We start from the raw sequence: 144,179 nt of genomic DNA on the forward strand, positions 1-144,179 counted from the left end.
AAATCTTTAAACATTGAAGATGTATCTGCTTGAAGTTAACTTTTAAATACATTTCTTTAAACATAGGGAATTTTTTCTGAGAGTCTATGAGGGAAGAGTAATAGAATTTTATTGGTCAATTTAAAAGAAGTTAGTATTAGTAACCTAAAAAATATACTAAGGGAAATTTGAGTAGCAATAGATGATACCTAAAATAGTATTTAAAAACATAGCTGTAGGCAATAATAATTAATTTTAAATTTGTATTAAAAATACCGATATGGCAGTAATAATTAACATTGTTGATATGGGGCCAGAGCAATAGTAAACTATGTAGGGTATTTGCCTGGCATGCAGCAGACTTGAGTTCAATCCTCGGCATCCCATATGTCACTGGAGCACCACCAGGAATGAATCTTGTATGCAGAGCTGAGAGTAATGCATGAACATCATCTGGTCTGGCCCCAAAACAAATAAACTACAATAACAGCAAAACATTTGTTGATAACCTCAACTCTTTTAATTACTAAAAGGGAGTGAAATTATTTTGTCTATTTTTCCAAAAATATAACCAAATCTTTAAAAAACTCAAAACTTGCTTGAGTTCCCATTAAGAGTTAGTAGAATTAGGGGCCAGAGAGATAGCATGGAGGTAAGGCGTTTGCCTTTCATGCAGAAAAAAGGTGATTTGAATCCCGGCATCCCATATGGTCCCTTGTGCCTGCCAGGGGCCATTTCTGAGCATAGAGCCAGGAGTAACCCCTGAGCACTGCTGGGTGTAACCCAACTCCCCTCCCCAAAAAGAGCTAAGTAGAATTAGAAATCAGGTCTAGATCACACAAGACCATTCACGGTCCTTTAGATTGTAGTTAGTACTCTGAGAAAAAGGCATTTTGGCAGGTAAAAAAAAAATGCCATCAACAAACACTATGACAAGGAAACTTAAAAATAGACTAACAGGAATAACGTCTCTGTATAGAAATCATGACTGGGTGGCATTACAGAAGCTTCTGCAAGAGCGGAGAAAGGAAAAATGTACGCCAACTACAATGATGATGAAACCCACATCTACAAACATGATAGCTACCATAGCAATGAACCAGTGATTTACTGGGGACAGCCACTTCCTCTTTCAGTGGGCAAATATAGCACACTTAATTTGGGCAATACTCTTCTCAGAGGTGGGAAAAAAAAAAACAAAACTAAAGAAATATACAAGTGAGTTAGTCTGTATTCACTAAAAAAATGAATTTAGTTTATTCTCATAACTGTGGATAATCCTACAAGCCAAACTGTAGTTGAAGACATTAACCAAAAAATTTTCTTCCACTAAAAGCTATTCTTCCAAAGTATTGATACAGCTTATATATAGAAGATGTAATTCTTGGAACCAGAGATTACACATGAGTTTATATATATTTCTTCTATAGCTATGGACAAACCTAGCCTTCCTTTTAAAATCATTTCTATTGCCCCAAACCTCTTTTTTTCCAGATCCATTTCTAATCCTCAGGTAGTCATCATTTACATAAGTTATCTATATAAACCTACATATATGAATTTTTCATTGCAAGTAATATACTCTCAAATATAAAGTCTCAACTTCTTTTGGAATTTAGACAAATTTCAAAATAATGAAAATCACTGAGAACTGAGAAGGACACACACACACACACAACTTTTTATCTTACTCAGTGTGCCTCCTGACACAAAAACTTACTCTGTGTAGCTGGAAATGTATCTCCAGCATTGTCCCTCAAACATTGCCGAAGTGGTTCCTGTGCACAAAACCAGGGTTAAGCCTTACATACATTTTGATGACATTTAAAATATGAGATCCCTTGTAAGCAGCTGACCCAGAAAGGACAGTGGTTTAAGTCCCGGGATCCCATATGGTCCCCCGTGCCTGCCAGGAGCAATTTCTGAGCACAGAGCCAGGAGTAACCACTGAGTGCTGTCGGGTGTGGCCCAAAAACATGAGATCCAAGTTGCAATCACCAAACTACCAAACTTTAAAATGTCCCCTTCAAGGAGACACACTAGAAGGGTCAAAGGAGAAAACTTGGAAACACAAGCCGAAGAAAGTTGACATTGGGATGGAATAAGTGCTAAAACATTATATGTATTACACTCAAATATAAATAACTTTGTAAATCATGTTCTTCAACTTAATTTTTTAAAAAGCAAGGGCCCGGAGACATAGCACAGCGGTGTTTGCCTTGCAAGCAGCCGATCCAGGACCAAAGGTGGTTGGTTCGAATCCCGGTGTCCCATATGGTCCCCTGTGCCTGCCAGGAGCTATTTCTGAGCAGACAGCCAGGAGTAACCCCTGAGCACCGCCGGGTGTGGCCCCAAAACAAAACAAAACAAAACAAAACAAAACAAAACAAAAAAGGCAAAAGAAAACAGGTTTATCAATTATGTTAAAAATCAGTTCACTCACTTTATACTCCTTCAGGGTCTGGTAGTCACACTTTTTTTTTCAGAATACACAAAATGGAGTGGCAAAGTTGACCCTATAACAAGGAGAGATAGACTAGTAGGCCAACATAACTTGAAGTAACTGAACTTAAATGACTATTAAATGTTCTTGTGGCTAGAGATGCCACCATTATGTAATATACACATCATTATGGGGAGTCTTAATATCTTACCTATTATTCTCTACCCATAATAATGGGCTTCATCTTCAATTCACTATCATTCTACAGATGAAGGTTGTTCTCCATAAAATAACAGAAAACTAAATATCCTTTATTATTTGTTAAATGCATCTGTCATATCTACATGTTTATCATTAATTTTTCCCATAAAAATTTTGGAAAGCCAGTCTTAGTAGTGGTCCGTGGTCACTCCTAATGATGCTCACGGAAACATGAGGTACCAGGGATTGAATTCAGGTCTTCTGCTTGTAAAGCATGTACTTAGACCATTAAGCTATCTTTCTGTCCCTGGGTTTTTGTTTTTTTTTTTTTACTGTGATTTGGCACAGTGTGGAAGGAGGTAAAGTTTCTGATCCATACCCGAAAGCTTTAACTTTTAGAAATCATTGGTATCTCAATAATTTAGTTGGTACTTTTAAGGTTAGAAAGGGAGAAAATATTAGAGGTACAAATAACTTTTTATTCTTTGCTATCAACTATATAGAACAATATTTATAAAAATAAACTAATAACTTTATTAAACTGAGAATTCCTGACTGTCCAGACAAGAGAGAACTCACAAGTGGTCTGGTGATTTCAGTTTTGCAATTCAGGGATGGTTCAGAGTTCAAGAATTGTCCCTTCTAAATTGATCAGGAGGTGCACAAGTCAACCAATCTCAATCGTTAAGCACCTTAGAATTTCCTTAGCACTGCAAAGCACTTAAAAAATGCAGACAGAAAACTATACTTTCAGGAATCATTTCTATAGTATGTGACTAGAGAAGTTTCTCTGATCATGTAGAGCAGCCGAAGCCACGAGGAGGAGCCAGAGCGTCCTCTCTTGAGCATGAAGCCGGCTCTAGGTGTCGCTTCTGCGGCTGCCTCTTGCCATTGATGATTGTTCTCCCCTTCCAAAGGAAGGGGTAGAGGGAGAGGATGCAGTCTGAGTGGTAAAAAAAAAAAAAAAAAAAAAAATGCAGGCAGTAGGCCCTGAACAAAACATTCTAGGTTAAAAAAAAAAGGAAAAATTTAACCCAGAAACATAACTCACTAAGGCATTTCTACTCACAATTGGTTGCTTAAAAGGTGAGGATCTATGTACTTGAGAGAAAGTCTCTAAGCAAATGAGTTGAAAGCCTCTCTCCAGAGACTGAGTTTGGCACAGATAGAAGAGAAAGAGGTCTTATTCCCAGCTAGTTTTGGTGAAGTCTATGGTGCCAAACAGTAAATATTTTCATAAAATGCCAACATTGGGTATCCTGCCTCCAAACGTCAAAGCAACAATTGTTATGCTAGATGTTCAAAGATTATTTTAACCTGTCTGATTACAAAGGAAAATAGGTTGTGTTCTTCTCTTACCCTCTTGTCTTCATCGTTGTGTATCCCACAGAAATCATGACTCTCCAATATCAGCAAAAAAATTTAAGAAACTCAACTACCAACTAATTGGATTCTCACTTTTGTCAACTCTCATGACTCAATACACCCAAAAAACAAGGTGAACAGGGGCCCATGAACATTTTCTTGGTGTTGGACCTCAAGCTCAGAATTATGGTGTCTTAAAAGTTGATGAAGGCAATTCTTTCAGAAATCTCTTTACCATTGATGGCAAGGACAGGTCACTGTAAATTATCTTCGTGTTAGCTAATCTGTACATGAAGCTCTAAAACCTTCCAGGTCACTGGCAAACAGTGGTGAAGTGTGTCCTTCCGGCTGGAAGCCTGGCAGGGAAACCACCAACAATGATGTCCAGTAGAGTAAATAATATGTCTCTAAGCAGAAGTAAGTCCTGGGTCCTGTAAGGCCAGGTTGCAGTAAGTATTCATAAAAATAAACTTTTTTAAGTATACATGATTCTGAAGACATAATATAAACATTCAAAATTACATTCTATTTTTATATAAATATTTTACTAAGTACTGTGGTTACAGAATTGTTCATAGTTGAGTTTCAGTTACAGAATGTACACCACCTTTCACAAGTGCACATTTCCCACCACCAATATCCCCAGTTTCCCTCCCAACCACCCTCCTACATCTTCCTCTGGGACAAGTACTTTACTTCTCTCTCTCTCTTCCTCTCTCTCCCTCTCATTTCTTTATTTTTTTGACACTGTGGTTTGCAATATTGCTAATGAAGTAATAATGTATATCACCTTATGCCCTTTAAGAACCCCATTTTTGTCCAGAGTGATCATTTCCAACTATCATTGCTCATCACTCCACTCTTTGTGGCGAGTTACCTACCATGGCTGGTCCTCCTCATTCTCATCTCTATTGTCTCTGGATATTATTACCATACTGTCTTTTTATTTATTTATTAGTATTTGTTTGGTACCACATCTGGCTGTGCTCAGGGGTTACTCCTGGCTTTGTTCTCAGAAATCGCTCCTGGCAGGCTTGGGGAACCATATGGAATGCCAGGAATAGAATCCGGGTCCATCCTAGGTCAGTTGAGTGCAAGGCAAATGCTCTACTACTATGCTATCACTCTGGCCCCTAGCTTTTATTTTTATCATATATTACAAATGAGTAAGATTATTCTTTGTCTCTTCATCTTCCTCTGGCTCATTTCACTCAGCATAATCATCTCCATATCCATCCATGTATAAGCAAATTTCATAACTTCATTTTTCCTAACAGTGGCATAGTATTCCATTGTGTAGCTATACAACAGTTTCTTGGGCACTTGAGTTGTTTCCAGATTATTGCTATTATAAATAATGCTGCAACAAACATAGGACAGCAAAGGGCTTTCTTAAGAACAAACTTTTTACTGCTACTGTCGACTCCTCCCCAGATGTGGTAAGAAATTGAAACTGTCCTTCCTATAAGAATTGGGGAAGGTCCAATTTTTCCTTGGCAATAATTGACTGAGATACCTTGGGACAGGCTATCTGATATGTTTATTAAATATCGCCTTTGATATTTTGTAATAAAGTTGAACGAGGTGGGGATATAAAGAGAGGAAATTTGTTTACAGTAATTCTTAGGTTTATAGACTTATCACTGATATATATATATGTATATATGTATATATAGTGAAGCCATTTTATGGAAGAGAGCACTAGGTTGTAATTTTGCTTATTTTTTTTAAAACTTTTAAGCCTCATTTCAACATGTAAATTGCGAAATGCCTATTTTGTAATAATAGGAAATAATCACTTGAAAACTCACAAAGGGAGTCAACTGAAGTAGGAAACTAGAACATTAGAACAGAAAGTCTAATGACACCTGTGAAAGTGACATCTCTCAAAAGAATTGCATTTCACAAAATAATGCACCATAAGGACCCTCATCAATTTTCTATTGTGCAGAGTTCTGGTGAATCATTGTGGAAAGAGGAAGAGGAATTTGTTTCCCTTGCCCTGTATTTTGTCTGTCAGGCTGGCTTACGTCATGTTCTTACAGACCTTCAAAACAGTCCTCCCACGCATCAGCCTACTCCTGTTCTCCTACATTTATTCTCTCTCCTGTGTCTTATAGTTCAAATCTGTCATGATTCAGATCATTGAATGCTCCTAAACATATTCACTCTTTGTGCCTAGCCACTTAAAAAGAAAAGGCAGAAAACATCCCTCCTATCTCAGAGTTTGTTTGAATGTGTTCATTTTATTTATTAAGGGGTATACATATTTTTTTCACTGCTCACTTTATTTGGATATAAGAGCTTCCATTTAGAGTCAGGACAGGTAGGGGCCTAGTGTTTTCTCTCACACCCAGGAAATGGTCATTATCAGTAGAACAATGTAGTCCTACTCATTGTTTCTTCATTGAATATTTTGATTCATAAAGAAAACATTGGAGGGTCATTGCACAGTGGGTAGGGTGTTTGCCTCGCACGCAGCCCATCTGGGTTCCATCTGCTCCAACCCATATGGTCCCCCAGCCTGTCAAGAATAACTTCTGAACTCAGAGCCAGGAGTAACATCTGAGTGCGTCCAGGTGTGGCCAAAAACAAATGAACAAAAAAGGAAAAAACAAAATAAAAGCATGTGAGTCTTTTAGAGTTTTTTTTTAATTTTCTGACTATTCTAAAGTACAAAGAAATTAAGAGGTTATTTTTAGCATTGGAAAGTAAATGCAAGGTTTTCTAAAGAGAAATTTATTGAGAAGGTTATTCAGAGCCACTAAGGTACCAAATCCTGGGAGGTCAACATCAGATTTTTCTGAGTGACAGTGCCCTGTCCTTAGAATTTGGGGCCTGGGTTTATATAGATAAATTACATACACAGAGAAATAGATGATTCTTTTTATCCAAATAAAATAGACATTTTGTTTATTTATGAAGTGTTCAGTTAACTAAAAGATCAGCTTTTAACAGACTTACTTAAATTAATATAAAAATTCATAGTAATTTCATAGTAATTCCTTGATCTACAATTAACTTAGTCAGAGTTGGGGAAAGCCAAGTGAGGTTTGAGGAGGTAGCTGGGAAGAATAGGGAAATATCAGGACAAAAGATGATTTGAATTTCTTTTTTTTTGGGGGGGTCACACTCCTGGTCTATGCTCAGAAATTGCTCCTGGCAGTCTTGGGGGGACCATATGGGATGCCGGAATTTGAACCACCATCCTTCTGCATGCAAGACAAACGCCTTACCTCCATGCTATCTCTCCGGCCCCTGATTTGAATTGCTTATCCCAAAAGTGCCCTATAGGCAGGAAGACACAATTAGACCATTATGTTATGCTTTTTTTTAATTTGAACACCTTGATTACATACATGATTGTGTTTGGGTTTCAGTCATGTAAAGAACACCACCCATCACCAGTGCAACATTCCCATCACCAATGTCCCAAATCTCCCTCCTCCCCACCCGACCCCCGCCTGTACTCTCTTCATTTCCCTCATACATTCTCAATATTAGGACAGTTCAAAATGTAGTTATTTCTCTAACTAAAACTCTTTGTGGTGAGCTTCCTGATGTGAGCTAGAACTTCCAGCTCTTTTCTCCTTTGTGTCTGAAAATTATTATTGCAAGAATGTCTTTCATTTTTCTTAAAACCCATAGATGAGTGAGACCATTCTGCGTTTCTCTCTCTCTCTCTCTCTCTCTCTCTCTCTCTCTCTCTCTCTCTCTCTCTCTCTCTGACTTATTTCACTCAGCATAATAGATTCCGTGTACATCCATGTATAGGAAAATTTCATGACTTCATCTCTCCTGACAGCTGCATAATATTCCATTTTGTATATGTACCATAGTATGTTATGCTTTTAGCAACTCAGAAACAAAGTAGGAAAACTCAGTCTCAGTCTTCAGACATTTTGACTTTTTCTTTTTCACCACGGGGTTCTTCAGAGCAAGACAAGAATGATTGTTTAGTTGCCTTCCACAATCTCTGAAGCAGACCTACTAGGACAGACAGATGGACAGTTTCCAAGAGAAAAAAATGTAGAATTCCTTCTTCCCTTTTTCTCTCCCATTCTACCTTTTTCCTTCCTTTTTTCTTCCTCCCTTCCTTCCTCCCTTCCTCCCTCCCTCCCTCCCTCCTTCCTTCCTTCCTTCCTTCCTTCCTTCCTTCCTTCCTTCCCTCCTTCCCTCCCTCCTTCCTTCCTTCCTTCCTTCCTTCCTTCCTTCCTTCCTTCCTTCCTTCCTTCCTTCCTTCCTTCCTTCCTTCCTTCCTTCCTTCCTTCCTTCCTTCCTCTGTCCCTTTCTTCCTAGTAAAATAACAAGCAATCAAAGAAAGTTCTAATGCTCTATGATAGCATTTCACAATCAATCAATAAATAAAAGTTCACAATATTTATTTCACAATAAAAAAATCTCTTGTCTTGGCAAAAGTAGGCTCTGATTTCTCTGTTTCTTTTCATTCATTTTCTTCTCTTTTATGGGGGCTCAATACAATTTCTCCATATTTCTTTTAGTCAGTCTATGGAGATTTCATCTACTTCCTTCTGAGAAATGAAGTTCTCATCTCATTTCTCTTTATAACTCAATCTTATAAAGCTAAAATGAAGAAAACTTGAATAACATGCTATTTCTTTGTATTACACTAGTGTCTGAATAATACTTTTAAATTTTCATGTTATATAAATTATATATTCATATTAAAAGCAGATTGTGTTGCTTGTCCCCATCCTTATTATCTGATTTTTATGATTATATTTTTAAAAATAACCTATGTTGGTGAGGGTAGGGTTATTCCCAGCTGTGCTCAGGGTTTCCTCCTGGCTCTATGCTTTAGGGATCACTCCTAACTATTTTCAGGGGACCATATATATATATTCAATTCCAGAATTGAACGGGGTTGTCACATGTAATGCAAGCACGTACTATCTCCCTGTACCCACTCCACATTATATAAAAAAATTATATCTTTATTTATACCTTTAAATCATACTCTTAGAACTATTGCTTTTACTCATGAATTATGGTAATGAAAGTTAAGTGTAATACTTACTTGTGTTTATTGATCAGAATAGCTTATGCTATCTAAGCAAGAAAAATAACTGAATTGGTCTCCCATGGTTTTGAGCTAGGATGAAGACAAAATGGAGTCATTTGTGCTAAGGCCACAAATATTCTGGGAAGATTGGCTTGTGAAATAAACTTCTTTTTTTTTTTGTGGGTTTTTTTTTTTTTTTGGGTCACACCCGGCAGTGCTCAGGGGTTATTCCTGGCTCCAGGCTCAGAAATTGCTCCTGGCAGGCACGGGGGACCATATAGGGCGCCGGGATTCAAACCGATGACCTCCTGCATGAAAGGCAAACGCCTTACCTCCATGCTATCTCTCCAGCCCCCGAAATAAACTTCTTAACAGTTAAAATGAATTCCAATGATAGAAGCAAAAAATGGTTTCTGCTGTTGCTTGAAAATTTAGAGCCACATAATGATAAAGAGTAAAGCGAGGACTGTAATTAGTTTAGTGTGATTCCTTATTTCAGGATTAAGATTCAATCCCTAGAATATATACTGAAGCTGTATTACATCTAAATAAAAATATATTAGAAAACACCCCATTTTGGGGCCACACCCTGTGATGCTCAGAGTTTACTCCTGGCTATGCACTCAGAAATCGCTCCTGGTTCTGGGGATCACATGGGATACCAGGGATCAAACCAAGGTCCACCCTGGGCCAGCCACGTGCAAGGCAAATGTCCTACTACTGTTCTATTGTGCCTGCCCCCATATGAATGTTTCTTAAAATATTTCCTAAATGTCTTGGAAAAATCAAGTTTACTAACTTTATAATGAAAATTCACTAAAATATGAATTATTCAACATTTTTATTTTAAAAGTTCATATTTGGGACAATAAGATGTGTTGCTGCCAATAAGATTGTATTAAAAGCATATGATGAAGAAATTATGAGAATTCATTTGTAAGACTTCTAGAATGTTGTATTATAATTTTAATAATTATAATAGTAAAGTGAATTTAGAATTTTTAAGGTTGTGCATTTTAAGTTATATTAAAAAATGACTAATGGGAAGAGGAGGAACAACCATATTAAAAATTGATTCTGTTCTTAAAAAAAGATACTATAAAGAAACGTTTTGTTGAAGAAAAAATTTCATCTTAAAAATTGGTTGTGAAATGTAATTAAAAAAATTATATAAGAAAATGTGAATATGAAAAAGTAGAATAAGAAAGGAATGTTGTGAAAATAAACTTTCTGTATGGTCAAGCTGAATATAATATATTACATTTTTAAAGAATTTTAACATTGAGTTTTAATATTTTATAGTAGACTTAAGTGAAACCAAATATCAACTTCTTTTCTTTGCTAAAAGAATATATTTAAAAGAAAATATATAAAACAAATATATTCCTAAGATTATGGACAACTTTAAATGACAGACTGTTAGTTTTTTATGGAGTCTACCCATAAAGCTAGACATTTTGTATTTTCAAAATAAATTCATGTTTCACATGCTCTTTAATCTTTAGCTCCTTAATTAAGGAAACATTAATTTAATTAATTTAAGTAAAAGTCTTAAACTTAAGAGATGTTTTATTTACAGCCATAGAAGTTTTATATGGCTTTAGAGTTATTTGTGACTTGGACCAAAATGGGTAACACAGTAATGTTTCATAGTACTCTGTGTTGTTATAAAATCTTTAGATATCTATGATAAAAATTCCTGGAGATTAAATTCTAGAAAAAGAAGTATGGAAATATTATAAACCCCCAAATTTCTTTGGCTCTCAACCTAACAGAAATGGGTATGAAGTGAAGGAAAGATTCAAGCTGCATTTATTGCTATAAACTTGCTATAAACTGATTAGGAGTCTTGACTGGCTCCCCAAAATTATAGCAGAAAAAGTGTTTTTAAAACAGATGTAGAGGGGCTGTAGAGCTAGCATGGAGGTAAGGCATTTGCCTTTTATGCAGCAGGTCTGTGGTTTGAATCCTGGCATCCAACATGATCCCCTGAGCGTGCCAGGAGCAATTTCTGAGCGTAGAGCCAGGAATAACCCCTGAGCACTGCCGGTTGTGACCCCCCCCCCAAAAAAAACAGATATAGATTATAATTAAATCTTTTAGCTTGCATTTGTTCCAATATTACCTTATATATTCAATAAAATGCAAAGGAAAATAGTTCAGGGACAAGGTTTAGTTATAATGTCATGCGGTGAAACTCAAGATTGACTCTGATGAGGCAAAGCTCATTTCTAGGAAAAAATTATAATACTATGGTGTAAAAGAAAATAGAATATCATGAAGACCTTAAATAAAATTTTCAATAGAAAATAAAAAAGCAGATGTAGAGAATCAGGAGGATAGTGCAAAGAGTGAAGCAGTTCTTATCCTTCTTATTCCAGTACCATATGACCCCTTGAGCATCTCAGGAGCAGCCTGGGTGGTCCCCAAGAACTATGAAGGAGGGAGGTCTCAATTATAAAAGCAAAGATAAGAAAGAAATGTCATATAAATATGAAGGGCCGGAGAGCTACAAAAAGTTAGGCATGTGGGTATGCTAGACAGATAAACTTCTTTGGGACCCATGTCTCATTAACATGTTCAATATCCATCCCTTTGACATAATATCAATTATTCAAAGGAAAGAAAGTCAGTAAAGGGTTCATCTTGACATGAGCTAGTTCAATGGAGTTTCTTTTGCCAAGTTAAATATCTTCCCTCTATGTTCCTATGAGATATAGTGTTCAAGGATATATAGCTTAGATTTCCTTTAAGGAGGATAAGCAAGGAAACAGGTTTTCTGGTTGCAGAGGAAGAATAAGTTCATAAAAACCATCACAGTTTGGTGATCCTAGTCTAACAGAGCCCACTGGAATGAATTAAACTTGGATTAGGAGACTTTTAGACAAACTTCAAGGCAAACAAAACTTTTTTGGGGATCTATGTTTCTGTCTCCCCTACTTTCATTTTGTTACTAGACAGAATTGTTGGATAGGTATGCTTATGGTCTCAGTTAATTTTTTTGGTTGTTTATTTCTCATTTGTTTGTTTTTGGGTCACACCCAACTGCTCTCAGAAGTTGCTCCTGCCAGGTACAGGCATAAGGTACAGGTATAAGGCAGGATTCAAATCACCATCTGTCCTGGATCAGCTGTGTGCAAGGCAAATGCCTAACTGCTGTGTTATCTCTCTGTCCCCAGGTCTCAATTAATTTTGAATAAATTAAATAAATTTAATAAATAAATTAAATAAATTTGAATAAGTCAGTGAATAAAACCTGATTAAAAACTGATTAGAAATGTAGGAATTTGGGGAGCCAAAGGATAGTACAGCCAGCTGAGCATTTATCTTACAGGTGGCCTTCTGGGATTTGATTTCTGGCTCCCCATATGGCCCCTTGAGATCCCTGAGAAAAGAGTCAGGAATCTGACCTGAACACAGCCAGGTGTGGCCCAGACATCACTCCTTACAGGCTCATGGAACCATAAGAGATTCCAGGGATCTAACCTGGGTGGGCTTGCATGAAGGCAAATGTATTAACCACTGTACTTTTACTCCAGCACCCACATTGATTATTGAAGCTCAATGTTTTGGGGCCCTTGATTAAGTGCAGATCTTTAAAGTTGTGGTGTCACACTCAAAGTTACTCCTCAGTGTATTCTCAACTCCCTCTTTGCATGCTTCTGCATGTTTCTGACTGTTTTGCATCTCAATGTCATCTATCAGTTTGGGTTTTTTCCTTATTTATTTGATGTATGAGTTACTCCTGTACTATGAGGGATTTTTTTATATAAATAAATTCTCAGTTGAATCATTGTGAGATGCAGTTCCAAAGTTGTTCATGATTGAGTTTCAGTCATACAATGTTCAACACCCTTCACCAGTGCACATTTCCCACCACAAATATCCCAGTTTCCTTCCAGCCCCCCTCCCTGTTTACCTCTGTGGCAGGCCTTCTTCTTCTTCTTCTTCTTCTTCTTCTTCTTCTTCTTCTTCTTCTTCTTCTTCTTTCTTCTTCTATCTTCTTATTTTCTTCTTCTTTCTTCTTTTTTCTCTTCTTCTTCCTTTTCTTCTTTCTTCTTCTTCTTCTTCTTCTTCTTCTTCTTCTTCTTCCTTCTTCTTCTTTTTCTTCTTTCTTCTTCTATCTTCTTATTTTCTTCTTCTTTCTTCTTTTTTCTCTTCTTCTTCCTTTTCTTCTTTCTTCTTCTATCTTCTTATTTTCTTCTTCTTCGTCGTCTTCTTTGTCGTCGTCTTCTCCTTCTTCTTCCTCTTCCTCTTCCTCTTCTTCTTTGTCTTTTTCTCCTTCTTCTTCTTCTTCTTCATCTTCTTTCCTTTGTCTCCTTCTCCTTCTCCTTCTCCTCCTTCTTCTTCTTCTTCTTCTTCTTCTTCTTCTTCTTCTTCTTCTTCTTCTTCTTCTTCTTCTTCTTCTTCTTCTTTTGGTTTTTGGGCCACACCCGTTTGACGCTCAGGGGTTACTCCTGGCTATGCGCTCAGAAATCGCCCCTGGCTTGGGGGACCATATGGGACACTGGGGGATCGAACTGCGGTCCGTCCTACGCTAGCTATTGCAAGGCAGACACCTTACCTCTAGCGCCACCTTCCCGGCCCCTTCTTCTTCTTCTTCTTCTTCTTCTTCTTCTTCTTCTTCTTCTTCTTCTTCTTCTTCTTCTTCTTCTTCTTCTTCTTCTCCTCCTCCTCCTCCTTCTTCTTCTTCTTCTTCTTCTTCTTCTTCTTCTTCTTCTTCTTCTTCTTCTTCTTCTTCTTCTTCTTCTTCTTCTTCTTCTTCTTCTCCTTCTTCTTCTTCTTCCCTCTCTTCTCTCTTCCTCTTCTCATTTTTCTTTCTGACACTGTGGTTTGCTATTTTTTTCTAAAGGGTTAGCATTCATATCACTTTATCTCCTTTCTGCAGGCAGCTCTTGTCTAGAGTAATCGTTTCCAACTATCATTGTCATAGTGATTTTTTTTCTGACCTAACTGCACTCTGTGTTCTTTGTGGCAAGTTTCCTACTATGCTTTGCCCTCCCCCCCCCGGCCCTCATCTCTATTGTCTCTGGACATACTATCTTTTTATATCTCACAAATGAGTTTAATCATTCTATATCTATATCTCTCCCTTTGACTCATTTTGCTTAGCATAATACTCTCCATATCTGTTATGGGTTTTTTAAGAGAAATTATTGCATATGTAGCTATAGACTTCTTGTGCATGGGAGAGGGGGCCATAGAATTTTCCTACATACCTGAAAGTTTAACAATCCAATTCTAGGGGATAGAGAAATAGTACATTAGGGAAGTTCTTGCTTTGAAAGTGGCTAACCTGGGTTTGATTCCCGGCACCTCATATGATCACCTAAGCCCTCCAGGAGTGATCCCTGAGCACAAAACCAGGAGGAATCCCTGAGTATAGAGCCCCTCATTCTATACTAAGAGGAACTCTATACTCAGGGCTTACAAATTAAGCCCCTCAGCACTGCTAGGGCTCTATACTCAAGGGCTTGCTTTTCAAGGCTTTTCAGCATTGCCAGGTGTGCTCCCCAAAAAAATCCCATTCAACAGACTTATCTGGATAAGATAATGGGGTGAAAAACTATATTATCCACAAGAAGGAAGAATGAAAGAGAAAATATTGACATCCTAGAGAACTATCTTGCCTACATAGTCAAAAATGCAACAAAAACAGAAATGTCAATATTTAGGAAGAGCAGGCTGCAAACTGGTAGATTCTGCTGTTGTTAGTAATGTCGTCTGTGGGCTGGACCTCTGGTCACATACCAATGTAAATATTTAAAGAAAAAATATATTTTAATATGTTATTTAAATATATGTCATTAAAGAAGTCAACCTGTAAATGATATCACTGATATGTGGTATTGAGAATTACTGCATGAAGGGTTGCAGTAGTTTACATTGAGTTGTCTAGAACACTCCTGGTCCCAGAATAGTGAGGAGAAGAAAAAAAATTGAGTGAAAGAGGAGAAAGACAAATGTAGAATAATAAGAAATAGGGACTAAGGGGATTCTGGGGCATGGTGGTATTAACAGAGGACAAAAATAAATACCCAAGCTACAGCATCAACAATAAAATCATAAGACCCACAATTTAACAACCAAAATTAAAATGGTGCCTATTCTGATAACAGGTTGGGGTGTGGAATGGGGGAAGTGGTATGGGATGGACTCTGAGAACACTGGTGATGGGATTGGTGCTGAAACATTGTATATCTAAAATTCAACTCTAAAAAATTTTGTAAATCACAGTGCTTTACATTTAAGAAAAATTAAGAGTTGAAGCTGTAAGAACATGAAATGGAATAAAGACAGCCTCTTAAACAAATAGCGTTAGGACAGTTGGATAACCACATGTAAGAAATTAAAGCTGGATCCATATCTCATACCTTCTATGAAAGTCAACTCAAAGTGTACCTTGAGATCAGACCTGAATCTATAAAGTACATTGAGGAATGTACTTTATAGAATGCTCCAAGATCTTGCCCTCGAAAAGAGTCTTCAAAGATACAATGCCAATGCCAAAGACTAAAATTAAAACTAAATAAATGGGTCTTCGTCAAATTAAAAAGTTCCCATATGGCAAAAGAAACACAGGTTAAGTCTAAATGGCATCTATTATAATCTTACCTATTCTTAGTTTATTATCAATTATAATCTCTTTGTTAGTACTAACACCACCTGACCTTACAATTCAATTCCTTCACTTGTTTGCTTTATAGATCACCACCCTAAAATCAAGGTTAATTTCCAACCTTACGTTCTTGGTTTTATTTCTAGTTTTCTATCAGGATCTGGAAAGGAAGAAAATATTACTCCTATTCTGAGGTTATTCTTCTAAAAATATTGTGTGTGCCCCACCATTGTATAGCATTCCAGAAAACTTTCATGTTTGTTTTCCTGAAGTTTTGTTTTTATAATGCTGCAATCCAACTAGAAATGGAATGAATCGAATAATATAAAAACTAAATAAATGTAGAGAAATAATTTTAAGATTTTTTCCAGTTCATAGGATTGAAGTAATATTCTCCTAAACTACTGAAGGAAAACTGGGAGTTAACAAGACAAGTCACTTATTAAGCTTGTCCACAGTTGGAAATCATTATCTTTGACCTGTTCTGGATCCAAAGTGTTCCAGTATTTCTACATACTCAAGTCATCTTTCATTTTGCCAAAAACTACATGCTTGCCATAAAACCACACACCCTTAGCAGTGAAGATTGAAACTATTTACATTTGGTCCAGAACTTGCCATGCACAAGATGCCAAGACCTGTATGCTTTAGGATAAAATTCTCATCACCAACTTTCTCCCCATTGATGACCTTGCCATCAGTGCCATTATGGCAAGTGAAGTCACCTCAAATACACATTCATCCTGGGATAATTCTGTGAAGGAAGGACTCTTTATTTTTTTCCTTTTTGATTTTTGGCCCACACTTGGTGGTGCTTATTCCTAACTCTGCACTCAGGAATGACGCCTCATAGGTTTGAGGAACCATCAGGTGTTGGGAGATTGAACCTGGGTCAGCTGTGTACAAGGCAAGCATTCAATCCACTATATTCTCTCTCCAGTCCAAAGATCAGGATCCTTTATAACCAAATTCTTTCTCCCAGGGGTCCAGAGTACAAACATTTTCTGTTTATTTTGTTATTTTTATTTGTTTGTTTGTTTGTTTGGGGGCCACATTTGGCATGAATGGAGCCTGGGTCATCTGTGTCCCTACAGGCAAACCACTCACTCAAGACCATCGAGTTATGCAGCCTCTTTTGTCACTGGAAATTTGTTTGAAAACAGCTGAAAGGAGACAAGATTCTAAAGACTCACACTATACACAGTGATACTGAAGAATGCAGCAGGATTCAGTGAGGCTGAAAATTCCAGATAATGAGGAGGCAACTGTGTCTGTAAGACTCCCTAAAATGTTTTTGCCAAGAAACTTAAATTTAATTCAAAATGATCAGAAAAAAATGCAAGAGAAACAAGTAAAATAATGTCAAGGATGGCTCCAAAATTGTTCGAAATCATGTGGCGTTGTGGCCACAGATGCCACTCACTGGTACTATAGTTGCCTTGTATGTGTGAAGTTTGATTCCTGACAATAAATAGTCCCCCACACACTGCTGGAAATGAGCACAGAGCAAGTAGTCCCTGCGCATTTCTGGATATGCCCCTTTCAAAAGTAAAGAAAAATCCATGTGCAACAAGGAAGAGAAATTTGTAATGCAAGAAATGTAAAAATCACATGATATCTCACATAAAATTTTTCTATTTGATTACTCTATTAGATCTTGCAAAAGACAAGTTTTATGTGGTATAAAAGTCTTTTATTCCTATGAACATTTAGTCCTATAAATTTTTTCATAGTAATTTTTTTTTGTTTTTTGGGTCACATCCGGCAGTGCTCAGGGGTTACTCCTGGCTCTACTCTCAGAAATCACTCCTGGTAGGCTCGGGGGACCTTATGGAATGCCGGGATTTGAACCACTGACGTTCTGCATGCAAGGCAAATACCTTACTTCCATGTTATGTCTCCAAGCGCTCATGGTAAATTTTTATCAGAAGTTGAGCTCATAAACTACACAATGCCTTAGGATAAAAAACAAATCATCATGCCTTAGGAAAAATAGACAATATCCCATATTCACTATTAAGATTTGGAATTTGGAGCAGGCATGATAATGCAGCGGTAGGGCATTTGGCTGGCACATGGCTGACCTAGGACGGATCTGGGTTCTATGCTGGGTTCATATGTCCCAAATGCTCCCCCAAGCCAGGAACAATTTCTGAGCACATAGCCAGGAGTAACCCCTGAGTGTCACCGGTGTGACCCAAAACCAAAAAGAAGATTTGGAATTTAAGATGGTAATTAAAAATAGCACTGGGATCTATGAATATTTTACTATGCAGGTGCTGCATGCAAAAATAATGTTGATGGTGTTTTAAAACCTGAGAAAATATTAACTAGTCTCAATGAGTCAAAGCTAACATGAAGCATGTGTTGGCAAAGTATTTCCCTTGGCTAAATAACAAAATTACCACCATAAGTTAGAATAATTGGACAGACATCTTGATATATTACAAGCAGATATTCTCTCTTCCATATGAACTTGGTTGATATTTTCTTATTCATGGGCCCTTTTTCTTATGCAAAATCAGCTCTTGTGCCATATCCTCAGAAGAATGTATTTTATATGCATAAGCTTTAAGACTATGAGCTTACATTATTCTTTCTGAAGCTTTTAAAATAATGGTTATTAATTAAATGAAAACTCAGACAGAAGCTAAAAAATCACACATGTATTTTCAAGATTTCATTGTAATACCAGGGAGAACAGGCTCTGAAACATCATTCACAAGAGTTTTATTTTCCTTAGTAATGAAGAGTTCAATAAGAAAAGGTTTGAGAGTAACCTAAGGAGCTGGAAGATGAGTATAGATGTCTGTCCAAGCCATATCAATAAAGAACCAATTCTGAGTCTTGGTTTGTAACTTAATCACCTATTCTTCATATTTGATTTTTCTGTCCTCTGAATTCTGAAGTCTTATGGGATATCTCACCTGCTGCTTCACAGGTTCCAAGTAGCTCATAGAGAGTAGCATGGACAGAATAACTCAAGGAGGGAGGTGTGTTAGTGCTTGCAGAAACTTCCTACCAGAACCATCTACCTGAAGGACCAAGATAGGACCTGGGTAAGGAGTAAGCAACCAGTGAGACACCCATCGGACAGATGAAGCTAATTGGACATGATAAGCTCATTGGTCTGATCAATCAAGACTACTCTTCTTTTAAAAATCTTATCATATCAAACTCTAGGTATGCCATTCCTTGGGCTGATATCACCAGGACATTTTTGGAGTATGGACACCCTCCCTCCACCTTCTTGTATTTCCTAAAGACCTGACAGTTGAAAATAAACCCCACAAAGTATCAGTAATAATATGGCTTTGAATTCCTGGACCACACATTTGAGTCCACAAGACAACTTTTTTTTATTTAATATTGGCACTCCCAGACGAACACACCAATTTAGATGCCAATGTGTAGCTAATATCACTTTAATGTTCAGAAACAAATGAAATAACAGACTTGCCAGCTAGCAACAAGAGCTTACTAAACCTTCTGACAATGACTTAATGACCTACCTCATGGAGAATAATTTTCAAAACTTTGCTTTTCACTATAATTCTTCTTTTCTTTCTTATTTTTTCTTTATATTCTTTTAAAAATATTTTTTCTCAGTTACCTGGAAAAATGCATTATAATAAACTATGACAACTATGTGATACATGCTCTTTAAATAAAGTAAATTTTAAAAAATGGAGAGACAGCTCAATGGACTGAGACAAACTAGGTGTATTTGTATGCTGAAGACCCTGGTTCAAGCCCTACCTACATACACACAAACACACAAAACTTGTTGTCCCATTAGAACCATCAGGGGTGACCTCTGAGAACAGATCCAGGAATAGCCCTCACTGGAAGTAATGTCAAAGCCAAAAAAATAAAATAAAATACATTTTAAAAATAATAAAAACTATGACCCAATGACTCAACTGCAGAGCAGAGTAGTGCCTTTCTTGGGTGCTCTTGTCTTGTACCTCTGGACTCAACTGTCCCTTTATTAACAAACCTTAAAGCATCTCCAGCCTGTAGGTCTCTTCTATCAAGTTCTTTATCAATGACACAAGACATAGCTATAAACAAGAAAGATGAAAAGTAACAGTAAATCTAAATGACTGTTTAAAACATCAAAACTGGGGCAGGGTACCAAATTAAAACAAAGAAAGACCCTGTGATCAAATAGTCATTTAGATTTAGCATCACTTCTTCCTGAACAACTTTGTAATTTCACAATGATGCAATAGATTTTTTTTTTGGTTTTGGGGTCACACCTGGTGATGCTCAGGGGTTACTCCTGGCTATGCACTCAGAAACCACTCCTGGCTCAGGGGACCATATGGGACACCGGGGGATAGAACTGCCATCTATCCTAGGCTAGCACAGGCAAGACAGATAACTTACTACTTGCACCACTGCTCCGTCCTCCTTTTTTTGTTGTGCAATAGATTTTTTAAAATAAAATAAAATAAAATATGGGCCAGAGAGATTGTACAGCAGGTAAGGCAGTTGCTTTGCATAAAGCCAACCCAGAGTGGGTTTTCATCCCATATAGTCCCTTGAGCTCCAACAGGAGTGATTCCTGTGTGCAGAGCCAGAATCACTGCTGAGTGTGCTCCCCAAATCTCCTGTGTGAATGATCTCTCTCATATGCGGGATATAAAGAAACATAATGCTAGAATAATGAAAACTCAAAGAAAATATGAAAACTGGTGTTCAATAGGAAACATGCCACTTGTGAGGGCTGGGGGACAGGGCAGAGAGGATGTAGCTGAACACTTGGAGGGAACATATGTATTGTGTAAATAACACCGAGCACATACCCTGCTTTTTCTAATTCCCTACATTGGTTTCCTTAATCCACTTAACACAGAGCACACACATTTTTTTTTGATCCCTTAAACACACAGAGCTCACATCCTACTTTCCCCTAATCTGATTGGCTGAGGCACATTATAATTATTCCATTCCCGTATAACTAAAAATGACTACAATCAAGTTAGTTATTTCTCCCTGAAGTGGCTCCTGGATGAATTTTTGTAAACCCTCTGTTTGCCCAGGATCCTATCTTACCAGCAACATTTATAGAGGGAAGAGTGTCTACTGTGGAGATCTATCAAAATGAGATGGTGTTGTCTGAAGCCCTATCAGCAGCAGTGCCATGAAGCACAGCGCAAAAATACAAAGCATGTCTTATAGAAGCAGACTAGTGGATGGGAAATAAATAGTGCTGTAGGTGGCATAGTGGAGAGAAATAGACACTGGTGAAGGGATTGGTATTGAAACAGTATATGCCAGAAATCCAATCATGAATAACTTTGTAATTTCATGGTGACTAATTTTTTTTGATGCAATCTGTACCAAGAAAATAAAATCCCCATGAGAATGCTAAGTGGAGAAGGATCCTAGGGACAATAGTAGAGGTTGATGTCAGTGTGCTGATGGGTGTGGCAAAGGTAACACTGCATGTCTAAAACTGTCATCATAATGCTATTATAAGTCATGATATCACCATAAATCCAAAGTAATTTTAATTAAATTAAAATCTTTATTCCTTATGGAATTAAATAAGGAAGTGGAGCTTCTAGGTAATAAGATTCTTCATATATTTATTCTTAGATGAGTAAGTGTATGTAATATGCACCTGATATGTTTGGGAATCATTGTTTAAATTTTATAAAGATCTATTGGCATGAAGGGTAAATACCAGAAATGCATTGTCATAATCTATATATCCACATGGGAATAAGTGACACCAAAATTATTGCCTACAGTGCCTAGCATCCTGACATGAAATGACAAGTATCTGGGCAAGACATTCCTTGAAATTGTTGCTAAACCTGTAGCCATCTGACACCCTATAAAGGCTTGATATCGTGCTTGTTGAGACTATAATGTCAGAAGAAAACTGGCTCCCACATTTGTGTGAACTGTTCCTATCCTTTTATCATTTGACATTAAAACTTGCAAGCTTGGAAAAGGCTACATGCAATAGATGAATTTCTAGTCTATGCAGAATAAAGCAGCTCTGGTCCTGGTCACTGTGACTTATCAAATTTAATATTGGTAAGGTGCTTGTGGAGAATCCAGAAGTTGAATTAAGATGATAAAAATCGGGCTCAGAGAGATAGCACAGCGGCGTTTGCCTTGCAAGCAGCCGATCCAGGACCAAAGGTGGTTGGTTCGAATCCCGGTGTCCCATATGGTCCCCCGTGCCTGCCAGGAGCTATTTCTGAGCAGACAGCCAGGAGTAGCCCCTGAGCATCGCCGGGTGTGGCCCAAAAACAAACAAACAAACAAACAAACAAAAAAGATGATAAAACTCCTTTAGAAAAAATTATAACTATGGACACTGGGTAAAAACTAGATCATTCCTCCTTGACAAATAACTAGTATGCTTTAAAAATAATTGTTGGACTACTATAGAGTCATAGGGGAGACAGGATACTTGGCTGGAGAAGACCATTATAAAATGTGTCAGCTGATTCATCAAGGCAGAACTGTAAGTAAATTGGGCATAAAAATTGATTTCTCAGGGAGGTGATTCATATGCCCATGAGTTTCTTCTAACCACAATGACATATCTTCTACAGCCTCCCCAATTTTCTAGGGAGTTTCCTATGACTAATTTTTTCAGAAGGAGAAAAAAAATGAGAGTAGAGTTGAATGTCTACTTAATTTTTACAACAGCATGTAAACTGTTTCATTTTAGCTCTGCTCAGAGGATCCCTGAAGAACAGAAAGAAAAAAAAAAGATAATCCTCCCTTTGGGAGAAACTTCAAACAGTAATTTGATGATTCACTTTGCCTAAAAGAAAAAATTGGCTTTAGGGGCCATAGCTTTGGAGGTCAAGAGAGCATATTTGCCTGCACAAAGATTCAAGCTCAAAACCAATACTACATGAAGTAGTCCCCAATGGAGACCTTCATCTCCATTGGGCCCAAGTTGTATACAATGCAAGGCCTGAGCACTGAACCATTGGGCCAACCCCCAGAACTTTCTGAGAAATGCTTGAGAAGTCTTCAAAAAAAGAAAGTCAATGAGATAATGAGGTTGGCTAGATGGTCAGAATCTTGGAAGAATCAAGACTGGAAAGTTGATCTCTAAGAAATTTGAGGAAGAGGTCTGAGACTATATCTCTAAGAGTCCAAGAACACTAGTTATTCATAGCAGTCTTCCCCACTGAACAGAAGACTAATTCATTAAATACATAAATTAATTTACCTTTTCATTATAATGCTGCTGATCATCATAAATTTATATTAATAGTATTAGTTTGGTATAAACTGGAATAAATGCAACATTAAGCTTTAAACAGTACACACCTCCTACATTTTTAAACAGAGGTTAGACCTTTTTTTCCTAATTAATTTAAGCTCACCAAAAATATGTAATATTATAGAATAGAGATGCTATTTCTTAAATAAATTTACATAAGAAGTTTCAAAGTGGTAGTAAAAATTACCTATTCTTTTTCTGACTTAAAATATTTGTTTTTTAATTTAATTTTATTTCCTTTATTGAAACCATTGTGATATAAAAAGTCCCATTCCACCCCTTTACCCCCAAGCCTACCAGTATAACAGGACCATTTTAACTTTAGATTGTTAAAGTTTGGGTTTCTTGATATCATTGTTCCTGACTTTGGCTTGGATATTTAGTTCTGTCCTTTTCAACACCACCAATGCACCTGAGACTACTTGACTCCTGGTCCCCATCCTTTCATATTTCTTTTTTACCTCCTCCACTCAGTTTCTTTTTTTTCCTTTTAATTTTATTTTATTGACACCATTGTGATTTACAAGGTCCTTCATAGTTAGGTTTCAGACATACAATGACTCAGGATCAATTTCACCACCAATGTCAACCTCCCTCTACCAATGTTCCCCAAGTGCATCCCATGTTCCATACCACCCTTCCCTGTCCCCCAGCCTGCCAGTATAGTAGCTCTAAAGAACTGAGATACTGTATGAGAATTAAACTTAACCAAACTTTTTTTATTTTCTTACAGTCCTTTGGTGGATGGAAGTTCAGACTTTTAGTGCAGAGGAATTTTGAGTAACCTCCCTTCTTGGTTCACATATTTTATATATGTACAAAATCCTGCTATGATAAACCAGCTACAAGATAGACCTCAGTGATTTTTTTCAGATTTTGATATTCCATTAGGTAATTCCCATTATTTTTACATGAGGTTTGTTCTAAGTGACCATCCAGCAAAAATCATTCTTCTAGACTTCTGAGATTGGATTATTGCTTTCACTTTCTCTCTTGTTTTACTGCCTTGGGTCCAAATCAACTGCCATACTTTTGTAAGAGCACTCAAATAATTCAATCAAGAATTGCCTGTGATGGTACATTGAGGCCTCCTGCCAATATCTAATAAAAAAAAGTTGCTGATCATTTTGGAAATTAGATGTTCATATAATAGTATAAGCTTTTCAGATACGGCAGTCTTCATCACCACATTGAAGAAATGGTGTTTCTTTTTCACGCTAATGGCATTTTGATCATGGAAGGCCATAGTTTCCCAATGCTTTCTTTTCATAAATTTTTCTAGGAGGAAGACAGAGATGTTTGTGTCAAGTCTAGTGGTGCTGAAAGCTATTCCTGGCTCAATGCTTGGGGAATCACCCCCAGTAGTGAATTTATTTTTTGAAGTTTGTTGTTTATTTATAATTATAGCCCCCACCCTCTAGCAGCAGCCCCACTGCCAGCCACTAAGTCCTACAAAAATAAAGCCAGGCTTTGACAGTGACTTTATTGACACCAACAAAAACCTTCATGTTATGGGAAAGGGCTTCAGTACCAAAATGCTTAAGTGGAGCATGATGCCTCATTGGCAATGGATGCATTCTCAGCTCCAGGTCTGACCCAGTCAGTCATTCATACAGCAAGTCTACCCCTTTCCCATCACCTCATTGAACAAAACATGGACTATGTACAACTAAGAATGGGAACATGGCCAGTTTACTGTACCCAAAACAGAAGACTGGTTCAATTTCAAGTGATTGGGATGTTCCAGGTAGAACCAGGGTTCTGCCAGAATCCTATACCGAGTGGCCCAGCCAGGGCTAGCAGGATAAAGAGGAAGGATAGAGACACTAGAATAGTGCCAATCTACACTCGATTCCTATGGAACAGGCACCAAGTGTTTGCATGTGCCAGAGATGGAGCCAGGTTGGTCATATGTAAGGCAAGTGTCTTAAGTTCTGAATTCTCTCTCTGGACTCTAAAAGTCTTCTAAGAGAAAAAAAAAATAATACTATCTCTGGGTCAAAAAATGTTTTGGAAAGAAGCAGAAAGATATGAAGGAAAAAGCAAATTTATGAAGAAATCCTTCTATCATTAGTGGGCAAACAGAAATGAAAAGAAATGACGAATGGGAAAATGATACCTGAATATGCCTATGAACTTCTATGCTAAGAATGACACACAAATCATAAAAGGAAATCATTATACCAATACATAAAGTTTTTTTCATAAGTAAAGTTTATTCATCTCACATATTGAATACAGATTGTTGAAACAGAAAACATCATTCCAGCCCCATCCTTCATCTTTCCAGAAAACTATTGAACCACACTCTTCGCCAGAAAAATTAGGCTCATTTTTGTGCCAAAACCTAAAATAAAACATAGAATAAGAATAGTTCTTCAATAAATTCATAGTGATTGATTAGAAAATCTAGACTAGGGGTCCCCAAACTATGGCTTGTGGGTCACATGGGGCCCATCAAGGATATTTATCCCACCCACGGGGTGTTTTTCCCACTGTTGCCTGTCCTGCTTAGTAGTCGACTAGTCCCAGGCCCCATGTGCATGTATGGAATGTGCACTGCACTCTCTGACTCCCCTCCTTCTCTCTGTCTCTTGACTCCTCTCAGTCTTAGGCAGGGCTCCTCAAACTAAGGCCTGCCCATAATTCCCATGTATTTTTTTAACTTTTATTTATTTTTTAAATATCTTTATTTAAACACCCTGTTTACAAACATGATTGTAGTTAGGTTTCAGTCATACAAAGAATACCCTCCTTCACCAATACAGCATTCCCATCACCAATGTTTCATCTCCCCCACCCCTGCCTGCATGGTTCCGATTTAAATAATGATAAGTTTGTTAACTTTACTTGTTATTCATTTTTAATATGGTGTTTGTTCATAGGCTCATATAGCAATGTGGCAGGCTACAAAATTAACAGACAAAAATCAATGGCTTTTTTTATACACCAATAATAACAGAGAAGAAATGGATATTAAGGAAACAACACCATTCACATTAGCACCACACAAACTCAAATATCTTAGAGTCAACTTGACTACAGATGTGAAGGACCAATACAAAGAAAACTATAAAACTCTGCTCCAAGAAATAAGAGAGGACATACTGAAATGGAAGCACATACCCTGCTCATGCATTGGCAGGATTAACATCATCAAAATGGCAATACTTCTCAAAGCAGTGTACAGATTTAATGCAATCCCTCTAAAGATACCCTTGTCATTCTTCAAATAAGTGGTTCAAATACTGTTGAAATTTATTTGGAACAATAAACAACTCAAATAGTTAAAGCAGGGCCCGGAGAGATAGCACAGCGGTGTTTGCCTTGCAAGCAGCCGATCCAGGACCTAAGGTTGTTGGTTCGAATCCCGGTGTCCCATATGGTCCCCCGTGCCTGCCAGGAGCTATTTCTGAGCAGACAGCCAGGAGTAACCCCTGAGCACCGCCGGGTGTGGCCCAAAAACCAAAAAAAAAAAAAAAAAAAATAGTTAAAGCAATCATTAGGAAAAACAATATGGGAGGCATAACTTTCCCCAACTTTAAACTGTATTACAAAGCAATAGTTCTCAAAACAGCATGGTAGGGACCAGAGAGGTGGTGCTAGATGTAAGGTGTCTGCCTTGCAAGTGCTAGCCAATGAAGGACCGTGATTCGATCCCCCAGCATCCTATATGGTCCCCCCTAGCCAGGGGCAATTTTTGAGTGCCTAGCCAGGAGTAACCCCTGAGCATCAAATGGGTGTGGCCCAAAAAAACAAAAAAACAAACAAAAAAACAAACAAACAAAACAGCATGGTATTGGAATAAAAACAGACTCTCAGATCAGTGAAATAGGCTCAAATACTCAGATAATGTTCCCCAGACATACAATCACCTTATTTTTTATAAAGGAGAAAGAAATCCTAAATGGAGCAAAGAAAGCCTCTTCAACAAGTGGTCTTGGCACAAGTGGTCTTGGCACAACTGGCTAGCCACTTGCAAAAAACTGAAATTAGACCCCCAGCTAACATCATGTATGAAGGTAAAATCCAAATGAATTAAATACCTTGATATCAGACCTGATACCATAAGGTATATAGAACAACATGTAGGTAAAACACTCCATGACATTGAGACTAAAGGCATCTTCAAGGAGGAAATGGCACTCTCCAAACAAGTGAAAGCAGAGATTAACAGATGGGAATATATTAAGCTGAGAAGCTTTTGCACTTCAAAGAACATAATGCCCAGATACAAGAGCCACCCACTGAGTGGGAGAAACTATTCACTCAAAACCCATCAGACAAGGGGCTAATATCCAAAATATACAAGGCACTGACAGAAATTTACAAGAAAAAAACATCTAATCCCATCAAGAAATGGGGAGAAGAAATGGACAGACAACTTAATAAAGAAAAATACAAAGGGCCAAAAGTCACATGAAAAAATGCTCCACATCACTAATCATCAGGGAGATGCAAATCAAAACAACTCTGAGATACCATTTTACCCCACAGAGATTAGCACACATCACAAAGAATGAGAACAAGCAGTGTTGACGGGGATGCGGAGAGAAAGGAACTCTCATTCATTGCTGGTGGGAATGCCGTTTAGTCCAACCTTTATGAAAAATGATATGAAGATTCCTCCAAAAACTGGAAATTGAGCTTCCATACAATTCAGCTATACCACTCCTAGGAATATACCCTAGGAACACAAAAATACAATACAAAAATTCCTTCCTTACACCTATATTCATTGCAGCACTATTTACTATAGCAAGACTTTGGAAACAAGCAAGATGCCCCTCAACAGATGAATGGCTAAAGAAACTATGATACATATACACAATGGAATATTATGCAGCCGTCAGAAGAGATGAAGTCATGAAATTTTCCTATACATGGATGTACATGCAATCTATTATGCTGAGTGAAATAAGTCAGAAAGAAAGACGCAGAATGGTCTCACTCATCTATGGGTTTTAAGAAAAATGGAAGACATTTCTGCAATAATTTTTAAAGACAAAAGAGAGGAGGGCTGGAAGTTCCAGCTCACCTCATGAAGCTCACCACAAAGAGTGATGAGCTTAGTTAGAGAAATAACTACACTGAGAACTATCCTAACAATGAGAATGTATGAGAGAAATAGAAAGCCTGTGTAGAGTACAGGCAGGGGTGGGGTGGGGAGGAGGAAGAATTGGGACATTGGTGATGGGAATGCTGCACTGGTGATGGGGGGGGGGGTGTTCTTTACATGACAGAAACCCAACCACAATCATGTTTGTAATCAATGTGTTTAAATAAAAAAATTAAAAAAAATACTAGAGAAAAAGAAATTAACATTGGTGGTGGAAAGGTTGCACTGGTGAAGGGGGTTATATTTTTTAGGACTAAAACCCAGCTACAAAAATGTTTGTAATCGGGCCCGGAGAGATAGCACAGCGGCGTTTGCCTTGCAAGCAGCTGATCCAGGACCAAAGGTGGTTGGTTTGAATCCTGGTGTCCCATATGGTCCCCCGTGCCTGCCAGGAGCTATTTCTGAGCAGACAGCAGGAGTAACCCCTGAGCACTGCCAGGTGTGATCCAAAAAACCAAAAAAAAAAAATGTTTGTAATCTGGTGCTTAAATAAATATATTAATAAATGGATTAATTAATAAATTAAATCACTGTGAAAAAATATTGTGTTTGTTCCTGTTTTTTTTTAACTTCTAAGTAAGATCTGTGCAATATACACGTCTACACAGGAATTTGTTCATAGTATTTTTAAACTTTAGTCTGGCCCTCCAACGTTCTGAGAGACAGGCTACTTTTACCACTTCATAAGTCTCTCTCTCTATTCTCTTTGGGTTTACCTTCAATACAAGTGTCAGAAAGTATCAGAAAGGCTATGTCTAGACATAAAAAATTATCCTGCCTCCAAAGAATATAATGTGTCCTAGGAAAGTAGAAGTTCAGAGACTGTTTAGTTATCAGTCTTAAGGAGCTAATTTAAAATCCTAGGAATTACTGTGCCTATGCAGGGGGAAAAAGAAAAAAAAGGAAAAAAAGCACAAAATAAACATTTTTCCACATATATATTTATTGATTGTTTTTTTGACATCCTTATTTTGGTGTAGATATTGAAGTTGATATCTCCTTTTTATTTTATATTATTTTATCTTATCTTTCTCTTTCTTTTTGCACTCCAGCATGATTTGAATTCAGAACCGAGACTTTTGTGTGGTGCCTCTCTTTATTGCTGTAGGGCTCACTGGATATTTAATTTGACATTTATTTTTGTATTGTTATGGTGTTTCAATTACCTTTTTCATGTCCTCTCTCAAACTGAGGCTGATCCACTAGAAGGACTCCACCCATTTCCGGCATTTTTTAAATTTTTTTCTTAATCTTTACCCCATTCTACTGCTTTTCTTTCCCTCAAACAAAACCACATAACTCGATTTATCTAGCTTAGCCTCTCAAATAGAGGGAGAAACAAGGGAGGGCACCAGGACCAAACAGACGTATGATCACTGATAGTAAGCTAGACAAAGAGGGGACCACCTACTCTAGCAGCCCGGGGGGGTGATGATGGGGGATATGGGTTGCAGAAAGGGAACGGGGAAGGGGGAGGACAAATTTGGTGGTGGGTATTCCCCTGATTCAATGTTAATATGTACCTAAAATACTAATGTGAAAGATATGTACGTCACTATGATCAAAATAAAAATTTAAAAAATATCCTAGGAATTTTTTATATCTATAAGTATAAGGAATTGTTTTATCTATAGGTATCATAATTATAATTAGACACCCCAAGGTAGCTTTCAATGTAGTCTGTGAATCAAAAAGTTATTAAAATAATGTTAAAATCAGAAATCAATGAAATTATTATACAAGTATTCCATTAGAGTCAACTATTGTTCTCATGCAGATAAGTTAAACATTATCAATTGAAGAACATTTTAAATATCTATATGTGTTTAGTGGCAGCAAAATATAATGACTAAGAGCTCATGCTCTAATGAGTTTGTTAAACATAAACCTTGGGGAAATTATTCAATTTTTCATTACAAAACATGGAGTTCTGAAAAAAAAACCAAACCTTTTAGCCGTGTATTAACATATGCATTACTAGCTCCTGTTAATAAGATTTTTCTACAATTTTTATGTACACAAGCCCTATGATTTATTCATCCAAGTCAGTCCTCACCTGAAATTTTCCTGGTAAGGAGTCTTGTCAATCCATTGCCAATTATCATTTCCTTGGGGATCTGAGAGCCCCAGAAAATATTCATATGTTTCATTCAGATGCTTGACAATAAAATCCTGCATAAAGAGAAAAAATAAAGTTAAAATGAAGAATGTATATAACACGGGGGCCAGAGTGATAGTGCAACGTTAGGGCATTTGCCTTACAAGCGGCTGACCCAGGACAGACCTGGGTTCGATCCCCGCCATCAGTCCCCCAAGACAGGAGTGATTTCTAAGCACATAGTCAGAAACAAACCCTGAGTGTCACTGGGTGTGGCCCCAAAACAAAAATAGAATGTATACAATGCAATAATTTCCAGATTGAAGAAAACAAGGAATCTTTAAATTTCTAGCAAGGAAAAATAAAACTAAGGTGTGGAAACTAGTTTCACAATGATTCATTGGAGAGAGATTAAGTTAAATAGCAAACCTGAAGAAATTAATACAATCAAATAAATTTGCACAGAATCCAAATAAAGTGACACTGTTAAACATAAATTCTTCAGCTAAAGAATACATTTTGGAGATGTTTGCATCTGCTGAGTCATACCTTATAACAAATACATGTAAATGTAGACATATATAAAGTCAAAAATCTCATTGAGGCTCACTCAATTAAAATCTTTTCTTTTGGGTGTCCTCTTATATGACTGAAACACAACCACAATCAGGTTAGTAACCAAGGTGTTTAAAATAAAAAATATAAAAAAAAACCTTTTCTTTTGAGAATGAGACCTTTATGTCTAATATATTGACATAGTGGTCCATAAATGGAATACAAAATAATAGTATTCAGTCTTAAAAATAAAGATAATTGGGGCCAGAGAGATAGTATGAAGGTAGGATGCTTGCCTTGCATGCAGAAGGACAATGGTTTGAGTCCCGGCATCCCATATGGTCCCATGAGCCTGCCAGTAGCGATTCCTGAGTGTAGAGCCAGGAGTAACCCCTGAGCACTGCCGGGTGTCACCCAAAAAACAAAATAAAATAAGATAAATATAATTGGGGACAAGGAGATAGCATAAAGGGGTGGGTGGAGCACATGTGTTGTATGCTTGAGGATTTGAATTTGGTAACTGGCACCACATGACTTTCACCCCTTCCAGCACCACCAGGTATAGCCCGGGTAACCCCCAGCACTACTTCCATGTTAACACTGTAAGGCAAAGTATCTCCAAGGGCTACTACATAGATGAACTTAAAAAGAAAAAAAAATAAACAACAAAAGCCTATAGATGAACTTCAAAGCTGTCATGTTAAGTGAAATCATGCAGCTGTATCAAGACAATACAATTCCATTCACAAGAGATAACTACAGTAGTCAAACTCAAAAAAGCAGAAATAGGGGATTTCTCCTATTTCTTCAGGGGCTATTGAGCAAGAAAACCACAGTTTAATGGTCATATATGAGGAGCTGTGGAGGTATTTTTGCAGTGAGAATATAAACACAACCTAATTGTATACTGAAGAAGCAGGTAAGGTGGTAGATTTTATATTGCATTACTTTTACAATTACGGCTTTTTTATTTTGGGTATTCTTTTAATGATGGGGGTTAGGAGTGACACTTGCTCCAGGAGGCCTTAATTTCCAGCTTGGTACTCCATGGTTCCTCTTGGTGGTGCCCGAAGTGCAGTATCAAACCAAGAATCAAACCCAGGTTTCCTGCATGCAAGCTTAAGATCTAACTCTAAGAGTCATCTGTTCTGCTCAATTTAAAGCTTAAATGAAGTAACACAGTACCTGTTCCTTTTTCGTATTGATCACCATGAGATGAGCCCCCATTCCAACACATATCTGCTCACTCTTAGCCCAAAAATTAAATTCCTCAGAAATGAAGTAGCAACTGGAACCAAATGATTTCCAGTTAGTCGGACAACATCCCCAGGTCTTTCCTGCATTGCGCAAAAGGGAGTAGAAGATGAGGCTATTTTTATTAAAGAGGCATAATATAATATATATAGCTTTATATATATAAACTTTATATATTTTATATATTAGTTATACATTTATATTTTATAAAATACTTATATAAATATATTTGTATTTAGTTATATAAATGTTATATATATTTACATATAAATATAACTTTATATATAAAGTTCCAAGTTTCTCTTATCTTCTAAAAAGGGTTTCTTAATATGCATTTAAGGTTGCATAAATTATATATATTATATAATTTGTGGGTCCACAGAAATTTATTTATTTATTTAGGTGGTGGTATTTTTTGGGCATGTGTCTTTGGGGGAAGGAGGGCAGAATGTTAGAGGGTTGGTAGGGCAGGAGATTGAGATCATAAGCAGGTCTCATTCAAGCCAGGCCACATTTTTTTACCATGCATTCCTATCCCTGATCCATTGTATTGGTTTTAAATCAGTGTTTATAGCAGTCAGCCTTCTGTATTTCTTAAGGTTCATTTGAAAAGTTGCTCTGGATTTGTTGGCAAAAGAGATACTTTCAAAGTTTTTGTTATTCCTCAAATCTCTTATACATTAGCTACATTAAACTCTGTCTTCACAGATGAACATAAGTGAGATTCTAATAATCTTGGTTTTTAAATGGGATGTTTTTAAAATGGGATGTTAACTATTCACAGTGTGGCTAGAAAAATTAGAATTAGACCTCTTTAGAATCCTAGTTCTGCCATTGGGTTTGCCCTTGGACAAATTATATAACTTACTTGATCCTCAGTTATCTCATCTTTTAAAAGGCAATCATACAATAAAACAATGTAACAATTGCCAAAAATTCATTACACTTAATAACATTATCAGTATAAAGCTACCAAATTCTACAAAAAATATGACACTTTAAAATGTGTATCATATAGAATAAAGCTCATAAATGTTGCTATTATTAATTATACCCAGCATCACATGCTTAAAATTTTAAACAAAGATCATTTTCTGTCCTTTCCCCACAAAAGCAACAGCTAGCCACTTTCCTAGGATTAAAAACATCATCTTTCACATGAATAAATCTTCTGATAGTTTTTTTTACTGATAGTTTTAATACATATATTATTCCGGTTTGAACTTTGTTATGTGACCAACCCAGGTTTGATCTTCAGCATCCCACATATCTATCCCTTATGATACATCAAGTCCACTAGGAATAATTCCTGAGTGCAGAGCTGGGTGGGAGTAAACCCTAAGCACCACATGTGCTGAGAGTGTCTCAAAAACAAAAACAAAAACAAAAAAAATAGGCTCAATACAATCCTGTTGGTGAAGCAGTATCTGAACGTCTCAGCATTCTGATTAGATAAAGGGAAACAAGTTGGATAGATACAGTGGCTTATCTCAAAATGAATATTTTTGTCTTTAGATTTTTTTCCTTTAAACTATAATAAGAGTTTTAGAGCCTTTATTACAATGGTTCACTTTGAGGTTAGAGAGTGAACCTAGTAGGTAAGGCACTTAGCTTTGCATGCACCCTACTTGGATTCAGTTCCCAACACTGCATATGGTCTCTTGAACACTGTCATGGTGATCCCTGAGCACAGAGCCAGGAGTAAGACTGACTAAATCCAGATTGATCCCCAAATTAACCAAAAAAGGGAAAACAAAAAATGGAGCCATTGCTGTTATAATATTATTTTAACACACACATATAGGCTTTTGCATCACTCCAAGGTGTGCTTGAGGGTTACACTCGGCTCTGTTTGAGGTTCCTTCTAGTGGTGCCAGGGGAATTGTGTAGTGCTGGGATGTGACCCAGAATTTCACATATGCAAGGCAAATGCTCTACCACTGAACCATAGCCTGACTCCTGTACGAATTTTTCTTTTTAATTATTGCATTTATAATTGTGCAAAATAATACTATGTTATATAAGCTTATATGGAACTTGAACACATTGAATTGAACAGCATGATTCACCAGTATATTCGATTGAACATATGTAAGGAGCACATTTGCTGGTTGTGGTGTCACTTTAACTATTCTCCATCTTGGTTTCATTTATTTTAGAGCACTCAGAAACCAAAGGCTGGGGTGCCCTTTGCTACTGGTTGGAAAAGAATGTTCTTTCTAGAGAAATGGTTTTTGTTTTTTTCTGAGAAAGCAATGGAAATGTTACCTGAATGATGTAAATATGTACCAATGACATACCAGTTCAAAAATAAATATATAAAGAAAGAAAATTTTTATTTTGAAGTGAGTGCCTCTAAATCATGAGAAAAAGAATATCTTTATAGATCTGTCTTCATTCCACAGAAGAGCCAGTTCCACAACTACTTAGAAAACCATCTAAATCCCAACTACAGTCATATTTGTAATCACAGTGTTTAAATAAAGATATTATTTTAAAAAGAATAAAACTAGATAAAGTTCATCCTCACCTCCCTACCCCATGAACCATATTCATGCTGAATACCAAAAAAAAAAAAAAAGAGGAAGAGGGAAATCTAAATAGTTTATAGAAATGCAATAAAACCATATACCTATCTTTTTTTTCTGAATTTCTCCACAAACAAAGACAAATTATTTTTGAAGTAGCAAGAGTCTGACAAGTATCTGGACTTATGTTCTTGAAAGATAAAGGCCATAAATCCCTTGCACTTAAATTTGCTTGTTTGATTGGTTTTGGGTTACACTCCCCCCAAAAAAAGGATTATCATCGTTTCTCTTACTAAAGGGTACCCTGCCCAATACATCTATCACCAGTCTTCTTCCTCTGAGAATCCAACAAAAATCAAGTTAAATTTTCTTAATTTTCATTCATTTATCTTGGTATTGTTTGTTTTCAATGCTTAGAACTCACTTCTCTCCCTGCGCTCATAAATCACTCAGGGGATCATTATGGGATGCCAGGGATCAAACCCCTGTCTGCTGAGTACAAAACAAATGCCCTCTCCACTATACTATCTTTCCAGAACCAGCACTTTGTTTGGGTTTTTTTTTCTTTTGACTTTTTTCCTTTTTTCTTTTGTTTTTGTACCATACCCCAGCGGCTACTTCCAGCTCAGAACTTAGCAGCCAGCCACTCTGGTGGTACTGGAGGTACCATGCAGGTAGGGCATTGAACCAGGGGAGTCCTGCTTGCAAAGCATGTGCTGAGTCCGTAGTTATCTCTCCAATCCCTCTTAGCCATTTTCACTACTCCTAGTGAGAGAGAGACAACCATCCTGAATGCAATGATTCCCACTCTCCACATAGGAAGTTACCAAGACTACCCCCTAGAGAGCAAGCTGCCTCAATGCAATCAGGTTTCAAGATCCAGATCCAACTTAATGAGTGATAAAACTTACTTACAGTTGGGGTGTTATGCACTGGGAACATTCAATAATGAAAAAGACCATTTTATTCATTTAAAAGTAAGTGAAGACAATGTGAATTATAAAGGGCTAGGTATCATTTCCTGGGTTGACGGGAACCAATGGCCGTGGTGTATACTGGGAGGAAATTAATGAGAGCAAATTTGAAGAACAGTTTTGAGTACAAGTTTAAAAGTTCTGATGAAATATAAATGGTTAGTACTATCTTACAGATGTCACACAGAGTCTATTTACATAATGAATGAATCTCTCTCTCAATCAGTATATCTTACCTGTTTCAATGGTCTCCTCACTGAAGCAGGTTAGACTGGAATGTGTATGTAGTTGAGAGAGCCTCTTGTTAGTTTTCCCATATGTAAATTCGTAAAACACTACAAAGGAAGAAGGGTTAGTGTTCATCATCTTTTTTTCTCACTAGAGGATCTCCTGCTCAACCCATCTGTGCCAGCTGACTTACCACCAACCATCACCACTATCTTCTTCCTCTGAGAATCCAGCAAAGCTTAAGCTAAATTTTGTTAATTTTCTTATTTCTCTTAGTATTTTTGTTTGTCTGCTTGTTTTTAATAAACTGAATTTTTTATTTGCTCTTACCCCTTCAACTCTCACCTTCTTTTGTTTTTTTTTTGTTTTTTTTTTGGTTTTTGGGCCACACCCGGTAACGCTCAGGGGTTACTCCTGGCTATGTGCTCAGAAGTTGCTCCTGGCTTGGGGGACCATATGGGACACCGGGGGATCGAACCGCGGTCCGCCCAAGGCTAGCGCAGGCAAGGCAGGCACCTTACCTTTAGCGCCACCGCCCGGCCCCAACTCTCATCTTCTGTTCTCAGGCAACAGTTTCATCTGTTTTCTACATCAATTAAGTATAAATACTGAGAATTGTGCTAGTAACAAAGTAATCAATAGGTACTTATCTCCTTAATTTTAATAATCATGAAGAAAAACGTAGTTTAGATATTCTCTAAAAGTTATAATGATGGTTAGGTTTGTTTTCTTTTTTTGTTTTGTTTTAGTGAGAGTGGGTTATAAATCTGGCAGTGTTCAGAAATTATTTCTAGTGGTGCTTGTGGAATCATATGAGATGTTGGGGATCAAAATTAGGTCAGTTGCAAACAAGGCAAAAATCCTACCCACTGTACTATAGCTCTGGCCCTTCAAATCCTGGTTAAGAAATATCTATATGTTTGTGTGTGTGTGTGTGTATATACATATATACACACAAAATATATATAAACATGGGATGAATAGCAAACAATGGGAATCTTTAAACATTTGTAATGTTTTGTTCATTTTGAAGTCACATCTGGTGGAGCTCAGTGATTACTACTACCTCTGTCATTCCTGATAGTACTGACACCCTTAGATTGAACCCCAATGAGCCATCTGTAAAATAAATGCCCTATCTGCTACACTATCTCTCCAACTCCTACAGTTCAAAAATTTCGGTGTCTTAAAAAAGCCACTGACTTTTATACTAGTCTACATTTTGTGTACATTGAGTAAGACCAGTTATTTCTGGACCAAAGAGACAGCACCAGGGGTAAGGAATTTGTTTTGCATTGACTTCAGCTCAATCCCTGGCATACCATATGGTCTCCCAAATCTTTATGGAGTGACTTCTAAATGCAGAGCCAGAAGTAACGTTTGTGTGCTGCTGGGTGTGCCTCCTTCCCCTACACCCCAAAAAGATCTGTTGTTTCTTTGATCCTGGATTGATGCTTCATTTTTTACTTTCATATTCTTCTATTATTGAATATAGTGTCAGACCTGAAAATATTTCTCTTAATAACTTTAATAACTGCTTTCTTTTTTTTTGGTTTTTGGGCCACACCCGGCTGTGCTCAGGGGTTACTCCTGGCTGTCTGCTCAGAAATAGCTCCTAGCAGGCTTGGGGGACCATATGGGACACCGGGATTCGAACCAACCACCTTTGGTCCTGGATAGGCTGCTTGCAAGGCAAACGCTGCTGTGCTATCTCTCCGGGCCCAATAACTGCTTTCTTTCTTAAACACCTCTCTTAAAAGTTAGGTACAAATTTTTGGTTTCATTAAAATTTGTAAAATTTAATTATATGTCAAAGATAACTTCAAGCATGGCCCATCTGGCAAAGAAAGGCACTCTGACTCACTACAATAACTATTTTAATAATATTTTTATTGAAAGCATGAACTCACTTATTCATTACAGGGGAAAACTTTTTTTAAAGTTGTCTTACAAAATAAACTTGAAATCATTATTTGGAGGCAAGTGGAAGAGAGAAAAAAAGTTTCATTCCTAATGATCTTCTCCAATAGTTTTAGTACTTTTTTTTATCCTCCACAGGAACATCAAAGACACAAAATCTAAAATATAATAATAATGGAAGCAATTATGGTAACACTTTTAGTATAGGCTTTGTAACACCCAGGGTGAATGGAAGATGGTAGAAAGAGTATGGCTACAACATTATCCTAGGTAGTAATACCAAAATACCAAAAATGGTAATAGACCCAGAAATCTGGAATCAGAGCTGGTTATCAAATTACAGGAAAAAATAAAAGCAGGAAGGAACAGATAAAACAAAAATAGGTGTAGGGTCTAGATGATAACACAGCAAATAGGATGTTTGTTTTGCACATAGCTGACCCAGGTTCAATCCCCACATTCCATATAATCTCCACTACCTGCCAGGATTTATTCCTGGTCACAGAATCAGGTGTAACTCCTGAGCATCACAGGGTGTGCCCTCCCAAATAAAAAGCAAGGGTAGGTGACATTCCAAGCAAGAGTCTACATATTAATGGAATAAAAGAAAAAGTGCCAACGAGAATCTTTATAGAATATAAAAAATATTCTAGAATGTCTAAATAGTTCTAAATTTGGGCTTGATCTAGAACACATCAGAAGAGACCTTTCTGTGAAGAACTTACCCACACAGCTCACAATGAAACAAGTACTGATCAGGACAATGCAAACCACAGCCACAAACCAGAGCCTTGTTTGGAACCAGCATGATGCTTTCCCTGTCAAAGCAAGACAAATGCAGTTACTAATGATCCATCAAGTGGAAAGCCCTAAGAAATAAAGCATTTAAGAAATCATGGTAATAGGGCCCGGAGAGATAGCACAGCGGCGTTTGCCTTGCAAGCAGCCTATCCAGGACCAAAGGTGGTTGGTTCGAATCCCGGTGTCCCATATGGTCCCCCGTGCCTGCCAGGAGCTATTTCTGAGCAGACAGCCAGGAGTTACCCCTGAGCAACGCCGGGTGTGGCCCAAAAACCAAAAACCAAAAAAAAAAAAAAATCATGGTAATAAAACTTAAACAAGAGACCTTTTAAACTCCCTGAAAATAAATGGCTGGGAACTAGAGAGCTAGAGCAGGGGTTAAAGTACTTGCCTTGCATGTGATTGACCTCAGTTTTACCCCAGCACCACATATGTTCCTCTGAGTATCAACAAGTTAACACTGAGCACAGAATCAGGAGTAAGTCCTTCACACTACCTACCAGGTTTGAATCCAAAGTAATCAATTAAACAGCTGGGTAATAGTAATTATAAAGTCTAAGAGAACTAGCACAAAATTCATCCTAGTCAATTGAAAGTTCCTTTTCTTTATTCTTTCTCCTAAATATTCCATTCAAAACTAATTTTTTTCTCAAAATACTACTTTTCTGGAACTGGAGCAGTGGTGCTAAAGCATCTGCCTTGCAAGTGCTAGCCTAGACCTCAGTTTGATCCCCCAGCATCCCATATGGTCCCCCCAAGCCAGGAGCGATTTCTGAGCACATAACCAGTAACTCCTGAGTGCCCCCCCCCAAAAAAAAGATACAAAAAAATACCACTCTTCTCATCTATTTCTCATACCACTGTATGCATATTTGGTTTTATTATTCTTTCAAGGACTCCAGCCCTGATGAATTTCTTTTTCTCAACTTCCCATGACTTTCCTATGAACATCTAGTCTCTACATCTCTTATCTGTCCATGATGTCTACTTCTCTCCATTTAACTCCTATCTGCACATCACACTTCTAAATTTCTCTCTGCAATTTGGGCAATAATGCTCACCTTGACGTTGCTTTCCTTGCTCCATTATGTGGGCCCCTGGCTTTCAGAAAAAGGTCAAGCTGCCACTTGTATCTTTCTTCCTAAATATAATACCCAGAGATCTGGTTCATTCAAAGAGATTGGAGACGGACAACTAAACTCTCAGATGAAGCTAAGAGACTTGCAATATGAAGAATGCATCAAAAGAAGAAGTAGTGGTTTAGACTAAAGTTTCCAGTGACTGAAAAAATATCAGGAAAAACAAAAAAGGAAATTAGGAAACATACCCAAAAACTGTTTACAAGAACTTTGATGAGAATATATGAATCCTCTGTTCAGTTCCTAACATAAAATTTATCTCTGATTTCTATTCAAGCATGCTTAATGGAAACCGTGACAAGCCATAGAATAGACTTATTCATAGTCCTAATATCTTCTTCAATGAATCTTTACTGCACCTATGCAAAAACAAAAACAAAAACTGCCATACACACCTTTTTTTTTCTCCAGTTTTTTTTTATTTTTATTTTTTATCTTTTAAATAAGAGCTTCTGCCTTTTTTTTTTTCATTGAACCTTGAGACACAGATAAACTTTATTTTGCCACATATTCCTGCATTTTTCTATAATACTAAGAAAAAAGGAAAAAATAAAGGATGGGGACTAAGGGCCAAGTGGGCTCAGATGCATTGGTGGAGAAAAAAAAGAACAGAACTAAATATCCAAGCCAAAGTCAAAGACAATAAAATCAAGGGACCTAAACTTTTACAATCTAAACTTAAATGGGCCTGTTATACTGCCAGGCCAGGGAGCAAAGGGTGGTAGTATAGGATGCACTCTGGGTTCATTGGTGGATGGAGGTCTACACTAGTGGTGGGAATGGCTTTGATTCACTGTTTATCTGAAATTCAACTATGAAGGACTGTAGATCACAATGGTTTTAAGGAAATAAAATTAAAAATATATAAAACTTAGTAGTAAGCTCAATCCATGTGGCAAGCTATCTCATATATATAAACAATATGTAATATTGTTTATCATATATATAAACAATATATAAATAAACAATGTCTGATTGCATACATATCAGTAGTGTAGAGATGTGGTAGATGTATGTATATACGTAAATCACAGTGATAACACTATAAACATGAGACCCAAACTACAATAACCAAACTTAAAAATGTACTCAGGAGGGGGCCAGAGAGATAGCATGGAGGTAGGACATTTGCCTTGCATTCAGAAGGATGGTGGTTCTAATTCTGGCATCCCATACGGTCCCCTGAGACTGCCAGGAGTGATTTCTGAACATAGAGCCAGGAGTAAACCCTGAACGCTGCCGGGTGTGATCCCCCCAAAAAGTGTAGGTAGGGAGGTGGAGATTTTGGTAAAGAGAAGTTGACACTAAGAGGGGTATTGGTATTGGAACATAGTATGTCTAAAACCCTTATACAAATAACTTTGTGCATACAGTACCTTTTTCATTTAAACAGTACTTAATTTTTTTAATTGTAGTGTTAATAAAAAAAATTCAAACCTATTTTTGCATGCCCACAATATACGGAACTCTTGCCCCTTAATTCACAATAAGCACAGTTACTATATTTACTCCAAAAATAAATTGCATCTGTTTCGAGTTCCCCTCAAAGATGAAGAAACATGAACTCAAAGAATGAATCACTTGATGTTAAAGAAAAGCATTTTTCATTGGCTCTATATGGAAAAACAAGTCAAAAATGACTTTGCTTTTTTGCTCATCTCTAGTGTGATAATAATTAATTCTATCTTATTAATTAAAATTTTACATGCAATGAAGTTTTCAAATATATAGTTTAGCAAGTCTGAGGAGAACTTCAAAAATTTAATCACTTTTCTAGCTTGGACACTGACAACTGTGCTCCTTTTTGTTTGCTCTTTCTTTGCCTTCTGTCCCATCCATATTCTAGGAGAAAACAAAGTTATTCTTTTGAGTAGAGAACACTGCAAGGTGGAAACATCGATGTAAAAAAAGAAACATGATCCAAATCAAAATAAAATGGAAAGTAAAAATAAAGTGTTGCTTAGTGGTAGAATGTATACCAATGTCTCCTGTCTGAAGCCCATGTTCAACACTGGGTAAGAATAATATCAGCACAAAAGCAGATTGTAGATAGAGTTCGATATGAAAAAATGGCAGATCCAGATTCAATCATATTTATGTATTTTGATGTAAAATGTATGCTTAGAAATTTCTAAATATCTAGTTGACACTGGTGGTAGGATTGGCTCTGATACACTGTATGTCTGAAATCCAACTATGAAGAACTTTGTAAATCACAATGGTTTTAATAAAATATTTTTAATTTACAAATATCTAGAAATATCTAGTGCCTCTTAGAGATATTCAAGAGTATGATTGAGAAAAGCCAGGTAAAGTTAACCAGGTGAAGGAAACTGGAAGCAGAGTCCACCTCAAACGTTGGCAGTAAAGGAAAAATGAGTAATAGAAGAATAATCGTGGAGGCCAAGGCATTCTGAGTCAGAGCTTACAGATAAATAGGGGAGGTAAAATATACCACAGGGAATCTTTCTAGAACATGCCAGAGAAAGCAATCAGTATAAGAAGCCCCTTTGAAGAGCATAACTCCTAATGAAACAGTCACTAACACCTATTTGGGGAGACACCAGGATCATGAAGATGGCTTTCCTGGGGCTAGGCTTAGCTATTCATTGCACTACATATGTGCTGATCCCTGTGATTTCCCCAAATGTGGGAAGCTTAAGAACCTTCTCTGTGGCATGTTCTCATTCTTTCTTGAAAAAAAAAAGAAAAAAAAGGAACATCCTAGAAGAAGTGAAATATATAACACAGTCACAAGTCAGAACATCACCTGAAACCACCATGCTGCTTTCTCTGTCTGAATAACAAAACAAATGCAATTTTTTTCAGGGAGGGACTTCAGAGCATAAAAACCGGCTATCCTTTACAAAAGCTGGCTCCCTGTGTGTGACACCAGGCGGGGAAAATCCGCGAAAGTACACCGGCCCAGTGGGGCTCAGCTGTGAAAGACTGTGAGTGTGACCTGTCTATGTCTGTCTACTGTCCTCTTGCGTGAAACTCTTGCGAGTGGGGCAAAAAGAGCCTCCAGAAACCTCTCTCGCCCAGACGCCATTTTCAGGGAGGGACTTCAGAGCATAAAAACCGGCTATCCTTTGCAAAAGCTGGCTCCCTGTGTGTGACACCAGGCGGGGAAAATCCGCGAAAGTACACCGGCCCAGTGGGGCTCAGCTGTGAAAGACTGTGAGTGTGACCTGTCTATGTCTGTCTACTGTCCTCTTGCGTGAAACTCTTGCGAGTGGGGCAAAAAGAGCCTCCAGAAACCTCTCTCGCCCAGACGCCATTTTCAGGGAGGGACTTCAGAGCATAAAAACCGGCTATCCTTTGCAAAAGCTGGCTCCCTGTGTGTGACACCAGGCGGGGAAAATCCGCGAAAGTACACTGGCCCAGTGGGGCTCAGCTGTGAAAGACTGTGAGTGTGACCTGTCTATGTCTGTCTACTGTCCTCTTGCGTGAAACTCTTGCGAGTGGGGCAAAAAGAGCCTCCAGAAACCTCTCTCGCCCAGACGCCATTTTCAGGGAGGGACTTCAGAGCATAAAAACCGGCTATCCTTTGCAAAAGCTGGCTCCCTGTGTGTGACACCAGGCGGGGAAAATCCGCGAAAGTACACCGGCCCAGTGGGGCTCAGCTGTGAAAGACTGTGAGTGTGACCTGTCTATGTCTGTCTACTGTCCTCTTGCGTGAAACTCTTGCGAGTGGGGCAAAAAGAGCCTCCAGAAACCTCTCTCGCCCAGACGCCATTTTCAGGGAGGGACTTCAGAGCATAAAAACCGGCTATCCTTTGCAAAAGCTGGCTCCCTGTGTGTGACACCAGGCGGGGAAAATCCGCGAAAGTACACTGGCCCAGTGGGGCTCAGCTGTGAAAGACTGTGAGTGTGACCTGTCTATGTCTGTCTACTGTCCTCTTGCGTGAAACTCTTGCGAGTGGGGCAAAAAGAGGCTCAGAGGAGCACGGCCGCTCCGCTTCGCTACGCGGCCGTGCACTCTTTCTAAGGAAAGAACTCCATTGCAACAAGAAGGAAAAATCACACTAAGAACGGCGCTATATCACAGAAGCAAACATTTCTCTCTGGACTGTCTTCTCTGTTACATGCTCGGGCCTAAGATTTGACCCAGTGTGAGGCTTCATCCACGGAGGACTCCCCTCCCTTAGAGGCAAGTCAGCCCATCCAGAAAGGGAGGAGCCAGAGGAGTGTGCTGCCTACATCATATAGACAATGAATACCACTACAACACGTAGAAAAACCCACAATACAAATGTGACAATGGGGAAACAGCGCAGGCCAGCATCAGACATAGAGAATGAAGATGACAATTCTGAGGACCAGATAATGACTGAACAACTAATCAACCTCTCAGATAAGGACTTTAGACTAGCAATATGGAAGGTGCTCAACAGACTCCAAGAAACCATGGATCGAGTTGAACAGAACACTAATAAGAACCAAGAAAATATGAAGGCAGAAATGACAAAACTCCAAACTGAAATAACATGTCAACTAACAGGCCTGAAAAACTCAGTAAACGAAGTGAATGACAAAATGGATAAGCTCTGGGACAGGGTATCAGAAGCTGAGAATAGACTTGGTGCTGTGGAAGATGAGATACATAACAATTCCATACAGCAGGAGAGATTGGACAAAAAACTTAAAGCAAATGAGCAGACAATGGAAAAATTAGTCAAAGAATGGGAACAGACGAAAATAGAAGTCTATGATAAGATCAACAGAAACAACTTAAGAATCATTGGAGTCCCAGAGACCCAGGAAGAAAATTTCCAGGAAGAATCAATGGTCAAGAACATCATTAAAGAGAAACTCCCAGAGCTAAAGAATATATGTGATCAAATCCTGCATGCCCGAAGAGTACCAACCAAAAGAGACCCCAGAAAAACCACCCCAAGACACATCCTAGTCACAATGACAAATCCCACAGATAGAGACAGAATTCTGAAAACAGCAAGATCAAAAGGGGAAATCATGTTCAAGCAAGCTTCCCTGAGATTTACAGCAGACCTGTCACCAGAAACGCTCAATGCCAGAAAGCAGTGGTGGGATATTGTGACAAGACTGAATGAAATGAATGCTTCACCCAGAATACTATACCCAGCAAAACTCACTTTCCGGTTTGATGGAAGAATACATGGTTTCACAGACAAAAAACAGCTCAGAAACTTCACAGACACAAAACCAGTCTTAAGAGAAAAACTGAAAGACCTAATCTAAGACAAGACTACCCAAAAGACACACCAAATTTTGAAATAAAGATGGCGTTAAATCCCAGGACAATTCTTTCTCTCAACGTCAATGGACTAAATGCACCAGTTAAGAGACACAGAGTGGCTAAATGGATCAAAAAACTCAATCCAACCTTCTGCTGCCTACAAGAAACGCACCTGAATAGTCAGAACAAACATAGACTCAAAATAAAAGGCTGGAGAAAAGTTATCCAAGCAAACAACACCCATAAAAAAGCTGGAGTGGCCATACTAATATCAGATAATGCAAACTTTATACTCAGGAAGGTTGTAAGGGACAAAGACGGACATTTTATATTAATCAAGGGGTACGTAGAGCAGGAAGAATTCACTCTCCTAAACATATATGCACCGAATGAGGGGCCAGCAAAATATTTAATACAACTGCTGACAAATCTGAAAAATAATATCAACAACAACACAATAATTGTGGGGGACCTAAACACGGCTTTGTCAACACTGGACAGGTCAACCAGACTGAAACCCAACAAGAATATACTAGACCTGAGGAGAGAAATGGAAGAAAGAGGCCTAGTGGATATATATAGGACACTCCATCCCCAGAAACCTGGATACACATTCTTCTCCAATGTACATGGGATATTCTCCAGGATAGACTACATGCTGGCACATAAAACATACCTCCATAAGATCAAGAGGATAGAAATTTTGCAGACTACCTTCGCTGACCACAAGGCTCTGAAATTATTTGTGAACTCCAAAGGGACTCAGAAGAAACACTTTAACACCTGGAAGTTAAACAGCCTCATGCTCAATAACCAGTGGGTCCGAGATGAAATCAAGGAGGAAATAAAAAGGTTCCTGGAAACAAATGACAATAAAGACACAAACTCTCAGAACTTATGGGACACAGCAAAAGCAGTACTGAGAGGAAAATTTATAGCTTTGCAAGCACACATCAGGAAGGAAGAAGGAGCTTACCTGAGTAGCTTAATGACACAGCTAATAGAACTAGAAAATGCTCAACAAAAGGACCCAAGAACAGGAAGACAGAAGGAAATAACAAAGCTGAGAGCAGAAATCAACGAAGTGGAAACTCAAAAAACAATCCGAAAGATCAACGAAAGCAGAAGTTGGTTCTTTGAAAAAATAAACAAGATTGATAGACCACTGGCAAACCTAACAAAGAAAGAGAGAGAGAGAAACTTGATAACTCGTATCAGGAATGAAAAAGGAGAGATCACTACTGATATGACAGAGATTCAAAGGGTAATCAGAAACTACTTTGAAAAACTCTACGCCACTAAAAATGAGAACCTGGAAGAAATGGATAAATTCTTGGACTCTTATAATCTTCCACGGTTGAAGGAAGAGGATGTAGCATATCTAAACACCCCCATCACCATTGATGAAATTAAAACAGTAATCAAATGTCTGCCGAAAAACAAAAGCCCAGGTCCAGATGGATTCACTAATGAATTCTATCAAACTTTCCAAGAGGAACTACTGCCAATCTTGGCAAGACTCTTTCATGAAATTGAACAAACAGAAACACTTCCAAATAGCTTTTATGAAGCCAACATCACCTTGATACCTAAACCAGACAGAGACGCTACCAAAAAAGAAAATTACAGACCAATATCACTGATGAATGCAGATGCAAAGATCCTCAACAAAATCCTGGCAAATAGGATTCAATGCCTCATTAAGAAGATCATCCACTACGATCAAGTAGGTTTCATCCCAGGAATGCAAGGCTGGTTTAACATCCGTAAATCTATCAACATAATACACAACATCAATAACAAGAAAAATAAAAACCACATGATCATATCAATAGATGCAGAGAAAGCATTTGATAAGGTCCAACACCCATTCTTGATCAAAACTCTCAGCAAGATGGGAATGGAGGGAACCTTTCTCAATATAGTGAAGGCCATCTACCACAAGCCAGTGGCAAATATTATCCTCAATGGAGAAAAACTGAAAGCCTTCCCTCTAAATTCTGGCACAAGACAAGGCTGTCCTCTCTCACCACTCCTATTCAACATAGCACTGGAAGTACTTGCTATAGCGATTAGGCAAGAAAAGGATATCAAGGGAATCCAGATAGGAAAGGAAGAAGTCAAGCTCTCACTGTTTGCAGATGACATGATACTCTACTTAGAAAACCCTAAAGACTCTATCAAAAAGCTTCTAGAAACAATAGACTCATATAGCAAGGTGGCAGGCTACAAAATTAACACACAAAAATCAATGGCCTTTCTATACACCAACAGTAATAAAGAAGAAATGGACATTAAGAAAACAACCCCATTCACAATAGTACCACACAAACTCAAATATCTTGGAATCAACTTGACTAAATATGTGAAGGACCTATACAAAGAAAACTATAAAACTCTGCTCCAAGAAATAAGAGAGGACACACGGAAATGGAAACACATACCCTGCTCATGGATTGGCAGGATTAACATCATCAAAATGTCAATACTCCCCAAGGCATTATACAGATTTAATGCCATCCCTCTAAAGATACCCATGACATTCTTCAAAGAAGTGGATCAGACACTTTTGAAATTCATTTGGAACAATAAACACCCTCGAATAGCTAAAGCAATCATTGGGAAAAAGAATATGGGAGGAATTACTTTTCCCAACTTTAAACTGTACTACAAAGCAACAGTTATCAAAACAGCATGGTATTGGAATAAGGATAGGTCCTCAGATCAGTGGAATAGGCTTGAATACTCAGAAAATGTTCCCCAGAGATACAACCATCTAATTTTTGATAAAGGAGCAGGAAATCCTAAATGGAGCAGGGAAAGCCTCTTCAACAAGTGGTGTTGGCACAATTGGATAGCCACTTGCAAAAAATTAAACTTAGACCCCCAGCTAACATCATGTACAAAGGTAAAATCCAAATGGATTAAAGACCTCGATATCAGCCCCAAAACCATAAGATATATAGAACAGCACATAGGCAAAACACTACAGGACATTACAGGCATCTTCAAGGAGGAAACTGCACTCTCCAAGCAAGTGAAAGCAGAGATTAACAGATGGGAATATATTAAGCTGAGAAGCTTCTGCACCTCAAAGGAAATAGTGCCCAGGATACAAGAGCCACCCACTGAGTGGGAGAAACTATTCACCCAATACCCATCAGATAAGGGGCTAATCTCCAAAATATACAAGGCACTGACAGAACTTTACAAGAAAAAAACATCTAACCCCATCAAAAAATGGGGAGAAGAAATGAACAGACACTTTGACAAAGAAGAAATACAAATGGCCAAAAGACACATGAAAAAATGTTCCACATCACTAATCATCAGGGAGATGCAAATCAAAACAACGATGAGATACCACCTCACACCCCAGAGAATGGCACACATCACAAAGAATGAGAATAAACAGTGTTGGCGGGGATGTGGAGAGAAAGGAACTCTTATCCACTGCTGGTGGGAATGCTGTCTAGTTCAACCTTTATGGAAAGCGATATGGAGATTCCTCCAAAAACTGGAAATCGAGCTCCCATACGATCCAGCTATACCACTCCTAGGAATATACCCTAGGAACACAAAAATACAATACAAAAACCCCTTCCTTACACCTATATTCATTGCAGCTCTATTTACCATAGCAAGACTCTGGAAACAACCAAGATGCCCTTCAACAGATGAATGGCTAAAGAAACTGTGGTACATATACACAATGGAATATTATGCAGCTGTCAGGAGAGATGAAGTCATGAAATTTTCCTATACATGGATGTACATGGAATCTATTATGCTGAGTGAAATAAGTCAGAGAGAGAGAGAAAAACGCAGAATGGTCTCACTCATCTATGGGTTTTAAGAAAAATGAAAGACACCCTTGTAATAATAATTTTCAGACACAAAAGAGAAAAGAGCTGGAAGTTCCAGCTCACCTCAGGAAGCTCACCACAAAGAGTGATGAGTTTAGTTAGAGAAATAACTACATTTTGAACTGTCCTAATATTGAGAATGTATGAGGGAAATGTAGAGCCTGTTTAGGGTACAGGCGGGGGTTGGGTGGGGAGGAGGGTGATTTGGGACTTGGGTGATGGGAATGTTGCACTGGTGATGGGTGGTGTTCCTTTTATGACTGAAACCCAAACACAATCATGTATGTAATCAAGGTGTTTAAATAAAAAAAAAATTAAAAAAAAAAAAAAAAAAAAAAAAAAAAAACAAAACAAATGCAGCAATATGGGAAAGGGAAGCCCTGGAAACTTAGACCATCTACCCTATTATAAAAATTAACATGATATTTATCAGATACAGCACACTTTTACACTTTATTGTTCTATTCATATTTTCTTTAATTTTAAAAATATTTTTATTTAAACACCTTGGTTACAAACATGACTGTGGTTGGGTTTCAGTCATATAAGATGGCACACCCCATCACCAAGTAACATTCCCATCACCAATGACCCAAATATCCCTCCCTCCCCGCCCACACATGTACTCTAGACAGGCTTCCTATTTCCCTCATATACTCTCATTGTTAGGATAGTTTGCAATGTAGTTATTTCTCTAATTAAACTCATCACTCTTCGTGGTGAGGTTCATGAGGTCGACTGTAATGTCCAGCCCTCTCCTCCTTTGTCCCTGAAAATTGTTGAGAAATGTCTTTCATTTTTCTTAAAACCCATAGACGAGTGAGACCATTCTCTGTCTTTCTCTTTCTCTCTGACTTATTTCACTCAGCATAATAGATTCTATGTACATCCATGTATAGAAAAATTTCATGACTTCATCTCTCCTGACAGCTGCATAATATTCCATTGTGTATATTTACCACAGTTTCTTTAGCCATTCATCTGTTGAAGGGCATCTTGGTTGTTTACAGAGTCTTGCTAAGTGCTGCAATAAATATAGGTGTAAGGAAGGTATTTTTATATTGTATTTTTGTCTTCCTAGGGTTATTCCTAGAAGTGGTATAGCTGGATCATATGGGAGCTCAATTTCCAGTTTTTGAAGGAATCTCCATATTGCTCTACAGAAAGATTGAACTAGACGGCATTCTGACCAACAGTGGATAAGAGTTCCTGTCTCACCGCATCCCCACCAACACTGCTTGTTCTCATTCTTTCTGATGTGTACCAATCTCTGTGGTGTGAGGTGGTACCGCACAGTTGTTTTGATTTGCATCTCCCTACTGATTAGTGATGTGGAGCATTTTTCATGTTCCTTTTGGCCATTTGTATTTCTTCTTTATCAAAGTGTCTATTTCTTCTCCCCAATTTTTGATGGGATTAGATGTTTTTCTTTCTTGTAGAGTTCTGTCAGTGTCCTGTGTATTTTGGATATCATTCCCTTATTTTATGGGTATTGGGTGAATAGTTTCTTCCACTTAGTGGGTGGCTCTTGTATCCTGGGCACTATTTCCTTCGAGGTGCAGAAGCTTCTCAGCTTAATATATTTTGATCTGTTAATGTCTGCTTTCACTTGTTTGGAGAGTGCAGTTTCTTCCTTGAAGATGACTTTAGTCTCAATGTCATGGAGTGTTATACCTACGTGTTGTTCTATATGCCTTATGGTTTCAGGTCTGATATCAAGGTCTTTAATCAATTTGGATTTTCCTTTGTACATGATGTTAGCTAGGGGTATAAGTTTGCTTTTTTGCAAGTGGCTAGCCAGTTGTGCCAATACCACGTGTTGAAGAGGCTTTCTTTGCTCCATTTAGGACTTCTTGCCCCTTTATCAAAGATTAGATGATTGTATGTCTAGGGAACATTCTCTGAATACTCAAGTCTATTCCACTCATCTGAGGGTCTGTCTTTATTCCAATACCATGCTGTTTTGATAACTATTGCTTTGTAATACAGTTTAAAGTTGGGGAAAGTAGTGCCTCCTATATTCTTTTTCCCAATAATTTCTTTGACTATTCTAGGGTGTTTATTGTTCCAAATAAATTTCAAAAGTGCCTGATACACTTCTTTGAAGAATTTCATGGGTATCTTTAGAGGGATCACATTAAATCTGTACAAGGCTTTGGGGAGCATTGATATTTTGATGATGTTAATCCGGCCAATCCATGAACAGGGTATGTGTTTCCATTTCCGTGTGTCCTCTTATTTCTTGGAGCAGAGTTTTATAGTTTTCTTTGTATAGGTCCTTCACATCTATAGTGAAGTTGACTAAGATATTTGAGTTTGTGTGGCACTAATGTGAATGGGGTTATTTTCTTAATGTCCATTTCCTCCCTATTATTGGTGTATAGAAGGGTCATTGATTTTAGTGTGTCAATTTTGTAGCCTGCCACCTTGCTATATGAGTCTATTGTTTCTAGAAGCTTTTTGGTAGAGTCTTTATGGTTTTCTAAGTAGAGTATCATGTCATCTGCAAACAGGGAGAGCTTGACTTTTTCCTTTCCTATCTGGATTCCCTTGATATCTTTCTCTTGCCTAATTGCTATAGCAAGGACTTCCAGTGCTATGTTGAATAGGAGTGGTGAGAGAGGGCAGCCTTGCCTTGTGCCAGAATTAAGAGGGAAGGCTTTTAGTTTTTCTTCATTGAGGATAATACTTGCCACTGGCTTGTAGTAGATGGCCTTAACTATATTGAGAAAGGTTCCTTTTTTTTGGGTTTGGTTTTTGGGCCACACCCAGCTGTGCTCAGGGGTTACTCCTGGCAGTCTGTTCAGAAATATCTCCTGGCAGGCACGGGGGACCATATGGGACACCGGGATTCGAACCAATCACCTTTGGTCCTGGATCGGCTGCTTGCAAGGCAAACACCGCTGTGCTATCTCTTCTGGCCCGAGAAAGGTTCCTTTTATTCCCATCTTGCTGAGAGGTTTGATCAAGAATGGGTGTTGGACCTTATCAAATGCTTTCTCTGCGTCTATTGATATGATCATGTCATTTTTATTTTTCTTGTTTTTGATGTTGTGTATGATGTTGATAGATTTATGGATGTTAAACCATCCTTGAATTTTGAGATGAAACCTACTTGATCATAATTAATGATCTTCTTGATGAGGCATTGAATCCTATTTGCCAGAATATTGTTGAGGATCTTTGCATCTGTGTTCATCGGGTATATTGGTTTGTAATTTTCTTTTTTGGTAGCGTCTCTGTCTCATTTAGGTATCAAAGTGATATTGGCTTCATAAAAGCTATTTGGAAGTGTTCCCATTTTTTCTATTTCATGAAAGAGTCTTGCCAGGATTGGTAGTAGTTCCTCTTGAAAGGTTTGAAAGAATTTATTAGTGAATCCATCTGGGCCTGGGCTTTTGTTTTGGGGCAGACATTTGATTACCATTTTAATTTAATCAATAGTGATGGGGTTGTTTAGATATGCTACATTCTCTTTATTCAACCTTGGGAGGTTATAAGATTCCAAGAATTTATCTATTTCTTCCAGGTTCTCATTTTTAGTGGCATAGAGTTTCTCAAAGTAGTTTCTGATTACCCTTTGAATCTCTGCAATATTGGTAGTGATCTCCCCTTTTTCATTTGTAATATGAGTTATCAAGTTTCTCTCTCTCTTTGTTAGTTTGCTAATGGTCTATCAATCTTGTATATTTTTTCAAAGAACCAACTTCTGCTTTCGTTGATCTTTCGGATTGTTTTTTGGGTTTCCACTTCGTTGATTTCTGCTCTCAGCTTTGTTATTTCTTTCTGTCTCCCTATTTTTGGTTCCTTTTGTTGAGCACTTTCTAATTCTATGAGCTGTGTCTTTAAGCTATTCAGGTAGGCCCCTTCTTCCTTCCTGATGTGTGCTTGCAAAGCTGTAAATTTCCCTCTCAGTACTGCTTTTGCTGTGTCCCATAAGTTCTAATAGTTTGTGTCTTCATTGTCATTTGTTTCCAGGAAAGTTTTGATTTCCTCTTTGATTTCATCTCGGACTCACTTGTTATTCAGTATGAGGCTGTTTAACTTCCAGGTGTTAAAGTTTTTCTTCTGTGTCCCTTTGGAATTCACATATAATTTCAGAGCCTTGTGGTCTGCGAAGGTAGTCTGCAAAATTTCTATCCGTTTGATATTATGGAGGTATATTTTATGTGCCAGCATGTAGTCTATCCTGGAGAATGTCCCATGTACATTGGAGAAAAATGTGTATCCAGGTTTCTGGGGATGGAGTGCCCTATATATATCTACTAGGCCTCTTCCATTTCTCTTCTCAGGTCTAATTTATTCTTGTTGGGTTTCAATCTGGTTGATCTATCCAGTGTTGACAGGGCCGTGTTGAGGTCCCCCACAATTATTGTGTTGTTACTGATATTATTTTTCAGATTTGTCAACAATTGTATTACATATTTTGCTGGCCCCTCGTTTGGTGCATATATGTTTAGGAGAGTGATTTCTTCCTGCTATACATATCTCTTGATTAATACAAAATGTCCATCTTTGTCCCTTACACCTTTCCTGAGTATAAAGTTTGCATCATCTGATATTAGTATGGCCACTCCAGCTTTTTATGGGTATTGTTTGCTTGGATAATTTCCCTCCAGCCTTTTATTTTGAGTCTATGTTTGTTCTGATTATTCAGGAGTGTTTCTTGTAGGCAGCAGAAGGTTGGATTGAGTTTTTTGATCCATTTAGCCACTCTGTGTCTCTTAACTGGTGTATTTAGTCCGTTGACATTGAGAGAAAGAATTGTCCTGGAGTTTAGTGCCATCTTTATATCAAAGTTTGGTGTGTCTTTTGGTCAGTCTTGTCTTAAAATAGGTCTTTCAGTTTTTCTCTTAAGAATAGTTTTGAGTCTTTAAAGTTTCTGAGCTGTTGTTTGTCTGTGAAACCATGTATACTTCCTTCAAACCTAAAAGTGAGTTTTGCTGGGTGAAGTATTCTAGGCGAAGCATTTATTTCATTAAGTTTTGTCACTATGTCCCACCACTGCTTTCTGGTCTTGATTGTTTCTCGTGACAAGTCTGCTGTAAATCTCAAGGATATTCCCGTGAATGCAATTTCTCTTTTTGATCTTGCTGCTTTCAGAATTCTGTCTCTATCTGTGGGATTTTTAATTGTGACTAAGATGTATATTGGGGTATTTTTTCTGGGGTCTTTTTTGGTTGGTACTCTTTGGGCATGCAGGATTTGATCACATATATTCTTTAGCTCTGGAAGTTTCTCTTTAATGATGTTCTTGACCGTTTTTTCTTCCTGGAAATTTTTTTCCTGGGTCTCTGTTACTCCAATGATTCTTAAATTGTTTCTGTTGAGCTTATCATAGACTTCTATTTTCATCTGTTCACATTTTTAACCAATTTTTCCATTGTCTGTTCATTTGCTTTAAGTCTTTTTTCCAATCTCTCCTGCTGTATGGAATTGTTATTTATCTCATCTTCCACAACACTAATTCTATCCTCAGCTTCTCTTACCCTGTTGGAGAGCTTATCCATTTTGCCATTCAATTTGTTTACTGAGTTTTTCAGACCTCTTATTTGACCTGTTATTTCAGTTTGGAGTTTTCTGATTTCTGTCTTCATATTTTCTTGGTTCTTATTAGTGTTCTGTTCAACTAGATTCATGGTTTCATTGAGTTCTTTGATCATCTTCCATATTTCTTCTCTTAACTCCTTATCTGAGAGACTGACTAGTTGTTTGGCCGTTTTCTGATCATCAGAGTTGCCATCTTCATTCTCTATATCTGATGCTAGCCTGCGTTGTTTCCCCATTGTCACACTTGTATTGTGGGTTTTTCTATGTGTTGTGGTGGTATTCATTGGCTAAATGATGTGGGCAGCCATGCTCCTTGGCTCCACCCTTTCTGGGTGGGTTGACTCACCTCCAAGGAAGGGGACCCCTCCTTGAATGAAGCCTCACACAGGATCAAATCTTAGGCCTGAGCACACAGCAGAGAAGACAGTCCAGAGAAAATGCTGGGCTTCAGAGATCCAGCACAGTTCCTAGAGTGATTTTTTTTCTTCTTGTTGCAGTGGCATTCTTTTATTAGAAAGAGCACACAGTCTTGAAGTGAAGTGGAGCAGCCGTGGTCTTCTGGGGCTTCTGGGAGAGTAAATTTTCTGGGCCCTTATTGGCCCACTCCTGAGAGGTTCAGGAGACAGGACAGTGGAAAAACACACACAGGCAACATCCACAGTTTCTCACAGTCGGGAACCACTGGGCAGGCATAGATTTTCCATTTTCTTTAAATTTTTAAAGTTCTCCTGAGACTTGCTAAATATATTTGTAAATTTTGTTGCATGTAAATTTTAACCATAGAATAGAATTTCTCATACATATAAATATATACATTTATATATCTATAAGGATGTAAACAGATTTTGAAGAAAAAAAGAACTTCATGTCAAATGTTCAGTTACACAGCAACAATCTGATTTCCAAGCATTGCCACCTACTGGTGAGATGAAACCAGAAGACCCTCCATGACACCCTGACTTTGACATAGGATGTATCCAAAAACCAGAATCTCTAATTCCAGAGACTTGACTGTGATAACTGTGATTGTGAAGAGCTTTTACTAGGACCACAAAAATTTGGGGGTTAGATAACTTAGTATGCCCGGAGCCTGCTTTTGGTCTTATGCCAGGATGCTTCATGAGTAAAGACTCCCTGTTTTAAGGCCAAAGTTATTTTTTTCTATTTCCCCATAATTTGCTGTGCTTATGCAAAACAAACAAACAAAACAAAACAAAACAAAAACCTGCCACATGCCCACCTTTTTTATTGTATATTTTAATTTCTTATCTTTTAAATTGGGGCTCCTGCCTTTTTCCTAGAACCTTGGGACATGGATTACTTTGTTTTATAACATTTTCCTATAAAATTAAGAGAAAAGGAATAAAGAAAGGAGGGTCCATGGGGTCCATGGGCCAGTGGTCTCAGATGCATTGATGGGGAAATAATTAAGAACAGAACTAAATATCCAAGCCAAAGTCATTGACAATAAAATCAAGAGATCTAAACTTTAACCATCTAAACTTAAAGAGGCCTGTTTATACTGGCAGGCCAGGGGGCAAAGGATGGTGGTATAGGATGCACTCTGGGGCCATTGGTAAAGGGAGGTTGACTCAAATTCAACTATGAAGGATTCTGTTGATCACAATTATCTCAATAATGGGCCCGGAGAGATAGCACAGCGGGGCGTTTGCCTTGCAAGCAGCCAATCCAGGACCAAAGGTGGTTGGTTCAAATCCCGGTGTCCCATATGGTCCCCCGTGCCTGCCAGGAGCTATTTCTGAGCAGACAGCCAGGAGTAACCCCTGAGCACCGCCGGGTGTGGCCCAAAAACCAAAAAATAAAAACGAAAAGCAATTATCTCAATGAAATAAAATTTAAAAAAATCTTCAAGCATTAGTATATGCATTTACATACAAACATGATTACTTGAAGACCAACAACCTGGGCACATGCTCACTCATGTTGCCTGTTAAACTGGCAGACCAGGGGGCAGAGGGTAGTGGTGCACTCTAGGTCTATTGGTGAAGGAAGGTTAACACTAGTGGTGGGAAGGGCCCTGACTCATTATATATCTGAAATTCAATTATGAAGGACTCTGTCAATTACAATGGTTTCAATAAAATAAAATCAAAAATCAAAAAAAGTTCAGTTACAAACATAGCTTAATCTCTTATTTCTATTCATTGTGATATAAAAATTTGTCTGCATTCTCAAAAATATTGTAGATCTTATATCAAATTAATTGCTACCTAGCCAACCTCTATTTGAAGTTCACTTAGGTTTATATATATGTACACTGAAAACTGGGGCACTCTTGGGAAGATGGGCAGGCCAAAGTCTCGGTAGCACCCACAAACCACAATTGCCTCTGTGCCAATGGCCCAACTTCATCACTTGTTGCTGATTTCTGCAGAAATGCCTAATGGACCAAAACTCCAGATATGCTAGTATTTGTACTGAGATCCGGTACCTCCCTATCAATCACAGACCTTGAAATTCCTAGACCATGTGGCCGCATATGTGACCATGCAAAACCTCCAAAAAAATTTTAATACTATCACCCCAGTCATAACACACTAAATTAGATGTCAAAGTGGCATAGAAGTCACCTAATGTTAAGAAACAAAAACAACAAAAATATCAGCTAGCAACAATAGCTGAGTAAACCTTCAGACAGTGGCTTAGTGTCCTAACTGTGAAAGATAATAATCTTCACACATTTTCTTTTGTTGTAGTAATTTTTTTGATATATTGGCATGTCTTTTGTCACTTTGGAATATTGACAAGTTTCTTGCCATTTTACTATCATGCTTTTTGCAGTTTAATATTGTTCCCTTGGCTTTTTCTTATTTTCTTCTTTTGAATTTTGATACTGAACATAAAAGTAGCAAACTGTCTCTTTTTTCTACTTTCCTCTAACTAGATTTGTTTTGAAATTACTGTTAAATTAAGTTACATATGAAATTCTAAGCTTATTTTCTTTTTAAGGTTGATGCATGTAAGTCTACACTTGGATAAGTTGGTGAGTTGCTTTCAATACAATCCATCTTTCCAATATTTTGTAACTTTTATATATCTTTCTGCTTCTGAATGTAACACTTTGTCTAGAGTTGGTTTGGAGATTTTAAAAAATTCTTTTAGCTATTGTTTAACCAATAATTTTTTGTTTGTTTTTGAGTTTGGGTTTTTGGTTTTTGGGTCACACCCGGCAGCGCTCAGGAGTTACTCCTGGCTCTATGCTTAGAAATCGCTCCTGGCAGGCTCAGGGAACCATATAGGATGCTGGGATTCAAACAATCATCCTTCTGCATGCAAGGCAAATGCCATACATCTATGCTATCTCTTCAGCCCCTTAACCAATAATTTTCTTATCATTCCCTCAATATTGAGTGGTCAGCTAATAGGGTAGAGTACTCTTGGTTGGAAGTTCTTTTCTCAGTAATTTAGATATGTCAAAATATTCCCTTCTTGATTAAGGGCTTAATTTGATAAATCCAATGTTAATCCTCTGGTAGTTCTTTTATGTGTGAGTTTTTGTTCCTATATTGCTCTTTTTAGTAATATTTCTTTCGTGTTACAATTTCTTTATTCACTCCTTTGCTGGGCTTTAGTGGTGTTTTCGGATCTTGGATATTGTAACTAATATTTCATAAATATTAGTATAATTTTAATTAATGTTTTTGTGTTCTTGGGATAGGTTCCAATGAGGAAGAAAATATCGAGTCATTTGAGCATTCTATTTTAAATTTTTTGAAATGTATCCATACTTTTTATTCCTACATATTGAACTAGATGACATTCCCACCAATGATGAATAAATTTTCAATGTATCTCTGCCAGCATTGGGAGTTTCTGAAATGTTTGAAATATGCCAGCCATGCTGATACATCATTGTGATTTTAATTTGCATTTCCCTAATAGCCATTGACATTGAACAGTTTTCATATGATTATTGGCAACCTATCTGTAAATTTTCTCTGGGTACCAAGGATGTAGCTCAGTGGTAGAAAACTTGCTTGTATATATGATACCTATATTTCAATATTCAAAACTGAAAAAAACAAATGTATTTTTTCTTTGAGGAAATGTTTGTTCAACACCTTTATCCATTTTATGTAGTTGTTTTATTGTTCTTATTATTGCTGTTATTGAATTCTGTAAGTGCCGTGTATATCTTGGATATTAGTCTTTTGTCAATTAATGGTAATGTCCATTTGTTTATTTTTGCTTCTATCTTCTTTGACAATTATAATCAATCATTGAAATGACCTTTTTACATTATATCACTGAGAATTCTGCCCAGGTTTTTCTTTTTTTTTTTTTTTTTTTTTTTTTTTTTTTTTGGTTTTTGGGCCACACCCGGCGGTGCTCAGAGGTTACTCCTGGCTCTCTGCTCAGAAATAGCTCCTGGCAGGCACGGGGGACCATATGGGACACCGGGATTCGAACCAACCACCTTTGGTCCTGGATCGGCTGCTTGCAAGGCAAACACCACTGTACTATCTCTCCGGGCCCCCAGGTTTTTCTTAATGTATTTTATACAATCACCTCTAACATTGAAATAGTTAAACCATATATGCTGTGAGATAAGGATGCACTTTTATTTTTTTTATTAAAGCTCACTGATTTTTCCAGAACTCTATGTCAAAGAATCTTTCTTTGCAATACTTAATGCTCCTAACACCTTTGCTATAAATTGACTGTCCAATTAGGTGAAAGTATACTCCTGGGCTCTCAATCTTATTCCATTTATCTAAATTCTTAATCTACTGCCACACTACTTCGATTATTGTTACATTTTAATTTAGTTTAAAATAAGGGAATGAAATACCTTCTTTCTTTATTCTCAGAATTTCTTTGTCTATTTATAGGGGAGTTTTATATTCCAAACAAATTTTAGTAGTATTTTTATTTGTCCTTAATCAATTATGTTGTATTTTTATAGGTATTATATTGAATCTTATAATCATTTGGGAAGATGGCCATTTTAATAATGCTAATTCTTCCAAGTCTTGATTGAAAATGGAATAGTTTCCATTCATTTATTTCCTCATCTATTTCCTAATTTTTTATACATCTTTTTTAAATATATATTTTATTTAAACAACTTAATTACATAAATGATTGTGTTTAGGTGTAAAGAACACCACCCATAACCAGTGCAACATTCTCATCTCTAATGTCCCAAATCTCCTTTCTCCCCACCCTACCCCCACCTGTACTCTAGACAGGCTTTCTATTTCCCTCATACATTCTCATCTTTAGGATAGTCACAATGTAGTTATTTCTCTAACTAAACTCATCCCTGTTTGTGGTAAGCTTCATGAGGTGGGCTGTAACTTTCAGCCCTCCTTTCTTTTGTGTCTGAAATTATTATTGCAAGAATGCCATTCATTTTTTTTAAAACCCATAAATGAGTGAGACCATTCTACAACTTTTTCTCTCTGTCTCTGACTTATTTCACGCAGCATATTAGATTCCATGTACATCCATGTATAGGAAAATTTGATGACCATCTCTCCTGACAGCTGCATAATATTCCATTGTGTATATGTACCAGTTTCTTTAGCCATTCATCTGTTGAAGGGTATCTTGGCTGTTTCCAGAGTCTTGCTATGGCAAATTGTGCTGCAATGAATATAGGTGTAAGGAAGGGATTTTTGTAATGTATTTTTGTGTTCCATGGGTATATTCCTAGGACTGGAATAGCTAGATCGTATGGGAGCTCTATTTCCAGTTTTTGGAGGAATCTCTATATTGCTTTCCATAAAGTTTGAACTAGATGGCATTCCCACCAGCAGTAGATAAAAGTTTCTTTCTCTCTACATCCCCGCCAACACTGCTTGTCCTCATTCTTTCTGATGTGTGCCAATCTCTGTGATGTGAGGTGGTACCTCATAGTTGTTTTGATTTGCATGTCCCTGATGATTAGTGATGTGGAGCATTTTTTATGTGTCTTTTGGCCATTTGTATTTCTTCTTTGTCAAAGTGTCTGTCCATTTCTTCTCCCCATTTTTTGATGGGATTAGATGTTTTTTTCTTGTAAAGTTCTGTCAGTGCCTTGTGTATTTTGGAGATTAGCCCCTTGTCTGATGGGTATTGGGTGAATAGTTTCTCCCACTCAGTGGGGGGCTCTTGTATCCTGGGCACTATTTCCTTTGAGGTGCAGAAGCTTCTCAACTTAATATATTCCCATCTGTTAATCTCTGATTTCACTTGCTTGGAGAGTGCAGTTTCTTCCTTGGAGATTCCTGTAGTCTCAATGTCCTGGAGTGTTTTGCCTACGTGTTGTTCTATATATCTTATGGTTTTGGGTCTTATATCGAGGTCTTTAATCCATTTGGATTTTACCTTTGTACATGATGTTAACTGGGGGTCTAAGTTCAATGTTTTGCAAGTGGCTATCCAGTTGTGCCAACACCACTTGTTGAAGAGACTTTCTTTGCTCCATTTAGGATTTCTTGCTCCTTTATCAAAAATTAGATGATTGTATGTCTGCAGAACATTCTCTGAGTATTCAAGCCTATTCCACTGATCTGAGGGCCTGTCTTTAACAATACCATACTGTTTTGATAACTATCACTTTGTAGTAAAGTTTAAAGTTGGGGAAAGTAATTCCTCCCATATTCTTTTTCCCAATGATTTCTTTAGCTATTCTAGGGTGTTTATTGTTCCAAATGAATTTCAAAAGTGCCTGATCCACTTCTTTGAAGAATGTCATGGGTATCTTTAGAGGAATCACATTAAATTTGTACAATGCTTTGGGGAGTATTGCCATTTTGATGATGTTAATCCTGCCGATCCATGAGCAGGGTATGTGTTTCCATTTCCGCGTGTCCTCTCTTATTTCTTGGAGCAGAGTTTTATAGTTTTCTTTGTATAGGTCCTTCACATTTTTAGTCAAGTTGATTCCAAAATATTTGAGTTGTGTGGCACTATTGTGAATGGGGTTATTTTCTTAATGTCCATTTCTCTTCTATTATTATTGGTGCATAGAAAGGCCATTGATTTTTGTGTGTTAATTTTGTAACCTGCCACCTTCCTATATGAGTTTATTATTTCTAGAAGCTTTTTGGTAGAGTCTTTAGGGTTTTCTAAGTAGAGTATCATGTCATTTGCAAACAGCGAGAGCTTGACTTCTTCCTTTCCTATCTGGGTTCCCTTGATATCTTTTTCTTGCCTAATCACTATAACAAGGACTTCCAGTGCTATGTTGAATAGGAGTGGTCTTGTCTTGTGCCAGAATTTAGAGGAAAGGCTTTTAGTTTTTCTCCATTGAGGACAATATTTGCCTCTGGCTTGTGGTAGATGGCCTTAACTATATTGAGAAAGGTTACTTTCATTCCCATCTTGCTGAGAGTTTTGATCAAGAATGGGTGTTGGGCCTTATTAAATGCTTTCTCTGCATCTATTGATATGATCATGTCATTTTTATTTTTCTTGTTGTTAATGTTGTGTATTATGTTGATAGATTTACGGATGTTAAACCATCCTTGCATTCCTGGGATGAAACCTACTTGATCGTAGTGGATGATCTTCTTAATGAGGCATTGAATCCTATTTGCCAGGATTCTGTTGAGGATCTTTGCATCTGTGTTCAGCAGAGTTATTGGTCTGTAATTTTCTTTTTTTGTAGCATCTCTATCTTGCCAGGATTGGTAGTAGTTCCTCTTGAAAGGTTTCAAATAATTCATTAGTGAATCCATCTGGGCCTGGGCTTTTGTTTTGGGGCAAACATTTGATTACTGTCTTAATTTTCTCAATAATGATGGGGGTGTTTAGATATGCTACATCCTTTTCATTCAACCGTGGAAGATTATAAGAGTCCAGGAATTTATCCAAGTTATCAAGTTTCTCTCTCTCTTTCTTTGTTAGTTTTGCCAGTGGTCTATCAATCTTGTTTATTTTTTCAAAGAACCAACTTCTGCTTTCGTTGACCTTTCAGATTGTTTTTTGGGTTTCCACTTCGTTGATTTCTGCTCTCAGCTTTGTTATTTCTTTCTGTCTCCCTATTTTTGGTTCCTTTTGTTGAACACTTTCTAATTCTATGAGCTACGTCATTAAACTGTTCAGGTATGCCCCTTCTTCTTTCTTGATGTGTGCTTGCAAAGCTATGAATTTTCCTCTCAGTACCGCTTTTGCTGTGTCCCATAGGTTCTCATAGTTTGTGTCTTCATTATCATTTGTTTCTAGGAAGGTTTTTACTTACTCTTTGATTTCATCTTGGACCCACTGGCTATTCAGTATTAGGCTGTTTAACTTCCAGGTATTAAAGTTTTTCTTCTGTGTCCCTTTGTAGTTCACATATAATTTCAGGGCCTTGTGGTCAGCGAAGATAGCCTGCAAAATTTCTATCCTCTTAATAGTATGGATGTATGTTTTATGTGCTAGTATGTAGTCTATCCTGGAGAATGTCCCATGTACATTAGAGAAGAATGTGTATTCAGGTTTCTGGGGGTGGGTTGTCATATATATATATGAGTGATTTCTTCCTGATGTACATATCCCTTGATTAATACAAAAGGTCCATCTTTGTCCCTTACAACTTTCCTGAGTATAAAGTTTGCATCATCTGATATTAGTATGGCCACTCCAGCTTTTTTATGGGTGTTGTTTGCTTGTATAATTTCCCTCCAGCCTTTTATTTTGAGTCTATGTTTGTTCTGACTATTCAGGTGCGTTTTTTGTAGGCAGCAAAAGGTTGGATTGAGTTTTTTGATCCATTTAGTCACTCTGTGTCTCTTAACTGGTGCATTTAGTCCGTTGACATTGAGAGAAAGAATTGTCCTGGGATTTAGTGCCATCTTTATATCTATTGGTCCGTCTTGTCTTAAAGTAGGTCTTTCAGTTTTTCTTTTAAGACTGGTTTTGAGTCTGTAAAGTTTCTGAGATGTTTTTTTTTTTTTGGAAACCATGTATTGTTCCTTCAAACCTGAAAGTGAGTTTTACTGGGTGCAGTATTCTAGGCGAAGCATTTATTTCATTGAGTTTTGTCACTATGTCCCACCACTGCTTTCTGGCCTTGAGTGTTTCTAGTGACAGGTCTGCAGTAAATCTCAAGGATGTTCCCTTGAGTGTAATTTCTCTTTTCGATCTTTCTGCTTTTAGAATTTTGTCTTTATCTGTGGGATTCGTCATTGTGATTAGGATGTGTCTCAGGTGTTTTTTGGGGGGTCTCTTTTAGTTGGCACTCTTCGGGCATGCAGGATTTGATCACATGTATTCTTTAGCTCTGGAAGTTTCTCTTTAATGATGTTCTTGACTATTGATTCTTCCTGGAGATTTCCTCCTGGGTCTCTGGGACTCCAATGATTCTTAAGTTGTTTCTGTTGAGCTTATCATAGACTTCTATTTTCATCTGTTCCCATTCTTTGAGTCATTTTTCCATTGTTTGATCATTTGCTTTAAGGCTCTTTTCCAATCTTTTCTGCTATATGGACTTGTTATTCATCTCATCTTCCATTGTACTAATTCTATCCTCAGATGCTGTTAACATGTTGGAAAGCTCATCCACATTTTTCTTCAATTCATGTACTGAGTTTTTCAGACCTGTTATTTGACCTGAAATTTCAGTTTGAATTTTCTCATTTCTATCTTCATATTCTCTTGATTCTTATTAGTGTTCTCTTCTATACTTTCTTTGAGTTCTATGAACATCTTCCATATTTAGACTCTAAATTCCTTATCTGAGAGACTGACTAGTTGGTTGGCCATGTTCTGGTCATCTGAGTTGCCATTTTCATTCTCTATGTCTGGTGCTGGCCTGCATTGTTTTTCCATTGTCACACTTGTATTATGGGTTTTTCTATGTGTTGTGGTTGTATTCGTTGTCTAAATGATGTGCTCCGCCACTCTGCTTCGCTACACGGCCGCACTCCTCTGGCTCCTTCCTCTCTGAGTATATCAACTCACCTCCAGGGAAGGCTAGCTGTGCGCAGATGAAGCCACACACAGGACGAAATCAGGCCAAGAATGCAGCACAGCATAGGAGACAGTCAGAGATAGGTGCTGGCATCTGAGTTCCAGCAGAGTTCAGCGGCTTCACCCTTTCTGGGCATATCAACTCACCTCCAGAGAAGGCTCCAGGGAGGGCTAGCTGTCCACAGATGAAGCTACACATTGGATAAAATCAGGCTCTAGGGAAGGCGAGCCCTGCGCAGATGAAGCCACACACAGGATGAAGTCAGGCCAAGAATGCAGCACAGCACAGGAGACAGTCAGAGATAGGTGTTGGCATCTGAGTTCCAGCAGAGATCAGCGGCTTCCCCCTTTCTGGGCATATCAACTCACCTCAGGGGAAGGCTCCAGGAAATGCTAGCCATCCGCAGATGAAGTCACACACTGGATGAAATCAGGCTCCAGGGAAGGCTAGCCATGTGCAGATGAAGCCACACATAGGATGAAATCAGGCCAAGAATGCAGCACAGCACAGGAGACAGTCAGAAATAGGTGCTGGCATCTGAGTTCCAGCAGAGTTCAGCGGCTTCCCCTTTTCTGGGCGTATCAACTCACCTCCAGGGATGGTTCCAGCAGAGATCAGCCAGCGGCTTCCCCCTTTCTATTTCCTAATTTCAATGTCTTTTGCCCATTTTGTTAAATTGATAGCTAACTTCTTGATGTTTTTGAACACAAGTGTCAGTGTATTTTTTTTAAAAAAACATTTCTTTCTTTTCCAGTATTTTTGTAAGTCTGAAACAGAATATTCATATTTCAGTTTATATTTAAGTTGATATATTTTGTATTGGTTTAATCTGTCATTATTTGGGAATATCTCATGTATCTGTGCTAGGGGAACAATGTAGTGCCAGAATATCAAATCTGGACCACTTTACATGTAAAGCATGTGCTCTAGTCCTCAGACTTATATTCCCAACCCTGATTTGATCACTAAAAGTAATATATTTTCTTATATCAGCCACTATTTGATAATAATTAAATTCAAACATTTATTAGCTTTCATTATTAAAAACTGAATACAATGTACTTCCCAAATAATTAAGTCTCAACAATGTTCTTAAAAAATCAGAATATTTTGTATTAGAGACAGGTTTTCTACAGGTGGTGGTGGGAGGGAAGAGATGGGACTTTGGTTATGGGAAGGTTGTATGGTGAAGGGGTGTTTTCTTATTATGACTGAAACCCAACTGCAATTATGTTTGTAATCACGGTGTTTAAATAAAGAAATTATTTTAAAAAATCAGAATTTTCCTATTTACAATAGCCAGACTCTGGAAACAACCAAGATTCCCTTCAACAGATGAATGACTAAAGAAACTGTGATACATATACACAATGGAATATTATGCAGCTATTAGGGGAGATGAAGTCATGAAATTCTCCTATACGTGGATGTACATGAAATTTATTATACTGAGTGAAATAAGTCAGAGGAAGAGAGATGGACATAGAATAGTCTCACTCATCTATGGGTTTTAAGAAAAATTAAAGACATTGAAATAATTTCCAGAGATTAGGGCCAGAAGAACTGGCTCAAGATAGGAAGCTCACCACAAAGAGAGGTGAGTGCAATTAGAGAAATGACTGTGCTGAGAACTATCATAGCAATGTCATTAAATGAGGGATGTAGAAAGCCTATCTTGAGTACAGGCAGGGGGTGGCAAGGGAGGAGAAGGGGCATTGGTGGTGGGAACTTTGCACTGGTGAAGGGGGCTTTTTTTATGACTAAAACCCAACTACAATTATGTTTGTGATCACAGTGTTTAAATAAAGATGTTATTATATAAAAAAGAGCCAGAATCTTCTCTACTATGCAAACTTAATATTAAATTTAACTTAATAACTACATTCTTCTCTGGAATATATAATATGCCCACTACAAAAGTGTGGTAATTAAATTCTATTTTAAAATAAGTGCTTAGAGGGTGATGAGATAGCTCCAATATCAGAGACTTATGCTTTGTGCGTTCTGGGATCTGAGTTCAAACTCTCATACCACATGCCTGCAACCTAGGCTGCAAAGTATAGCTCTCAGACCCCTGAGCACTGCTGAGGTGGTCTGGCTTCATGAGAAGATTCTTTCTAAGTGTTTGCTCATTTCTCTATCTAGAAAGGTATAAACAGAAAAGAATAAACCCACCTTCTATCTAGAGATTTTTTACTTTTGAGAACCCTCTTTCAGACTCCCTGAGGTTATTTTGCTTGCTTGCTTTTATTTTCTAATTAAAAAAAAAAACTTCCTTGATGTTGAACATTTTTACTTCATCTTGTGTCCAATCTTTTGTGGCCAAACTAAGAACAGAACATAGAAATATTAGCACATAATGCAAAGTAGAAAAATTAGTTTAGCACATACACACAATATTAGCCATGAATTACTTCAAAATACACATTCGAAAAATTGAATGTAATATATCTACCATAGATTCTCTGCTTGCTCTTCTACCTTCCAGGAGAGATTATCTTCCCAGGACTTTGGGCTTTAGAAGTGAATTTCCCTCCCTTCCAACTGAGTCAGTCTGCACTGAGTCAGCAGGCCACCTCCACAGCTCCTGAACTGCACCACTGCTTCCTAGTCACACCTCCCACTCCTCACGCTCATGCCTCGTCTCCTAACAGAGATAGTTGTTGATTAAATAATTTGACCTTTTGTGGTAAAATCTTGGTTAAAAAATATATTCAGCTTCAGTGGATTTTGTTTATATATTACAGAGTAAGAAGCTATCCCCAAAGTTAATGTTTGAAAAGAGAAATCTTATTATTTTCCAAGTTGTAGCCATTGATGGGAATTCAACAGATACTCTTCCCTTATGTATCACTTCTTTATACACAACATTCACATAAAATCAGCTAGATGAACATAATGTTATAATAGCTCTAGGTAAAGTTAAAGGAAAGAGTCTCTTATCTACATTCATAAACTGCACAGCAGAGGAAAGAAAAAGTTGTGGGATTAATTAATATCACTATTCCCCCATTCACTGCCATTCATGCTCACCCTCTATTAATGCTCAGCCTCCATTCTACTTGAAGAGACTTTTGATCTTCCTTTATTCTATCCCAATCTTACTTAAATAATAGTAGATAGGTTTAGTGGAAAGCAGGTTCTCCAATGGTCCCAGAATACAAACTATTTTCTAGAAAGTAAACTAGAAAATTTTATATATATTTCAATATGTATGAAAGTGAACAGTCTTGATGTAAAATCAGAAAACTGGGTGACAAGAGTAATCAGTCCATTGCGTCAAGCATGTGTCCTCAAGAGGCCCACAGATAACCACGGGGTGAGCATCCTTATGATCAAAGACATTGATCATAACAATCATAATATAGTACAGGCTTTACTATAAAGATACTGTTTTATATTGTAGCAGAATAAAAGTCACCTATCAGAACTGTACTAGAAAGAAAATGTACATAGGTCAGTGGAGTGGCATCCCACACATAGCAAATATGACTCTGAAACAAAGAAAAATTGCCAAGAAATTTTCATCTCTGGTGGGCTCTTCTTGCCCAGTCATAGGAGAAGAATAACAGGACACAATGGCGGCACATAAAATCAGGTTTATTTCTGATTTTTTAAGAGGAAACTTCTTGATTTGGAGGACTCAGCATGCCTTGTCAGCAAACAATGGTTCTTCAAAAGAGTTTTGGGGCTTTCTAGATCCAGACCGTGGCTGTGGCCTGGTACCTTGTTATTCTATAATATTCTGGAGAAGAAAGACTATTAAAGCTTAAAAATCCTTTGGCTCCCACAGCTTGAGGGAAGGGAGTTAGAGTTATGGCTTGAAAAGTTTTGGTTAGCCTTCCCTGCCTACTCTGAAGGCCTTCACCTGACTGAAGACAACCCATCCCAGAAACTTCTACACCACCCCAGAAAGTATCTTTTTATTCATTTTTATAACTGGTATGAAAAAAATAGCATAAGTTATAGGTACACTAAAAATATCAAAATATCTGATGAATATTAATATAATCTGTTCATCACCATAACAAATATGGTTTTAAAAGAACCTACAGGATCCTGGGCCCACATATCTAAAGCTTCTCTTGCAACTGATCCATTATAATTTTTCAAATGTTTAATAATGCGATTTCAGTTAAAAATGGCCTCTCTAGTTTAGAAAAATAAAATTAATAGTTGGGATTATTTTTGCTGTTGATCTATGCATAGAGGATTTGAGACAGGGGGACCATGTAATATGATTATAGCAATAGTGAACCCCAAGTATTTAAACAAACTAGAATAGACACAGGTTGCTTTTAACTATCCACAGAAAGACTCTCCAATATTGGTGTCTTCACTAGAAAATTCTCACTAAATGTTGATTTTTTTTAATCAATGAATAAATAAATGAAAAGGTAGACTTATTTATCAGAAGTGGTAGGCTCCTAAGGTCTTCTTTGAATATCCCTTACAAGAGATTCATGATAGAAAAGTAGCTCTCTCTAGAGGTGAGCAACCACATCCTGGCCACAAGTTCATGGAGAATGTTCCATTCATAAGTAGATCTGCAACATCTCACAAATTGATGCATGATTCTCAATACAAGGAATATTATTCAAGCCCCATTTTGTATCCCTGATTTGTAGGATAGCACAATGCTCATTATCAGAATTTGGTTCACCTGGAAACCAGAACCTAAAAAAAAGAGAGAATAAGGTAAATATTTTTCTAAAATTTCCCTTTAACAAAAAGAGACAGTGAAGCTGTGGAACTTTATGAAGGTTAAGTCAGAGATACGCAAATTATTGTTTCCTCACTCCTCATGCATGGTCCAGCCATGTTGCTGGTATTTTCCTTGCAAGAGTGCTGCTCCATTCCCATTGCATTAGATACCTTCCTTGCCAGCATTCCTTTCTATCTGTCCTGGTTTGTGTCCTATTCCTAGGGGATGTTAGTGATTGAAGGACTTGATCCTGGTCATATCAATACAGTGAGCTTCTTTGATGTACTATTTCTGGAATATGAGACATGTTTGAAGAATCTCTGAATTGACTACTGTTATCTAAGACAAATCTGTTTTTTCATCTAAAATATTAAACTGGATTCTATCCCTCTGTATTTCACAGAGTTGACATCTTCTAAGTTGTACTAAATGATCTAGAGAGTTTTTTGATGGCTACATAAATATTAGATACTTTAAACTATCAGAATTTATCTTAATGTTTTATGATAGACATTAAAATTTAGTAATGTTTTGGATTTTTCCTGATATAATTTCTGTTCTATCTGAATATAGATAGTAGTTTCAAAAGCACAGACTTTCATATGAAATAAACCTGGGTTGGAAGATCATCATTGCCACTGCAGAAAACCGTTCCCGAATTTTCTAAACTCTTTAAGCCTTGTGTCCTCTATTCTACATGAAGAAAAATATGATGTATATAGAATTCATGAGATGACTAGCAGTTAATGCAAATTAAAACATGCAACCTGATTTCAATAGTTATTCTTGAGCTATATTGTTACAACAGTTGCTAGTTAGAGCAGCCTAACATTCCTACATAATTCGACTCAGGATTTAAATTCAATACTCACGTGTCATTTTTATTGTATGATGTCTGATCAACCCATTGCCAGTCATCTTTCTTCTCCAGATCTGACAGCCCCAAATAATAAAGAAACTTATCCTTGACATTGCTATTTATAAATTCCTAGGAAATAATAGATATGAGTTATAGTATTTATATGGCTTATGTAGTATTCACCTAGATTTGAGTTCTCTATAATCTTAGAGAAAAGATACGTAAATGAGAGGTCCAGAAAAAATACTCAGGGCCCTACCCAGAAGTCTAGGTCTTCTCTGAGTGAACTATACAGGATCAAAGGCATCACTTGTGGAGATGATGTTTGTTTTAGATGTTAAAGGTTCTCTACAAAACTTCAAAGATAAGGCTGCTTTTAAATAACTGATAGTTATGAAGACTAAAATCCCAAATCAGAAGAACAGAATGATCAGGAGAATATTCTCTTTCCAACCCAAAACTGATACCAGCCAAAGTTTGCTTATATGTAGGGAAGGGCAAGAAAAAAGTGTAGAATCTCCTTTCTAAGAATACAAATACTATTTATAAAGACTCCTGTTTAGGACCAGGGGGTCTCAGGTACATTGGTGGTGATAAGAAATGGCAGAACTAAATATCTAAGCCAGAATCAACATCAATAAAATGTTAAGACCCAAACTTTAACAGCCAAACTTTAAAATGAGCCTGCTCTGCTGGCAGGGTGGGGTAAAAGGATGTGGCACGGGATGGACTCTGGGAACATTGATGGAAAGACGTTGGCACTAGTGGTGGGATTGGTGCTGAAACATTGCATGTTTAAAACTCAACTATGAATAACTTTGTGAATCACAATGGTTTAAAGTTAAACAAATAATTTAAATTTTTAAAAAGGCTCCTATCTCATACATAAGGGTGCTCCACTGAGCCGATTTTCTATATCGTCCCCTTTGGGTATTAGAATTTCAATTTAGATATTTAAAGCAGATTTAATTAGGGAATTGCAATGTTCAACACATAGCGTAGAGATTTCTGTTCATGATCACAACGATTTATCATCTCAGACTGACCCTTATCTCATCCTTTGGAGATGGGAATCTTTAGAGCTTTGTAATTTCTTCACATGAATTCTTTTTCCTTCAATAGTTTCTTAAATTATTTTACTTCATCACTGTTTATTGTGGCTCTTTGTGCTTAAACTTCACTTTCCTATTTGACTTAATGGCCCTTCACAATAGAGCATTTGTTGTTTATGTCATTTTTCTGCTGTGTTGTTGCAGTTGTTCTCAATTTAGCAGTACTTGAAGACCATAAGGGTCAGACCATCCCATCCCATTAGTAGTTCTCAATTTTGACTACAAAATTTTGGAGATCATGCTTATGACAGACACATCAAAAGCAAAAATGATACTATTTGATCAACCTCTTTGCTAGAAGCAATTTTCAAATACAGACCTAGGAGTAGACCCTGAGCATTGCTATATATGGCCCAAAACTCACAGTAATAATTTATTAAATATACATTCATTCGTACAATTTTTTCAGGTTCAAATATGTTCATCTTTTCATTCAAGCTTCCATATTTTATTCTAAATACCCCCACTGTTTTAAGGGTGGAGTTAAATGGAATCAATAGAAAGACTGTTAGGAAAAATAAAGTCATGAAATTTGCTTATCATGGATAGATATGGAGAGTCTTACGCTGAGTGAATTGAGTCAGAAGGAAAAAGATAGACATAAGTTGATCACACTCATTGTCATTTGTTAGATATAAAAACAAAAGTTAAATTGGGCGCGTGGTGGCGGGCGCCTGTAGTCCCAGCTACTCGGGAGGCCGAGGCCTGAGGATCGCTTGAGTCCAAGAGTTCTGGGCTGCAGTGTGCTATGCCAATCGGGTGTCCGCACTAAGTTCGGCATCAATATGGTGACCCCCCCGCCCCGGGAGCGGGGGACCACCAGGTTGCCTAAGGAGGGGCCAACCGGCCCAGGTCGGAAACAGAGCAGGTCAAAGCTCCCATGCTGATCAGTAGTGGGATCGCGCTTGTGAATAGCCACTGCACTCCAGCCTGGGCAACATAGCGAGACCCTGTCTCTTAAAAAAAAAAAAGTTAAGTTAATATGATAACAATATTTAAAGGATCAGGAGGACTAGCCCATTCTTTAAAAAAAAAATTGCCCCAAAAAAAGAGCGAGAAAATGAGTGCAGTGAGGGCAGAGAAGAGACCACCATGACAATGATAGTTGTAAATGATCCCTTTGGACAAAACTGGGTGCTGAAAGGGGGTAACATGGGGAACACTTCCAAATAGCTTTTATGAAGCAAACATCACCTTGATACCAAAACCAGACAGAGATGCTGCCAAAAAAGAAAATTACAGACCAATATCCCTGATGAACACAGATGCAAAGATCCTCAACAAAATCCTGGAAAATAGAATCCAGTGACTAATCAAGAAGATCATTCACTATGCTCAAGTAGGTTTCATCCCAGTAATGCAAGGATGGCTTAACATCCATAAACCTATCAATATAATACACAACATCAACAACAAGAAAAACAAAAATCACATGATCATATCAATAGAAGTAGAGAAAGCTTTTGATAAGGTCCAACACCCATTCTTGACACACAAAAAAACTCAGCAAGATGGGAATGAAAAGAATCTTTCTCAATATAGTTAAGGTCATCTACCATAAAACAGTGGAAAATATTATCCTTAATGAAAAAAAACTAAAAGCCTTTCCTCTAAATTCTGGTACAAGACACGGCTGTCCTCTCTCCCTACTCCTATTCAGCATAGTACTAGAAGTACTTGCTATAGTGATTAGGCAAGAAAAAGATACCAAAGGGATCCACATAGGAAAGGAAGAAGTCAAGCTCTCATTGTTTGCAGATTACATGTGAAAACTACTTAGAAAACCCTAAAGACTCTATCAAAAAGCTTCTAGAAACCATAGATTTATATAGCAATGTGGCAGGCTACAAAATTAACACACAAAAATCAATGGCCTTTTTATACACTAATAATGATAGGGAAGAAATGGACATTAGGAAAACAACCCTATTCACATTAGTGCCACACAAACTCAAATATCTTGGAGTCAACTTGACTAAAGATGTGAAGGACCTATACAAAGAAAACTATAAAACCCTGCTCCAAGAAATATGAGAGGACACATGGAAATGGAAACACATACCAAGATCATGGATTGGCATGATTAAATAATTAAAGTGTCATTACTCCCCAAAGCATTATACAGATTTAATGCAATCCCTCTAAAGATACCCATGACATTCTTCAAAGAAGTGGATCAAACACTTCTGAAATTCATTTGGAACAATAAACACCCTCGAATAGCTAAAGCACTCCTTGGGAAAAGGAATATGGGAGACATTACTTTCCCCAACTTTAAACTGTACTACAAAGCAATAGTTATCAAAACAGCATGGTATTGGAATAAAGACAAACCCTCAGATCAGTGGAATAGGCTTGAGTACTCAGAGAATGTTCCCCAGATATACAGTCACCTAAAATTTGAAAAAGGAGCAAAAAATCCTAAATAAAGCACAGAAAGCCTCTCCAACAAGGGGTTTTGCACAACTGGTTAGCCACTTGCAAAAAAAGTGAACTCAGACCCCCAGCTAACACCATGTACGAAGGTAAAATCCAAATAGATAAAAGACTTTGATATCAGACCTGAAACCATAAGGTATATAGAACAACACGTAGGTAAAAAAAAAAAAAATCCCATGGCACTGAGAGTAAAGGCATCTTCAAGGAGGAAACAGCACTCTTCAAACAAGTGGAAGCAGAGATTAACAGATGGGAATATATTAAGCTGAGAAGCTTCTGCACCTCAAAGGAAATAGTGCCCCTGATACAAGAGCCACTCACTGAGTGGGAGAAACTATTCACCCAATACCCATCAGATAAGGGCCTAATATCCAAAATATACAAGGCACTGACAGAACTTTACAAAAAAAAAGCATCTAATCCAATCAGAAAATGGGAAGAAGAAATGAACAGACACTGTCAAAGAAGAAATACAAATGGCCAAAAGTCACATGAAAAAATGCTCTACATCACTAATCATCAGGGAGATGCAAATCAAAACAACTATGAGGTACCATTTCACGCCACAGAGATTAGCACACATCATAAAGAATGAGAACCAGCAGTGCTGGCAGGGATGCGGAGAGAAAGGAACTCTTATCCACTGCTGGTGGGAAAGCCATCTAGTCCAACCTTTTTGGAAAGTGATATGAAGGTTCCTCCAAAAACTGGAAATTGACCTCCCATATGATCCAGCTATAGCACTCCTAAGGATATTCTCTAGAAACACAAAAATACAATACAAAATTCCCTTCTTCACACTTATATTCATCGCAGCACATTTACAATAGCCAGACTCTGGAAACAACCAAGATGCCCTTCAACAAAGGAATGGCTAAAGAAACTATGGTACATATACACAATGGAATATTATGCAACCGTTAGGAGAGATAAAATCACAGAACGTTCCTATATATGGATGGACATGGAATCTATTATGCTGAGTAAAATAATTCAGAGAGAGATTCAGAATAGTCTCACTCATCTGTGGCTTTTAAGAAAAATAAAAGACATTCTTGCAATAATTTTCAGAGACAAACGAGATTAGGGCTGGAAGGTCCAGCTCATGACATGAAGCTAACCACAAAGAGTGATGAGTGCAGTTAGAGAAATAACTACATTGAGAACTATCCAACAATGTGAATGAATGAGGCAAGTAGAAAGCCTGTCTTGAGTATAGGCGTGGGTGGGGTGGGGAGGAGGGAAATTTGGGACACTGGTGATGGGAATGTTGCACTGGTGAAGGGGGGTGTTCCTTATATGACTGAAACACGACTTCAGTCATGTTTGTAATCAAGGTGTTTAAATAAAGATATTAATTTAAAAACTTATGCAAATCAATCAACATAGTAATACCAATAAAAGAAAAAGTAAAACTCGTCATCATATTAATATATATATAATTAAACTAGAGTTCTGTCTCTATTCCTGATCATTTTAAGAGTGTAAATAAGATACTATGTTTCCTTTAATAAAAGTTCTTGTTTTGCTAAAAATTAAAAAAAAAAGAAAGGGGATAAAGTGATATGCATAATACCTTTAAGTAACAATTTGCAAGCCATGATGTCTAAAGAAAATGAGAGAGAGAAGAAATATGTCTGTCATAAAGGGGGAACATAAAGGGGGACACGGGAGGGAAACTGGGGATATTAGTGGTGGAAAATGAACATTAGCAAAGGGGTGGGTGTTGGACATCATATGACTAAACTCAATCACAAATAACTTTGTAACTATGTATCTCATGGTGATTCAATTAAAATGTATTAATGTTTTTAAAATAGGGTGTGGATTCCTTTTCCCATTTGTTTTATTAAAAAGCCTTCTATATTCATACCAATATCCCTGACCATGAGACTCTCCTCAAGAGAGGGAACAAAACTTGCAGGACTGTGATTATGTTTTTTTTTAATTATAAGTCATTACATGATTTAAAAATACCTGCTCTTCTTTTGTGTTGATCACCAGTAGGTGAGCCTGCATCCCCATGCAGTTCTTCTTACTCTCGGTCCAATTTTTTTTTGACTCAGTAGAAATAAAGTAGCAACTTGTATTAAACGTTATCCAGTTCTTTGGGCAGCAGCTCCAGGACTTCCCTATGTTGATACTGGGCCATATTAGTACAACGTAAGACAAATAATTCTTTTTTGTTTTTAAATAAGACTTAACAGTACTACTAGACCTAGCAGGGACTACTCTGCCCAGCACTCTGGAGTGACCACTGGTGGTGCTTATTTGGTACCAGGAATAGAACGTGCATGATATGTGAGATATACTCTGTACTCTGTCTCAAGACAAGTACTTTTGAAGTTCTTGAATTGTTAAAATGAAAGAACAAAATACATCTTATGGAATCAAAAATGTCCATATTTACTTAATAATAATCAGGATTCATTATTTTTTTGGTTTTTGGGCCACACCCGGTGATGCTCAGGGGTTCCTCCTGGCTATGCACTCAGAAATTGCTCCTGACTTAGGGGACCATGTGGGACGCTGGAGGATCGAGCCACGGTCCATCCTAGGTTAGCGTGTACAAGGCAAACGCCCTACAGCTTGCGCTACCACTCCCGGCCAATAATCAGGATTCTTTTCCTTACACTCCTAGGACAAAACCACCTGCATCAGACTGGAATAAACATTTTCCTATTTTCCTTGCTTGTGGATGCTCAGTAAAAGTGTCTAGAGCCGGGGCCGGGTGGTGGCGCTAGAGGTAAGGTGCCTGCCTTGCCTGTGCTAGCCTAGGACGGACCGCGGTTCGATCCCCCGGCGTCCCATATGGTCCCCCAAGCCAGGAGCGACTTCTGAGCGCATAGCCAGGAGTAACCCCTGAGCATCACAGGGTGTGGCCCAAAAACCAAAAAAAAAAAAAAAAAAGTATCTAGAGCCTAAATATTTTTAGATACAGAATTCTGAGCTGAAAAAAAAATCATACAGTAGGTAAAGTTGCCTTGTACATGGCAGACCCAGGTTTAATACCCAGCATCACATATGGTCTTGTGAGTCCCTCCAGGAGTAATATAGAGTGCAGAGCCAGAAGTAATCCCTGAGCACCACCAGATATGACAAAAAAATTCAGAATCTTGAGAGATAGTACAGTTGTAGGATGCTTGTCTTGCATGAGTTCAATCTCTGTCATCCCATGTAGTCCCCAAGCACCACCAGGAATAATTTCTAAGTGCAGAGCCAGGAGTAAACCCTGAGCATAGCCAGATGTGATCCAAAACAAACAATAACAAAAATTCAGACTCTCAGAACATAAAATGTCCCAGTTTCACTAAAAAAATTACTCTTTATGCAGAGAACCATAAAACTCTCAAAGTTGCTCTGGTTTGGATTATGTTCTGCTAAATCACATATGTTGAAGCTATGGTCTTCAATGTGTCTAAGTTTAGAGGCAAAGACTTTTAGAAGGTGATTTTGGTTAAATAGTATCGTAAGGGTAGTAGGGTCTAAATCCAGAAAGATTTTGACTTTCAAGAAGAATAAAATACACCAAAATCTTTCTTCCACTCTTATTTTCCACATTCTGTTCCTCTCTTTCTCTGCTCTCCTTCTTCTCTACCTCTCTTTTCCTCCCTCTCTCTATTCTTTGCTCTCTTCTTACCTCTCTCCCCCTTTTCATTTCTTTTTCTTCTACCTCTCTCTCTCCCTTCCTCCTCTCCCCACCTATGTAAAGATGAAAAGTTGTTGGAAGCCATAAGACTTAGAGAGCAAAATGGAGTCTCTGATGCCTGAGAAACCAAATGCCTGCGTACCTGACAGGCTGTACTGTGGCATTTCCCCCATGGGCCTAAAGGAAAGAACAGCCACATAGTTCAGTTAGCAATAGCCACAAGATGCTCCAATAAACCTCCTGAGTTGATAAGATATAGATCACATCCTGTTAAGCTACCATTGTGAAAGAATGTCTGTATGATCTAAGGGTATGCTGTAAAACTGGAAAGTCCGTCCTGTACGACCCCCCTACGTTTTATAGACACCATGGAAAAGTACTGATTGTTACTTCCGTATTTTGCTTAACTATAAAAGCTAGCCCCCTTTCAATAAACCTTAGCTCTTGATCAGCCCCGTTTGACTTGAGCTCGTTTCTTTCTCAGCCTCTTTCCTCCATTTCAGGTCGGATCCCGCTCATGACCCACGAATTACTTCGTGATCCTCATACTCACACCCCCGCGGGTCAGGGGTCCCCCATCGGGGGTCACAAAAAGTCATTCAAGGACTTAGCAAGAAAACAGCTATCTGTAATTCAGAGTGACATTTCCCAACAGAAACCAAATTTAGCCTTCCAGCCTCTAGGACTATAAAAAAGAACAAATTAGTAGTTATTATTTAAGGTGCTCAGCTTGCGGTATTTTGTATAGTCATCACAGCCCAAGCAAGTTGGTACCTTCAGAAGTGGAAGAAACGGAAGTAAAACAGAATATCACAATCTTCAATGTTGCCCAATAAATATTTCATATGGCCTCTAAGAAAGAATATATATATATATATATATATATATATTCATGAATTATTTATTTTTTCTTAAAACACAACTAGATTTGATTTCTCTTGAGGGAATCAATTTAACAGATATGTAAGGGAAATAAAAAAGTTAAATATAAATTACTGAGAAAATTGAAAACTAAAGAAATCCAACTGAGTGATGATACAACAGTCATGACACTTGCCTTTCACGTGGCCAACCTGGGTTCCATTCCCAGCACAACACTAGTACCACAGAGCACCACCAAGGAGATATTCCTGAGCATGGAACAAGAAATAAGCCCTGAGCACCTCCAGTTGTGGTCAAAGAAAAAAAGAAGAGGAAACAATTCAAAATGCTGTGCAATCATTTTTTCACGGATTAAAGATGTGCACACAAAATAACATAAGACTGAGATAAAATTGTACTCTTAAAACTATTATGAAACAGCCTTTTTGTATGCTCTACCCATGAAGCTTACTGGAACTATTGATTTTTAATCCTTATCCAGTATAGTCAGCAACTCAACTAGAAGCATATTAGTTCTTACCTTCCATGATTAATTTTTCTTTCTTACATTCCAATATTGTGTGTGTCGTTTCTTGTGTAAACTGTTTTTCTTGAATAAGTTCAGAATATTTTTGAAAGAAAACTGGAAAAGAGAAAAATACCATTGATTTTCTTGGTACTGCTAAGACTTTTCTTTTTAGTGTTACTTTCTTGTATTCTTCATAGGAACAACCCACGAGTTCTCAATTACCCCAGTAGGAAGATGTTAATTCAGAAAAAAATACCCCATTGCCTAGCAGTCAAAATATTCTAATCCTACAGATATTGAAATCACAGATTTGGCTCATATCAATTGTTAAAAGATATACAAAAGATATTCTTTACACAAAAGAATATTTGTATAGCAGATCTAAACATATGAATCCATTCTATCATTCAGCAATAACTATGTCATATATGGAGTTTGGAGAAGGGAGATATGATAAAGGGTTGAACACATCTTGAAGATATAAATAGCATGTCCTTGGGGAACAAAAACTGCTCATTCTGAGTTCTAGATTATCTGCTGAATTTTTTAATTCAACGATGAGAAAGGAAGTGTATTAATTTCTTTACCTTCTTCCCTTTCTTCTGTCCATCCCAGTATTCTTCTGTACTCAAGTATCTCATAACTTAAAACAAAATGATCTTCCCCCTCTAAAATGTGATGCAATGTCAGGAAGCAGTGGTGTCCCAAGAGTAAAGGAAAATAAATAGGTCCAAGAAGAAAAAAGAAGACTCTAGAAGTTTCCTGAGTGTGTGTGATTAGAGAATTGTAGGAGTGGAATGATGGTGGAAGTTAATATTGGTGGTCAAAGTGTTAGTGGAAGTGAGGAAAAGAGAGTCTGGAATAAGCCTTGAACACTTCTTGGTGTGACCCCAATGGTTTTTAATCCTAAAGCCAAAGATAATCATGTTTCTTATATCAGGATATGATATCTACCTCTTTGCAACTGACTTTTAGAAAGTCTGTGTAGGGCAGGGAAGAAATAACTAAGGTGAAAACTCAATAGAAAACTCTGCCTGAAATATTTCTTCCCATCTTCTTTTACACTAGCTCATGACAAACTAGGTGCCTGCACTTAAAAAGGCCTGTACAACACCACTCAGAAATATATATTTATCTTCATTTACTCAACAGTCCAAGATAGACAGCAATGCCCTATAGGTTTCATCATAAACATGCGCATGTATATCTGCGCACTTACACAAAAGAGAGTTAGTGTCATTATTTTATAAAAGAATAACTATATTTAAATAAAGAACAAAGTTTTCAATAGATGTATACTATATTTCATCTTGAAGAGACATCTCTTTTAGCTTTCTGGTTAACTCCATTGTTAAATGCCGGTATCTAATCAATGCCATCTCTTCAGATAAGAATAATACTCCTTCTAAATTAGATTGGCTACTTACTGATAAAGACTATTAAAAATGAGATTGTCAGCAACAGAAGAATCATCACTAAGGCAAGAAGTAACTTGGGGAGACCAGGGTTACTTTTGAGAGTATCAGTCTTCTCTTTGGGTGCTGAAAGAGACATCAAATCAGGTTCATCAGTAATACAATCAAGACAATCGTACAAATAATAGAACACTAAAAAATACATAATAGCATTCATTGTTGAAACATAGGAAAGCACTGAAGAGAACAATTCCCTACCATTACAGAAGTTTTGATATATCAGGAATCCCACCACACAAAGCCTTCTATTTCTAAGAAGGAAAACAGCTTAGTGAAGGAAGACTGAATGAGCCCTTTTTTTCCAAAACCCATGCTTTTATTTGCAAGACCCAGGCCACACACTAGAGTGGAGAAGGAATATCAAGAAGGGAATGATTCAATATCCTATCACCAGATTACATTTTAGGGTGGAGTATGAAGTATGGAGTATGAAATATAAGGGTTGAACAAGTAATCCAACAGACTATGACAACCATAACTTTTCCAGAAAGCATAAAGAAAGATCTTGGGGTTAGGCATTAGAGTGCCTAGAGCATGCACAATGCTTTGGGAAGTAATGCTATTTTAATTATGTTAATCCTGACAATCCATGAACAGTGTGTGTCTCCATTTCCTTGTGTCCTCTTTTATTTCTTGAAGCAGGGTTTTGTCATTCTCTTTGTATAGGTCCTTCTCCTCTGTAGTTGGGTTTACTCCAAGATATTTGAGTTTGTGTGAAACTAATGTGAATGGGATTGTTTTTCTAATGTCCATTTCTTCTCTATCCTTATTGGTGTATAAGGTCATTGATTTTTGCATATTAATTTGTAACCTGCCGCTTTGCTATATGAATCTATTGTTGTATTTTGGGGGGAGTTGAATTATTTTGGTTTCTGGTTTTTGGGTCACACCCGGCAGTGCTCAGTAGTTACTCCTGGCTTATGCTCCAAAATTGCTCCTGGCAGGCCCGGGGGACCATACAGGGTGCCGAGATTTGAACCATCGTCCTTCTGCATGCAAGGCAAATGCTTTACCTCCATGCTATCTCTCCGGCTCCCCCCCACCCCAAATATGAAACGCTTCACGAATTTGCGTGTTATCCTTGCGGAAGGGCCATGCTAATCTTCTCTGTAGCGTTCCAATTTAAGTATATGTGCTGCCGAAGCGAGCACATATTGAATCTATTGTTTCTAGATGCTTCTTGGTCAAGTCTTTAGGGTTTTCTAAATATAGTATCATGTCATCTGAAAAGAGTGAGAGCTTAAGTTCTTCCTTTACTATCTGAATGCTCTTGATATCTTTTTTTTCCCCCCTAATCGCTATGGCAAGAATTCCAGCACTATGTTGAACAGGAGTGGTGAGAGAGGACAGCCTCTTTTGTACTGGATTTTAGAGAAAGGCTTTTAGTTTATCACCATTAAGAATAATAGTTTCCGGGGCCGGGCGGTGGCGCTGGAGGTAAGGTGCCTGCCTTGCCTGCGCTAACCTAGGACGGACCGCGGTTCGATCCCCCGGCGTCCCATATGGTCCCCCAAGAAGCCAGGAGCAACTTCTGAGCGCATAGCCAGGAGTAACCCCTGAGCCTCACAGGGTGTGGCCCAAAAACCAAAAAAAAAAAAAAAAAAAAGAATAATAGTTTCCAACGGCTTGTGGTAGATGGCCTTGACTATATTGAGAAAAGTTCCTTTGATTCTCATCTTTTTTTTTTTTTTTTTGGTTTTTGGGTCACACCCAGCAGCGCTCAGGGGTTACTCTTGGCTCTGTGCTCAGAAATCACCCCTGGCAGGCACGGGATTCGAACCACCATCCTTCTGGATGTAAGGCAAATGCCCTACCTCCAGGCTATCTCTCCAGCCCCATGATTCTCATCTTGATGAGAGGTTTTTGTGATTTTTTTTTTATTATCAAGAATGGATGTTGGACTTAAATGAACACTTTTTCTGTATCTATTGATATGATCATATTTTTTTTCCTTTTTATTGATATGGTGTATTGTGTTGATTGATATAATATATTAAAAGATCCTTGCATTCCTGGGATGGAACCTACTTGGTCATGGTGATGACCTTGATGAGACTTTGGATCCCATTTGCCAGAATTTTGCTGAGGATCTTTACATCTGCGTAAATCAGGAATATTGGTCTGTAGTTTTCTTTTTTCGCAGCATCTATGTCTGACTACTTTGTGAATTTCGTCGCTGCCACCTTGCAACCTTCAGACTCACCAGATCATAGGGGCTGCAGGAACGTCGAGCCAAGAAAGACCTCATCATCCCCTTACCAACACTAGCACTCATTAATTTATATTTAAACAACATGTATACACATTTGGTTGTGGTGCACCAGACATCACCCACTGTTCTGTAGCACCATGAATCATAAATAGCAGTGCTTTCAGAATCACACTTAGTATATGGAACAGTAATAGAGACAAACTCTACCTCATGTTTTCAAGGTAAACACTATTACAGAGCTATTCCAAGTCCAGTTTTGTTAGGTCATAAGTTCATTTGCTTTAATGATTTATATTCCACATAAAAATGAAGTTATCCAGTAAATGTATTTTATTTTCTTATATCACTTACTACAATCATCTCAAGTTCCATCTATTTTGTCTGGGAAAATGAAAACTAAAAACTAAAAAATAATATAATGATAATATAAAAAATGAAAGAATTTTATCTTTCTTAATAGCATTTTTATTGCTTTTGGTCATTTATGTTGTTTCTATGTTTTGATTATTGTAAATAAAGCTATTATAAACCTAAAGGTGAACATATTATTTTCTATGAGGCTTCATATTCTTTCCTATGAAGCTTCACATAAATGACACGGAAAGATATCATGGATCATGTGGAATTTCTGCTTTTATTTTTCTATGAACTCTCCAGACCATTCTCCATAGCGGCTGCACCAACCCATATTCTCACCAATATTATGTCTGAGTTTTTTCTTCATAACCTTGCCAACACTTGGTGTTTTCAATATTTTAACACAGGCCATGTTCATGAGTGTGAGGTGATATTTACACTTGATCTTAGTCAAAAAACTGAGAAGCGATGGGTGTGAGGTGATATTTCTTTGTAGTTTTATTTTAATTTCCCTTTAACAAGTTACATTGAAGTGTTTTTATTTCTTTTCATTATCCATGAGACACCTTTATGTCTTTTTTGGAGATGTGTCTATTCAATATTTTCACCCACTCTTTGAATTGCTTGCTGTTACGTTGTTGAGATTTGAGAGCTCTTTATTTTGGGGTGGTATTAGCCCCTTGTTATATGCAATATATGTAAACACTTTCTTCAATTTATAATTGTTATTTTGATTTTTGTAATGATTTATTTCATGTGACAGAACCATTTTTACTTGATGCAGTACTATTTGTTTATTATAGTTTTTTTCTTGCCATTAGAGTTTAGTACCCATAGTTATCTCTAAAGTTCAGGTCTTAGAATATTTCACTTTGTATTTGTCTTTGTATTTTTTGCTTTCAAGTATCATATCCAAATCTTTAATGCATTTTGATTCAATTTTGTGTATGTTACTAAGTCATGATCAAGTTTTATGTTTTTGCAGATCAACAGTCCAGTTGTTTACAACCATCTGTTGAAGAGGCTTTCCTTCATTGCATGGTCTTTGTCCCTTTATCTTTTATTTTTATTTATTTTTTTTTTTTTTGGTTTTTGGGCCACACCCTGTGACGCTCAGGGGTTACTCCTGGCTATGCGCTCAGAAGTTGCTCCTGGCTTCTTGGGGGACCATATGGGACGCCGGGGGATCGAACCGCGGTCCGTCCTAGGCTAGCGCAGGCAAGGCAGGCACCTTACCTCCAGCGCCACCGCCCGGCCCCCATGTCCCTTTATCTTAAATTTTATATCTATATATGTGTGAATTTATATTTATGGGCTTTCTAGGCTGTTACATTTAACTAATGCTTGTTGTTCCTCTAAACCTAAATTTTTAGTTACTATTGATTTCAAATATGTTGGAAATGGGTATGCTGATATCACTTTTCTTCTTTCCTCTGAGTTTATTCTAACTCTGATGTGGGGTTGATTTTATTTTGTGTAATTTTGTACAAATTCTAGAATTACTTGCTATTTTTCTTTGAAAATGACTATAAAATTGATATTTTGATAGCAGCCTAATTGAATCTGCAGAATTCTGTAAGTTAAGAAGGACATTTTAACAATATTTATTCTTCTCATTCATAAACACAGAATCAAATTAACTATTTTCTTGTGTGCTTTACCATGATTTGGTTTTGGTTTTGTTTGTTTTATTTTTTAATTAAGTTACCATATTTTCCGGTGTATAAGACGACTTTTGAAATGAAAAAAAGTCAACCAAAAATCGAGGGTAGTCTTATACACCAAAAAGTGTTTTGATATGCCGCTAAATGAAAATCGTCTGGATATTGCCACGAAACGAATTTTCCAACTTGATCCTGCAGCAATTACTGCAAGGTTGCTCAGTCTGCCTCTCTGACCCAGCCAATCCAAGCAGGATTTTTTGCATGCAAATTATACAATGTTCTGTAGCCGAATCTACACTGTAAAAAGCCTGCTCAGATTGGCCAGAGTCAGAGAGGAAGTCAAAAATTAGGGGGTCATCTTATATGCCCAGTCGTCTTATACACCGGAAAATATGGTACCATTTATAGAGTTAAAAGCTATTGATAGTCTCAAGAGCATTGAGTGGAAATAAAAAATGGTCAACCCTAAATACTCAAACCAAAGTCAATGACAATCGAATCAAAAGACTCAAACTACAACAAGCTATGCACAAAAGGGACCTAGCAGTGCAGGAGCCTAAGGGTGGAGGTATGGGATGCATGCTGGGAACAGTGGCAGAGGGAGGCTAACACTGGTGGTTAATTCACTAATTTACTAATTAATTAATTCACTGTCACTATGTACCTGAAATACAACTGTGAAAGCCTTGTAATTCACATGGGTCTCAATAAAAATTAGTTTAAAAAAGTTATTGAGAGTTCAGTTTCAGTCATGCAATGTTCCAACATCCATCCTTAACCAGTGTTCATTTCCCTCCATCAATTTCCCATTACTCACCTATCCCCTACCACTCCTACCCTCAGCCTGCCCCTATTGAAGACACTTTTCTTCTCACTCTTTCTCTTTAATTTTTTTCTTTTAGGCACTGAGGTTTACAATACTGTTACTAAAAAGTGTATAATGCATACCACTTTATTTCCTTCCAGTTCCCAGTTCTTATTCAGAGTGATAATTTCCAACTTTTATTGTCATAATGATCCCTTGTCTTGTGCCTGATATCAGAGGGAATGCTTTTAATTTTTTCCCATTTAGAAAAATGTTTGTGATAGGCTCATAATAAATGGTTTTGACATATTGAGAAAAGTTCTATCAATTTTCATTTGTTGAGAGTCTTCTTTTTTATCATGAATGAGTTCTGAATCTTGTCAAATGCTTCTTTGCTTCTATTACTATGCTCATATAATTTTAATTTTTCTTTATATTGTTATGGTATATTATGTTGTTTGACTAGCATATATTAAGCTGTCTTTACATCTCTGGGATAAATCCTGCTTGGTCAGGGTTATGATTTTTTTTATAAATTCTATTGGTTAGTACTTTATTGAAGATCTCTGCATCTGTGTTTATCAAGAATATTGGCCTTTCATTCTTTTTTTTTTTTTTTTTTGGTCTGTTGTCTCTGTCTTTTGATATCAGGGTGATGTTTGCCACACGAAAACGATTTGGGAGTGTTCCGGTTTCTTCAATTTTCTGAAACTACCTGAAAAAGATTGGCAGTAGGTCCACTTTAAAGGTTTGGAATAATTCACTAGTGAATTTGTCTGGGCCTGCGCTTTTATTTTTTGAAAAAAAAAATTATTACCATTTCAATTTCCTCAAAGGTGATAGGTGTGTTCAGGGAGGCCATATAAATCCAAGAAATTTATCTAGTACTTCTAGGTTCTCTCATTTTGTAGCATAGAGATTCTAAAATAATCTCTGATAATCCTTTAAATTTATATGGTGCTTTTGTTATTTTCCTCCTTTTGTTTCTGATTCAGTTTATTAGTGTTCTCTGTCTCTCTTTGTGAGTCTTGCTAGTGTATTATCTTGTTTATTTTTTTTTCAAAGATCCAACTCTTGGTTTCATTGATCCTTTGGATTGTTTGTTTTGTTTTGTTTTGTTTGGCCACACCTGACAGTGCTCAGGGATTACTCCTGGCTCTGTGCTCAGTAATCACTCCTAGTAGGCTCAGGAGACCATATAGGATGCTGTGTATCAAACAAGGTTTGTCCCAGGTTGGCTGTGTGCAAGGCAAATGCCCTACCATTGTCCTATTACTCCAAGCTACCTTTGTATTATTTTTTGGGCTTCCAGTTCATTAATTTCTGCTCCAAGCTTTATTATTTCTTCCTCCTGCCTGCTTTGTGGTCAGTCCTTTTGTCACTTTCCAGTTGAATTGCTAGATATCCAAGTCCATAGAATGCTACACTGTGGGTTGCAGCCCATATGAAGTCACATAAATAAATATGAGGGCCAAAAAAAATTTGTCGATAGAAAAATGTTTTTGGTGACCCAGCACCCTTCCACCTCCTTCCTCCTGAACTGCAGGGTTATCCCTGGGCCACACGCCCAGGTGGGTTCTGACGAGGAGCTTAAAGAATACCCAGGCTTAACCGCACTTCTTCCCCAGCTCCGGAGGGAGGGCTAGGGTGGGGCTTTAAACTTCTGGGCTTCCGGCTCTTGAAAGATCTCTTTCCTTCATGGGAGCCAGGAATTTTTGTCAACATGGGGAATAGCAGCAGAAAAGGTACTGGCTTCAGGAAGTCACAAGCAACTTTCCTTACTACCCCTGTTCATTGTGAATCTGAGTGGTGATGCTAGATATAGACATATATATATATATATATATATATATATATATATATATATATATATGTACAAACATACATATATATATATATGTACTATTATTTGGATACCATTGGGTTTAATTTGTTAGTCATATACAGAACATCTATGTTGTATATTTTTCTTCCCGCCCTGGCTGTCCACCCAGAAGCTCATTTTATTCCTTTACTCCCTCATTCCCACAGCCTATTACCCCACATTTAACCATTTTTACCTTCAGTTCTTGGCTCCCCATAAAGCACATTATTATACCCACCCAAGTTAGATGCCAACCAGCTACCAAAGTGAGAAAATAGACTCTCAGGTTGAGAAAAAAAATGGTACTCTGTTCCTACTTATTTACTCTCAGCAGCCTCCTATCCTTCTCCTTCCTTCATTGTGTAACTGTGGTTGCAACCATACTAGGTTTCTGATTAGTTCCCACTCAAAGGCATTTCCAGATAAGGAACTGCTGGGAGTCATTTTGCAGACTCCAGAAGGACAAATCACAGACTAAAGTGGCATCCAGGATTTAACACTCTCCTCCCGCCTATTTCTAATGACATAAAAGGGACACATATCTCCATTGAATATCCTAGATGTATTCCCTTAACCACTATAACTCTTATTGAATATCCCCTTAAACAGTGACAATTGTGCCCACTGTTTTATGTTTGCTTGTTTTTCTTTCTTTGTGATCTGTTCAACAAGTAATTATAGAAGAGTCTTTCGCTTTAAAATTCATGTTAAAACCAAGTTAAGGGGATTATTGGACTTGTTCCCTCTGCTCCCCAGAGGCACCAATTAAATACATTGTGGCATTGTTTCTCTTTTGCATAGGCACATTAAAATGGGAAAATACTACATATGCAAGCAAATTATTATCTAATAGAAATAGGAGCACAAAATTTTTAATGCAGTTAGGCCTTATCCCCTGAACACTGGCATAATGACTTGGCTCAAGCCTCCAAAGAATGGGCATTGCCCATACATCCCTGAACCACTGACCATCTACGAAAACAACCACAATTTTCTACATCACGAGGAGGCAAACCACTACCAGGGGAGACTCTGCCGCTACTCTGGCATTGACTTTACTCCAAGGAGTGTTCACTTGACACCCAGATGACTCAGTGACAACAGCAACTTGCTTGCAGGGCAAGATGCTCCACATCTGATGGTGAGGTGAAACTGAAGGATTCTCCATATCCTAACTTCGATGAAACACAGAAACCAGAATCCTTCTGGCACAGAAACCAGAATCTTCAATGACAGAAACCGGATAGCAACAACAGCTAATGTGTGAAAAAATAAAAAATTCCCCGTGACCACAGAGAATGAATCATGGGTTAGACAATCTAGTATGCCTGGAGCCCAGAGACAGAGAACTAAAGGTCTCTTTGTATTTAGAACAAGGCTTTCCCCCACCATTTTACCCATATTTTGCTGCAGCTGTGCAAACAACAATTGCCATTCTCACACCGTTATTGCTGTATTTTTTTTAACTCTTATCCTTTAAAAAAATAGAGAGACTACTAAACTTTCTGTTGGTGCTTCAATGAATTCATTGTGAGTCAATAGTTTTCAAAAATATTCTTTCCTTTTCTCTTCTATCTCTTTAATTTTTCTTTCAATTTTCTATTTTTTTAAAAAAAACATGCTGCTTTTAGTCTTCCTAAAAATGTATTATCACTTATGTCAACTATGTAATGCTTTTTCTTTCTTTTGGAGGGGAGGTCACACTCGACAATGCACAGGGGTTACTCCTGGCTCTACGCTCAGAAATTGCCCCTGGCAGGCATGGGGGGAGGGGGGGACCATATGGGATGTCAGGATTTGAACTACCATCCTTCAGCATGGAAGACAAACGCCTTACCTCCATGCTATCTCGCCGGCCCTGTAATGCTTTTTCTTTAAATAAATTAATTTTAAAAAAAGAAAAATGTTTTTGAACATGCAATGACCCAAAATTAATTCAAAAGTCATCTGAGGGGCTGGAGGGATAGCATGTTGCAAATCAGCCCTTGATGGGGCTGACTCATGGAGGGATGGAAGATAAGGTCTTTCTCCTCCAGCTCAGAGCACACATCTGCCACCCTGTTCAGCCAGCGGTTCTGAGGTGAATGTGGCGGGTATAAAGCTAACAGGCAGTCAGGCTTCAGAAAATAACAGCTTTATTCAGAGGACATGGCTGAAGCCAAAAGCCCCAGAATCAGCCCTCGAAAGAAGCCCTTGCTTTCCACAGATCCTTGCTTTTATACATCAGAATCAGGTACCATCCTAGGGTGGGAGTAGAATCAGGTACCACCCTAGGGTGGGAGCAGAATGCCAGGTCACACCCTAGGGTAGGGCATAATCACTGATCAGGGTAGGATCAGTAACATAATAATCCCATGGAAATGTTTACATACACAACAATAGCACAGTGCTAGGACATTTGCCTTGCATGCAGCTAACCCAGGATGACCCAGATACAGTTTCCGGCATCCCATGTGGTCCCCTGAGCCTGCCAAAAGTGATCCCTGAGTGCAGCTGGGTGTGGCCCAAAAACAAAAAGAAAAACGAAAAATAAACAAAAAAGTCACCTGAGATATTTCTGGCAACTCTCACCCATATTGCATTACCCAGGAGAAAAGTTCTCAAGTGGAAAAGTTTAAGAATCCCTGCTACAAACCAATATTACTTCAAACAAAAGAAATTCTTGAAATGGAGAAATAACTCTAATAACCCTGGCATACTGGAGAACTATGTTACCTCCCTGACCATACATGATCTTCCAAACATTATTGGGAGTGACCCCCATCATGAGTTTAGTCAGAGGTCCTGTGTACCTAGGATGTAACCCCCAAGCCAAAATTAAATTAATCTTCTCAAAATTACATTACCAAGTAAGGAGGAAACCCCTCAAGCAACATATAATTTTACAAGAGAAATACATTTGCTAGTATCTGGAATTATATCTACCAAAATCTAAATTATTATCTCTGGATGGTAAGAATAAATATAATTTAAACTTTTGTGTACCCTATTTTTTCTATAATTAGCACTTCAACATATAATAAAGTTTATATATTTTTTTTGTTTGTTTGTTTTGTTTTGTTTTTTTGGGTCACACCCGATGGTGTTCAGGGGTTAGTCCTGGCTGTCTGCTCAGAAATAGCTCCTGGCAGGCACGGGGGACCATATGGGACACTGGGATTCGAACCAACCACCTTTGGTCCTGGATCAGATGCTTGCAAGGCAAACACCGCTGTGCTATCTCTCCAGGCCCTATATATTTTTTTAAGTATGGGAAGAAGAAATTTTCCTGAAACTGCTCCATATTTCCATGGTTTTGAAAAATATGAGCAATCCTGATTACCTACACACAGTGTTTCTAAGCTTTTCATACTTTATATGCTTTTTCCTCTGTGTTTTTCTCTATATCTAAGATACATTACATGCTAATTAAATCACCTTTCTCTACTCCCCAAAACTGTATTCAATTTATCTTTAAAATAAACATAAATTTCTGTAATCATAGAGATAGCACGTAAAGCTCTTAACTTGCATATAGTTGAACAGGTTCAATCATTGGCATCCCTTATGCTTCACTCAAGCCCCCTAGGAGTGATTCTTGAGTATAGAGTAAGGAGTAACCCCTGAGCATTACCAGGCATGGCTCCAAAATTTAAAAATAAAATTAAAAAGAGAAAGAAATGAATTTTCTGGTGGCAGAGCCATTTCCCTTGAGATATAACGAACTGTCCGTTAGACTTTCTAGTCCTTAACCTGCAGTGGTCTTTTGTTACCCTTTAGCCCATAATTAACAAGCACACAGAGCCCTCATAAAACTCTTCCTCTCTTACTGATCAAGAAATGAAATCTATTCATTAATTAATCAATGGTCCTGCATCTGGGTCTATAGTTAAAAGACCTGAACTCAGTCTCTGACTGCAGACTCACCCAGCCCCAGACGTAGAAGAGAGCAACAATCAACTTAATCTCACTATCTTTAGCATGGCTTGTGGGTAGATATTTATCAGCTCTCACTTCCCATAAAAATCACACCTCTTTCTGCTTCTTGTTACCTAGCTTAACCTCCTGAGAATCCTGTATTTCCCAATTGTATTAAATGAAAAAATTACCTTGTTATATGGCTTATGCTTCGCTTCTAGTACTTTATTTCATCAATAAGAATATGTTACTTACCTGCAGGAGCCCCTGATGGGTTGCCCAAGGACTTAGGTTGTTCATTTTTGAATCTCACTTCAGCATAAGTGATCTCTGTAGTCATGCTGAGAAGAGATAATCTACTGTCTTCAGACAAGACTCTCACTGGCACTTCAAACAACTTACAGTGCCTTTTCATGTGCACAAAACATCCGCATAAGAAAATAGTGCTGAAAGGAATCTTACATGAACTAGAAACCACAGAGATTCTGCCTCAAGAGCAACATAGCAGAAGTCATAGCCCTTAATTTCATACAAACAAATGTAATAAAAATAGGAACTTAAAAAGGAGGGAGAAGAAATAGGAAGGAAAAGAAAAGAGGAACAAAGCAACTAAGAGTTTTTTTCTGTGAAATCTCATTAGGCACTGGTAAAACTCCAAGCACTTTAAGACTTACTTTACCTCACTTAGTCCAAGGGACTAGATCCCCCCATGCCAGAATGGCCTTCAGGGCCAGACCTGATAATCTGGGCCCTGGGGGGAGTGGGGTAGTGGAAAACTTCTCCCCTATGCATACACAAACTGCAGAGGCTAGAGCTGGGCTCAGAGACCCCACATGCCAGGACTTCTGTTCCTCTTGCACTGGTATGTTGGGGGCACTGGGCTGGACAGCTAGCCAAAGACCCCCTGGACTGACTACTTAGTCCATGGGACTAGATTCCCCACGCTAGAATGGCCTTCAGGACCAGACCTGGTAACCTGGGCCTTGGGGGTGGGGTGTGAAGGAAAACTCCTCCCCTATGCATACACAAACTGCAGAGGCAAGAGCTGGGCTCAGAGACCCCACATGCCAGGACTTCTGTTCCTCTTCCACTGGTATGTCGGGGGCACTGGCCAGGACAGCTAGTCAAAGGAAAATTCCCATATGCATAACTAGACCCCCTGCAGGGGTGTCTTTTCTTACTGATAACCATTTTCAAAAGCACTCGGGCACATTCTCGCCTGCGCGACAAATACCCTTTTTAACATCGTCCAAAAATATTCTTAATTCTTGACTATTTCTAGAAAAAGAATGGAATACCCTATATATGAAGGATAGCACTCAAATAGATCTCTGAAGTCAGTATATATGTGAACGTCACTTTCTATACAGTGGTCCTCTCTGACTGCCAAGCCTAATCCATAAACAATTCATCTATACAATGTATATAGCTCCTCCTATATATTGCCCCTCCCCCACCCAGAGACCTTTCTACTCCCTCATCTCCCAACCCAGATTCATTATCTTTCCCTTATTTAACCCTCTTTACCCTCAGTTCTTAACTCATTAGGCACAAAGACGGACCTCCTGCCCCAACAGACCACCATCCAGTTCCTCAATGAAAGACACCCTCTCAATCCCCCATCTCGTGTCTCAGCAAGAAACCACAACCAACACGCCTGCTGACTCAAGCTTTGTGGCCCCTCTCACCCCCATCAAATCATGGATTGTTGCATGATACCGGAATCAGCTTCAGCAAAACTCCAAGCTCAAGAACACTACAGAACTCCAAAATGCCGCAAATCATATCTCAAACTCAAGACCAAGGTCTGTGATACGAAAAAGTGCCTTGGCTTTCATTCCCCACAAGAATATCTCAAAAGACCTAATTGGGAGGCCTATATTGCCGATGTAAGCTTAATACCTTTATAATAATGCATCTTAAGATGTGTATTCCTAAACATACAGGTAGCCTCCCCCATCATTTGTTTTCTTCAAATACCTTTTTTTTCCTTTTTTTAGATTTATTTTTTATCTCAGTTTTATCTATTTCTTCTATTTTTTATATATACATATTTTCTCTATCCTCACCAGTTTTGGTGCTGCTTGGTACAAAAAACAAGAAAACGTCCTGCCTGGGATAAAAGCCCAGACCATACCACAGATACTATGTGTGTAGCCTGTCATTCTTACCCAGAATAGCACCAGCAATACAAAAGGACACCACATATTTTTGTATAGGAACAGTAAATAAGGGGAAATCATAAACACAGAAACAAGATCTTATCTTCTAAGGATAAGAACTCACACTTTTTACACAAGGGTGCCTCCCATCCTGGACATATGTCATTTGGATACAACTCAGTCTCCATGAGTTTGGACATTGTTAGTTCATTCTCAAACCCCAGATTCCAGACATAGAACTGAAACAGCTCCCTGCAACAACACCAGAAACTAAGCTCTGTTGAGAGATTTACTTGTGCCAGTGTTAATATGACAGCAAGGACAGCAAGAAAATGACAACCTGACCTAAGACCAGGAGGTCCTATCACATCACCTAACACTAAGTGGAAATCAAAAGATGTATCATCCTTTGAACTATGAAAAATAAGAGCACTAACTACAGAAAACTGACTTTGACAACTGTGACTGGGTAGAACTTACCTTGAGACCAATAAGGAAAACCCTACCCTAGGCTGTAGCCCAGGACTCTTACAAAAATCAAAATTTCTTAGTACAGAGGCCCAATTTTGACAACAGAGACTGAGCAGAACCTTTGGAACCATAATTTCCTAGACTTTGGCTTAGGGACTGAGAAAAAACATGGAGCACATGATACAGAAGACTGAACACACCAACATGATGGAACAGAACCTCTAGAACCATAAAATCTCTATCCTAGACCTTGTCCTAGGACCTGTGCAAATACCAAGATTGCTAGCTACAGTGGCCTGATTTTCTCATCCACACTGAAGGAAAGTTTCCTGACACCACAAAAAAACCCTGGAATATGGCAATGAGTATGTATGGAGCCAGTAGTTGTTCCCGTGACAGTATGCTTCAAGAATGGAGAAATCCTGAATCTCTTAGGCCATGAGAATTTTCTTCCTTCCCCAATACTTACTGTGCCTATGCAAAAAAAAAAAAAAAAGTGGGGGGAACACCAAACCCTGCCACTCCAGCATTCCTTTTTCTTGTTTTGTTTTGTTTTGTTTGTTTTTGATATTATTTTCCTTCTCTTTTTTTCCCCACTTTTTTCTTTCTTTTTCGCTCTTGTGGATATTATTTGGTGATTTGGGGGGGGGGGGACTGGGTGCATTTTTTTTTTGGTAGTTGATACCAAATTTTTCTTCTCTTTTCCTTAACCTTTTTATCTCCAACAGAATCGCATAACTTGAATCATTCAGCCTCATAAATTGAGGGGGGGAAATGATGATATCAGGACCAGTTATATGAACATGTAGTGAAAATAAAAAATGAACAGACTGGAACACCAAACTCAAAGTCAATGACAACAGAATAGATACCCAATCTACAACAAGCTGTAAAGTGGAGACCAGTTACACTAGTATTCTGGGGAGTAAAGGAGGGAAATATGGGAGACATGCTGGGAATAGGAGTGGAGGGAGGACAACATTAGTGGTGGGAATGCCCTTCATTCATTGTCACTATACCATAAATAATTCTGTGTAATGCACTTCAGTCACAATAAAAATTAAAAATAAGACTTACTTACCTCAATAAAATATAACCATCTATTTAAATAAATAATAAAGTATAAAAGTATATTATATTTTAGCACTACATATATTAACCAGAAAGGACAATATACTTCCAAAGTATTTATATGTTCAAATTAGGCCTCTTCCAGGAGGCTCTGCATCTGAGTGCATGCCCCTAAAATTCATAGCATCATAGCTTTAAATTTCTGAACAACTTCAGTTGTTTGATGGTGTCATCCCTAGAGGAGCACCTCAGTTTAACAGACTGGGCATATAACAAGAGCTTACTAAACCTTCTGCCATTGTATTAATTACTTCATTGGTGATACAATAATTGTCCCAAATGAGCTTTCTACAGTAAGTTTTTTCTTTCTACTTTTTCTCTTCTCTTCAATTTATTTTTTATTTTCTTTTTTCAGTAACTTTGCCTTCACTTATCTGGAAATCAATGTTTGATAATTAATCACATGAACTAGGTGATGCATTTTCTTTCTTTCTTTATTTATTTTGGGGGGGCCACACTCGGCAGCACTCAGGGTTTACTCCTGGCTCTATGTCAGAAATCGCTCCTGGCAGGTTCAGGGGACCATATGAGATGCTGGGATTTAAACCACCGACCTTCTGCATGCAAAGCAAACGCTTTGCCTCTATGCTATTTGTCCGGCCCCAATTCTTTAAATAAATAATAAAGTAATAAAAATTAAAAAGCAACACAGCCACAAAATACAGACTAGCAGTAGTTTCCTCTTTGTGACTCAGAAGGACCATTTTCACCCCTGTTCAGTATGCCCTGAGAAAAAAAAAGAAGCACAAGGATGAGAGAGGGGTTTTTCAGCCACCCAGCCACACAGTACCAAGAAACTAAGACAAGGGCTGGAGGTATAGCATAGCAGTAGGGCGTTTGCCTTACTCGCGGCCAACCACAGATGAAACCTGGTTTGATTCCCAGCTTTCTGTATGGTCCCCCGAATCTACCAGGGGTGATTTCTGAATACAGAGCCAAAAGTAACCCCTTATTACCAGCGGATGTGACCCAAAAACCAAAAAAAAAAAAAAAAAAAAAAAAAAAAAAAGGAAAAGAAACTGAGACAAACAGACAAAACAGCAGTGGGTTCCTTTATGTGTCTCAGAAGTGCCATTTTCACCTCAGGTATGTACTCTTTGTGACAATTGTGGATGCGCTGTTTTGCTCTGCACACAATGAATGGCCAGAAAAATACTTAAACAACATCTAATAGATGTGAAGAAAGACATCAATATCAATATAATAGTAGAAGAAGACTTCAACACAGCTCTGTCATGCTTGATAGATGAACTAGGCTAAAACTTAAAAAGGATATACTTAATTTTAAGAAAGAAATAAAGGAGAAAAAGCTTAATATATATAGATAGATAGATATATATGTAGATATAGGGCTTTTCATCCTTCAAGAACAAAAATACACATTTTGAGCTGAAAGCAATAAGTTGGAAGGAAATAATAAAACTTAAAGCAGAAATTAATGAACTAGAAACCCTCTCCAATAAAAACTAACCCAAACAATACAAAAAGCAAGAGCTGTATCTTTTGTAGTAAAAGAATATAAAAAGATGAGGGGTCTAGGGGGATTAAAGAATTTTAAATAAATTTTATAAAGAGCTGGTACTTAGTGCAAAAACTCTACTTGAGCCCTTTCTGCTGCAAATCATTTCTCAATCTCAAAAACACCAGGGTGTGTGATGAAAATGTGCTCTGAATTCCACCCCCCACAAGAAAATCTCAAAAGACAATGGGGAAGCCTATAATAGTATAGTATAGTATAGTATAGTATAGTATAGTATAGTATAGTATAGTATAGTATAGTATAGTATAGTATATAAAACTACCTCTTAACCTGTTTATCCCCAAATGTAAGGTAGTCTCCTGTATCAGTTTGTTCCCTTAATATTTTTAAACTTATTTTTATTTACTTTTTCCTTTATATATGTGAGTATATACATATATGTTGTCTCATTTGTGTTTTCTCCTCTTCCTTAACTCCACCTGTTTTGGTTCTTCTTGACACAAAAACCTACAAGAAAAAGTCTTGCCAACGATAATAGCTCAGGTCAAAACCAGGGCACAGAGAGGATGGAGCCTAACACTCTTACCCCTAAATGCACCAGCAATATAATATACCACCATTTCTTCTTGCAAAGGCATACTAAAAAGGGGAAATTTTATGTATCAAAAAAAGCTCTTATCTAATAGGGATAGGAATTTATATACTTTTCAATACAGGAGCACCTCCCATCTTGAATTTAGACTCCATGTGATTAGACAGTGACTGTCCAATCCTGAACCCTAGATCTCAGACATAGAATTGACACAGTTTTCCACAACAACTCCAGGAACCAAACTCCCTTTGGGACATTCTTAATACTGCTCTGACGCCAATATGCGCTAGTTTTGATATGACATCCTCATAATGAGGAAATAGCAACAACTTGATCTAGGAGCAAGTTGTCTTACCTCACCTCCTAATGATAAGATGAATTCAGAAGACATGTTATTCTTTGATTGGTACAAAAGCCAACTTCAATATCTACAGAAGACTGACTGTGATAACCATGACTGGGAAGAACTTATCCTAGGACCAATTAAAAACAAGGTCCTAGTCTAGGCCTTGGCCTATGATCTGTACAACAACCAAGATCTCTAACTCCAGGGGTCTGACTGAGACAACTGCAATTGAGCAGATTTTCTGAAAACATAAGGAAAGACTCTATCCTATGCTTCATCCTATGATCAGGACAAAAACCAAAACCACCACTACAGAAGACTGATTAAAACAATAATGATGGAAAACTCCTAGAACCATAAATAAAGACTCCATCCTAGGCTCCATCCTTTGACTTGTGGAAATACCAAGATCTCTAGCTACAGAGGCAGGATTTTATCATCTACGATGGAGCAGAAAGTTTTCAGACACCACCAAAGGACCAAGGGGAGAGTAAAAAGAACATGTATGGGGCCTGCAGTTAATTCCATGACAGTATACTTCAAGGACGGAGAAACCCTGTATCTCTTAGGCCAAAGAAATTCCCTTTCTAATTTCCACAATATTTACTGTACCTATGCAAGAAAAAAAATGAAAGAGAGAGAGAAGCACAAAGTAACTTATTTTATTTTTGGTTTTGTTATTGTTGTTGTTTGTTGCCTGTTTTTTTTTTCCTGTGGGTTGTGTTGTGTGTGTGCTTTGTTTTGTTTTATATTTCAGGACAGTGGTTATTGTGTAGTTGATGTCTTTATTGCTATGGTGCTTTTCGAGTTTTTTGTTTTAGTTTTTTTTTTTAGCATTATTGTTATTTTTCTTCCTTTTTCCCTTTCTTCTCTTAAATTGATATTTATACCTCTAGAAGGACTCTTCCTTCTAGCATTTTTTGTTTGTTTGATTTTTGCCCCAATTTATTTTATTTTATTTTTCTTTCCTTCAAACAGAACCACATAATTTGAACCATCTTGTTTCACCTCACAAATTAAGGGGGAAATAATGGAGGGTACCAAGACCAGACAGTCATACAAACATTGAATAAAAATTTTTAAAAAATGATCAGACTTAAACACCAAATCCAAAGCCAACGACAACAGAATCGACACCCAATCTACAACATGCTAGACACAGAGGGGACCACTTATACTAGCAACCTGGAGGGCAAAGGAGGGGGATATGGGACAAATGTTGGGAACAGGGGTAAAGGAAGGACAACATTGGTGGTGGGAATGCCCCTGTCACAATGTCACAATGTACCTAAAAATTACTGTGAAAGATTTGTAATCTACTTTAGTCAAAATAAAAATTAAAGAATAAATAAAATAAATAAAATAAAATTATGCAAAAAAAAAAAGAGCTGGTACTTTGGAAAAAAAAAAAAGGATTTGCTAAACCACTAGCAAGACTCATGAACTGAGAGTGAGAGAAAACCCTTATAAACTGAATCATAAGTAAAACAACAAATAGTACAGAAACACAAAAGATAATCAGAGATTGCTTTGAAAATCTTTATATCAAAAAGTGTGGAAACCTAGAAGAAATGGATAAATTTTTGAATTCCTATAACTTCCCAAGGTTAAACCAAGATAATCTAAAATATCTGAATAGAGCTATCACTGTTGAGGAAATTAAATGTAAGACTTCTCAAAAACAAAAACCCAGACCTAGATGGATTCACTAGTGAATTATTTCAAACCTTTAGAGAGGACCTACTGTCAATCCTTTCAGACTCTTCCAGGAAATTGAAGAAACAGAAACACTCCCAAGTTGTTTTTATGAGGCAAACATCACCCTAATACCTAAAGACAGAGACACCAGACAAAAAGAGAATTAAAGGCCAATATCCTTAACAAATACATATGCAAAGATACTCAACAAGGTACTAGCAAATAGAACCTAACAATTTATCAAAAAAGCCATATATAATGGCCAAGTAGGATTGATCTCAGAGATGCAAGGATGACTTAATAATATATGCGAGTCAATCAACATAATATGCCATAACAATAAAAGAAAAATGATGTAAGTATAGAAACACGGAGAACCCATTTGACAATAAAACCTCTCAACAAGATGAGAATTGACAAAAATTTCCTCAATATTCTCAAAGCCATTTGCCAAAAGCCTATGGCAAACATATTCAATGAGGAAAAATTAAAAGCCTTTCTTTTAAGATCTGACACAAGATATGGTTACCCATTCTTACCACTTTTATTCAGTATAGTAGTGGATTACTTGTAATAGCAAGTAGGCAAGAAAAAGATATAAAGAATATTTACATAGGAAAGGAAGAAGTTAAGCTCTCACTGTTTGCAGATGACATGATATTCTATTTAGAAAATCCTAAAGACTCTACCAAAAAGTTTCTAGAAACAATAGGTTTGCATAGTAAGATGTCAGGCTACAAAATTAATATTCCAAAATTCATACTTTTATTTCAAATAATAAAAAAACAAATATATATTTAAAAACTGACTCACAATTGTGCCATAGAATATCAACTACCTTGATAGCAACTTAACTAAAGAGGTGAAAGACTTATAGAAAGAAAACTACAAAACACTTCTTCAAGAAACAAAAGAGGACACAAAGAAATGGAAACAAATACCTGCACATGGATTGGGAGAACTAACATCTTTCAAGTAGCAATAATTCCCAAAGTATTATAGAGATTTAATGGAATTCCTATAAAGATACTCATGACTTTTTTCAAAGAAATAGATCAAACACTCCTGAAATTCATAAGGAACAATAAACCCCCACAAATAGCAATTCTTGGTAAAAAGATATAATGTATCACTTTTCCTAACTTCAAATTGTCATTAAAGCATTAGTCATTAAAACCGCATTGTATTGAAATAAAGACAGATTCTCAGATCAATGCAACATACTTAAATATCCTGAGGTATATGATATATGATATATACCCTTAGGTATATGATAAATTAATCTTTGATAAAGAGACAAGAAATACAAAGTAGAGCAAATTAAGTCTTTTTAACAAGTTGTGTTGTAAAAACTAGTCAAATATATGCAAAAAGTTAACCTTTCTTTAATGCAGAACACAAAATCAAAATTTATTAAATATCTTGATACAGAAAAATGTAGGCAGAACTCGTCATGATACTAAAGTTAAAGGAATCTTCAAGGATGAAACACCACTGACCAAGAATGTGTGAGCAAAGATAAGCAAATTGGACTACATTAAATTAAGAATCTTCTGTACCTCAAAGGAAATATGGTGACGAGGATACAAAGACAGCCAATGGAATGGTATAAACTATTAACCCATACCTTTCTGATAAGGAGATAATATCTAAGATATAGTAGGCACTGGTAAAAAAAAATATCACTATCTAAAGATGTGAAGAAGAGATTAACAGAACTTCCTCAAAGAAGAAATGCAGAGGATGAAAGGCATGTGGTAAAATGCTTCACATCGTTAATGATCAGAGTGATACAAATCAAAACCCACAATGTGACATCATCTCACACCACAAAGACTCGTAACCCCTGAGCACTGCTGTTGTGACCCAAAAAACATTAAAAAAAAGAAAAAGAAAAACTGGTGCTAGCATGGATTTGGGAAGAAAGGAACTCTCATTTACTACTGCTGGGAATGCTGACTGTACAGCCTTTTGGAAAAAAAATTATAGATATTCCTCAAAAAAAACTAGAAACAGAGCTTCATATGACAAGAAATACCACTCCTAGTAATATACCTTACAGGCCCATAAAAACTATGCAGAAAAGCCCGCTACACTATCATACTTATTACAGCACTATTCACAATGTTCAAAATCTTGAAACAACCCAAGTGCCTGAAAGCAGATGTGTGGATAAGGAAATGGTAAATGGTGATACTTCCACATAATGTTCCACAGCTGTTAGAAAAATGAAGTAATACAATTTTCTTGTACATGGGTGGATATGGAGAGTATTATGCTAAGTAAAAAGAGTCAGAGGGAGAGGGATGGACTTATAATTATAGCATTCTTTTGTGGAATATAAAATTAGTATCATATTAATGTCCAAAGACTATTGGAACAAGAGCCAGGAGAACCACTCCATGATGGGAAGCTAGTCACAAATATTGGGTAAGTGCAGTTAGGGCAGAGAAGGGGTCGCTATGACAATGATAATTGGAAATTACCCAGAGGGACAAGAACTGGGTGCTGAAGGGAGGTAAAGTGAGACAAGAGCACAGCCACAGAGTGAAGCAGAGCAGTCATGCATTTCTTCAAGTCCAGATGGACCACACTGGGCTTTAAGGGCAACCATGGCCAGGTGGTCTCTTACCTTTTAAAGTCAGAGCAGACAAAGACATTCTTATCACGAAAGGAGAGGTGCCTGTCCAGCTGACTTCCGGGAGAGAAGTCAAGAAGGTCGTGGGAGTGGACGAGGAGGATGACGATGATAGCCTCCTCCAGCTGAAGAAGTCAGAACTACAATTTGTCCCTAACAATTTGTCCAACCCTGCCTTCCTTTTTTTTTTCTTTAATATTTTTAGATTTGGGCCACACCCGGTAATGCTGGCTATGTGCTCAGAAATCACCCCTGGCTCGGGGGACTCTTTTGGTGCATAATAAACCTATTGCTTGAAGCTGTGAGCAGCGGAGAAGTGGTGTGGAGAGGCAGAAGCCACCGGCTCTTGGCTCAGTGTGTCTTGTGCACCTACTCTAAGATTTGTCTGAAGCTGGAAGAGAGCAGATCCTCTTCCTGGCCACTCCCGTTGGCAGCCACACCTGAAGGGCTGGCCGGGGTTTGCTTTTCTCTCCGTGATTCCTACTGCTAATTCTCCTGAAATGTGAACCAGTTTAGGGAGGAAAATTGAGGAAAACATAGTTACTAGACAAACTGATTTTAATGTGACTTGTGACTGTAAGGTCTCAAGTTAACATATTTATAAATGTTAACTCAGGTTTAAAATATATTTAAGAATGGGGCCATGGGCCGGGAAGGTGGCGCTAGAGGTAAGGTGTCTGCCTTGCAAGCGCTAGCGTAGGACAGACCATGGTTCGATCCCCCGGCGTCCCATATGGTCCCCCCAAGCCAGGGGTGATTTCTGAGCGCATAGCTAGAAGTAACCCCTGAGTGTCAAATGGGTGTGGCCCAAAAAACCAAAAAAAAAAAAAAAAAAAAAGAATGGGGCCAGAGAAATAATATGAAGGTAGGGTGTTTACTGTGTATGCAGAAGGACGGTGGTTCGAATCCCTGCACCCCATATGGTCCCCCGAGCCTGCCAGGAGCGATTTCTGAGTGTAGAGCCTGGAGTAACCTCTGGGTGCTGCCGGGTGTAACCCAAAAACCAACACACACACACACACACACACACACACACACACACACACACACACACACATACAGAGACATATATATATTGCAGATTGCAATACTACTGACTGCTCTGGCCGCTGGTGCCACAGCCGTCCGGGCACTGAGCCCTCGCTGCCACCAGAGGGAGCTATGAGCTCCTTGAGCATAGGCGTTGAGCACAAGCATGGCCTGTCCATCTTCTCTGCTTTTATCTTCCACTGGAGAAGAGAAGCAATTTTTTTGGTTGGTTGGTTGGCTGATTTTGGGGGGCCACACCCGGCGGCGCTCAGGGGTGACTTCTGGATCTTCTCTCAGAAATAACTCCTGGCTTGGGGGACATTTTGGGATGCCAAGGATTGAATCTGGGTCAGTCCTGTGTCAGCCACATGCAAGGCAAAGGCCTTGCCATTGTGCTACCCTGTGCTATTCCGGCCCTGGAAGCAATTTTTGAGACCAAATCTGTTGCTCTTGTAAAGGTTAGGACAGGAATCTGCATTACAGGAATTAACATCTTTATTTTTGTATCAAAGATAAAGGTTGTTTTTAAATGATTCGAATTTTTATGCAACTCTAAAATCTTCTGCTGTTATACACAAATGGCCCCGCTCCCAGGTGGATTTCCACCACCACCACCACCACCACCACCACCACCACCACCACCACCACCACCACCACCACCACCACCACCACCACCACCACCACCTCAATGACCCACTTAACAGAGTCAGCTAGAGACCCATCAGACTTTATTCTGGATCAAAGTCTTGAGTGTGACATGAGGTCTTTTTGTTTGTTTGTTTTTTAAAGAATCGATTCCAGGATTGTTTTTCTTGCCTTCAGTGTCAGTAGCGTGAAAAGCCACTCTCTGGTTGAATCAGGCAGCAGAGCTTCAGGAATGAGGACGAAGACACTGAGACAAATAGAAGCTCAGGGTTCTGAGCCCACCGTACAGGGGTGTCCTTGCTGTCTTAAGCAGCTTCCCCCTTTTCCCCAACATAGTGCCTAGAGTTTCCAAAGAAACTGAACCCTTGCTGGTGTAAACTGAAGTTTGTGGAAGATAGAAGTGGGATGTTGTACTAAGATAAGGGCCTTCTGCTACTGCCTAAATGCAGAGCTGAGCTTGAGGTGTTTTCAAGGCCACCTCAGGGTGCCCCCCTTAGTGCAGTCTTCAGTGTAACCCCACCCACACACCCCAGTTCCTGATGGACTTTACTCACTCTTGTACTGTATTCACCTAGCAGAATTAAGGTCACTTATTGCCCCTTCTCTGAAGTGCTTTCAAGAAGAGACCTCTTTTGTGTTTCAAGCAATCAGAAATTGTCCTGTCTAGACACGGTACCTTTTTAATTTTTCTTTGCTGTGGAAAAAGTTGCAGCTCACTGATCAATTAAAGCTGGTTCTAACCTGGAGAAAAATCAGTGCAGTATTAATTTATGTCTAAATCACTTGAGTTACAACTCTCTCAGCCTGCCAGATAATTAGCGACTCTCAGAAGCAGTGTCGGTCCATGGCCCGTCAGCACCCACATTCATAGCTCTAGGGTCCGTCCTGGCTTCAAAGCAGTGGCCTACTTGGGCCCTCAATCCACTGGAGAACCCCCTAGAGCCACCAAAATCCTGTACAATGAGGCAGGTTTAGGATTGCATAGTTACTTGTAGATGAGTTTAAATTCTTAATCTATGCATCCAGAGAAATGTTTTTATATGGTTTTGTGGAACTCAACACTGCTATCTTTTATCTTAGCTTTGTTAATTGTCATTGGCCTCTCCTCTGCTGCATATTTAAAGCATGTGTTCACATATTATTAAAATTGAACCTTAACATAAAAAATCTTCAAGCATTTATGTGCATTTACATACAAACATGATTACTTGAAGACCAACAATCTGGGCACAGGCCCACTCGTGTTGCATGTTCCTTACTATTTGTGACTTATCAGGCAATCTTTGAAATTTTGACACCATATTTTAACTTATGGTTAAAAAAAAGAAGAAGAAAAAGCTCACATCACCCTTCCCATTTCTAACAGTCAACAGCCCTTAATATATGGGGAAGTCTCATATTTTAGGTCAGAGGATTTCAAGTACTGATCCTTTCAAGTACTGATCAAGTACTAATTCAAGTTCCTTTTTCCCTGTCACTCTTCACTATCTATGTCATAAATACCGTCTAACATCCTAAATCTAACATCCAAACATCTAACATCTAAATCTAACATCAAAAATCTAAAAGCTTTCTCAGAAGTTAGAGGAGGAGACCACTCTGAATTTCCCTTCTCTCACCACACCCCCACCACACCTCAATTAAAAAAAAACATTATGCAGAGGTACAAATTACTTTTTTTAATAATCATTTTTTTTACCAAAGTGGATTACAAATCTTTCACAGTAATATTTTAGGAGCATAGGGACATTGAATCAGGGGTATTCCCAGCACCAATATTGTTCTCCCTCCACCCCTGTTTCCAAATTACTTTTTTTAAGAAAAATTGAATGTTATCTGAATGAGGAAGGAGTACTGAAAAGATAGTTAATGTGCTGAGGGCCTGCTTTGCTTCGTACTGGGCATCACTGGATGCCCCAGCACTTCCAACAGCAACCCCCAAGCACAGGAGTAGCCACCAACTTACAATGAAAAAAATTTAGAATGGAGGAGATGAAGTGAATGCTACAAAGGAGTGTTCTCCTTGGGCCAGGAGGAAATATCAGGAATTAAATACTCCATGTAGAGCTTTCTAGAGCACACCCTACATTTAAATCCCCCCCAATGATTCTCTACTTTTTTTTCTTTTTTTTTTTTCTTCTTTTTTAAAAATTTTTATTGGCAAACAAATGCTTTATTGCTATGGGGTGTGCCCCCTGGCAGCAGAGTCCTGGGGTACTTTCAAGAAGGGCTCATGCAGCACATCGTAGAGTCTCCGGGCCTTTTGGGGTCCCAGGCCTGGACACAATGCTAGGTCTTCTCTGGAAGCAGCAATGAGCTGTTCAAGAGACCCAAAAGCGGCCAGGAGAGTCTGACTGTCTGTCTTGTTGACTGACTTCACGGTGGTCAGACAGTCAGTCACCCGGGAGACGAAGTCCTGCTCCAGTTTCTCCATCAGGAGGTCAGCCGGCTTCTGCTCGTAGGCCTTGTAGGTCTCCAGGTAGCGGCCTGCCTCCTCGGGGCTCCAGGCAAAGATCAGGGTGCAGTCAGCCAGGATACACATCTTAGCCAGCTCTTTGAGGGCCTGCTGCGGGTCTTTCACGTCCACCTGCACCAGCAGGACACGCAGCGCAAAACTCTTGCCCAGGCCCTGCAGCCGCTCGTGGATGTAGTCGGGGTGAAGATTGTGGTAGCGGAGGCTGAGGAACAGGGCACAGGTGCTCTGGCCAAGCACATAGTCGGGCTGCACCTCCCCAAACTCCCAGGGCACGTTGCGCACAAACTGCAGGACGGGGTTGCCTCTCTGCCGGGGGCTCACAATGATGCTATTGGATTTGGTGGCAGGTTTGGGTGCCTGATTGGGGGGGTCCCCAGCGGAGAGTGTGGGCGCAGAGCCCCCCTGAGGTCCTGAGAGGGCATATTCAGCATAGCTCTGGGGGGCCGGCTGGGCTGGGGGTGCTGGCTGGGCTGGAGGGGCCGAGCTGGGGAGGTTCCGTGTGGACTTGAACAAGGGCTTGGCCCGGGCCAGAGGAATCTCGTCCTCATCCAGGGGTATGAAGAACTTCTTAGGGGGTGGCCCGGGGGTTTGGGACGTGCCCTCTTCATCCATCCCAAGATCTTTCAGGGGCCTGTCAGTGCTCCGCGCCACCCGGAAAAAAATGTATATATCACCCGAGGAGGAGTAGAGATGTCCCTACCGCCGGCGCGGCCAGCGCGGCTGATTCTCTACTTTTATTCTCCCCCACATAATTCCTTCTTCCCTTGCAACATGCACACACATGTATGTATCACCCAAACACACTCTCTCACACACACACATAGACACATACCTTTATCTCAATTTTTGTTTCTTTTTTCTTTTTGCCACACCAGGTAGTGCTGAGGGTTACTCTTGACTCTGCACTCAGGAATCACTTCTGGTGGTCTTGGGGGTTTATGTGGGGTGCTGGGGGGTTGAACCCGGGTCAGTCACATACAAGGCAAGGCCCTACCCACTGTATTGCAGCTACAGGCCTTTATTTTATATTTTAATATATTGAAAATTCAATTGTCTCTTACCTTTACATTGATGCCTCTAATTTCAATGCAATACGAAGATTCCATTCAAGTTTTCTCCCTTTCCTTGTTTCTCAGTCTCTTCTGTGAACATAAGAAACTTTCTTCTGATTAATGGGTCATCGATACAGCTCCTGAACAACTTTCAAGAAGCATTCAAGGAACCTCTTTAAAAGGCAGGACAAATTTCCTGTCCATGGCACTGAGTTTGGTTCTCATCCATGATGCTTTGGTTGTTCTCTACTAGATTAAGAAAGACATATTTATTCTTAGTGTGAAAGACTAATACATTTCAATAATGAATAAACATCTCAGTTATATTGAAGTTCCATGTTTAACTAGACTTTTTTTTTTACATCCATAGAGCTTTTCTTTTACATTTTTTATTGAGAGCAATGTGAATTACAAGTCTTACACAGTTGTATTTCAGGTTCATAGTGACAGGGAATTAGGGCCATTCCTATAACCAGTATTGACCTTCCTCCACCACAGTTCTCCACATGCATTCCATACTTCCACCCTTGGCTCCCTGGTCTACCTGTGTAACAGGTCCATTTTGTGTATAGATTGTTATAGTTTGAGTCTTTTGATTCTACTGTTCTTGACTTTGGCTTGGGTATTTAGATCTGAGCTGTTTTTTTTTTTTCTCACTCAATGCTCCTGAGACTACTTGGCCCCTGGGTTCCATCCACTTTTTTTTCTTTTTTCAATTTCTAGGAAGACATAAAATTATGAGGTAGAACAAGATGATTCATGTTCTATGATTCTGTGAAAAAAAAAGCAAGAGCCCTATCTAGGAGCTATATATAAAATTAAAAGAAGAAACAAAGAAAAGTAAGAGGCAGATGTAGCAAGGTGGGGGTTGTTTTTGTTTGTTTGTTGCACAATAAATGTTGGGGAAAATTATAAAGGAAATTTCCTTGGCCTATAAGTTACAGGGTGCCTCTATCCATGCAGCATACTGTCATAAGATTGACTGTACAGAAAAAAAGTTTAATTAGGCCTAATGTATGAATACAGTAATGATTATGGTAAACAATAAAATGAATTGTGTTTCTACATATTAATAGTGAAAAATTAATAATAATTTAATTAGTATCACTAAAGTAATAATAAAGGGATAAAATATACACACACCAAAATTTATAAAATACTTGTGAAAAACTCTAAATAAAAAGATATTCTATGTTCATAGAAAAAAAGATTGACTGTACATTCATACCATACTTATTCATTAATGCAGACGTTTAGGCAGCATCTTCTCTTTCTTTCTTTCTTTCTTTTTTTTATTTTTTTATTTTGATCATAGTGGCTTACATATTGTGGACAATGATATTTTAGGTACATATTTACATAAAATCAGGGGGGATTCCCATCACCAAATTGTCCTTCCTACACCTCCGCTTTTGTCCTACCACCCATATCCTCTTCCCTCACCCCCAGGGTAGCTAGAATATGTGGTCTCCTCTGTATCTAGCCTACTGCATAGTAGTCTTGCACCTGTTTGGTCCTGGTGTCTCCCTTGTTTCCCCCTCTAATTGGGGGGGCAGGACTAGCTAGTTCAAGTTACGTGGTTTTGTTTGAAGGAGAGAAAAGTAATAAATTGGGGTAAAAGTCTAATACGCCGAAAATAAGTGGAATTCTTCTAGAGGCTCTCAACATCGGTTTGAGAAACGAAGGAGAGAAAAAAGGTGAAACATTCTACCAGTACAAAAATAAGTGTCAAATATCCAGTGAGGACTCCAACAATAAACACAAGCACCAAAAAAAAAAACCACACAAAAAAAAACACAAAAAAACAAAAAACCCACAAAAACAAACACAAAACAAAACAAAACAAGCAAACAAACAAACAAAAAAACGCCATGGCCTTGATATAAGAAACATGGCATAGCATACAAAGGAAGAACAGAAAGGAAGAGAAAGAATAAGTATAACTGGGGACAACTTCAATTATCACACCCAAACAGAGAAATTGACCAAAAATAGATAGGTAAATAAAAATAATAATAATAAATGAAAATAAAATAATATATAAAAAATAAATAATGTTTTGTGCTTTTTGTTTTTTTCCCTCCTGCCCAGGCACAGTAAATATTGGGGTCATTCGAAAAGGAATTCACTTGGCCTAAGAGATATGGGTTTTCTCCGCCCTTGGAGTGTATTGTCATGGGATCAACTATAGACTCTGTTCAGGATCATTTACTCTCCCGGTGGTGCTTTTGTGGTGTTTGTAAGACCTCTGCTCTGTCCTGGGTGATATTATCAGGCCTCTGTGTCTAGGGATCTCAGTATCTGCACAGATCCTGCGGTGGGATTTATGATGAAGTCAGTCTTTGTGGTTCTAGAAGTTCTGTTCCATCAGTGTCATTTTAATTCATCTTCTGTGGTTGGTGATCTTGGTCTTTGCACTGAACCTAGGATGGCACCTAGGACAGTGTCTTCCTTTGTGCTTCCAGAAGCCCCATTCCGTTACAATGGTCTCTGCCAGACCTTTGGAACTGGGGATCATGTTTATTGTGCAGATCGTAGTTCAAACCCTAGGTTAGGGCTTTTTTATTGGTCCCAGGCTGTATACAGTCTGGTCATGGTTCTAGCAGCAGTCATCTGTAACTCGCAATCTTGGCTTCTGGGCCTACCAAAGGGTGACAAGTCTTCTGATTGTGTCTTGTTGTTAGCTGGAAAGGTAGGATAACCTGCACTTAGGTCAAGTTGTTCCCATTTTCTTAGTTGTCAGGATGTCATATTAGAGCTGGCATTTGTTGGTGACTTCGCAGTATTGCGGCTGTCCCGGATGGGATTTGTTTCCTGTAGCAGTTGTGAAGAACTGTGCCATTCCTGTGTCTGGGATCCAGGGTTCAAGGCTGGATTGATGGTATCTAAACACCTGAGGTCTAAGTTAATTCCACATGACATATTTTCAAGGTAGGAGATATCCCTCTATTGTAAACAACTATGAGTTCCTATCTCTAATAGATAAGAGCTCTCTTTTTTTTTATATATATGTAAGAATTCCCCTTTTTTTTAGTGTGCCTTTGCAGGGGGAAATGGTGCTACATTATATTGTCGGTGCATTTGGGGGTGGTCAAAAGGGGAAAACAGAAACAGGTTACATACCCAAAAAAAGATGAAAAAATAATAAATAGAAAAAAAAATTAGGTAATAAAAATGTATGTGCTTACATATGTATATGTAGGCCAGATTTTTTTTTAAATGAGGTAGCAAAGTATTTAAAGGACCAAAGTGATGCATAAGACTATCTTACATTTGGGGAAAAGCAGGTAAAGAGGTGGTGTGATACAGTTCTTATGCTTATGTTGGAAATACAGGTTTTCCCATTGTCTTTTGGGTTTTTCTTGTGGTGTGTGGGTGCCCAGGCGTCTTTCCATCCCATCCCCAGATCTTCTTCAGATTGGCAAAAGATTTGCGGCAGGGAGGTCCTGGAAGGGTTCTTGCATTGAGGATACTTTTAGACCTAAGTCCGGTTTCAGGTAACAGTCCACGTTAGGGGGAGTTGGTGGGGAGGGCTGTGCAGCATGGATCCGCAGGGGAGTTGGCTGCCTTTTCTTGCAGGAGACGAGGTGTGGGTTTGACTGGGTGTCCTCTCGACTGGGTGCTGGGTAGTGGTTCGTTGGGGTAGGAGGTCAATCTTGATGCCTAATAGTTTAAGGACTGAGGGTGGAGAGTTTTAATATGGTGGGAGGTCTGTATGGGATTGAGGGGTGAAGGGATAGTTGGATTTCCAAATGGGGAAAAGGGGAAGGTATATGGAAGGGGTAGGAAGGGAGAAAAGAGAAAATACTTTAGAAAGAAAGGGAGAAGAGAAAAGGAAAAAAGTAAAGAGAAGAGTAGAAAAGAGAGAGAAAAAGAAAAAAAAAGAAGAGAAAAAATAAAAAAGAAAGTACTGAGAAGAGAGGAGAGAATAGCAGGGGAATGCTAGTTTGCTTGAATGTGTTCACAGAATAGAGCGTGTAGTTTAAGTCTGTACGTCTCAGTTACTGCTTTGGTGGTCTGACTGGTCACGTGCTTCAGTTCCTAAAAGAAGGTGTAACCTAGAGATAAAGTGTATGTTAAAGAGTTTTCTCGGGGCTATCTCATAGTGCAAGCTAGGTATGGTATCTCGTGTGGTATCCCGCGCTGCCATCTTAGTTTATCCGCCATTTGTATTCAAGAATGCCTGTGGATATAAAAGCTGAGAGGTTATTTTAAACATTATAAGATAAAGGCATTAAAACGTAGTGTTATGGGATGATTCCATTGGAGACGGTGATTTCCCGTGGTGTTCTTTACCTGTGTTCCTGAATACTATCTCTAAGTGATTGTTGTGGGCCTTTGTCGTGGAAGGTTGATTACATACCTGTTCTCTCTACGGTGCAGTTTTTGGTGTTGCTGTTTTCTTTGTGGAATAATGTGTAGTCAAGAGTTTGCGTTGTTCCTTTTTCAAGTATTTTGGGCACTGCTCCTGAGTATATGTTGACTATTGCAGTGTTTGGAGTTTCTACCCTGTTAAACCGTGTTATTTGATTGTTGAGTATCAGTTGTGTATAAGATGTGTGTTCTGGGTGCTTCAGAATAGTGCTACCATTCTGTGTTTCTCTTTTGTCTTCTGACTTACTTTGTTTAATATAATATGATCTAGGTCCATCCATGTTGCTGCAAAGTCTGTGATTGTATCATTTCATACTGCCATGTAATATTCCATTGTGTATATATACCACATCTTAATGATCCATTCATCTGTTGTTGGACATCGAGGTTGGTTCCAAGACTTGGCTATTACACTGAGTGCTGCGATAAATAGTGGGGTGCACATATATTTTGGAATGAATGTCCTTCCCACTTGGGGGTATATACCTAGGAGAGCAATTGCTGGGTCAAATGGAAGCTCAATTCTGAGTTCTTTGAGTACTCTCCAGACTGTTCTCCATAGGTGTTGGACAAGGGGGCATTCCCACCAGCAGTGTATGAGAGTTCCTTTCATACCGCATCCCCGCCAACAGAGATTGTTCCCATTATTTTTAATGTGAGCCATCCTCACTGGTGTAAGGTGGTATCTCATTGTTGTCTTGATTTGGATCTCTCTGATGATGAGTGAAGGTGAGCATGTTTTCGTGTGTTTGTTGGCCATCCTTCTGTCTTCCTCAGAGAAGTGTCTATTCATTTCATCTCCCCATTTTTTATGGCTTTATTTGGTTTTGGGGGGCTCAGCTTTCTGAGTGCTTTGTATGTTCTAGATATCAGCTCTTTATCTGATATGTCGAGTGAAAAGATTTTTTTCCCATTCTGTTAACTGTCTTCTTGCGTTAAGTAGGGTTTCTTTCGCAATGCAGAAGCTTTTTAGTTTGATGTAGTCCCATTTGTTTATGTTTGCTGCTAACGTTCTTGCCAATGGTGCTCCATTCTCGAAGACCTTTTTGATATATAGGTCTTCGAGTGTACTGCCTATTTTATTCTCAATAAACTTTATAGATTCGGGTCTGACTTCAAGATCTTTGATCCATTTTGAGTTGACTTTTGTATAAGAGGTGAGGTATGGGTTGATCTTCACTTTCGTACATGTGGTTTTCCAGTTGTACCAACACCATTTGTTGAATAGACTTTCTTTGTTCCATTTCAGGTTCTTGCCTCTTTTATCAAATATTAGTTGGCTGTATATCTGGGGGTTTATGTCAGGGAATTCTGTTCTGACCCACTAGTCTGAGGTCCTGTCTCTGTTCCAGTACCATGCTGTTTTGATTACTATGGCTTTATAGTATAGTTTCAAGTTAGGTAAGGAGATGCCACCCAGCTTCTTGTTTTTCAGTATTTGTTTGGCTATCCTGGGTCTTTTGTGGTTCCAGATGAATTTTGTGATTGATTGTTCTATTTCTTTAAAGAATGGTGTCTGAATTTGGATAGGGATTGCATTAAATCTATATAGTAGTTTGGGTAGGATAGTCATTTTGACTATGTTAATTCTACCTAACCATGAGCATGGGATGTTCTTCCATTTCTTTAGATCATCTTCAATTTCTTTCTGAAGTGTTTTGAAGTTTCCCTGGTATAGGTCTTTCACTTCCCTTGTAAGGTTGATTCCTAGGTACCTGATATTTTTTGATACTATTTTAAATGGAATTGTATTTTTAATCTCTCTCTCCTCGACTTCGTGGTTTGTATATAGAAACGCTACTGTCTTTTGTGTGTTGACTTTGTATCCAGCCACTTTGCTGTATTGGTTAATTGTTTCTAGGAGTTTTACTGTGGACTGTTTAGGGTTTTCAATGTAAATCATCATATCGTCTGCAAATAGAGATAGTTTGTGTTCCTCTTTCCCAATTTGGATTCCTTTGATTCCCTTCTCTTATCAGATTGCTATTGCTAGGACTCTAAGGTTATATTGAATAAGAGTGGAGAGAGTGGACAGCCTTGCCTAGTTCCTGACCTTAATGGGAATGCTTCTAGTTTCTCACCATTAAGTATAATGTTGGCTGTTGGCTTTTCATAGATAGCTGTAACTATCTTGAGGAAGGTTCCTTCTAAGCCTATTTTACTGAGTGTCTTTAACATGAAAGGGTGTTGGATTTTGTCAAATGCCTTCTCTGCATCGATTGATACGATCATGTGGTTTTTGTCTTTCTTGTTGTTGATGTGATGTATAATGCTGATTGATTTGCGTATGTTGAACCAACCTTGCATTCCTGGTATAAATCCCACCTGGTCATGATGTATTATCTTTTTGATAAAGTGCTGGATTCGGTTTGCTAAGATTTTGTTGAGTATCTTTGTGTCTATGTTCATTAGTGAGATTGGTCTGTAGTTTTCTTTCTTGGTGATGTCTTTGCCATCTTTGGGAATGAGTGTGATATTTGCCTCATAGAAGGAGTTAGGGAGGATTCCTGTTTTTTCTATGGTTTGGAAGAGCCTATGGAAAAGTGGTAGTAAGTCTTCTTGGAAAGCTTGATAGAATTCACCTGTAAATCCATCTGGACCTGGGCTTTTGTTCTTAGGGAGTTTTTTAATTACATCTTCAATTTCCTCTGAGGTGATTGGTCTTTAGGCTTTCTAGATCTTCCGTTTCCAGTCTTGGAAGAGGGTTTTTTTTCCAAGAATCTGTTGATTTCTTCTGGATTCTCTAGCCTAGTGGAGTATAGTTGTTCATTATATGATCTCATGATATGTTGTATTTCTTGGGGTTCTGTTGTAATCTATCCCCTTTCATTAGTGATTCTACTGATTTGGGTGTTTTTCCTCTTTTTTTTTTGGTGAGTTTTGCCAGCGGTTTGTCTATCTTGTTTATTTTTTTCAAAAAACCAACTTCTGGTCTCATTGATTTTTTGTATTGATTTATTAGTTTCTATGTTGTTTATTTCTGCTCTGGTTTTTATTATTTCTTGCCGTCTGGTTGTGGTTGGATTTCTCTGTTGCTGTTGTTCCAATTCTTTGAGGTGATCTTTTAAGCTGTTGGTTTTGTTATTTTCCTGTTTCTTGACATAGGCCTGTGACTTGTTTGAGGCCATTTTGCTGTTCTTTCTGCCATAGTCCAGCCTTTCACCTAAAGGCTACATGCAGTCTTGCTATAAGTTTTTGAGCTAAAGAGAAAGGAATGTGCAGCTGCAGGATATAATTAACTCTAGCCCGGAGGAGAGCAACACTGCCCGGTACCTTATCAGAAACAAGGCCACTTCACATTCCGAAGTCAGCGAAACTGTTATCAATAAGTATATGTTACATTGTCTGTTCAAGATCACTGAAACAAGCACATCTTGCACCACCTCCTGATAGTTAAGCAATTAGGAATGTAGCTAGAAGGCCACAAGAAGTTTCCATGGAAACAGCACGTTCATCATGACTTGAAGGTCATCCAGCCCCCTAGCCCACTGCCCATTTCCTTATTTAGAGAATGACTTACTTTCTTTGTTCCTTGTAGCCTGATATGTATTCTTGCCTTGTATGGACCTTCGCGCCAAAACTGTGATTGACATCACCTCTGTACTGCCCCTTTCTCCTTCACTATATAAGAAGGAGCTGTAGTTAAATAAAGTTACCTTTGAGCAGTGAGACATTGTCTTGGGTCGTTATTATTAACCTCTCTCAGATTTTTTACAGGTGTGGTTGAACTTCTGCTCTACAAAATAAAGGTGCGGTTGTCCCAGAGCCTCCCCAGCCGATCCCCGCTGGCCGGGCCCCTCCGGGGGGCTTCAGGACCCCGCATAGGCCTGTATTGCTATGAGTTTCCCCCTAATTACTGCTTTTGCTGTGTCCCACAAATTTTGACATGTTGTCTCTTCATTGTCATTTGTCTCAAGGAATCTTTTTATTTCTTCCTTGAGTTGTTCTTTGATCCAGCTGTTGTTGAGCAGCATGTTGTTTAATCTCCAGGTATTAGTTTTTCTCCATTGCTTCTTCTTGACGTCAATTTTGAGTTCTGTTGCATAGTGATCTGAAAGGGTACTTCTAATGATCCTTACCTTTGTGGTCTTATATAGGTTGGCTTTGTATCCTAAGACATGGTCTATTCTGGAGAAGGTTCCATGTGGGCTTGAGAAGAATGTGTATTCTGCTTTCTGGGGATGGAGGGCTCTATATAAGTCTATTAGCCCCAAATCTTCTAATTTTTCATTTAGAGCTCTTATTTCTTTGCTATTTTTCTGTTTGGTGGATCTGTCCAGTGGTGATAGTGGAGTATTGAGGTCCCCTACTACTATCACATTTCCCTTCATGTGTTTCTCCAGGTTTACGAGCAGTTGCCTCACATATGTTGCTGACTCTACATTAGGTGCATAGATATTGACCAGGGTTAGTGTTTCTTGATCTAATGTTCCCCTGATCAGTAAGTAGTGACCCTCTTTGTCTCTGATCACTTTCTTGAGGTTGAATGCAATTTGGTCTGATATAAGAATGGCTGTCCCTGCTCTTTTTTGTTTTCCATTGGCCTGAATAATTACTTTCCATCCTTTTATTCTAAGCCTGTGCTTATCCTGTATCTGTAGGTGTGTTTCTTGCAGACAGCAGAAGTCCGGTTTATTTTTCCTAATCCAGTTCTCTACTATGTGTCTTTTAATTGGAGAGTTTAGTCCATTAACATTTAGGGAGATTATTGAGAGAGATGACTGTTGTGCAGTTGTGTTGTGTAGGGTGGTTTTTGTTACAATCGAGGGTTTGGATTGTGTAATTCATCTCTGAGCAGGTCATTTAGGATTGGTTTAGTTTGCACAAATAGTTCAGGCTCGTTCTTGTTTGAGAATGTTTTTAGTCTATCCTCCCATATGAATGATAGTTTTGCTGGTTTCCCTAGGTTGGAAGTTTCTTTCATTCAGTCGTTTAAATATGTCATTTCACTGTCGTCTTGCTTGAATTATTTTGAATGGGAGATCTGGTTTGATTCTTATGTCCCTACCTTTGTACTTGAGATTTTTTTTCTCTCTTATTGCTTTAAGGAGTTCCTCTTTCTCTTTATTTTTTGCCATTTGGATTACTATATGTCTTGGAGTTGTTTTATTAGGGTCTATTTTATTAGGGACTCTTTTCACTTCCTGGATTGGCATTGAGGTTTCTTTCCAGAGGGTGGGGAAGTTCTCTGCTATTATCTCTCTGACTACTTGTTCTTCTCCTTTCCCTATTTCCTCCCCTTCTGGTATACCCACAATTCTTAGATTGTTTCTTTTGTCCTTGTTCATTAGATACTGGACTTTTCCTTCCAGTGCTTTGCCTTTTATTTCTTTGTTGGTTTCTTGATCATTTTTTGTTTGCAGTTTTCCTTCGAGTTCTTCAATGTGTTTCTCCAACTCTGTGTTTCTGCTTGTAAGGCTTGTTACTTTGTCTTTTAATTCCTTCATTTCTTTTTGTATGGACTCTCTCATGTTCTTTAACATTTCTTCTTTAATTTGGCTGATTCGTTCATCCATAGATTTCTTATACTCGGTAGCTAAGGTTTCTTTCATTTCTTTTATTAATTCTTGCATTTCCTTCCTCATTGCTGCTTTTAGGTCACCTTCCCATGGATCTGTGCGTTTTGGCGGACTTGGAAACTTGATAGGGTCTGTCTCTGTATTTTCAGATGTTAGGGTTCTCTTTGATTTACCCATATTTCTTTGCGTTTATTGGTATGCTTTGGAGTACACCCACGTGGAATGGTCCCAGGGTAATGCACTCTTCCTGGGCACTGGTGCAGGGGGGGGGGTCGTAGATGCGGGGATCCCTATGCCCCAGGTGGAGCGGCCTCTGGGCGCTGCACTCACTTTAGGGAGAAGCACGCAGACTGGGGGGGCACAGAAGTCTCCGAATGCCCACCTTTTTTTCCCCAATTTTATGGGTTCTTGATTATTTAAGAAATTTTGGTGTTAGGCCTGAGCTGGCTATACCTATATGTTGTGTTAAGCTATATTCGCGAGGGCAGCGTGTTTGGACGGGGTCTTCCTAGCTGGGGAGAGCTGCAGGAAGTCGCCGGGGGCGGAGCCAAGCTGCTCGCGTGGGCAGCGTGTTTGGGCGGGGTCTCCCTACCTGAAGAATGCTGAAGGAAGTCGCCAGGGGCAGAGCCAAACTGCTCCCGCGGGCTGCGTGTTTGGACGGGGTCTCCCTAGCTGGGGAGAGCTGCAGGAAGTCGCCGGGGGCGGAGCCAAGCTCAGCATCTTCTCTTTCTTAAGAAAAAACTTATGTGGGGGCTGGAGAGACTGCATGGAGGTAGAGCATTTGTCTTGCATGCAGAAGGACAGTGGTTTGAATCCTGGCATTCCATATGATCCCTTGTGCCTGCCAGGTGTGACTTCTGAGCAAAGAGCCAGGAGTAACCCCTGAGTGCTGCCGGGTGTGACCAAAAACAAAACAAAACAAAACAAAAACTTATTTGTACTATTAAAGGCCTATACCGATACAGATTTTCCCTTTAAATTTTCTTGATTCTCTTTACTCTTGCTAAATTTTACTTTTGTAAAATTTACCCATTTTACATAACTCTAAGATGTATTAACACAGAAATATCATAATATTCTTTAAATTTGTGTACCTCTAGACATTTGTTTTTGAAAAAGAATTTTATCTGCAATTTTGTAAAAAATTTTAGGAGATTGGGAAGGGGGAGGGGTAATGTTGCACTGGTGAAGGGGGTGTTCTGGTTATGACTGTAACCCAAATATGATCATGTTACTTAAATAAAAAATATTTAATAAAAATATAAATTAAAAAAAATTTTCAGGAGATTATATTTAATCATCTATATGTGTGTAGGTGTCACACCCACCCCAGAGAGAGAGCAAGAGAGAGATAGAAAGAAGAAAAATAGATCTCCTATATAATGGAAGGAAATATAAACTTTGTAAGAAAACAACAAAAAATCATCAGAACTGAAGATTTTGTCTATGGAACTGAGTTTTTGTAGGCTGGGGTGAGCAGTTGGAACACTAGTGAAAGGAAGTGGTGGTGGTTGCCATGTTGGAATGGTGCATGCTTGAAAAGTATAATGACCAATAATTGTAAATTCTGGTAGCTCAATAAAAAGTAAGAAAAATTAAAGAAAATTGCTTCTGGATGAAAGAATGCAGTTCAGTAGTCCATGTATAAGACACGGAGTTTGCCCAGATACTACACACAAAGATGAAAGGAAAAGGAAAGGACTAAGAGAGAAGAGGCGAGAAGAGTGTGTTCATCTTGTTACTGATTCTAAACAATAAAAACTATACTATACCTGAAGTAATACCTAGCTGGTGTCCCCTAGAATTGCTTGGTGTGGGATACCTCTCTGTTGGATATGGAGACGTCTATAAAATAAATAATTTTAACTAGGGAGATAATAGTCTAAGGAACGGGGCACCCTTTAGGGACCCTTAATTCCTAATTACTGGAATTCCCTATTGGTCCTGATTTACTCCTTTTTTATCTGCCACCTTTCCCAAAGAAAGACAATTCAGAGATTGCTTTAGCAGCCTTTTTGATTTGGGAAAGTCTGAGCCAACGTATTAGAATAAATAAATAGGCAAATATCGGTTAAGTTTTCCCTGCTTTATCTTGTTACTGGTTCTAAACAATAAACACTGTACATAAAGGACTATCAGTACTCCAGTCCATGAGATTGTGAACTCCATGACCCCACCCTTTTCTCTCTTATGTCTGTCTTATTTTCTTACTCCTGTGACATCCCTACTTCAGGTCCTTTCACTTGGGGCTGGTCCCTAGCACCTCCATGTTTAGTTACCGAAAGTGACATTTCTTGATGAGAAATTAAAGGGGAAACTAAATTAAACACTCAGGGAAGGAACGTACACTCAGTAATCATTGTTATTTTTCCTACAGAGGAAAAGCATGAGTTCATGCGTCAAGCCTGACAAAATATCAAAACATGGAGAAAGATCACAGAGAGAAAAGGAAAAACAGACTGTTTTGCAACTCTTGTGTTTCCCTAAACCAGGTACTAGACCTAGAGGGATGCTGAATGCCTTTGCATTCTCTACAGAGCTGAATGTGAAGTCAGTCAAAGGTGTCACTACATGGGGAAAATGACTCTAAACCAGTATTTTGCAAGCTTTTCCCCAAACTTCTGATCTTGATTCCTTCCTGTCCTCTTGCTGACCTTCTGATTGTCCCTCAATCTTATGTTGTACCTCTTTTTTTTTTTTTTTTTTTTTTTTTTTTTGCTATTTTTCACCTGACCTCTCCTTGGAATATTCTGGGGGACCCACAGTGAGAACATATTGAGATTGAGCTTGAGAAATACTGCTCTGCACAACACTGAAGAGACGGAACAAATAGAATCACAGTACACAAATAATCCTAAACACTGGTTCTTTTTTATTTTATTTTATTAAAGCACTGTGATTTACAAATTACTCCTTATTTTCCATGGAATTTTTGTTCTTTTACAGTTGTGATTTTTATCTCTAAAGTTCAGAAGCTCTTTTTTTAAATTAATATCTTTATTTAAACACCTTGATCACAAATATGACTGTAGTTGAATTTCAGTCATGTAAAGATTATCCCCTTTCACCAGTGCAACATTTCCATCACCAATTGAGTCTCAGACATGCAAAGTTCCAGCACCAGTCCCAGCACTACTGACAACTTCCCTCCACCAGTGTTCCCAGGGTCCCCATTCTGCTTTCGAGACCCTTTACCTCTGGCCCCCATTATTTCCCTTTTTCTAGTCCCCTATACTTTCTTCACAGAAGTAGACCCAGGCACAATTCCCACCAACACTGGAGGAGTGGAAACTGTGACCACATCCCTGTCAACAAAGATTGTTTCCAATGTTTTTGATATGTGATCATCTCACACCAATAAAATGACATTTCATTGTTGTCTTGATTTGGATTTCTCAAATCATATGTTTTGTGGCACATTTTTTTATTAATTTTTTTATTTTTAATTATGAGAACAAGGATGCAAAGAAAGAGGACACGGTAAAGTTACAGTGGAAGGACAATCACCCATAACATAATTCTCAGAAGTCCCCTTGCTGATATCTTAACTTTGAAATTTCAGCCAAAGAACATTAAAATAAATAAGACAGAATCCATGTACAATTACTTTGTCCCTCAAGTCCCCAGATTGGAACACATTATAATATTTCTTAACAGCACACAAGGCAATCTAAAGCCATAAAACATACGTAACTCCTTAAACATTACAGGCATAGTATTTTTTTACATTTCCAAATACATGCAGATTAGCTTAAGTTAACCTCAAATTTTAAGTGGGTTCTTTTTAAGGATTAGAGTCAAAGGAGCACAGTAAAAATGGTGTTGGAGTGGCAATTGTTGTTTGCTTAGGCCCACCAAAGTATGAGGGACATGGAAAGAAATAACCTTGGCCTAAATACAAAGAGACCCGACCCCTGAAGTTTCCTGGCACAAGACCAACTCTAGGCTCCAGGCAAGCTAGATCGTCCAATCCAAGACATTGTCTGTAGTTGTGGCACATTTTTAATACATCTGTTAGAGATGAGGGCTGGAAGGATTGGCCCAAAAGCCACAAAGAGTGGTGAGAGCAGTTAGAGAAATAACTGCACTGAGAACTATCTTCCTCAGAGAAGTGATAATTTCACCTCCCCATTTTTTAGACTTTTGAATTTCTTTCTGTTCATCTTTTTTTTCCTGTTCATCTTTTTGATCACTTTATATATCCTAGGTATTAAGCTTAAACATGTATTCTCCTAGAAAAAACTCCATTTACCATTTTATTTGTCACAATGTAGACATCATAGGATTAATTCAGTCAAATACTTGTATAAAGTATATTATCTAAATCAGATAAATTATCATCCTATTTTCTTTATCCTCCACTAATTGAAATATGCTCCAATCACTGTCAATAACTTGGACAGTGAATTTGACAGAAATGCACCCTTTATCATTTAAGTAGAGGTAAAGTCAGGATAATTATTCATTTTTCACTATTAAGCTCATCAAAGCAAAATTATCATCCAACATATTGTCAGATGTCAACAGATTCCCACCTTCAAAGAAATCATCCAGATAGATAATTTTAATTTTAATAGTAAATAGCATTTCCCCCATTCTGGAAATTTTTGAGTTTTTGTCTTCTCTGCCTTTTATTAAGAAGCTGACCAGGGGCCAGTGAGGTGACGCTAGAGGTAAGGTGTGTGCCTTGCAAGCGCTAGCCAAGGAAGGACCGCAGTTCAATCCTCCAGTGTCCCATATGGTACCCCCAAGCCAGGGGCAATTTCTGAGCGCTTAGCCATGAGTAACCCCTGAGCATCAAATGGTGTGGCCCGAAAAAAACAAAATAAATAAATAAAAATAAAATAAAATAAAAAGAAGCTGACCAAAAGAGTTTGAAACCTTGATAGATTTATTTATCTCTACATTTGTATTTCATAGTAAGTGTAATGATGAACAGAAGGATATATAGTTCAGGAGTAAGGTGTTTGCCTCATACACAGCCAAGCAGGGTTCAATACCTAGCATCCTATATGGTCCCCAAGCTCTACCAGGAGTGATCCCTGAATACAGAGCCAGGATGAAATGTTGAGCACTTCTGGGTGTTGCTCAAAAGCAAAAAATAAATGAATAAAGATGATCACAGACCCTAAAATTTTGAAAATGAATAAAGATGGTTATGTATAATCATTCTAACACACATGAATGGGGTGAGGACCAAGTGAAAATTCCAAAAAAACTTTTTTTTACAGAACTCACGAATGAGATAAAGATAAAAATCACCAAATCCTAGAAAATGATGAAAATTGGCTCTCTATAATGGAGGACGCCTGTTCAATCAAGGTTCATGAAGAATGTTCCATTCACAAGGACTGCTTCATCATCATGCAAACATATTTATAATGCTCATTACAACTGACATTGCTCAAACCCCATTTATTCTGACGAAATTTTAAAACTGCACATGTGTCATTTTTATTATTGGGTTCACCTTGGAGCCAGAACCTGAAAGAGAACAGAATAAACATGTTGCTCGAACTTTGTGATTTTGAATGCGCTTTGAATAGAGGTGGTGAGGGAAGGGCTGTCATGGAACTCTCTGAGTGTCAGATCAGAGACACAAACTATCTCTCCCCATTCCTGCAGTTTTCTTCTATCTGTGTTGGTAATTCCCTTGAAAACGATGCTCATATCACCAAGTATTGCACCATCTCATTTCCTTAAACACACTTCCTGAAGACATTTCAGTGACTCCCTTTATTTTGTACTTCCATGTGTCCTATTTGCAGGATATTGTCAACCCAATAGGTTCCCTTTAATGACAAATGGCCTACCCAGAACACAGGGATCCAAGTACAACAAGTTTTCCCTGCAGCATCATTTAAAACACTGATGAAAAACAAAATAACTCTAGGCTGGTACCACTAATTGCATGGAATTTTGGACACTGTCTTCATGTCTGTGTGCATCAGCTCAGAGTAGCTGGTTTCCTCTCACAATCCAAAGATGTACAAGTTAGAGATGTGTCTAAAATGAAGAGAGAGGACCGACTGTGTTCTTACATGAATGCAATAAATTAAAATATTTTAATGTGGGGCCGGAGAGATAGCATGGAGGTAAGGCGTTTGCCTTTCATGCAGGAGGTCATCGGTTTGAATCCCAGCGTCCCATATGGTCCCCCGTGCCTGCCAGGAGCAATTTCTGAGCCTGGAGCCAGGAATAACCCCTGAGCACTGCCGGGTGTGACCCAAAAAAACCAAAAAATAAATATTTTAATGAATAAATTACATGAAAAACTTATCTTGGGACTGGAAAGAGAGTACAGCAGGTAGGGCATATGCCTTGCATGTGGCAGATCTGGATTCAATTTTAGAATTTTATATGGTACCCTGAGCATATTCAACAGTAATCTCTGAGTGCAGAGGCAGGAGTAGTCCCTGAGCATTCCCAAAACAAACAAACAACAACAACAACAACAACAAAACACCTTATCTCTCCAGCTCTTTTTAAAATTCTTTTTTGTTTGGGGGCCACTCTTCATTCCTTCCCAGCCTTAGTGTTTTTAATTCTATGTGGGGTTTCTAGGGTTTGAAAATTAATTCAAAATTTAAAATTGGGACTGGAGAGATAGCACTGTGGTGGGGGGTTTGCCTTGCAAGCTGCCAATCCAGGATGGACAGTGGTTCAAAGCCCAACATCCCCAATGGTCCCCCAAGCCAGGAGTGATTTCTGAGCCAGAGCCAGGAGTAGTAACCCCTGAGCACTGCTAGGTGTGACCCCAAAACAAAACAAAAAAAAGATTTAATATTCCTAAATAATATTATCTATTAATTCACATTAACGGTTAGAGAATAGATAAGAGGTTCCCAAACTCATTGACCAGCTGTCCTCTTTTAGAAAAACTAAAAAGATCCAGAGAGATAATCTAGTGGGTATGGTTTTCCCTTTTGCATGCAGTTAACCCAGCTTCAATATCTGCCACCACATGAAGTCCCCTGACCCTGCCGAGATACTCCATGAATGCAGTGCCAGAGTGCCAAAAGTAAGCCCTGAGCATCACAAGTTGTGGCCCAAAGGAAAACTCAACAAAAAGCAATAAAAAAAAAAGTCACTTAGCATACAGCTGAACATCTACCTTCTTAGCAGGAAAACAAAAATTGTCCCCAGTTCTTTACCCCTCCTTCTGGAGAAGGAAACACCACACTGTAAACACTGAAGTAAAAAGCCCAATGTGAATCACAAAGGGATATACAGGAGTCACAGGGGATATTGTAGTAAATATGCTAATTAAGAGTTTTCACAGGAACTTCATAAAGTTGAGACATGAATATCAGAATTAAGCTGATTTAGGCTGTAATTGCTATTAAGCCTATGTAGCTGTTACAATATTGAATAACACAAATTGGTCTTTAAACCTTTATTTAACATACTCCTTTAACACCATACTCACAAGGTATTTTTGTTATATTTTGTTTCATCCACCCATTGCCAGGGACTCTTGTTCCATGATCTTGACAGCCCTATATAATAATGTGATTTATTAAGATACTTGGTGACATAATCCTAAGGGAAGAAAAGAAGAAATTACAGCAACCATGGTACTCAGATTGAATTTAGGTTGAATCGAGAACAGAGCTCTTTCAATGAGCTCCATAGGGTCAAGACGCTGCTTATGAGAACAGTGTCTGTCTTGGTCCATTTGAGCTATTGTGACAAATAGTTTATAAATAACAAAAGAAAATTTATTTTTGTTATTTTGATAACAGACCTGTTATCACACTCCTAGAGGTAGGAAGTCCTAGTCAGTACGGCGCATGTGTAATCTTCTGTCTAGTACATACTCAGAATCTTTTGTTTTCATACTTTGTAGTATGGGCTTTTGTTTTCATGTGTAATCTTCTGTCTAGTACATACTCAGAATCTTTTGTTTTCATACTATGTAGTATGGGCTTCTTTTATAAGTTTACTATTCTATGCATGTTGGCTCCACCACTCTCACATCAGCCTCTTCCCAAAGCCCACTTTCCAAAGCCCACCATCACCTTTGAAAACAAGGTTTTCACCATATGAATTAAAAGGAGACACCAGGGGCCGGAGCGATAATACAATGGTATGGTATTTGCCTTGATGTGGCAGACCTAGGCTGGATCTCGGTTTGAACCCCAGCATCCAATATGGTCACCAAAGCTAGGGGCAATTTTTGAGCGCATAGCCAGGAGGAACTCCTGAGCATCACTGAGTGTGCCCCCCCCCCAAAAAAAAGGAGACACCAACACTGAAAGCATAGCACTAGTTTGCATTGCATTCATAGAAACAACTTCTACCTGTGATCAGAAATGAATGGAAAAACCATTCTACTTGTTGAAACTCATACTCATTTAACTGCTTTTTATTACTAAGAGGAGGTAGAACTCGGAGTTATGTAGGAAAACTTTATTTTTAGATTGAGCTATTTTTCTTTCATCATTTCCTTATTTCTATTGTTTTTTGTTAGAACTGCATGATGTTTTTAAGGGGTCACTACAGGAGGTGCTCAAAGGACCACAGTGCCATAGATGAAGCCTGTATTCCTGCAAGTTAAGCATATACTCCAGTTCTTGATCACCTCCCACCATATCTTCAGATCTTATTGTTGCCCCTGACTTCTCATGATGATTTTCAGCCTTATTTGACTTACTACTCCTCCTCTGCCCAATGACTAATAATTTCCCAAGTTACACATTGAAATCATAAAGGAATATTTCCATTTTAAACTAATCTTCCCATGTGAAACATCTACTTAATATTCAGAAATAATAAATATTTTTCTCATTCCATTCTACCACAATCACTTGTATTGAAATGACCCCCAATGAATTGGGACAAATTACTAGTAGAAAAAGATGTGGCATACAAAGTCTTAGATACTCTTTCATCGACTTTGCTGAATCAGCATCAATCTCCTCAACTGTGAAAGCCTCTTAAGTCAAGTAAGGTGAACAGATCTGACAGGAGCACAACCCCAACATCAATTAAAAAGTATCTTCTCGGATCCCAGACATAGAAACGGCACAGTTCTTCACAACAGCTGCAGGAAACAAATCCCAGCCGGGACAGCCTTAATACTGCGGGGTCACCAACAAGGGCCAGCTCTAACATGATATCCTGACAACGAGGAAAATGTGAACAACTTGACCCTAGAACAGATTAGCCTATCTTACCAGCTAACGACAAGACAAAACCAGAAGACTTGTCACCCTTTGGTAGGTCCAAAAGCCAAGATCGCGATTTACAGATGACTGGCTGCTAGAACCATGACCAGACTGTATATATCTTGGGACCAATAAAAAAGCCCTAGTTTAGGGTTTGAACTATGACCTGCACAATAATCATGATCCCCAGTTCCAAAGGTCTGGCAGAGACAATTGTAATGGAATGGGGCTTCTGGAAGCACAAAGAAAGACGCTATCCTAGGTGCCATCCTAGGTTCAGCACAAAGACCAAGATCTCCAACCACAGAAGATGGATTAAAATGACACTGAGGGAACAGAACCTCTAGAACCACAAAGACTGACTTCATCATAAGTCCCACCTCAGGATCCGTACAGATACTGAGACCTCTAGACACAGAGGTCTGATTGTATCACCCAGGACAGAGCAGAAGTCTTCCACACACCACAAAAGCACCACCGGGAGAGTAAATGATCCTGAACAGAGTCTATAGTTGCATGACAATATACTCCAAGGACGGAGAAACCCCATATTTCTTTTTTTTGTTTGTTTTTTGTTTTTTTTATCTTTATTTAAACACCATGATTACAAACATGATTATAGTTGTATGATTACAGTCATGTAAAGAGCACCCCCCTTCACCGGTGCAACATTCCCACCACCAATTTCCCAGATCTCCCTCCTCCCCACCCCCCTACAACTGTACTCGAGACAGGCTTTCTACTTCCCTCATTCATTCACATTTTATGATAGTTTTCAGTGTAGTCATCTCTGTAACTGCACTCATCACTCTATGTGATGAGCTGCATGTCCTGAGCTGCACCTACCAGCCCTCATCTCTCTTGTCTCTGAGATACTGTTAAAAATGTCCTTCATTTTTCTTAAAGCCCATAGATGAGTGAAACCATTCTGCGTCTTTCTCTCTCCCTCTGACTTACTTCACTCAGCATAATAGATTCCATGTACATCCATGTATTGGAAAATTTCATGACTTCATCTCTCCTGATGGCTGCATAGTATTCCATTGTGTATATGTACCACAGTTTCTTCAGCCACTCATCTGTTGAAAGGCATCTTGGTTGTTTCCAGAGTCTGGCTATTGTAAATAGCGCTGCAATGAATATAAGAGTAAGGAAGGGATTTTTGTATTGTATTTTTGTGTTTCTTGGGTATATTCCTAGGAGTGGTATAGCTGGATCGTATGGAAGCTCAATTTCCAGTTTGTGAAGGAATCTCCATATCGCTTTCCATAAAGGTTGTACTAGACAGCATTCCCACCAGCAGTGAAAAAGAGTTCCTTTCTCTCCACATCCCTGCCAGCACTGCTTGTTTTCCTTTTTTGTGATGTGTGCCAATCTCAGTGGCGTGAGGTGGTACCTCATAGTAGTTTTGATTTGCATCTCCCTGATGATTAGTGATGTTGAACATCTTTTCATGTGCCTTTTGGCCATTTGCCTTTCTTCTTTTTCAAAGTGTCTGTTCATTTCTTCTCCCCATTTTTTGATGGGGTTAGTTGTTTTTTTCTTGTATAGTTCTGAAATCCCATATTTCTTAGGCTAAGTGAATTCCTTTTCGAATGACCCCAATATTTACTGTGCCAGGGCAGGAGGGAAAAACAAAAATACAAAAAGCACAAAACCTTGGTTATTTTTTTATATATTATTTTTTATCTTCATTTATTATTATTATTATTATTTTTACTTACCTATCTATCTTTGGTCGATTTCTCTGTTTGGGTGTGATTATTGAAATTGTTGTCCCCAGTTATACTTATTTTTTTCTCTTCCTTTCTTTTCTTTCTTTATGTGCTATGCCATGTTTCTTATTTCAAGACCATGGCGTTTTTTGTTTTTTTTTTTTTTGTTTTGTTTTGTTTCTTTTTGTCTTTGTTTTTGTTTGTCTGTTTTTCTTTGTTTTGTTTTTGTTTGTTTGTTTGTTTGTTTGTTTTTGTGGTGTTAATCGATATAGCTGGAATCCTCACTGGATATTTGACACTTCTTTTGGTACTGGTGGAGTGTTTCACCTTCTTTATCTCCTTCATCTCTCAAATCGTTGATGAGAGCCCCTAGAAGGATTCCGCCCATTTTCGGCGTATTAGACTCTTACCCCAGCTTATTACTTTTCTCTTTTTCAAACAAAACCATGCATCTTGAACTAGCTAGTCCTGCCTCCAGTTAGAGGGGGAAATAGGGGAGACATCAAGACAAAACAGGTGCAAGACTACTAAGTAGTAGGTTAGATACAGAGGGGACCACATATTCTAGCCGCCCTGGGGGTGAGGGAAGAGGAAATGGGAGGGAGGACAAAAATGGAGGTATAGGGAGGACAATTTGGTGATGGGAATCCCCCTTGATTTTATGTAAATATGTACCTAAAATAATATTGTCAACAATATGTAAGCCACTATAATCAAAATAAAAATTATATTAAAAAAAAGTATCTTCTCATAAAATATCTGCCCAGAGGCAGGCAGAGGGGATGGTGGAAGGAAAAATGGGATATTAGTGGCAAGAAATGTGCACTGATGAAGGGTAGTGTACATGGTATGACTGAAACTCAATTATGAACAATTTTGTAAGCAGGGTGATTAAATAAATAAAATAAATGTAAGAGGACATAAGAAGGCTACCAAACAAACAAAAGATAAAAAGAAAAGTACCTTTTCTTCCTTGTTTCTGATAACCAGTAAGTGAGCCTGCATCCCCGAACAGTCCTTCTTACTCTCCTCCCAAGTTGCCTGGTTAGTAGAAATGAAGTAGCAATTTGAACGAAATGGCCTCCACTCCTTTGGGCAGCAGCTGCATATTTTCTCTGTATTAACAGTATGCCACATGGTGTAATGTCAGAAACATTATTTTAAACTTATTAACACAATTGAGTTGGTGCAGGAGAGGGGAGGTTGTGAAAGAGGGATGTTGGGATCCTTGGAAGACAGTATTACACTGTTGATGGGTGTGATGTTGGAATTATGTGCATGAGAAATCACTATTAATGGTATTATAAATCACAGAATCTCATGCAATAATTCTTAATTGTTAATAAATAACAAACTATGTAAATTATTAAAATTAAAATCCAAGAGATTACATGACAAAGAACAGGAGTGACAAAACACAGCAGGTGGTAAGGGATTCGAGCACCCCTACTTTAGGTCATAAGGAGTAGGACCCCTCTGCACATTAATGGTGCAGAGGTGAGGTATATTAATTAAGCCACAGAGTCAACAATGCTATAAGCATGAAACTCAAGCCACTGTAATCAAACTCGAAATGGGCCTTTGGGAGCTGGAGTGACTGACAGTACAGCGAACAAGGGCTTGCCTGGCATATGGTCAACCTGGTTTAATCCCCATCTCCCTTATGGTTCCCCAATTCTCACCAGGTGTAAATGCCGAGCACAGCGCCAATAAGTTCTGAGCACCACCGAGTGTGGTCCCCCAAAAATGTATGTCTTAAAAAAGCAGGCTGGAGGAGCAAAGGCCAGATGAGGTAGGTCAAAGAAGATCAACAGCTGATCAGAACCCTTCCCCTTGGCAACCATCCTAGCAACAGATTTCTATCTAGGCAGAAAGTCCTTCATGGGGCAAGTTGGGGAATCCTGTATAAGCCAATTCTGTCTGTTTGTTTACCTATCAATCTATCTCTTCTCCTTCCTGTTCCTAATTAATTTCAAACAAAACTTTTATTTTCCTTCAAAAAGAAAGAAAGTGGGCTAGTTAGTGGGTGTGAACCTGAGGACATAGGTGGAGAGAAATTCACACTGATGGTGAGATTAGGGTTAGAACATTGTATGCCAAAAACTCATTATACACAACTTTGTCAATCAATCATCTTGCCAAAATAAATTTTTATTAAGTAAACAAATAAAAACTCTTCATCAAAATATTATATGCATTTCTTTTCTGTCTTCGTGAAGCTTTTGCTTTTGCTATGAGGTTTAATATACATTTTAAATTAATTTTGAGGAAAGGTTTAAAATTGTTATCTAGATTCAATTTTCTACCAGTCCTCAGTAGCAGAAGGATCTCTCATAGAAATGGTTGATCCTATGGATAGAATTGGATAGAAATTCCACAATATTAGCAGTCAATGGGATGATACAGAGTATAGTACTCTTGCCTTGTCAACCCATGTTTAGTCCCAGTATCCCAAACCTTCTAGGCTGATCCCTGATCAGTGAGCCAGGAGTAAGCCCTGAGCATCACCAAGTATGACCCAAACACTAAAAATAAGACGAAAGAAAGAAAGAAAGAAAGAAAGAAAGAAAGAAAGAAAGAAAGAAAGAAAGAAAGAAAGAAAGAAAGAAAGAAAGGAAGGAAGGAAGGAAGGAAGGAAGGAAGGAAGGAAGGAAGGAAGGAAGGAAGGAAGGAAGGAAGGAAGGAAGGAAGGAAGGAAGGAAGGAAAGGAAGGAGGGAAGGAAGGAAGGAAGGAAGGAAGGAAGGAAGGAAGGAGGGAAGGAAGGAAGGAAGGAAGGAAGGAAGGAAGGAAGGAAGGAAGGAAGGAAGGAAGGAAGGAAGGGAGAGAGAGAGAGAGAGAGAGAGAGAAAGAAAGAAAGAAAGAAAGAAAGAAAGAAAGAAAGAAAGAAAGAAAGAAAGAAAGAAAGAAAGAAAGAAAGAAAGAAAGAAAGAAAGAAAGAAAGAAAGAAAGAAAGAAAGAAAGAAAGAAAACAGATTATATAATATAATCCCAGAACATATTGGAATCCATGAAAATAAGAAAGTGTTCAAATATAAAACAAAACAGTGCACAATAAAGTGCAATATTGGTGTTATGCAGTGAAAGTTTCCAATGGCAAGAGTATAACAATTTGAGGGAAAAAATGTTCACAGAAATTTCAAAAAAGAAATTATAGTGAAGAAATCATAAAGCCACACAACCCTTTCACAAATAACACTATTTTCTAGTATGGATAAATAAATAAAATGCAGGAATATGAAGACATTAGATCCCATAAGTTTTTTAACTTAAAGTTTCAAATAATCATTCAATTTAACCTCTTAGTGTGGTCTATCTATAAAACCAGGAATCTCACTTGGGATCCATTGTATAGTCAAAACCTGAGTTAAAGAAATATTAATTTTTACCTTTCTTGATCAGACTTCCACATAGTTCTTTAGTAATAGTCCCTTTAAACACATAATAATTTTGAGAGTGCACTGAAAAATAAAATAATCACATTTATTTTTCTGGCAGTGTTAAGATAGTGTTCTGGCTGATTTTTTTCTATATTCCTTAGAGGAACAAAAATTTATAAATATGCAATTACTCGAATAGAAGGAAACTAACTTGAAAAATGAATCTCACTTCTTGTGAAGTTACTAACCAAACTGATGACAAAGCCTTAGGAATAACAGAAGGATTAAGAGTTGAAGATGGAAAAAAAGAGAGTTGAAGATGGAGTCGAAGAGTTAGCACAGTGGTCAGGCATTTGCTTTGTATGCAGCAGACTTGGGACAAACCCAATTCGATTCCTGGCATCCCATATGGTCTCCCAAGCTTGCCAGGAGTGATTTCTGAGTGTGGTCCAAAAACCAATAAATTAATAAAATGCTTTTTCTAAAAAAAAAAAAAAAAAAAGAGTTGAAGAATGACATAAAAGCTCTAGAGTCATGAATCTAAAAGACACCAATCATCTCCTTTCATTCTAAATGATGATATTTACAAAGGCTAAACCATGGGAAAGAGAGGGTGAATAGTAAATGCTTTCAAGCATCAATCTTAGGGGACTGAAATAAGAGTACAGCAGGGAAGGAGCCTTACTTCCACATAGCTGACCTTGGTTAAAACCCCAACCACCATATATAGTGCTCTAAGCATGTTTTAAAAATCCAGTGTCTCCTAGAAATAAATACAACTTTGTATCTTCTTTTTGCCTCTTAAATTTCTTCATAAACACAGAGCAGTGAATAGTTTAGTTTTTAGAATAGCTAGTGTCTGTTTGGATTCAGATTACTTTTCTTGGAAGGACTCATACCATAATAATCTTACACATTTTTTACTGTTGTTGTTGTTGTTGTTGTTATTTTACACTACATTGTGATCTCAGTTTTCCAAATTCTCTGCCTTTGAAGTTAGTAAGACTGTGTAGGAGAATTAGAGCAAACTCACTGAGGCCATGCAAGCTGATGCATGCAACAGGGATAATTATTTATTGGGAGCATTAGACATAAAAAAGATTTTGGTATGGGACTGGAAGGGTAAAATAGCAGGGAGGGTGTTTCCTTGCAGGTGGATGACCCAAGTTAGACCCCGAGTATCCTATATGGTTCCAAGTATCACCACAAATGATTTGTGAGCATTGTTTTGTGTGGCCCAAAAAAGCAAAGGATGAAAAGGAGTTGGAGGGGAAAAATAGTTCAACTGGATGGAGCACATGCTATGATGTAGGTGTTCCACATGGGCCACAAGCATCCCACATTTCTGTCAGTTCAGGACCTTGTATAGGTTATAAGACTGAGTGAAATAACCTGGGCATGGAGTCCATTCCAAAAGGTGGGGGAGAAGTAAAAGTAGATTAAGAAAAAAAAATCAAGGAAGGTTTCACACTCCAGATAGGAGCTCACATATTTACTAGTAAAGAGTATATATCAGAGACTCTTTTTAGATCAGGATCGAGGAAGAGATCAGGAGAGAAATTGGTAGTGCAGTGAGCAGAGTGCTTGTCTTGCATGCAACCAACATGGGTACAATCCCCAGTACCATATATGAACCTCTGCACCCTTCCAAGTGTGATCCCTGAGAATAATGTGAGAAGTAAGCACTGAGTATATCCAGGTATAACCCAAGAAACAGAGAGAGGGAGGAGTCAGAGAGAGTGTCATCCCATCCCTCGTGAAAAACTTACCGACACAGCTCAAAATGAAACAAGCACTCAGTAGTGTAATGCAAACCATAGCCACAGACCAGAGCCTCACTTGTACCCAAAATGCTTCTTTCTCTGTCAAAGCAACAAAGAAATGTAGTTATACTTGGGTACAGAATGGGGGGAGTCCAGAGGAACTTGAATAAACTAAGAGCGGAAACAACAAAAATAAAAATAAAACAGAGCAATGGAGCAAGTACAGCCTCAAGGTTCTTACTCAGAAATGCAATACTCTCTGGACAAAGCTCTTGCTTGACCTCCTGTGATCTCCACATTCTTATTCCTTCTTTCTAAATATGAGACTCATTCTATGATTCCCTGTCTCATTCAAAACATGGATATTGGTTCCTACATCTTATAATATTATGTAAGACTCCACAGAAGATCATTTTTTTATGTGTGTCAGGATTTGAAGAAGTATTTTCTCTCACTTCCCTTAGTGTCTTCTGGAGATAAAAACACCACCATCGCTTTGTCTCTAGCTTGCCTCTTCTCCCCAGATTCCTTCTACTATGCGCATTACACATCTACATTTCCCACTGGAACTCAGATTCCACCAGAACTCAGAATGCTTACCTCCACGGGAACATTGCCATTCTTGCACCATGATGATTACTCCTGTGTTCAAAGATCCACAAGCCTCTGAGGTCTCTCTTCTGAATATGTCACGCACAGACCTGACTTCACCCAAAGAAGTGAAAACACAAACTTCAAAAACTCAGATAACACTGAGGCATCCCATATAAAGGGGACCCCAAAAGAGGAAGATTTTTTTTAGTCTTTTTTTTTTTTACTAAAGTGAATTACAAATCTTTCACGGTAATATTTTAGGTACATAGATGTTGTGTTAAATAATTAACGATGGTACTGGATGGCGGTGGATTTCTCTCCGTGCCATCCCAATCCACGTGGCTCTGCAACCTCCATGCAGTTGGCGAGTCCCAGGCCCAGGTGAAATCACTCACTCACAGTCAGGCGTCAGGAAGCAACAACTTTATTCAAGCCCTAGCCACCACGTGTGTGTGGCCTATTCATAACCTTTCAAGCACAGCAATATTTTGCTAGCCCTGCATCTTATTTCCTGTTAGCCATCTTCCCTTTGGGCTCCATGCTGGTCAAAGACCAGAACACAGAAACCCAGAAGCCAGAGCGCACAGCAGCGCAGAAAGGGCAAGGAGCCAAAAAGGCAAAAAGCCAAAAGGGCGCGTGAAAGCCAAAAGGGCTGAATTCCCTTGGTTCAAGCCTTATCTAACATTTCCCAGACCCCTCCCAGGAATGGGAGGGTCTAGCAGGTAAGGTTACACCTACTATCCGGTTCCCAAGACCCCTCCCAGAAATGGGTGGGTTTCAGGGTTTCAAATAGGTACACCCACACATAGCGACATTGAATCAGGGGCATTCCCACCACCAATGTTGACCTCCCTCCACCCTGTTCCCAGCATGCATCCCATATCCCCCTCCTTTACACCCTGAGCTGCTAGTATAAGTGGTCCCCTTTGTGTCTAGCTTGTTGTAGATTAGGTAACAATTCTGTTGTTGTTGGCTTTGGTTTTGGTGTTTAAGTCTGATAATTTTTTTTATTTCTACTTAATGTTCATATGACTATTTGGTCTGGGTACCCTCCATTATTTCCCCCTCAATTTGTGAGGCATAACAAGATGGTTCAATTTATGTGGTTCTGTTTGAAGGAAAGAAGAAAAAAAATAAAATGGGGCAAAAATCAAACAAGCAAAAAATGGGAGGAGTCCTTCTAGAGGCTATAAATATTAATTTAAGAGAAGGGGAAAAGGAAGAAAAAACATAACAACAATAGGACAAAATTTTTTAAAAATCAAACGAAAACCAAAAAGCATAACAGCAATAAAAACAAGAGCCACACAATAACCATGGTCCTGAAATAAAAACAAAACAAAGCACACACACACACACACACACACACACACACACAAACCACGAGGGGGGGAAAAACAATAAAAAAATCAAAAATAAAAAAGTTAATTTATGCTTCTTATTTTTTGGCATAGGTACAGTAAATATTGGGGAGATTAGAAAGGGAATTCCCTAAGAGATACAGGGTTTCTCCTCCTTTGAAGTATACTGTCATAGGAATAACTACAGGCTCCATACATGTTCTTTTACTCTCCCCTAGGTTCTTTTGTGGTGCCTGGAAACTTTTAACTCTGTAATGGATGATAAAATCAGACCTTTGTAGCTAGAGATCTTGGTATTTGCACAGGTCAAAGGATGGAGCCTAGAATGGAGTCTTTCTTTACGGTTCTAGAAGATCTGTTCCATCCTGTTTATTTTTAATCAGTCTTCTGTAGTTAGTGGTCTTAGTTTTTGCCCCTATCTTAGGACAAAACCTAGAATAGAGTCTTGCATTAAGTTTCCAGAAGATCTGCTCAGTTGCAGTTGTCTCAATCAGACCTCTGGAATTAGAGATCTTAGTTGTTGTACAGATCATAAGCCAAGGCCTAGACTAGGGTCTTTTTTATTGGTCCCAGGATAAGTTCTGCCCAGTCATGTTTGTCACAGTAAGTCTTCTGTAGATAGCGAACTTGGCTTTTGTACAAATCAAAGGATGACATATCTTCTGATTTCATCTTATTGTTAGGTGGTAAGGTAAGACAACCTGCTCTTAGATCAAGTTGTTGCCATTTCCTCATTGTCAGGATGTCATATCAAAACTGGTGCATGTTGGTGTCCCAGAGAGAGATTGGTTCCTGGAGCTGTTGTGGGAGAACTGTGTCAGTTCTATGCCTGGGGTCTAGGTTTCGGGGTTGGACGGTCGCTGTCTAATCACTTGGAATCTAAGTTGGGTCCACATGACGTATGTTCAAGGTGGGAGGTACCCCTGTATTGTAAAATATATGATTTCTTATCCCTAGTAGATAAGAGCTTGTTTCTATACGTAAAAATTCCCCTTTTTTGGTATGCCTTTACAAGAAGAAATGGTGCTATATTATACTGCTGGTGCATTTGGAGGTGAGCGTGTCAGGCTCCATCATCTCTGTGCCCTGGTTTTGACCTGAGCAATTATCCCAGGCAAGACTTTTTCTTGTAGGTTTTTGTATCAAGCAGAACCAAAACAGGTGGAGTTAAGGAAGAAAAGAAAACAAAAACAAGACAAAAAATATAAATATATACATACTCACATATATAAAGGAAATAATAAGTAAAAATAAGTTTTGGGGCCAGGAAGGTGGCGCTAGAGGTAAGGTGTATGCCTTGCAAGCGCTAGTCAAGGAAAGACAGCAGTTCGATCCCCCGGTGTCCCATATGGTCCCCCCCAAGCCAGGGGCGATTTCTGAGCGCATAGCCAAAAGTAACCCCTGAGCGTCAAATAGGTGCGGCCCAGAAACAAACAAAAAAAATAATAAGTTTTAAAAAATAATAAGGGTGGGGCCAGAGAGATAGCATGGAGGTAAGGCATTTGCCTTGTATTCAGAAGAACGGTGGTTCAAATCCCCGCATCCCATATGGTCCCCTGAGCCTACCAAGAGCGATTTCTGAGCATAGAGCCAGGAGTAACCCCTGAGTGCTGCCGGGTATGACCCAAAAACCAAAAAAAAAAGGGGGGGCGTGGAGGACAGGGCTGAGGAGATAGCATGGAGGTAAGGCATTTGCCTTGCATGCAGAAGGATGGTGGTTCTAATCCCGGCATCCCATATGGTCCCCCAGCCCAGAAGCGATTTCTGAGCTCATAGCCAGGAGCAGCCCCTGAGCGTCACAAGGTGTGTCCCCCCATAAAAAGAAAAAAAAAGACTTTATTTACGTGACGGGGAAAGAATGCAAGAAAACTCCCAAAGGGAACTCCTAGAGAAGGATCCCAGAGAAAGGCATCTCTTTCCCATTTATACCTTTTAACAGAAAAGGTGGGTAAACATTTCTAGAGTATGTTCAAGACTATGGAACATTAAAATGGGGGAAGAGGGGATGCTGAGATGATTATCTATTGAATTCTAAATTATTGCCAGGGTCTAAATCATCAAGATTATCAGATATTAAATAGGTCACCCTTGTCACAATGCATACCTATGTTTTTTTCTTTGAACCCTATTCCTAATCTTACCTTGTCTGTTCCCCTTTTGTCCACATCATTAGGAATTAAGTTACATAGGAAAAAAAATACTTTGCTTTTGCATTTCAGTCACTAATTGCAAAGTGATTCTCAGTTTAATTCATTACCAACCAGTGTCATTGAAAACATTATTTTTGAGTCTCTTGTTTCAAACCATTATACAACTCAAAATTTTAAAAAAAATTTATTTTGATCATATTGGCTTACATATCTTTTTTTTTTTTTTTTTTTGGTTTTTGGGCCACACCCGTTTGATGCTCAGGGGTTACTCCTGGCTATGTGCTCAGAAATCGCCCCTGGCTTGGGGGGACCATATGGGACGCCGGGGGATCGAACCGCGGTCCTTCCTTGGCTAGCGCTTGCAAGGCAGACACCTTACCTCCAGCGCCACCTACCCGGCCCGGCTTACATATCTTTCACAGTAGTATTTTAGGTACATATTAACATTGAATCAGGGGAATACCCATCACCAAATTTGTCCTCCCCCATCCCTGTTTCCTTCCTGCGACCATATCCCCCACCATAACCCCCGGACTGCTAGAGTAGGTGGTCCCCTCTTTGTCTAGCTTACTATTAGTGATCATTTATCTGTGTGGTCCTGGTATCCTCCCTTGTTTCTCCCTCTATTTGAGAGGTGGAGCTTGATAATTCAAGTTATGTGGTTTTGTTTGAAGGAAAGAAAAGCAATATAATGGAGTAAAAAAATAAGAAAAAATAAAATAAAATAAAATAAATAAAATAAGCTGAAAATGGCAGAGTCCTTCTAGAGGCTTTCAAACTCAGTTTGAGAGAGGACATGAAAAAGGTAGTTGAAATACCACATCAATACAGAAAGAAATATCAAATTAAATATCCAGTGAGCACTACAGCAATAAAGACAAGCACCACACAATAGTCTGCCGGAGTACAAAAAGAAAGAGAAAGATAAAATAAAATAAAATAAAATAAAATTGGAGACATCAACTTCAATATCTACACCAAAATAAAGACGTCAATAAAAATCTATCGTTCAATAAATTTATATGTGGAAAAATAATTATTTTGTGCTTTTTTTTTCTTTTTCTCCCTGCATAGGCACAGTAACTATTGGGGATATTATAGAGGGTATATATAGGGTTTCTCCACCCCTGAAGTATACTTCATGGGATTAACTATAGACTCGTTGCATGATCATTTACTCTTCCCTCTGTGCTTTTATACAACTCAAATTTTATGACTTGATAAAGGATAAGAAATATGAAATTGAGCAAAGAAAGCTCTTCAACAAGTGGTTTTGAGAAAATTGGTCAACTACATGCAAAAAAGTGAACTTAAACATCTCTTTAATGCTGAACACAAAAGTCAAATCTCAATGGATTAAAGACCTTATTATCAGACCTAAGCATAAGGTACATAGCACATAGAGAAAATTATAGGCAGAAATCACTATGACTTTGAAGCTAAAGACATCTTCAAGGATGAAACACCATTGACTAAGCAAATAGAGTCAAAGATAAATAAGACTACATTAAATTAAGAAGCTTCTGCACCTCAAAGGAAATGGTGGCTTGGATAGAAAAACTGCCCATAGAATAGAAAAAAACTATTCACCCAAAACCCATCTGATAAGGGGTTAATACATAAGAGATAGAAGGCACTGATAGTACTTAACAGAAAAAACTATCTAACCCTGTTCTAAAAAATGGGAAGTAGACATGAACAAAAACTTCTTCAAATAATAAATACAGGTGGCCAAAAGGCACAGAAAAGACAAAAGTTCCACATCCTTAATCATAACACAATGAGATATTATCTCCACCACAGAGACTGTCACATCACTAAGAACAAGAACAATGGGTGCTGGCATGGAGGTGGAAAGAAAGAGACTAGTGTGAAGGTCGACTGATCCAGTCCTTTTGAAAAACAATATGGTTATGCTTCAAAAAACTAGAAATTGAGCCTCCATATGATCCACCAATATCACTCCTAGGAATATAGCTGGGAAGCCCAAAAACACAACGCAGAAAAGGCATCTGCACTATTCTATTCATTGTAGCACTATTCACAATAGCCAGAATCTAGAAACAGACCAAGGACCCAAGAACAGATGAGTGGCTAAAGAAATTGTGGTACTTCTACAAAATGGAATACTCTGGCATTGTTAGAAAAATACAAAGTCTTCTACTGAGTGAAATGAGTCATAGAGAAAGGGATAAACATGGAATGATTGCACTCATTGTGGGATACAAAATCTCTTCACGATATATTGTTCATAAACCAAACCACAAGTGTTTAAAAAAATTTTTTTATTGCCAATCAACTAAATGCTCGTTGACTTGTTTTTGTCTTTGGGTCCCATCAGTTGTGTTCTAGTCTTACTCCTAATTCTGTGCTCTCAAATAATTCCTGGAAAGGTGTGGAGGGACAATATGTGCTGCGAGGGATTGAACCCAGGTCGGCCACATGCAAAGCATAGCCAAGTTGTACTATCACTCTGGCCTTATGCTTTGTCATTTTAATATCACTCCTTAATACAAAAATATAAATCTTATATAGGATATGCATATATACCAAAGAAATATTTTTGAAAACAGGGTTGATCTTGTTCATAAAATCGTGTGATGGAAAACTGCCAGTATGACTATTATCATCATTCTCTATTTGACTCCCATTCAAACACACCCTTATTTTGACAAAATATTTTACTAACTGGTTTTGGGGAAGATTTTTTGGAGAGTTTTTTCTTTAGGGAAGGACTAGTGGGTAACATGCAGAAATGCCCAGTATCACTCCTGGTGGCGTAGAACAATATGGTGTACAGAGCATAGAATCAGGTGAGCACCATACAAGGCAAATGCCCATACTTCTATATTATGATTCTGGCCCCTGAATTGAATTATTTTCTCTTTCCTGCCATCCCACATTCTTGAAATAATACTGGAAATAAGGAATTAAAGTTAATGCTCAGGACTTCACAGAATCTTCTGTAAATGTTCTCTGGGAAGTCAGCTGGTAAACTTTACCTGAGATAAGATTTAACACAGTGTAAATATAGATCACTTGCAGATACAGTCAGGAACTGACAGATAAGTTCAGTTATTCAGTTGCATCAAGATGATGGCATAATCTCAAGAGATCACATTTGGACAAGTATCCTGAGAATAAGCTATACATGATGAATCATAGCTAGAGACTTAACACAATAAACGACAGTTTTTATTGGTGATGTTTCTTATAGTAGAGTATTAAAGGGCCTCTGGAAACTCCACTAAAAAGTAAATACAAGATGCTATTTAGAGTGATGATCTAGGGACCGGAGACATAGCATGGAGGTAGGGCATTTGCCTTGCATACATAAGGACAGTGGTTTGAATCCCGGCATCCCATATGGTCCCCCATGCCTGCCAGAGCGATTTCTGAGTGTAGAGCCAGGAGTAACCCCTTAGTGCTGCCGAGTGTGACCCAAAAAACAAAATAAATAAATAAGTAGAATGATAATCTATACAAAGAAACTATTAAAAAAATCAAGCCAAAAGGTATTCCAACAAATGGTAAATATTAATATACGGTAATTTGCCTATACTAATTTTATTGTACTATACATGGTTGGGAAACATCTGACTCTGCTCAGGGATTACAACCTGCTGGTGATTAGGAATCGAAATATGGTGCCAGGATTCAAACCACAGTCCACCACATGCAAGGCAAGTGACTTGACTTGGAAGCATGTCTCCAGCCCAAAATACTAATTTTTTTAATTTTAATTCAATTATCTTTTATTTCATGATAATGAGGCCACTGGGGATCAAACACAGAGTCTTACACATTATATGCAAAGTATGTACTCTTCTGCTCAGTCACATTGCTACTCTCCCTTTCTGGTTTTTCTGTTTGTTTGTTTTTGTTTTGGGGCCACACCTGGTGACACTCAGGGGTTACTCCTGGCTATGTGCTCAGAAATAGCTCCTAGCTTGGGGGACCATTTTAGACAACAGGAGATCAAACTGCAGTCCGTCCTAGGTTAGTGCAAGGCAAATGCTCTACCACTTGCACCACCACTCCGGCCCCAAAATACTAATTTTCTAAGTCTACATCTCTGTCTGAAATCTGACTTCCTTTTGCCTCTATTCTGGTGTTAACTGACAGCCCAAAAGCTAGCAGAAATGGTTAAGAAACCCACTGAGCCAACTGCTTTCAAATGTGGCCTTATCTTCCACCAATAAATTACTTTCCAATTAGAAAAAACCATTGGCTCTGTTCAAAGTAATAAATCTCTCTAAGAACAATGAAAAGAACTGAATGGAACTATTTTACTGTTGATTGATCCACACAGATAAAAACTCAGACAGATGAAGGATCCAGATCAAGTAATTATAGTCATAACCAATACTTATTAAAGAAATAAAAAATTACAAGAGCAGAAGCTTCCTTTATATTTCTCTTCAAAAAACTTTACAGTATTATCTCTACACTCAGGACATGATGAATGAATGACTCAAAGATGGATGTGAGGGCCCGGAGAGATAGTACAGCGGCGTTTGCCTTGCAAGCAGCCGATTCAGGGCCAAAGGTGGTTGGTTCGAATCCCGGTGTCCCATATGGTCCCCCATGCCTGCCAGGAGCTATTTCTGAGCAGATCGCCAGGAGTAACCCCTGAGCACTGCTGGGTGTGGCCCAAAAACCAAAAACCAAAAAAAAAAGATGGATGTGAAATGATGACAGCTAATTGAAATGTCCAAGGAAATTTTTTAGACATAATCCAAAAATTAAAGTATAGATAAAAATCATTCAGTTCTAAGAAAAGATGGTAATTAGTTCTCTATAATGGTAGACAACCATTCAACCAAGGTTCATGAAGAATGTTCCATTCACAAGAAATACTTCATCATCTTGCAAATTGATTTAAGCTTCCGATCACAAGTGACATCATTCCAGCCCCATTTATTATGACGAAAATGTAATGTAACACATGGTTCGTGTTCATCACTGGGTTCACCTGGGAGCCACAACCTGAAAGAGAACAGGATAAACATGTTGTTCAAACTGTGCCATAAAGAGAGGTGGTGAGGAAAGGTCTATTGTGGACCTATCTGAGTGTCAGATCAGAGACATAAACCATCTCTTCCTGCTCCAGGATACCTCCATCCCTTGCTGCTCTTTCCCTTAAAAACTATGCTGACATTACCTAGTATTGCACCATCTCATTTCCTTAAACATTCTACCTGCAGACATCCCAGAGGAACCCTTCTATTTGTCCTTTCATGCTTCCTATCTGAAGGACATTATCACCCCCATGGATTTCCTTCAATGATTTGTCCTTCCCTGGACACAAGAATCAAAGTACAGCAGTTCCTCCTGCAGTATCATTTAATCATTGATGAAAAACAAAATAACTGTAGCCCAGGACCATTATCTAGTGGAGTCTGGATATTGTCCCCATGTCTGTGTGCATCAGCTTTAACTAGCTGGTTTCCTCCACAAATCAAAGATAAGCATTTTAGGTTAGGTATGTGTCTAAACTGAACAGAGAGAAAGAGAGAGAGAGAGAGAGAGAGAGAGAGAGAGAGAGAAACAGACAGAGAGAGATTGTATGTGTGCATGTTATGTGTCTGAAAATGTGGTTATTTCATGCAATGGAAGAGGTATCTTGTCAGAGTAGATACCCGTCTTAACTTCACTCACGCATTATTATGAAGTGGAACAGAGTTTGGACAATGAACTAACTGATGAATTAACACAAATAAATATTTAATATGAAAAATGCTTCATCAGACTGATAATATAGCCACAAGGTTCATCCCTTGCATGTGGCTGACCAGGATTCAATCTGTGGCATCCCATATTGTCCCCTGAGCACCACCAGGAGTAATTCCTAAGCTCAGAGCCTGGAGCATCTTCAGGTGTAGCTCAAACACCAAAAAAAAAAAAAATGTTTTGCACTTCTATTTTAATGTTTGATTTTGTTTTTATGGCTAAAACTGACATAAGAACTTAACTCTTATCTATATCCATTAGCCTATGGCAGTGGTGGGCAAACTTTTTTTTCAACTGAGCCAAATCTCGCCAAAACCACGATTAAAATTTATTTTGAGAGGTCTGGAAAAACTCCCTCTCCCTCTCTACCTCCCTTTCTCCTTCCTCTCTCTCCTTTCCCTCTCTTCCTCTAACTCTTTCTCTCCCTCTCTCTCCACCAGATTATTTCTTTGTACATTATTGTCTACATTTTCCTCTGGAACTCAAATTCTACTAAAACTCAGAATGCTCACCTCTACAGGAACATTGCCCTTCTCGCACCATGATGACTGCTCCCTATGTTCAAAGATCCAAGTAGCCTCTGAGGTATCTCCTCTAAATGTCACACAGAGACCTGACTTCACCCAAAAAGGTGAGAGCTAAACACAAACTTCAGAAATTCAGCTGATGCTGAAACTTCCTATATAAAGGAACCTCAAAAGAGGAAGATTTTTTTAAACTTTTACTTATGTAAAAGAGGAAAATTTTTTTTAATGAAGGAGAAGTCTTGGTTTGGAAAATAAATTTTTAGGTCTTGATAATATAGTCCAAATACAAAAGAGGAAATTGGGAAACATAAGCAAAAAGTTCATGAGAATTTCAGATCATTGGCCAATAGTTGACTACCAATTTTTATCTTTACCTATTCTTTGTGACAGGGAAAATTTCAGAGACAGGAGACAGTACAGAAATGAAAGCCCTTGCCTAGCCTGCATCTGTGGCTACAAAAACTAATTGGATTCCTGGCACCATTGATGACCCTGAAATCACCACAAGATATGGACCCTGAACACAGATTCAGTAATGGTCCCTGACCACTACCTGGTGTGGCAAAATATACGAATTTAAAAAAAAAAAAAAGAAAGAAAATGTAAAATAGAAAATCTTGTGTTCCTTAACATTTTAATTTTAGGTCTTAGTCAAATTTGTTGATCCCTAACTAACTATAGCTTTGGGGTTTATCTGTGGGTCCAACAGTATGGGGGGGGAGGCTGAGCAAAAGCCTGATAAAATAAAAATGATTTTAATAGATGTACAGAAATTGTTAAATTGTTAAAGAAAGAGCTAAATAGGGAATATTGGTGGTAGGAAAGCTACACTGATAAAGGGTGGTGTACATTTGATGACTAAAGTCCAACTAAAAACATTTAACTACAGTGATAAGTGAAGAAATTATTATTAAAAAAATAAATAACCATGAACAGTGTTCAGAGAGTGAGAAATTGAATACCTGCTGTCTCCTTTGCCAAAAGGTGAAAAAAATTTTATACCAATAACAATCACAAAGCAAAGTTATGAATATTATAGCATCTCCCTGTTTAGGCAAAAGGGAATTTAACCTGGTTGACACCAGAGGAAGAAACCTTGAGTAGATTGTCTTTCCTCAAGGATTTATAGACACTTCCTAACAATACAGTTTCTAAAATGTAGACTTCGGGACTGAAGCAATTGCACAGTGGGGAAGGCATTTTGTCATGCATGGATCAGAATTGGGTTCAGTCCCTGACATTCCATATGGTTCCCAAGCACTTCCAGGAGTAATTACTGAGTGCAGAGCCAAGAGTACAACTAAATATTCTTTTGTATTCAAATTATTCAGTTGATATTCCAGGGCTATCAAGATATATAAAAGCATTTCCAATATGCCATGAGTTGTCAAGTTGGGCCTTATCTTCCCCCAAGATATATTACTTTCCAATTAAAAATATATATGGGAGGCCTGAGCAATAGCACAGTGGTAAGGTTTTTGCAATGCACATGGCCAACCTGGGAGAGACCTGGGTTCAATTCCCAGCATCCCGTGTGCTCCACCAAGCTGGCCAGGAGTGATTTCTTTTTTTTTTTTTCTTTTCTTTTCTTTTTTTTTTAATTGAGACCAATGTAAATTACAAGTATTTCATAGTTGTATTTCAGGTACATAGTGACAGTGACTTAGGGTCATTCCCACCATCCATTGACCTC

General features: G+C 38.3%; 2 protein-coding genes, 2 non-coding genes and 1 pseudogene across 4 annotated transcripts; 2 read left to right on the forward strand and 3 right to left on the reverse strand.

Moving 5' to 3' along the window:
- Positions 1 to 3,361: 3,361 nt before the first annotated feature.
- Positions 3,362 to 3,575, forward strand: LOC126008193 (small nucleolar RNA U3). The gene has a single exon (XR_007495547.1). It is a non-coding gene; the product is annotated as a small nucleolar RNA U3 (small nucleolar RNA).
- Positions 3,576 to 3,857: 282 nt separating this feature from the next.
- On the forward strand, positions 3,858 to 4,409 carry LOC126006655 (peroxiredoxin-1-like; annotated as a pseudogene).
- A 20,690-nt stretch (positions 4,410 to 25,099) lies between these two features.
- On the reverse strand, positions 25,100 to 102,197 carry LOC126006966 (C-type lectin domain family 6 member A-like). The gene is made up of 9 exons (XM_049772501.1): positions 102,092 to 102,197; positions 101,374 to 101,495; positions 100,995 to 101,125; positions 90,738 to 90,889; positions 38,299 to 38,391; positions 35,662 to 35,760; positions 31,855 to 32,006; positions 30,073 to 30,188; positions 25,100 to 25,244 (listed from the first exon to the last, which is right to left on the reverse strand). The coding sequence occupies exons 1-9, from the start codon at positions 102,195 to 102,197 to the stop codon at positions 25,100 to 25,102; spliced, it is 1,116 nt and encodes a 371-aa protein (XP_049628458.1).
- Positions 80,728 to 80,834, reverse strand: LOC126007407 (U6 spliceosomal RNA). The gene has a single exon (XR_007494982.1). It is a non-coding gene; the product is annotated as a U6 spliceosomal RNA (small nuclear RNA).
- Positions 102,198 to 104,825: 2,628 nt separating the features above from the next.
- Positions 104,826 to 105,841, reverse strand: LOC126006601 (DNA excision repair protein ERCC-1-like). The gene has a single exon (XM_049772083.1). It carries the CDS (start codon positions 105,760 to 105,762, stop codon positions 104,854 to 104,856), a length of 909 nt encoding a protein of 302 aa, XP_049628040.1. The 5' UTR covers positions 105,763 to 105,841; the 3' UTR covers positions 104,826 to 104,853.
- Between the last annotated feature and the right edge of the window lie 38,338 nt (positions 105,842 to 144,179).

This window comes from Suncus etruscus, chromosome 4, assembly GCF_024139225.1.
Source record: "Suncus etruscus isolate mSunEtr1 chromosome 4, mSunEtr1.pri.cur, whole genome shotgun sequence".
Classification (NCBI taxonomy): Eukaryota; Metazoa; Chordata; class Mammalia; order Eulipotyphla; family Soricidae; genus Suncus; species Suncus etruscus.

Bases quoted from the DNA above. Each gene is read 5' to 3' on its own strand.
- LOC126006966 (XM_049772501.1), bottom strand. From the start codon at position 102,197: ATGCTTGTGCTCAACGCCTATGCTCAAGGAGCTCATAGCTCCCTCTGG. The intron at 101,126-101,373 runs GTAGGTGCACAA...TGACTTCTTCAG, and splicing joins AGCTTCAGACAAATCTTAGA to CTGGAGGAGGCTATCATCGT. The intron at 35,761-38,298 runs GTAAGTTCTTCA...CTTCCTTTGTAG, and splicing joins TTTCATTGTGAGCTGTGTGG to TGTTTTACGAATTTACATAT.
- LOC126006601 (XM_049772083.1), bottom strand. From the start codon at position 105,762: ATGGATGAAGAGGGCACGTCCCAAACCCCCGGGCCACCCCCTAAGAAG.